This window comes from Bos indicus x Bos taurus, chromosome 14 (assembly GCF_003369695.1).
Source record: "Bos indicus x Bos taurus breed Angus x Brahman F1 hybrid chromosome 14, Bos_hybrid_MaternalHap_v2.0, whole genome shotgun sequence".
Classification (NCBI taxonomy): domain Eukaryota; kingdom Metazoa; phylum Chordata; class Mammalia; order Artiodactyla; family Bovidae; genus Bos; species Bos indicus x Bos taurus.
In genome coordinates this window covers 23,445,273-23,570,420 of record NC_040089.1, presented here as the reverse complement: position 1 = coordinate 23,570,420, position 125,148 = coordinate 23,445,273, and the positions used below count along the sequence as shown (strand labels likewise).

At 44.8% G+C, this 125,148-nt stretch overlaps 1 protein-coding gene and 1 non-coding gene across 4 annotated transcripts; one reads left to right on the top strand and one right to left on the bottom strand.

The window, feature by feature from the left end:
- Window positions 1–15,674: 15,674 nt before the first annotated feature.
- Window positions 15,675–124,948, bottom strand: LYN (LYN proto-oncogene, Src family tyrosine kinase). 3 transcript variants are annotated; one of them, XM_027561010.1, is made up of 13 exons: window positions 90,043–90,444; window positions 64,485–64,621; window positions 60,819–60,864; window positions 59,051–59,156; window positions 56,803–56,901; window positions 56,577–56,680; window positions 56,044–56,193; window positions 54,512–54,664; window positions 44,408–44,590; window positions 41,991–42,067; window positions 22,511–22,664; window positions 20,496–20,627; window positions 15,675–17,347 (listed from the first exon to the last, which is right to left on the bottom strand). In XM_027561010.1, the coding sequence occupies exons 2-13, from the start codon at window positions 64,614–64,616 to the stop codon at window positions 17,145–17,147; spliced, it is 1,539 nt and encodes a 512-aa protein (XP_027416811.1). In that variant the 5' UTR covers window positions 64,617–64,621; window positions 90,043–90,444; the 3' UTR covers window positions 15,675–17,144. The 3 variants fall into 3 exon arrangements, with proteins under 3 accessions (XP_027416811.1, XP_027416810.1, XP_027416812.1); XM_027561009.1 differs by lacking the exon at window positions 90,043–90,444 and adding an exon at window positions 124,872–124,948 and having other exon boundaries at window positions 15,935–17,347; XM_027561011.1 differs by lacking the exon at window positions 90,043–90,444 and adding an exon at window positions 124,872–124,948 and having other exon boundaries at window positions 15,935–17,347; window positions 64,548–64,621.
- Window positions 106,702–106,773, top strand: TRNAE-UUC. The gene has a single exon. It is a non-coding gene; the product is annotated as a tRNA-Glu (tRNA).
- Window positions 124,949–125,148: the final 200 nt, after the last annotated feature.

The window sequence follows — 125,148 nt, the reverse complement described above, 5'->3', positions numbered from 1 at the left end:
TCCACACAGTCAAAGGCTTTGGCATAGTCAATAAAGCAGAAATAGATGTTTTTCTGGAGCTCTCTTGCTTTTTCGATGATCCAGTGGATGTTGGCAATTTGATCTCTGGTTCCTCTGCCTTTTCTAAAACCAGCTTGACCATCAGGAAGTTCATGGTTCATGTATTGCTGAAGCCTGGCTTGGAGAATTTTGAGCATTACTTTACTAGCGTGTGAGATGAGTGCAATTGTGTGGTAGTGTGAGCATTCTTTGGCATTGCCTTTCTTTGGGATTGGAATGAAAACTGATCTTTTCCAGTCCTGTGGCCACTGCTGAGTTTTCCAAATTTGCTGGCATATTGAGGGCAGCACTTTCACAGCATCATCTTTCAGGATTTGAAATAGCTCAACTGGGATTCCATCACCTCTGCTAGCTTTGTTTGTAAAGATGCTTTCTAAGGCCCACTTGACTTCACATTCCAGGATGTCTGGCTCTAGGTCAGTGATCACACCATCGTGATTATCGTGGTCATGAAGATCTTTTTTGTACAGTTCTTCTGTGTATTCCTGCCACCTCTTCTTAATATCTTCTGCTTCTGTTAGGTCCATACCATTTCTGTCCTTTATCGAGCCCACTTTGCATGAAATGTTCCCTTGGTATCTCTAATTTTCTTGAAGAGATCTCTAGCCTTTCCCATTCTGTTGTTTTCCTCTATTTCTTTGTATTGATCGCTGAGGAAGGCTTTCTTATCTCTTCTTGCTATTCTTTGGAACTCTACATTCAGATGCTTATATCTTTCCTTTACTCCTTTGCTTTTCGCTTCTCTTCTTTTCACAGCTATTTGTAAGGCCTCCTCAGACAGCCATTTTGCTTTTTTTGCATTTCTTTTCCATGAGGATGGTCTTGATCCTGGTCTCCTGTACAGTGTCACGAACCTCCATCCATAGTTTATCAGGCACTCTATCAGATCTAGTCCCTTAAATCTATTTCTCACTTCCACTGTATAATCATAAGGGATTTGATTTAGGTCATACCTGAATGGTCTAGTGGTTTTCCCTACTTTCTTCAATTTAAGTCTGAATTTGGCAATAAGGAGTTCATGATCTGAGCCACAGTCAGCTCCTGGTCTTGTTTTCGCTGACTGTATAGAGCTTCTCCATCTTTGGCTGCAAAAAATATAATCAGTCTGATTTTGGTGTTGACCATCTGGTGATGTCCATGTGTAGAGTTGTCTCTTGTGTTGTTGGAAGAGGGTGTTTGCTATGACCAGTGCGTTCTCTTGGCAAAAGTCTGTTAGCTTTTGCCCTGCTTCATTCTGTACTCCAAGGCCAAATTTGCCTGTTATTCCAGGTACCTCTTGATTTCCTACTTTTGCATTCCAATCCCCTATGATGAAAAGGACATCTTTTTTTGGTTTTAGTTCTAGAAGGTCTTGTAGGTCTTCATAGAACCATTCAACTTCAGCTTCTTCAGCATTACTGGTTGGATTACTGTGATATTGAATGGTTTGCCTTGGAAACGAACAGAGATCATTCTGTCGTTTTTGAGATTGCATCCAAGTACTGCATTTCGGACTCTTTTGTTGACCATGATGGCTACTCCATTTCTTCTAAGGGATACCTGCCCGTAGTAGTAGATATAATGGTCATCTGAGTTAAATTCACCCATTCCAGTCCATTTTAGTTCGCTAATTCCTAGAATGTCGACGTTCACTCTTGCCATCTCCTGTTTGACGACTTCCAATTTGCCTGAGTCCATTAGATTTGGCAAAAATTGATAAAGGACAGTTTCACAAAGGTGATGGGAATGTGAGGTAGATTACAGAGGAGAATGAGAGAATGGAGACCGTTGAGCACAGAAAAATCTGAAAAGTTAGGCTCTAAAGGAGATAAAATAGACAAAGAGCAAGAGTGCAGCAGCGTGTGGTTGAGAGTGGACCCTTGTGTTTCTCAGATGAACTTAAAGGACTTTTAAAGGTTGCTGGGAAGGAAGCAGCAGAGAGGCGAGAGCTGAACACACAGGACGAGGTGATGATGATGACATCATCACGGGGGAGGAGATGGTGGAAACTAATACAAAGTTCTATGTTAATTATATCTCAGTAAAAGTACTTTTGGAATAAGATCAGCAATTTCAATTAAGCTTTGCATTTCATCAACAGAAAGACTTTAAAATCCTGCCTTCAGGGCTTCCCTGGTGGTCCAATGATTAAGAATCTAGACCAACCTAGATAGCATATTCAAAAGCAAAGATACTACTTTGCCAACAAAGGTCTGCCTAGTCAAGGCTATGGTTTTTCCAGTGGTCATGTATGGATGTGAGAGTTGAACTATGAAGAAAGCTGAGCACCGAACAATTGATGCTTTTGAACTGTGGTGTTGGAGAAGACTCTTGAGAGTCCCTTGGACTGCAAGGAGATCCAACCAGTCCATTCTGAAGGAGATCAGTCCTGGGTGTTCTTTGGAAGGAATAATGCTAAAGCTGAAACTCCAGTACTTTGGCCACCTCATGCGAAGAGTTGACTCATTGGAAAAGACTCTGATGCTGGGAGGGATTGGGGGCAGGAGGAGAAGGGGACGACAGAGGATGAGATGGCTGGATGGCATCACTGACTCAATGGATGTGAGTTTGGGTGAACTCTAGGAGTTGGAGATGGACAGGGAGGCCTGGTGTGCTGCGATTCACGGGGTCGCAAAGAGTCGGACACGACTGAGCGGCTGAACTGAACTGAACCAAACCAATCCTGGTTCAATCCCTAATCCAGGAAGATTCCACGTGCCTCGAGGCAACTAAGTCCCACAACTGCTGAGCCTGTGCTCTAGAGTCGGGGAGCCACAACAGAGAAGAGAAGCCACCACAGTGAGAAACTTGTGCCCTGCAACTAGAGAGTAGCCCCTGCTTGCCTTGCCAACTAGAGATCACTTGCTCAGCAATGGAGAACAAAAATAAATAAGTAAATCTTAAAAAAAAAATAGAATCCTGCCTTCATACACCATATGCCTTGTCTTTATACAGAAAAAGATATACATCCAGCCACAAACATCCGTGTGAGGAAGAAATAATTATTGACAAATTCTGTTAGAAGAATAAATGGGCTTTTATATTTATAGAGGTGGCAAAAGAAATAACACCTGAAGATACCACAGTTTAAAATGGAAAGCTAACCTCTCTGCTGAGCAAGGAAAACAGCTCTCTGGCTGTTTCTTTTTTTAATTGAAGTATAGTTGATTTACATCTATAATTTCTGCTCTACAGCAAAGTGATGCATTTATATACATTCTTTTTCACCAATAGATAATAATACTGCGGTGGACACTTTAAAACCTATTAAGAGGGTAGATCTCATGTAGGGTCTATTTTACTATGATTAATATTACCATGTAATAGACCAAGAAATCCACAAACGAAAGGGAGGATGTGCAACAGAAAAAGATTCTGATTGTTACGTCCAGTCAGCGTGAAAGGAAGCCAGAGCCCATGATGAGCCTCTCACAGCAGCAGAGGAGTCGTGACTGTGCCTACATGTGAGCCTGCACAAACGGTGGAGCTGAAAGAGCACAGGACTCAGTACTGGGAGAGATGGGCTTCACTTCTGTTCTTCCTTCTCGTTTGTCCTTGAGCAAGTGGTTCGACCTCTCTGGGACTCAGATGCCTAGTATATAAAAGTTGAGGCTAAGTGAGATCTCAGCTTTGAACTCTACAATTCTATGATTATATTAAAGAGAAATAGTTTTTTCCTAATCGTAAACAAATGTGATGCAAACTTCCTCCCATGGCTATATAACATAATTAGTAGGAAAGGTGTTATACTCCATGATTACAAGAGGACTTTCCATTGCTATTTCTATTCTACTTCTAATTTCTAACTAAATTTATATTTCTAATTCTAACTAAAGATCTGAGAATACTGGCATTGATGTGCTTGGAAAAGTGCCAAGATTTTTGCTTTAAAGTGCCTACAGCAAAGAATCTAGTAACATTCACTAAAGCAAGTTTGTTGTTGTTGTTGTTAGAATGGAGTTTTAGTAAATAAGAGATGCTAACTTATTTTTCATCTTTAAATAAACGTACGTAATTGGGTGCTAAGTTGCTTCAATTGTGTCCAACTCTGTGAGATCCCATGGACTGTAGCCCACCAGGTTCCTCTGTCCATGGAATTCTCCAGGCAAGAATACTGGAGTGGGTTTCATCTCTTACTCCAGGGGATCTTCCAACCCAGGGATCGAACCCATGTCTCCTGTCTCCTGCATTGGCGGGCAGATTCTTTACCATGTTGCCATGTGGGAAGTCCTAAATAAATGTATGCAGTACTGAAAATCCTAGGAGATGCACAAACTTTCCCCATGTAATTAATGAAACCTCTCCCTTTTACTGCCCCCCCCCCCCCCCCCCCCCAGATATCCCAGTTTGGATGCTAAGATGGAAGGGCACTCTACTGTTGGTAGATTCTTTTCTACTTTGCTTAATTCCAAACCCACTTCAAAGATATTCTTCATCTGGTTCTCAAGTGGCTTCAGATGGGCTTTATGAAAATCAATTGCAGCCAGAAGAGTGGGTTTTTCTCTTTCTTTTCATTTCCTAGCTGTGGGGTTATTAAGAGCATATTTCCAGTGACCCAACACACCGATGCAGTTTCTGCTCTCACAGGTAAAGAGCTCAGAAGTCGTCATTCCCTCCTGTGATAAGAAAAGCTGACCAACAGAAAATCAAAGAATTTCCCTGTACTCATCTGAGAACTGCAGCCACAGGGCACCCTCCCCCACAACCCCACACCAAATCTGGAGGGTCTATCACAACCAGAAAGGTTCCTGGAGCAGAAACTGGGGATCCCAAGCTGGCAGAAAGATTTAAATCATCCCTCAGGACCCTCTCTGCCCGCCCTCCCAACCCTGCTTCCTGGAGAACGTCCCTTCCATTCTCCACAAGGTTCCAGAACTCACAGCCCAATATATCTTTATGTGTTTTTATTAATTCCAGGGACTCAAGATTGGCATGAAATTTATTACAGCAAATTTAAAGCATTGCACAATTTCACTGCAACTTTGAAGAGATTCCCTAGGGATTTTTTTTACTTGAAAATTTAATCAAATAACCCCTTGGTCATCAATCTGCCCGGCCAGTTGATGGGGAGTTGTGTTCACACCTGCAGTGACGTGTACTCCAGACTCGATTCAATTATAAATCTTGGTGACCTCAACTCACCTACAGATGGCACTGAACGGCATGGAAACGGTTCAGATCCGCATGCTCTCTATAATTACAGTGACGTATCCAGTTCTGCAAAATCAGTGAACAGCTCCTGAAGTTGTTATATATAGCAAAATGGTGCAGAGTTACATGAAAACTGAAATCCTACTTCGTTCAGTCAACAGGGAAAGGCTTGTATCATCTCTGATTTTCATTTGTTTTTTAATCAACTTATAATGGCTATAAATGGATGTTTCTCAGAGAAAATTTGACTTAGCTCATTGTCAACTACAAATGGGTACTCGCCATAGGCCCTTGCCTCTACAAGGCTGAAATCATGAACTACTGCAGCTGCTGACCTTCAACACCTTCTGAAAGGAGTTCAGGGTGGAGCGCAGAAATGAGGAACGCTGTGCTCAGGTAGAGGGGAGGAGGGAGAAACTGGCAGGACAGGTCTTCAGGTAGTTTGGTATTTTCAAGAGCTGATTTTATGAGCCCAATTCTCATATCTCCTCGGGTCTAGAAAAGCACTAAAACCCTTCATGGAGACCACTGCTCCTTGTGACTAGCAGAAAGTTTCTGGGAAAATTTGTGCTCGATTGCATGTACTCTCCCTTCACCAAAATCACACACATACTGACCTCCCCCCACTGTCTCTTTGGAGTGGTCTCTCAGAGCTATCTGAGGTGCTGTTTCCCAGGCTGCAGTCCGCATTTTGCCCCCAGTAAAACTTAATTCACAGTTCTCACATTGTGCATTTTTTAAAGTTGACGTCATCGCCCCTTTTGCTATTGGGAGTTGTGGGGTGAGGGGGCGGGCGGTGTTTCTGTTGAAACCTCACTCTCTCCGGAGAACACAGAGCACTACAATCTCTCTTCCTCCCTGAGGACCCAGCATCCTTCAAGAGACCATCTTATCACAGCCAAAGACTACTCCTTCCAAGCACCCTGGAGAAGCCAACCTGCTCCTCTTTGAGCTCCGGCCAGTCCTTCTGTATCTGTTGGAGATGATGTTGGTGGCAGCTTTGCCTCTTGGTGTTTTGTCCTAAAAAAGCTGCCTCTCCTCGCCTCCCTGGGGCTTTCTCATCCTCTTGAAGTCCCAAGACTCTGATGCTAAGAGATCCTTGTATGTGTTTAGTTGCTCAGTTGTGTCTGACTCTTTGCAACCCCATGGACTGTAGCCCACCAGGCTCCTCTGTCCATGGGATTTTCCAGGCAAGAATACTGGAATGGGTTGCCATGTCCTTGGATCTTCCAGACCCTGGGATCAAACCCCAGTCTCCTGCATTGCAGGCAGTTTCTTTACCTTCTGAGCCATCAGGGAAGCCTTTATATGTCTGTACATGTTGCTGCTGCTGCTGCCAAGTCGCTTCAGTCGTGTCTGACTCTGTGCGACCCCATAGACGGCAGCCCACCAGGCTCCGCCGTCCCTGGGATTCTCCAGGCAAGAACACTGGAGTGGGTTGCCATTTCCTTCTCCAATGCATGAAAGTGAAAAGTGAATGTGAAGTCGCTCAGTCGTGTCCGACTCTTAGCGACCCCATGGACTACAGCCTACCAGGCTCCTCCATCCATGGGATTTTCCAGGCAAGAGTACTGGAGTGGGGTGCCATTGCCTTCTCCGATGTCTGTACATATATATATGTATGTATATATATATTCTTTCCCAGATTCTTTTCCGTTATGGAAGATGACTTCCTAACCAAAGGACACACATCTTACAGACATAATCTCTCCAGGGGTCTATCTTAACATGCCTTGGTGGTTAGAAGACTGCAAAGAGTGTCAATCAAATTAACAACTGAAATGATTTTTTCCATCTATTCATATGCCAAGTATATAGGAAAATACAGGGGGAGGGGAATAAATTTTTGCCATTTATATTCTAGGCAATCTGCTACTTTGGTTATTTGCAGTTTAAATGTGCCAGTTATTTCAGCTGTGTTTCTTTTTGTAATGACATATTTTGAAAAAACATTCAGGTTTATAACCAATATATGTTAATTAATCATTTCAGTTTTTTCCCTTGAGATGTTTTAGACCATAATTGACCTCATTTTTCCTCTTTCAGTCTTTATTCTTAATAAAAGTATAACTTTATGAATAACAATCTGATATTAATATAAGCATGGACTTATTAAACAAGGGAATTTTATGTAAGTGTTAGGGTAAAGTTAAATAACACAATATTAATATATTGCTTTATGGTTTCTAGAACAGACGCTTGGAATTGAGAGATCTCAATTCTGCTGTCTTAGAAGGCTTAAGTTATTTTGTAACTTTTTAAAGTGGCTCTTACTGACTTTTTCATCACTTCGTATTTCTGATAAGATCTCTTTCATACACATTATTATTGGACTGAATATTTAAAAATATTTAAAATATTTTATAAACAAAGATTCTAGGCTGAGCTTGTAAGTGAAACCAAGTTATTGAAATTTGATGGCTCAAGCCATTTGGTATTGAAAGGACTTCTGGTGAAGGTGGGGGGAAAGTGCTTTCATTTCATTTTTCTTTCAGTTTTGTATTCGGATGTAAGGTAAGGTATAGCTGATGAAGTAACCAGACCACCTCTGGTTCATTTATGTGACAGGACACTAGATGGCACTGTCTTCCTTGGGAATTGATCAGAATTCTTTTTAAGTGCATTTTCAGGGATATGTTTCTTTTGTGTTTTCCAGAAATCAGATAAAAATATTCCCTCCACTTGCTGTTCTTAATGAAGTGTTAACTTTGTGAGTAAGCATCTACACTTGAAACACAGCGGACTGTCTGAATAATGTAACTGAGTAAACGACGGGTTGCTGGCTCTTTTTGGCTTCTGGGCACCACGACTCCTGGAACTAGTTTCCTTTTTCATTGCTGTTGATGCTAATAAACTTTGGAACAGTTTCAGGTTTACATAAGCATCTCAGGGCCAGTGCAGGGGGCTCTCATGCACTGTGCCTCCAGGTCCCCGTTATTGCTCCCTTGCTTTAGTGAGGCACACTTGTCACATGGATGAAGTGATGTTAGCTCACTGTTAGCTGAGGTCTGGACCTCACCCAGTTTCCTTAGTTGTTGCCTCATGTGCTTTTCCTGCCCCAGGATCCCCTCCAGATGACTGCTGGACATGTCGCCACCCTGTCTCCTCGAGCTCCTCATGATGGCCTCGATGGTTGCCAGGTCACTGACTGGGTGAGTGTCTGGTGCTCCTTTGCGGGTCAGGCTGGGTTATGGATTTAGGGGAGGAAGACCACACAGGTGCCAGGCTGCCTCCTCGCCTGCTGTCGGGGTGCACCCTGTGCTCAGTCATGTCCGACTCTGAGACCCCATGGACTGTAGCCCACCAGGCCCACGGGATTTCCCAGGCAAGAATAGTGGAGTGGGTTGCCATTTCCTTTTCCAGTGTGCACACTATTTAAAAAATTAATTTATTTTTAATTGGAGGATAATTGCTTTACAATATTGTGTTGATTTCTGCCATACATCAGCATAAGTCAGCCACAGGTATACGTATGTCCCCTCCCTCTTGAACCTCTTTCCCACCTCCCAACCCATCCCACCCCTCTAGGTTGTCACAGAGCGCTGCTCCCCGTGTCATACAGCCAATTCCCACTTGCTATCTATTTTATATATGGTAATGTATATTCTTCCGTGCTACTCTCTCGATTCGTAAGTGTCCACAACTCACACTGTCGATGTGACCAGTCGCTGTGTACATTGACCTTCATCTCCCAGCTGAGGGGTGCTTGTCAGGCTTCCTGTTTCCCCACCATCAAGGTACCTGTCCCCTCCTTTTCTCTACTTTTCTCCTTGGAAGGAAGTCACTTTGCACAGTGAGAACTTGAGGAGGTGGGTGTGATGATTCACCTCTTGGAAAGTGAAGTATCTATTACATTAATCATCTGGAATTTTTCTGCATTGGAAAAATTTCTCTTCTCCTCCACTTATTCACTAGTTTATTTATTTATAACAGTGTAGACCCATGAATATTTATTTTACCCTCTGGGTTATAACTCAGTACTACTTTATTTATTTTGTTAGTCACATTTTTCCAGCTTTGGCCCTTGGGGGATCTTTCAGTTGGCTTCTGTGTGCCTTTGACATACTTCCATCAATGTATTTTTTTCTTTTTAAGCAGTTCAGTCTACAAATGGGATTTCACACCATTATTCTGTGAACATGACTCTTTTCCATTACTGGAGTAATATGTTAATAATGAAAACTAAAAGATAGAGGAAAGTAGAAAGAAAAAGAAACAGTCTACTTTATTAAAAAAAAAAAGTCTTCGTTACTTTGTCAATTTTTGTTACTATTCGTGTGTTCTCTGAAAGTGTTTCTTTTTTCATTATTATTTTGCATACTTTTTTTTACATTTCCTCTTTAAAAAACAGGTTTATGCATTCTTTGTAAATAATTTTATATCCTAATCATTTCTATTTAACAATACATCATGGATATTTTCCCCATGTTATTACATATATATTACTTGAAATGTCCTCCATCAAATTAACCTTTCCTTTAGAGTTGAATTGGCTCAAAAGTATCTTCAGTGTGTAATTCTGGATGCAGAACGACCTTTAACACATAGGAATTGAATAAATTATCTCTCAAAATTATCTGTTTCAACATTTTAGAATTACAGTGATGAAATGAGTACATTTGAGCTTACAAGTTCTTTAGGCACCTTCTCCTTATTCAAGTATTTAACATTGCTAGGAGTTGAGCTAGGTCCCAGGAGAGCAGCCATATTTTTTGAAGCCCTTGATTCATGTTTGGATTTTACAAAATTGGGCAAGCTGTATGAGGGCAGCCTAGGAAAAGGAAGGGGAAGATGTTGTTCAGACTACGCAAATAAGCCAGGGATCAACAGCCAAGAAGCTAAGCAAAATGAGCTGCTTAGTAAGAAACAGGCTTTTCATAGAAATGATGTCCAATTCAGAGGCTGGGTGCTGCCCTTCTCAGCACAAATTCTTAACTCCTTTACTGAGAAATTATGCAACTGACTTAATTCCACGTAGTTCAAGAAAATACAGGAGGAGATGACTCCACATCCTGGGTGGTATTAGTCACCTTATCCCTCAGGAGCTCTCCTAAGTGGGCAGAACAATGAGAACTTGTATTTTTCCCTAAGATCTCTGCTTAATCACACCACCATGCTATCCAAAATATTCATTAAAGTTAACAAAGGTGACTGAAAACAGAAAACATCAGAGGCTAGACTCTTACACATTTAACCAGAGATTGTGCATTAAAAGAATGAAATGGAATTTCTGTCATTTTTTGTTTTAAAATTATTTTTCTCTCCAAGGAGAGAGTTCAGCCCTCGTTTTGTATTATGTGGCATAATAACACGGAATTTCTTTCTGGGGTTTCACATTCAGAGGTTAAACCTCACGCACATCATCTATGTGTTTGGCAGGGAATCCTCACTGCCCCACTCATCCCCAATTCTCCCGTGAGGAGCTCGCAAGGTTTTCACTTCATCTTGTCTCAGCTTTGTCCTTGGGGAGCAGGGGGCCTATTTTCTCATCCACAGCTCTTGTTCCAGAAATTTGTGTATAAGTGAATTCTCTTCTCAGAGGACTTCCTTGTTATACTATTGATTGATAAGAACAAAAATCTTTATTTTTTATTTGATCCTCTGGAGTTGAGGGTTTTCATCTGATTTTTACGTTTTTCACACTCTCCTTTTCTTTAATTCCTATTACAGACTGAGCAGCTCTCTGGAATATGATTGGGATATTTTTAAAGCTATTGACAGATGGGGAGCTATTGTTCAGAGAGCTAAGTGACAAATGGCTGTGGATGTGTGTGTGTGGCGGGGGGCATTCGTGTCGGGGTGTCCTTAGAACGAAGTGCATTCCAACCAGCCAGCAGCCGGCACGGTCCCTGGCACATGGCAAGTGATCCACAACTACCTGTTGACTGAATAAATGAATGAATAGCTGGTATTTTATTGTGACATGATTCCCCAGCTTGAGATTTTGTGGTTGTTGTTCCATCACGGTCATATCCAGCTCTTTGCGACCCCATGGACTGCAGCACGCCAGGCTTCCCTGTCCTTCACTACCTCCTGGAGTTTGCTCATGTCCATGGAGTCAATGATGCCATCCAACCATCTTGTCCTCTGTCACCTCCTTCTCCTCTCTTGGAGCCAAGGGCGGTCCCAGAGAGGGATTCCAAGAAGGGAAGATGATGCTCTGTCCCAGAACCAGAAACTCAGGGGTGGGCCAGGAATCTGTGATGAAGAGGCAATTCTGAGGCCTTTACGATTGACAGTCATGCCCCAACTCTACAGTCTGGGGGGCTCTGTCCTTTGATGTCCACTTCCTTTGGTGCCCTCCTCCCCCCTCGCTTCAGCCTCTCTCTGAAACCCCCTGCAGCCTTCTCATCCGCTGCCAGCACCCTGTCCCTCTTCTAAGCCAATCCTGAAGGTCACTTCTTTACAAAGCCTTTTTGCTGTTTGTCCAGGCCTGTCTTTGTAACCAGTCCCACCACCTCTCCACAGAAAGATCCTCTTCACCTTTTTACCCCACCTTATAATCGTTTCCCTGCACTTGCATGATCATCACTGCCCTTGTCCCCTTAAAGCCGGCCACCTGAGACTGAGTTCAGTGAAGCACTGTAATGAATGACCACTATTAACTACGGGATAACGTTCTTTCAAACTAAATACATTGACAAGAAATTAGGAGTGATGATCCACTTTGGGGAAAAAATGCCTTACAAAGAAGAATTCAAATCCTTTGAAAGGGCAATTTACATCTGTCACCTGTATCCCCTTGCTCACATCAGAGTGACTTCCAGGGCAGTTAGATTTGGGAGTTCACCATCAGTGTACAGAGTTGAACGGAACGCCCCCTTGTGGTCTTTTGTGAAAGAGCATCTCCTTTTGTTTGTGGTCTTTGCCCGCTACTGCGCCCATTATCTATTTCAGCAACCACATCACTGGCATCTTTGTGGTCACTAAAACCACTAGACATTTCTTCCCACTTGAACTTCGAAGTCCCAGGCCTCCCTGAAGTGCATTTGATCAGAGAGTATTTTAATGACTATATTGCTTCAGGGCTTCCCTGGTGGCTCAGACAGTAAAGAATCCACCTGCCAATATAGGAGACTGGGGTTTGATCCCTGGGTTGGGAAGACCTCTTGGAAGAGGAAACGGCAACCAACTCCAGTATTCTTGCCTGAGAATTCCATGGACACAGGAGCCTGGTGGGCTACAGTTCATGGGGCCACAAAGGGTTGGACATGACTGAGCAATTAATACACACACGTGTTGTTTCAAAGAGATGCATAAATATTTTGCATCTTGCAACATAGCCGCATTAAATAAGTTTTGAGTAACCACAACCCCCATGTTGGTCAATTTGAACTGGATACTTCACTAACACTAAAAGATCTCACATACTCTTCAAGTTCTGTGGTCCATCGCCTTAGCCCCGGAAGTCCAAAATACCCCAAACCAGGCATATTTAAAGAACTCATTTGGTGGTAAAACCTGATCTGAAGCTATGTATAGGCTATATTCACTCCACTTCCTATGAACTCAGGTATTTTTCCTACAGAAATGTTTTATTTGTTTAGTGGTTTCTTCTCCAGTGTTCACCGAGAGACATCCACCAAATATTCAGTATATTTATTGTATTAAGTGAAGTGACTAAATCGTGTCCAATTCTTTACGACCCCATGGACAATAGCCAACCAGGCTCCTCTATCCATGGGATTTTCCAGGCAAGAAAACCGGAGTGGGTTGCCATTTCCTTCTCCAATTTATTGTATTAGCCTTTCAAATAAAAACAAAAACAAAAAAAGCAAACCTTAAATCAGAAACACATCTGACCCTGAGGTTAGCAGATGAGGGCTTAAGAACTTATCTGAGCCCCAGCATAAAGTGTAATTTTAAAAATTCATGGATTGTTTTGTTTTGTGACATGGTATTGACTTTTAGTGCTATAAATAAAGCCACCTTTGATTCTAGAAGTTCTGTATTAACAGGGCACAATGACCAATCCAGATTATATATGAAAATCTTATCAGTGGCCTAGAGATGGAGGCCCAAGCCTGCCCCTATCATTTCCAGATTTAAGGGAAATATTCGAGATCACTTGGTGACCATCTTGGGGACCTGTGACATTTTTGGCGCTTGCTCCTACTCCAAGTATTTAGATTCATAAGAATACAGGAAATTAAACTGGAAGGCTTCCCTCTTACACATCTCTCAGATTAGGACTTTCTGGGATAAATTTTCATCAGTTTAATACAACATCAATGTCATGAAATGGAACACAAATGTTATCAAAGCAATTCATTCAAAAGTGTAGTTTCCATAAGTTGTCTTTTTAAAAAGAGTGAATGGTGAGTTAAATACTTGCATGACTTTTCTCCCCAAATTAAAATTTTTAGAAGAATTTTTTTCTCACATCTGTCTGGACTTTAAGTGGTGCATATTGTAAGTAGTTCCTTTGCCTGCTTAGAACATCTAGCCGAGTCACGAAGATGCCACTGTAAAGGAATTTCACTTCTTTTATTTTGCAAGAAAATATGAACAGAAACCACTCTATTCCTTTTGTGGCCCTGAATGCAGTTGATTTCTCAGCTGTGAATCAGCGATCCTAGCGTCCAGGTATTCCAGAGTGACTGTGTGAGTTCAAGGTGATCTTTTTTTTAAAGTGCCAAAGCACTGAATGGAGAGAATGGTGGGTGTATGGGTATCTTTGTGTATCTATAGTCATTATTGCCATCAGGAAGAAGAGCAAGGCACTCCCAGTTCATCAGAAAACTTCACATAGTCAAAGCGTAGAGATAGAGAACTGATATCTCATTCAACCAGCAGAAGTAGAAATGCAGATACAGAATGGGGGAAAAGGTGGGTGGTGTGAGAGATGTTCTGATGGGAATTAAGCATGGCCATGGAAAGTGGCTTTAAAATCATAAAGGTCAGGGGCTGACCCATAGGATGAGCAATTGTTTTAATTCAGTTGAATTTATTAGATGCTGGTGCTTTGCTTCCTTTTAGCTGCAACTTCCTCGGCTATAGTTTGAGCAAAAGGAAAGCCTTCAGCACAGGCAAGATGAGAAATGAGCTCACATTTAACTTCAGTGTCCTTGATCTGTCGTGTTGTGTAAGCAAACAAATATGGCCCCTCCTCTAATCGACCCTCTTCTACGCTCCTGGGTGTAGTGTGTACCCTTCTGTGGTGTACTGTGTCCCCTAAAGGCAGACCCAGACATGCTTTACTGGTGGGATTCCGACAGCACCCCGAGAAGCCTTCTGGAGGGTCTATGGAGGCGCCAAGTGTCCCCTCCTCCCAGGGACACATGTCAGGGCTACGAGCTCTACTTTAGGTTCAGCGAGCTTCCTGTTCGTAAGAAAGGAAAAATCCACACTTCCTCCTCCTTCTTCCTCCTCTACGCCTATAGCCAGCTTTGGGAAGGCAAGCCGTCTGGGGAAAGAGGTCTTCTTTTGAGCAGATCACTTTGCAGTACAGGTCAAAGCTGGGGCTGCTCTTGAACCTGGGCATGCATTTACCCACCTTATAGTCCTGGGAAGCTTTTAGGTTCACTGACACCCCTGTATCTCCCTCACCCAGTGCAGAACAAGAGTCAGGATCTTGGGGGTGGAAGTGGAATAGGCATTCTGTTTTTCAAATTCTCAATAATGACCTGGAACATGAAGATGTAACTGGCCTGCACGTCTCTGTGGACCCCGAGATTAAACAAGCACCTGCCCAGCCCCTGGATCTGCCAGTCAGGAACCCTAACTGTGTGTTGTCTGCTGAGCACCACCGAGTTGGACACAGGTTGAGAACAAGGGAGGAAGCCCAGGTGACAGCAGAGATGCTGAAGGCAAAGGAATTCAGACTTGAGCTGGGGGTGGGGTGAACGGTGGGGGGACAGTTGAATGTAAAACTGCCAGAGGAAGCAGAATGGAGAAAAACAAGGTGACGGTGAATTTAGTCATTTCCTAGAGATGTTGTTTTGCTTTGGGGCTTCCTTATACTCTCTCTTGATGCTGGGTCATGTGTGAGCTTCTGAAATGGAGTGTGAACAGGTGTGTGTATGTCAAAAAATGCAGCGTGGTGCGTCACGTCACCAGCTGTGCAGACATTAGATGGTGATAATAGTTCACCTTTGTGAAGGTGGCTCTTGGGAGTTGAGAATTTTAGAATACTTTACAATGGACCTTTAAAAAACATTATATGGGAAAGGAAGTTAAAATTTAGGGGAAAGCAGAATATTTCATCCTTTTCTCCAGGCACCCAACACCTAGGCAACACATACAAAGTGAAATTGTAATGGTGCTTGATAGATAAGCCCGGTTTCCCTGCTGGCTCAGTGGTAAAGAATCCACCTGCCAGTGCAGGAGATACAGGAGACGCGGGTTTGATCCCTGGGTTGGGAAGATACCCTGCAGGAGGAAACAGCAACCCAGTCCAGTATTCTTGCCTGGAGAACCCCATGGACAGAGGAGCCTGGTGAGCTGTAGTCCATGTGGTCGCAAAGAGTCAGATAGGACTGAGCTACTGAGCACGCACGCATATACTTTACTAAGCCTGTTTGAAAACAAATCCTGTTGGGCCCCCCGACAGGGATGATGGGTGTCTAGGCCACCAACTCCTCGGTTCTCCAATCTGAAAACACTCAAAGGATGGAGGCAGAACTTGTACACATTTTTCAATCGATGTAACCAATGGAATCACCTCCCAACCCCCACTCCCCCACCAACTGGTACCCATTCTTGTATTGACGACACTTGGAAATGTTAAACACCAGTGGAAAACTTGAGATGTTACGGGCCCAGGTGTATTAAAATAAGATCAAAAATAGAAATATTAGGTATATACACAAACAGCATAGGTGAAATGTGATATGACATAGCGTTTTCCATTCAAGCTACAGTAGAAAAATTTAACAAACAAAACCTCTATCTAATTGCTCCAGTGACTCAGAAAAGCCTCCTCACTCATTTAGTTTCCCGCATAGCCTCATATAAATAGACTCACACAGACCACACACAATTTAGAAAAGATTGCTGAATCACAAAAATAGCCCCCGAATACGGCATTTTTACTTTCTAGAGTACAACTAAAATGAATACTTGATCAATAAAATAATGTTCAGAATCATTTGAAGCAATAAAGAAAGCTCTGATGTTTTGTAAGGCCCTAGAAGGTTCCGCAGAGATTAGAATCATCTTGTTCGTCCAAACTACAAGGTCCAAAGAAGTCTGGATAGAGGAAATTGTGGAATTGAAAAGCTGGACTTTAAAAACAACATTCCTTCTATTGGCAGAGCAGTTCCTGAAGCTCCCTTCCAGGGGAGCTGGGCAAACCTGGGTGGTTGGGGAATCCGCATGGCTTAACACGGTGGCCCTGCCTGCTTGCTGATGACACTTTCAAGGAAAGAGATTCCTCTGCCCAGGTGGGGTTCTGAGTGATCTCCGTGGAAGGAAGTGATCTCCAGTCCAGATTTCATGGGGTGGGAGGTCACAGAAATCTGGGAAGGACATGGAAGCATCTGACTTCACCTGCAAATCTAACAGGTTGGATTAGTAGATTTTTTTTTTTTAACAAATAAGCTCAAGCATAGAGAACATACAAGGAAGTGCAATGGAGACATCTGGTTATTTCTGTTGTGCTCCTGTCTGCGACTCACTGAAATGGCCTCCGAACCTCTGAGTCACATGCCCCCTTGTAAACAAGAGGCCGATGTGGGTGCACTTTGGTGGGATAGGTGTTTTCTTCTCAGAAATCCATGTCCAGGTGTTGGACTCGCAGAGCCAGTGTGCCCACTGGGTGCAGGCTGGTGGGCATATTGCCCTTGAGAGGAGAATCCTTTCCCATGGAAGAAGTCCTTCCTGAGTTTTAGCCTTGTGTGAAGGAAGCAAGGAGAGCCGGGGAAGCCAGCCCAGGAAATAACTAGTGACCGGGGATTGTTGTTTTTCCCTTTGGAGGGAGGCGGCGGTCCCGTGCGTGGCTTGAGTCCCCAGCACTAAGGCTGCTGCTGGTACTGGCCCTCGGTGGCCGTGTAGAAGTCGTCCAGCACGCTTTGTAGGTAGTCAAATGTTGGCCTCTCCTCTGCCTTTTCCTTCCAGCACATCTTCATGATGTCGTAGAGCTCATCTGGGCAGTTCTCCATGCGGGGCATCCTGTAGCCCTGCGACAGGGCGGTCATCACGTCCGCGTTAGTTCTCCCTGGAGGCGAAAAACCCACAGGTACTGTTTAGAAGCCTGACTGAGGGTCATGCGATGCAGTGGTACCCACCTCCTTCATCCCTGGTTGGAGTAAGTGTCCGAGGATGGGGTGGGCTAAACTGTGTTCCCACAGTCCCCGCTATCCTGGAAATTCCTATACTGAAGACCTAGCCCCAAGGACCTCAGAATGGGACTGCGTTTAGACATAAGCCCTCTAAAGAGGTGACCAAGCCTTTAGGGTGGGCCTAAGCCCCATCTGACTGGTGTCTTTATAAGAAGAGGAGATTAGAACATGGAGATGCAGGAGAAAGCCAGAGAGAAGACAAATGGAGATGTTGTCTCAAGAGCCAAGGATGAGCCTTGGAGAAAGCAATCCTGTCAACACCTTGATCTTGGACTCCCGGCCTGAGGAACTGTGAGAAAATACATTTCTGTTGTATGAGTGATTCAGTTTGTGGTATTTTGTTACAGAAGTTCTCAAAACTGGCAGAGGGGCTACGGACATTTCTGTAAGCAATGTAATCATATAAAGGAGGTTAGTACAAAGAGGATCTAGGCAGCATTCAGCTGCCAAAGTAAAAATCGGTGAACATGATAAGCGGAAGGCAGAGCGAGTTCTCTTCAACGACAAAAGGACATTGGACCTGACAGATCTTGTGAATAAACACCCGATTCTAACATTTCATCTCACTTTCTTTTGCACTATTTTTTTTCCCCCAGCTTCTACCAGTAATTAAAAAAAAAAAAATCATTTTCTCACCCATTATCTCCCAATACTTTTTCAAAATCAGCTTTTCATTGCAAGTTTACTTAAAGAAGTCAGGGTCCTTAAGTGAGCTAGACCAACTGTTTCATTCCCACTCCTCAAATCATCCTCAGGACAAGAGGCAGAGCTCGGTGGGCTCCAGCGAGGGAACCCCCTGCCTGCTGTGTCACTTCAGTGTCTGACTCTTTGCGACTCCATGGACTGCAGCCCGCCAGGCTCCTCTGTCTGTGGGATTCTCCAGAATACTGGAGTGGGTTGCCATTTCCTTCTCCATGGGGTCTTCCTGACTTAGGGATCCATCCCGTGTCTCTTAAACATCTCCTGCATTGGCAGATGGGTTCTTTACCACTAGCTCCACCTGGGAAGCCCAGGGCACCCACTATTCCTGCCGGGCTCTGCAGGATTGCTGACTGTGGAGGATGGCTTTTACTATAATCACTTGTCTCAGGTTAGCTCAGACACTGAACTGTCCGTCTTTGACACTGAGAAGAACTTTAAGGGGGAAAAAAAGGTCATTTTAATAATATTTTTCTCCATCATTAAAACGGGATAATAAAACATGCTCATTCAGCCATTTTAGTAGGCTCCCCTGGTGGCTCAGTGGTGAAGAATCCACCTGCAATATAGGAGACCTGGGTTTGATGCCTTGGTCGGGAAGATCCCCTGGAGAAGGGAATGGGAACCCACTCCAGTATTTTTGCCTGGAGTACCCATGGACAGAGGAGCCTGGCGGGCTACAGTCCATGGGGTTGCAAAGAGTTGGACACGAATGAGTGAATAAACAACAACATCAACAACAAGGGGCTGGAGGGGGGCAGGCGGGTCGGCGAGTTAGCGTCTAATGGGTACAGTATCAATTTGGGAAGATGAAGACGTTCCGGAGATGAATGATGGTGGGAAGTCCAGCAGGTCAGGGCGAGGTGGCCAGGGTTCCGTAGGAGCCAGTGATGCGGCTCTGGGCCAGAGTCTCCTTCTCCGAGCCCCAGAGCCTCGTCCACACATCGCTGTGGAGCGTGCAGTACCTACCACACAATACTTGTGAGGTTGTATGTTTATTGATCAGGTGTCATATATAGGCAAAGTATATAATCTTTCTCTATAGGTTGTAGATTATAGATAGATATCTGGGCTGATTCAGAAATACCGTCCCCATTTTGCGGTGTCTAGAGCAGAGCAGCCGTCAGAACAGGAAATCTGGCACCGGAGGGTTTCACGGGACCGTCAGCCCACTGTGTAGGCCCCACCCAAAGGCCTCCCCCTCCTACCAGCCCTCCAGGCCCAACAGCAGCAAAGGTGACTAGGAGCCTGGAGGCCACATCACCGCTCTGCCCCAAAGTCTCCCGTCTCTTGCAAAGTCAGAGGTGAAGCCCCTGGGCAGCCTCTGAGGCTCACAGCCGCTCCACGTCATCCCAACACCTCCTGCCCCTGCTCGGGACCCTGTGCTCTGGCTGTTTCCCCCACGGGACACCCAGCCCCGGACAGCCCCTGGGGCTCTCTGTCAAGTCACTGAGTCCCTGCTGCTTTTAGAACCTGCGACCCATCCCCCCAACCCAATCCCTAAACCATCACACCCTCCCCCAACAGCATACTTCCCATCCTACATACGGTCCTTATTATCAGTGATTATTATAAATGATTGTAATCAATACTCAACTATTAGCTCTCAAGGGAGGAGCTGGGACTGCTCCATCCGGCACCTTGGGAATGCTTAGCACCCTCAGATTTTTGAATGAGGGAACGATTTAAAGATTTACTTTTAAACTGGCCATATCCATTGATTTTGTGAAAAGCCCATTAACAAGAAAGAGAAGGCTTTGGGGAAAAGTCCCTCTGCTTCCATGTTCCTGGAAAAAGGAGGGCTGGCAGAATCTGGCTGGGAAGATGTTAGGAATCTGGAAATACTGAATGACGTCCCCACAGCCAGTAAGTTGAGGATCTGAAGAATCATTTGTTTGCAGACAGAGGTGGTTGTCTCTTGAAGTGGCAAAGACTCCAAAGTACATTATACAAATCTTTGTTTCAGAACTGACCAAGAAAGAATCATACAGCATCATTTCTATGTCCATTTCCTCCACCATCCAGTGTGAGGCTTGGGAGGAGCCCTGTGTCTTGTCCTCCAACCCTGTTGCTTCAGCAATATCTGTGACCACGCCAGGCACATTCTAGGCTGTTAGTGGTGGAATTCATTAGTGGAGCGAAAGATACGCACGCAGACAAGAAGGCGGAGAAGTGTCTAAGCATATTTTACAACACCTTCCACTAAAGACAAAGTTCTCACACCCTTGTCTTTCCTCTGGATATTTGTTCATCATTTATGTCTCATACCACCTGGCTTTTTTCTCATATATATCCCGCAAATGGAAATAGGTAAGTAAGCAGTACCTGGGTAGGGAATTTTCCCATAGGTGACAATTTCGTACAGGAGAATTCCAAAGGACCACACGTCAGACTTGATGGTGAAACATCCGAAGTTGATTGCTTCTGGAGCTGTCCACTTAATGGGGAACTTAGCACCTAGGGGAGAAGACACAAGGGCTTTACTTGGGTCTCTGAGCTGAAACAAAAAAGTCACAGGCGTGTGACTCTCACACTTTCCTTCTTTGAGGGGGAAAGTTTTGATGATTAATTTTGAGTGGGTAACACATGCATATCCCAGGTGGCTCAGTGATAAAGAACCCGCCTGTCAATGCAGGAGACCCAGGTTCAATCCCTGGGTCAAAAAGATCCCCTGGAGAAGGAAATGGCAACCCACTCCAATATTCTTGCCTGGGAAATCCCATGGATGAGGAGCCTAGCTACAGTCCATGTAGTCCATGGGTCACTCTTTGTGACCCCATGGGCTACAGTCCATGGGGTCACAAAGAGTCAGACATGACTGAAGCTACTGAGCACACACACACACACAGAGGCTTGTCAAATTCTACAAAACCAATGTAATAAATTGATCTCCTGGGTCTGAATCCTGGCTCTCCCACTTACTATGTGGCTTCAGAAGCTTCTGAGCCTCTCCTTTTTCCTCATATACAAGATGGAAGCAATATACTACTTATCATATAGGGTTATTGTAGAGATAAATGAGATAGCATGAAAAGCACTTAGAACAGCAGCTGCCTCACTGAAAAGCTCACTACCTTTTAGATCGCTGCTGCTGTTCAGTTGCTCAGTTGTGTCTGGCTATCTGTGACCCATGGACGGCAGCACACCAGGCTTCCTGTCCTTCACTACCTCCCAGAGTTTGCTCAAACTCATGTCCATTGAGTCGGTGATGCCATCTCACCATCTCCTCCTCTGTCACTCCCTTCTCCTCCTGCACTCAGTCTTTCTCAGCATTAGGGTCTTTTCCTTTTACCCACTTCTCCTCAAACTGTTTTCCTTGACCCGCCATTTTGCTGAAGGTGATTAAGGCCAAAGATAAATTATAATCCACCAAAGAATACCGAAACTTGAGGCGGGAGAACCACCTGAAGCGTGACAAATGCAAGAGATGTTTCACAAATCAAAGCAATGTTTTCAGTCTGTTTGTCACATCTATGAATTCTGTGGGCACCTTCCAGAAATAACACACATGTTGTTAAATTGATCTTGAACAAGTCTTAGGAATGTCAAGGAAGTGCTTGACTCTTTCAGAAGAGAAAGCACTGCAAAAAAATCCCCAAAACTACTCTCTGAACTTTCAGGAATGAGACTGTCGGAGTCCTCAGATCACAAGCAACACAGAACAGTCTCCACCAGGAGGGCCGGCCTCGGAGCGCCAGGCCAGGGACTCGGGGATTTACGCTGCTCTGGGTGTTCTTTTGTTTCCACGTATAATATGGAATGTGGGGAAATACAGGAGTGTGTTTTTGTAGTGTTACATTTACTTCTGTGTGTGTGTGATAATTTCCATGTTTTAATTTGTATTGGGTTGGCCAGAAGGTTCGTTCGGGTTTTTCCACAAGATGCAATGGAGAAATCTGAATGAAATTTTTGGGCAACCCAACAGTTAAAAGGCCAGAATACAGCCTTAAATAGTATAGTATAGAATTATTGTTACAAATATTCTTTCTACAGTGAAGCAAAGTGTACCTCATTGGGTGAAAAGCTCTGACATGTAATATGAACAAAGAATTACGATTCTGCCAAGCCTCTTCTTGTTTTGCCTCACTTAATTGAAATACAAATGACAGCATTTTAAAATTTTATAAAAGTATCATACAGAGATAATCGAAAGAGTAATTTTTTAAAAAGAAAACAATTAGATATACCACAAACTGCAACTATGGTACATATTGAATATTGTACCAAATGAATTCTTTTTTTTTTTTTGATGCCTATTGTAATCGCTTTGTTAAAAATAGGCAAAAACAAAACAAAACTAAACAATAACCAAACACCTAAAGATGGCTCTGGGAACATACCTTCTCTGGCTGTGTACTCGTTATCTTCAATCACTCGAGCAAGACCAAAGTCTGCGATTTTGCACATGAGAGACTCAGAGACTAACACATTAGCGGCTCGTAGGTCTCTGTGGATGTAGTTTTTCCTCTCGATGTACGCCATTCCCTCGGCGATCTGGAAACAGAACAAGGCTTTCCTTTAGACGTTCTACTTAGGCCCAGAGAGGAAAATCAGAAAGCTTTTGAGTTCTTGTAGATATTTTGATGGTTCAAGTTTTTCAAACAAAGGGTAAATTACAATCGCCCCCTTGAGTCCTCTCTAAAATAACTGCTCCTCCAAATCTCCAATGATGAAAATCAGTCTCAACATGATTATTTAAGTTGTCTCAACCTTTCTGAATGTGTGGAGGTCCTTTTGAAGACTCTGTAGATACAAGTACGTCATTGTCCCAGCTTTTCAGAAGTGAAAACAGAGCCGGGGGAGTGATGTGCTAACAGACCCAAGAGCAGGCTGTACCTGTCACCACATATTCATGCAAGAAAAGTTGATTCTAGATTCCATTAGCCAGAGTAGTCTCTGATTTCTTCCTGCTGTTGTGAAATAGAGAAACAGAGCTGGATTTACTGGTGTCCCTGTCACCACATCCCTGCTGTACAGTTAGTCGACTGCCCACAGGACCCAGGCTCCAAGCTGTCTCTGCACAGTCCCTCCAGGATGAGCAGAAAGAGTCACCCAGACACAAAGCTGACGGATGGCAGGAGAGAAGCAATGAGCCGAAGATAAAACAGGGGAGGTGAAACCACTACACAGCAATTACTGGAAAATCGGGTTAAGGAATCAAAATAGGGTTATTTAGGAAAACATTACCAAATTATTAAGAATCAAGAAGTAAGAAAGGAAGGGAGTAAGGGAGGGATGGAGGGTGGGAGAGGAAGGAAAGAGAGAGGGATGAATGAAGGAAGGGAGGAAGGGAAGGACCAAGGAGCTGTGTCTGGTGAGCAGTTAGAGGGAAAACTAATTAGGATTACTTCACACAGGAATGAGTGTATTCTGCAAATTCTACCTTGAATTCCAGGCAGCTCAGGGTGGCGGACCTGACTCCTTCCTAACTCCATCCTCAACAGCATCCTCCTTATCATTCATCAAAGGCCAGTTCAGCCAGGTGCTGCGGCTCAGCAAAGGCTTAGCTCCTTACTACATGCAATGCTTCTCCTGACTCCAATGACTACAGACTGGGACTATAGACTCCAAAGACTGGACAGGGAACCAGGAAGAGCCGAGGTTTGCTGTGATTCCAAAGCAAGCTGGACACTCCATCAGGGACACTCGCCAGACACGTCTCCAGAATGTGACCCACCACTCCGAGGAGCCCAGGGGACACAGGCTGAATCTCTAACCTGGTGCACCAAGGACTCATGTTTCTCTCATTCTCGGTGACGGATCTGAATGCTCAATTCATGAAAAGCAACCTGGGAACTTGTTGGTAAGGCTCTTCTTACACACTCACCGAGTTCTGCATTTACACAAACCTGAATGCATTTTTAAAAAACATGATTCTCTGAAATAACAACAGACTTGCAGCAAGTCCCACTTATTCTGGCTTTCTTTTTCATCTCAGGGTTTGTTAAGGAGCTCATATTGCAAATAATAATAACAGCGCTCACTGAGATGAAGATTCGAAACAATAGCATTCGCCAAGTGGAATAAACAATGGATATGAGAGCATAACAAAAGCTTTTGGATAGGACTTGTTCTGAGGTCACAAAAGACTACAATTCTCTTTTTATATAAAATGTACTATTTCCCTGGTCTGTATGCATTGGTCTTTCTGGGTTTCTTTCTTTCTTTTAAACCTTAATCTTTGTTTTTTGTTTGGTTGTTGTATTTACTTTGACTAAAGTAAAACCAGCTCTATTTCTCTATTTCGCAACACCAGGAAGAAATCAGAGACCACTCTGGCTAATGGGATCCAGGATCAACTTTCCTTGCGTGAATATGTTCTACCTCCTCTGGGCCACTTAGTCTAGCAGCTGTCAGCATGGAAGAAAGAGCTGTTGCATAAATACATCACCCCCAGGCTCAGCCATCCTCCGGGCCCCAAGGAGCGGGGGATGGTGCTCACCCTCCACTTTCTTTTTAATTAAATTATAGTTCATTTACAAAGTTCCAGTCGTAACTTACCGCAAAGTGACTCAGTTATACCTGTATATTGGATTGGCCAAAAAATTCATTCCGGTTTGTCATAAGACCTTATGGAAAAATTGAATGAACTTTTTGGCCAACTCAATACATGTGTATTCTTTTTCAGATTCTTACCATTGTAGGTAATTACAAGATATTGAATATAGTTTCCTGCACTCTACAGCAGGTCCTTGGTGTTTATCTATTTTATATATAGTAGCATGGATGTGGGGCTTCCCAGGTGCTCAGTGGGTACAAAATCTGCCTGCAATGCAGGAAATGGGGAGACTCAGGTTTGATCCCTGGTTTGGGAAGATTCCCTGGAGGAGAGCATGGCAACCCACTCCAGTATTCTTGCCTGGAGAATCCTATGGACAGAGGAGCCTGGTGGGCTATAGTCCATAAGGTCGTGAAGAGTCAGACACGACTGAAGTGACTTAATATGCATGGATGCATGCACACAGCATGTATCTGTTAATCCCACCAGCTTGGGAAAGGTGAACTGTGAAGGAGTTAGGTGGAGTTGCTCAGGTCTGATGAGGACAGAATCTGATTCAGGAAGATGCCTTTGCACCCAGAGGTATTTTACATAAATGATGATGATGATAATAAGGTGGCTGACTGACAGGTAAATAGATAGATATATAGAGAGATGGTAATAACCATCACTTCTCCCAGCACTAAAGGGGCGCTTTTTATGCACCAGACACTGTTTTACCTTCATTAAACCTACTTCACATTTCATCTGAAAACAATCTATCAGGAAAGTTTTATTTTCATTATACACATGCGAATGAGACTTAAAGAGGCACAGGAACCTCCTGAAAGTCACAGAGGGAGGGAGAGAGCCAGGACTGACACCCAGGAGGGCTGACCTCCAGGTCACATCCCAGAATGTCCCATCAGCAAGAGAGCTCACAATTAGATGCTTCTGGAACTCAAATTTTTCATCAAGAGGAAACTATTCTGCTGAGAAGAGAAAAGAATGCTTTTGACGTTTCATCTTAGAATTCATTGTTGATAAGCCCAAATTTCACAGCTCAGAAATGCTATCACAAACCCTCCCCAGGCAGAGTTCAGGAAGGACATACAAGCTTGGACATGCATGGGTTGTCTTTGTCTGGAACAGTGCTTCTCAGCCTTTTTTCATTATCACCCTCTAAGGAGAAAAATTGGAGGGCAAGAGGAGAATGGAGTGGCAGAGGATAAGATGGTTGGATGGTATCACTGACTCAATGGACATAAGTTTGAGCAAACTCTGGGAGATAGTGGAGGACAGAGGAGGCTGGCATGCTGCAGTTCATGGGGTCGCAAAGAGTTGGACATGATTTAGTGACTGAACAACAACAACAAAATACCAAGAAATAGGATTTTGTCCAGTAGGTCTGAGCTGTGGAGGGCCACAGAAATATCTAAGCTTTCCTCCTCCCCCATGAACAAATTCTGAGTCCCATGGGGGCAATCTTGCCCCATTTTGAATTCTCGGTCTAGAAGCTAAATTAAGCAAAGAAGGTATAAAGTCCATTTTTCCCTATGACTCAAAAGTGGCAAATAAGATGGATGATGATATATTCTTGGCTTGGATGAGGTTAACACTCTGTCAGAATGAAAATAACCAGGCTAAAATTAAGCAGGAAAATATTCTTTCATTCAAGTAGTCCTATATATTGTGAAAAAAAGCAATAACTATCTTTCCTTTTGGAAAATTCGACAAGGCTGAAAGGAAATTATTTTCCTAGAGTCATGCCACAGGTTAGCACAATGGTTTGGAAGTGACTTCAATTTCCCTTCTGCTCATTTAGCAGTTAAATTCAGTTTTAACCCTTATGACCATATTTCTTAACTCTCTCGCTGGCTGTGTCCCTGGGCCTCTTATGTTAACCCAGTTCTCACCCTAAACCACCTAAACCTGCATCCCTAAGAGTGAGGCCTCCCTGGCTGGTTGTGATGGGCAGCCCAGGTGCAGAACTGCCTTGGCCCTTGTCGCTTCCCAGGAGCTTGACTCTGATCCTGATTTATTCAGTAAGAACCCAGATTTTAATAAGCTCTTTGTCTGCACAGTGAACTTGAAGAAGCATTGCATTAGATCCAGTGCTTTTAACTTCAGCTGTCTTAGGATTTGAAGTGCTAGACAGACTGGCATGAAATCTCAGTCTCAGCCTCATGAATGGATGGACGATAGTCCTCCTAAGGCTGGGGAAAGGAGGTCCCCACACAACTCAACTGAGGAGAAATAAGGAGCAAGATGACCACAGCCGGCAGGAAGGAGCCCAGGCAGAGAGGCGAGGGTGCCAAACGGGGGCTGATGGCCCAGATGGTGGGCAGCACAGAACATGTGTCCTGAGCTTCTGTTTCTTTTGTAACTTAGGGAGAACACTAGGCTCACAGCTCAGAGGCAGGGAAACTGGAACCTCTTCCTGCACATCAAGGTTCTGGGGTCAGGCCGTTATTGACAGGGCTTAGAAAACTGATTTAACCTCTCAGCTTTAAATAGTCGGAGGGGATTCTCTACCTCTTGAGCCACGTCGGCATCACGCCAGCATCAGGCTCAGTGATGCGCAAACATGAGAAAACCTTGACTTTCTGAACCACCTGCCAACACTAAAGAAGAACTAAAAATGTCTCTTTCTCCATGGGCTAATTTCCAACTCTGTACTAGAGAGTCTGTGTGTGAAGCAAGTGGAAATTTGAAGTAAAAACCTCCCCTATGACTTAAAATGAGAATAATCATACAAGGAGACAAGGTTGGTGATGTGTCTGGACTCTTGGTTTAAAGCTACCTTGATTGACGGTCACATGGGCTGGCCATTTCCTGAGGTCAAATAGCGTGGCAGGCATACATGTCTAGTTCCTCTTTTTCTACCATCAATGGAAATATATGGTGACATTTTCTCTCTTTAATGTTTCTGTGTGCAGGTGTGTGTGTGTGTGTGTGTGCCTGTAAACTATCCCAAGAAGACAGGGAGGAACCACTTGGGAGTGAACCACTGGGACCCCCACCTGAGCAGTAACCCAGCAGCTTCTGGCAACATTTCCCAGGCATCTGGTACCCAGTAAAAGTTCTAGGCACTGAGAAGACATTAAAAATGATGCTTCCTGAGTTAGAGGTCAATCTCATCTTGCATGCGTGCATGCTCAGTTGCTTCAGTCATGTCCAACTCTTTGAGACCAAATGGACTGTAGCCTGTCAGGTTCCTCTGTCCATGGGATTCTCCAGGCAAGACTACTGCAGCGGGTAGCCATTCCCTGCTCCAGGGGATCTTCCTGACCTGGGGCTCGAACCTGGGGCTCCTGCATTGCAGGCAGATTCTGCACCACTGAACCATGAGGGAAGCCCCAATCTCATCATGGGGCTAAATAAGCAGACCCCCAGCCTCTGGCTGTTCTCCAGGGAGGCCTTTCAACATGCTGTGAGAAGACAAAGTGTGACCATTGGGCGACTGCCAAGCAGCTTCCCAGACAGGACCAGAGAGGAGGCTCTGACCCCACATACCGGGAAGCCGCTGTTCTGAGAAACGGGCGAGTAACAGGCTATCTTGCTCAATGAGTAATTTGTAAAATTTTAATGAGCAGAGCCCACATGAGACAGAGCGGATGGAATAAAGGAACCTAATTGACGGACTTGCTGTGATTTCTCGAGCAAAGCTAAAATCTGCCCCAGGAAATTCCAGCCCGAAAGAAAACTGGAACTGAAAACCCAGCCTGTCTTCGAATTGGCCAGTTGGAAAACATTTGTCACTTAGATGAGCAGTGAGAGAGAAAGAGCAAAAACCTGCCAGAAAGCAGGAAAGACTGAACTTTGGTTTTCTTGCGGCATGTCGTGGCACCTGTCCCATGAGGCATTGTTTGCCTTACTCTCTAGATACGTACTTTCTTCCTACACTTGGGAAAAATAGAATTCAAATAATTAATCACTTGCAAAAACCCTAGGGAGATTACAAAATAATAATAGTGTTAATATTAATAAGCTGAAACCGAAGCAAAGGGTAAAAGCCTCTCAAGCCTATCTGAAGGGTTCTCTCCATCACCCTGGGGTTAATCCTAAATGGATCTGAAAAGACCATTTCATGACAAAAGGAAAATAAAATGCAGAGAAAACAGTCTTTAAAAAGAAAGTTTAAGTAAGAACACATTTCCTTGGCACTCCAAATGGTACAGCATTTACTTTGTGGCAGGTGATACTTCCTATAGATGTACTTTTCTATCAATATTCACTGAGCCTCCATACTGGATCCCTGCACTCTTTAGTCCATAATTTGGATGAAGGAAGGGATGGCTTAGAGAGCTCATTCCTTGCTATGTTGGAGCATCACATTTCTTAGAAATTATGTTTTAGCTTTATTGGGTTATTAAAAACATTCTTCTTTATTCCTCTTTTTCCAGCAAAACTTCTAAGAAATAATGGAAACCATGGCTTTGATGCTGATGGTGATGACAACGGAGATGATGACGAGGACGGTGGGGACAGTGACGGTGATGATGACAAGAGGGGCGGTAATGATGACAGCCACCATGTATTGGCTGCTCACTCTGCCCAGGCACCTCACCAGGCATTTATAATCCCTAAAATAAGCCTGGGAAGTAGCCAACATTCCTAGTAAAGCTGAGTCTTGGAGAAGTGAGATTTTTTCCCCTAGACAGACTTGGATTTGAATCCAAAGCTGGCTGGTCCTACCCCCTGTGCCCTTAATTATGTATCTGTACTAGCTTTTTCCTTTTAAAAGGGCTACAAACTGTAGAATGCTTGCAAGTTGACATCAGGGGAAAGGAGAGAAAGGAGAAATAATAACTAGATCATGTAACAAATGGCCACACTAAAGTGAGCAGTCTGTAATATCTTCATAGCTGAAAGATGAGGGCAGAGTTTGACACATACAAACTTAGGGCTGGTGAGGTTCTCTGATAGATCAAAATTTAATCGGTTCAGGGACTTCCCTGGTGATCCAGTGGTTAAGAATTTGTTTTCCAATGCAGGAGATAGGGGTTTGATCCCTGGTTGGGGAACTAATATCACACATGCTACGGGGCAACTAGACAGCCCGTGCATTGTAGCTGGAGAATTCTTTATGCCACAGTGAAGACCCAGTTTAGCCAAATTAAAAAAAAAAATCAATCCAAAAGCATGCAAGGACCCACAAAGCCTCAGGAAGACACAATTTCCACACAGACAGCATCACAAAATAATCATACTTAAAGCAGTAAGTTTCCATCAAAGAGATTTATCGTCATTAGCAGAAAAGAAAGAGCCATTTGTCAACTAATTCTCATAGACTTTTTCCTGCAAAAATTTACTGGACCAGCTCATATCCATTAGGACAGTTGTTATAAAAACAGTCAAACAACAACAAAAAGAAAATAAACAGTGTTGAGAAAGTAGAGAAATTAGCTATTGCTGATGGGAATGTAGAATGGTACAGCCACTGTAGAAACCAGAATGAGTGTTCTTCAAAAAATTCAACATAGGATTACTGCACAATCCATCAATTCCACTACTGGGTATAAAGCCCAAAGAACCAAAAGTAGATAGTTAACATTTGCACAATCTTGGACAGATGCACCCCTGATCATAGGAGCACTATTCACGATAGCCAAAAGGTAGAAACAACTCAAGTGTCCGTCAGTGGGCGAAATTAAAAAAAAAACAAAACAAATTGCAGTCTATACAAACAATGGAGTATGATTCAGCCATAAGAAGGAACAGAATTCTAACACAGACTACGACCCGGATAAACCCTGAGGACAGTAAGCTAAGAGAAGTAAATAAGCCATAAATCATTAAGAAGGGCAAATACTGAACGATTCCACTCATGCAAGGCACTTAGAGGATCACATTCACAGAAAGGCGAGTGATGGCTGCTGAGGGCCGGAGCAAGGGAGGAGCAGAGTAGCGTTTCATGGGTGCACAGTGTCAGTTCGGCAGGATGAAAAGGGTTCTGGAGATAGATGGCGGTGATGTCCACACAGCAGTGGGAATGCCACTGCAAACCGGATGCCACTGAACTGTGCGTTTAATAATGGATGAAATGGTAAACTTTACGTTATGTGTATTTTATCACAGTTGAAACATAAAACGGGGAGCTTCCAGCCGTGGGAAAGCAGGAACAGAAGGCGGAGAGTCTGCTGGATGCTGCAGACTGGGCCACACCCACCGCACCGCACTGCGCAGTGCATTCTGCGGCTTGTGGTGGCACCCTGGCCAGGGACGCCCATGCACACCTGGGGGGACCACGTCAAACTGGGCAGTGGTCAGGGCTCCTCCCATACCACTTCCTCCCCAGGCCACTCCTCAATCTAACCTCAAATAGACCTGGCTGTGATGTGAATACACAACCAGGGATCAGCAGGAAGTAGACCAACAACGCCTCAGAAGATAGTCAGATGGTTGTGACTGTGCGTCAGAGACTTACAGTAAGTCATCTTGGGTTTTATACAAAACAGGGCAAGTTTCTTCTCAAAATCTCAACTTTTCCACTCTATGAAATGCGATAAGAATAGCATCACCTGAGAGAGTCCAGATGAGACTGAAAAGGAGAATGCAAGACCACTCAATGCAAGATGGAGATGAATGATTCCTAACATTAATACATCCTACTGTACAGCACATGAATCTCTGCTCAGTGCTATGTGGCAGCCTGGATGGGAGGGGAGTTTGGGGGAGAATGGATACACATATATGTACAGCTGAGTCCCTCTGCTGTCCACCTGAAACTACCACAGTATTGTTAATTGGCTATACTCCAGTATAAAATAAAAAGTTTAAATGGTAAAAAAAAAAAAAAAAAGACGAAATGGGATCATAGCAAATAGTAGTGATTTCCCTTTTTTTTTAAGCAATTTTTTTTTTTACTGTGGGAAAATGTACATAACATAAAATTTACTATTTAAACCACAAAAAAATTATTACTACTACTGTTAATAATCCCTGGAGAAGGGCAAGGCAATCCACTCCAGTATTCTTGCCTGGAGAATTTCATGGACAGAGGAGCCTGGCAGGCTACCGTCTGCCAGGTAGGACGGGTCATAAAGAGTCGCATACGACTGAAGCGACTGAGCACGCACTGTTAATAATAAGACCCACATCCAGATGTGGTCGTATTGGTGAATGGAAAGTAGGGCTGATCTCCAAGGGGCAGTGGGCAGAACGCTGCACACAGGTGCCCGAGTGCAGCCTTGCTCACACTGCCTCCCCTGCTGAGCGGCTGCCATCACCCTTGGGAGGATCTGGAGCTGGACTCCATGTCCACTGATGGGTTCCCTGGTATCAGCTGCCTGAGGCTGAAAAGGGATGACCTGGCAATGATCACCTCCTCCCAGTCAGGTCAGGGACTCCCCACTCTGTACCCCCAGGAGAGGGCAGTGAATAACCGACACTAAGATCAGAAATCTCCTTCGCTTACTGTCCCCTCTTCTGCATCAATTTCACTGCTGCTACTGTTATCAAGACGACCTACTCTGACCTGCGGCTAATGAACTGTGCTTATCACCTTAGAAGGAGAAGAAGGAAGCAAAATGTTCTCAACTTATCCCAAGGATGGAGGAATGAGACAAAAGCCACTGGGTCTTCTGCCCAAGCTTTTACAGGGCCAGATCAATGTTGCCTCTAAGGAGGAATGTGGCCTGACGGGGTTTGCCCCACACACCTCCAGCAGAGGGACAAGTCGCGGGATGCAAATGTGCAAATCTGCTCAATGAAAACTAAAACTGTCAAGTGACTTGAAAACATTCCTACTCTGATCTTATTATGTGGCAACTGGGGCATAAGGAAACAGGTGCAGTAAGTAAAGAAAGGTTTTGTTACTTGTATTAATGGAAAAGTGGAGATTCCCCAAACATAAACCAAGGAATGGTAAGGAAATCACGGTACAGTTACAGGAATAGAATACTATACTTTAATAGGTACATACATGTTGATGGAGAATTAAAACTAAAAAAAGGTTTAGTTTATATCTATTTATTTGGCTGTGTTGAGTCTTAGCTGCAGCATGTGGGATCTAGTTTCCTGATCAAAGATCAAACCCAGACCCCCTGCATTGGGAGCATGGGGCCCTAGCCACTGAACCACGAGGGAAGTCCCTGGAGAGTTCTTAAGTAAATGAAAAACTGTAATATTCAGTTCAATACATATAACATAGCACATATGGTACAAAGCTAATATGCAATGAAAAGAATAATTAGAAAGGATGGATAATGATGAACTAATAACAAAAAAAAATGGTTAAAAGCTTAAAGAAAGAATTCCCAGAAAAATAAACTGCAAACAAAGAATAAATATAGGAAAGGATGCATGATTTCATCTATACTACATACACACAACTGACAATAAAGAAACAGTGCATGCCCGCCAAGTTGCTTCAGTCATGTCTGACTCTCTTGCAAACCCCTGGACTGTTGCCTGACAGGGTCCCCTGTCCATAGAATTCTCCAGGCGAGAATAATGGAGTGGGTAGCCATACCCTCCTCCAGGGGACCTTCCCAACCCAGGGATCAAACCCAGGTGTCCTATATTGTAGGCAGATTCTTTACCGTCTGAGCCACCAGGGAAGCATCCTGAATTTAGGGTGGGCCCTAAACCAAAACTGAGGCCAGGAGAAGAGGGCGACAGATGACGAGATGGTTGGATGGCATCACTGACTCAAGGGACATGAATCTGGGCAAACTCCAGGAGATAGTGAAGAATAGGGAGGCCTGGAATGCTGCAGTCCATGGGGTTGCAAAGAGTCGGACATGCCTTAGCAACTGAACAACAACTAAACCAATGAGCAGTGTTGTTTTAAGAGAAGACACATGGAGAGACACACGGAGAGGAGAAGGCCTGTGAAGAAAAAGTGATGCTCTGGCAAGTCAGGGAATTCTAGGAACCACCAGGAGGCAGAAGAGGCAGGAGGATCCTCCACTAGAACCTCTGGAGGGAGTGCAGCCGGCTGACACACTGATGTAGGACGTCTGGCCTCCAGAACTGTGAGAGGATAAAAATTCCCGATGGTTTGGCTACCCAGTTGGTGGTAGCTGGTTATGTCAGCCCTAGGGAAGTACACTGTGCTCTCAATGAGATCACTCAGGAGGTGAATCTGGAGAAAGAGGAGGTCCGAGAACTGACTTCGGGGACCTTCCAGTGTTTAAATGCTGGGAGCTGAGGAGGAAACTGTCAGTGAAGTGGGAGGACACCCAGAGAGCAGTGTCCCACAAGTCAAGTGAAGAGGAATGTCTGGGAGGAGAGAGAGATCAAGCATGCCGCTGTGAGTCTGAGGAATGCCCTTGGACTTGTGTCATGGGGTCACCGAGATGACTTGTCCAGAGCTGTTTGCTCGAGAGCTGTTGGGCTTGAAAGAGAGCCGGAGGGGAAGAATTGTGAAGAGAGAATGTGGTCCTTCAAGGACCTTTGTCGTGATGGGGTGGAGTGAACTGGAGGTAGAGGCAGCTGGAGAGGGGTGTGGAGGAGAAGGGGCGCTGTATCATGGTTCCTATGGGAACGGCACAGAAATGAAGGGAAAACAGCAGGGCAGAATTTCTAGGGCAATGTCTTGAAAGGAGGGCTTCCCAGGTGGCTTGGTGGTAAAGAATCAGCCTGCAATGCCAGAGATGTGGGTTCGATTCTTGGGTTGGGAAAACCCTTTGGAGAAGGAAATGGCAACCCACTCCAGTATTCTTGCCTGGAGAATTCCAGGGACAGAGGAACCTGGTGGGCTACAGTCCATGGGGTTGCAGAGTCAGACATGACTGAAGTGACTAAACGCGCACACACGTCTTGAAGGAAGAGGGGACAGGTCTTGGTGCCCAGTGCAGGTGGCCTCAGTCAGGAAGCAGTGAGCGTGCTGGCTTCTCCTTCCCAGGGACCGACAGCAAGTGACCCAGGAGAGCGGGAGGGGGAGGGGTTTCGGTCTGGGGACACGTGTGTGTGAGTGGGGTCCCTAGGCAGCTCGACCCCTGGTCTAGAAGCAGAAGAGCCAGCGCCTTCCGTCAGCAGTGGTCACGGCTGGTGCACACACATGGGGGCTCAACAGGTGAAGGGCTGGGCTTGACCCAAGCGTAAGTGATAAAGGAGGGGACAGGCGGTGCACAGAAGCCAGGTCAGGGGAGAAAAGAAACATGGGGGGCGTGCAGAGGAGGAAACATGGAGGCCTGGAGCAGGAGCCAGGCAGATGCGGGGTGGGGGACGAAGGGCAGGAATGGGGGCCCGGGGGCAGAGTCTCTGGCCATAACCATGGTGGGGCTCCAGCACGTGAGAACAGAGTCCTGGGGGAGAGGAAGTCAAGAAACAGAAGGACTGAGTGTGAGGGTCTACATGCCTGGATGGCCACCAACAGTGGCTGGGGCTCTGGGGGATGGAGGGGGTGCCTGGGCGAGTGTCGCGCTGAGAGGCAGTGCCTGGGGATCCTGGGGATGGATGGTGGGCTGGTGGATCTCAAAGCCGGGGGTCCAGAAAAGGGGAGATGGAAGGTGTGGAAACGATGAAGAAGAGCAGCTAAAACATACGGCTGCCAACCTGAGTATAATATGATGGTTACCAACCAACGTGCAGGTGGTTCTCCAGCTCAGAGCAGCTCAGATAGTGATGTCATAGACACGACTGTGTGTGTGTGTGTGTGTAACAGGTAACAAGGGCTAGAAACCCCAGTTGCTAAGAAAAGCCTGCCAGCCCCTTCGCTCCTTGAATTCCAGCCTTAAAGGAATCTGAATGGCACTAGAGAGGAAAAACTCGTCCATTTAAAAGTGTTTTCCCGATTAAAAGCATCCGCCACTGGCTGCCATGTGCAACATTTCATTTATAGTTTCTCATCCCCCTGGAGTTCTTTACTCCACAGAGAGTGGAAACAAGTCAGCTCTTTGTCTTTTCAGAAAGGCCTGGCTACTTCTGTTCTACTTCCTTCTTTTTCTCTCACTGTGATTTTGACCAATCATGTGAGCTTGGTAAAGGGAAGTCAGCACGGTCAGAGGGAGGGGAGAAAGTAATGTACCAGGAACATGTTTCATGGGTAAATCCGCCTGAAGAGTGGCCCAGAAAACACCAGAAACACAGGCTCTTCTAATTACTCATTCAGAGTCACGCGAAGCAGGCTCTGTTGTTTTAAACTGAACATGGGCAGCCCCTGCGTGGGTCAGTGCAGTCATTCGACAAATATTTATTGAGTACCTATTGCATGCAAGGCACTGTGCTGAGTGTCTGGGACACAGAGATAAACCAAAACTGCCCAAATATTCACACTGCAGTAGGTGCACTGAAAGAAATAGAAAAGAGAGAGTGGGTGGTCTCCAAGAGTGGGCTTGGGAGAGACACTGAGATAGGACCCTGGTGGGCTGCAAACCTGAAGAAGCCTAGGGCCGTCTTCATCAGGAATTTTTTGGCTTCCCTGGTGGCTCAGATGGTAAAGAATCTGCCTGCAGTGCGGGAGACCTGGGTTTGATCCTTGGGTCGGGAAGATGCCCAGGAGAAGGAAATGGCAACCTACTCCAGTATTCTTGCCAGGAGGGTTTGCTCAAGGATAAGCCCACTGCCACTAGGGTAGGGGGCCGGGCAGGACCTATGAGCCCACCATCTGGGGCTACATCCTCGGGCAGGGCTCTGGGGGAGCTGGAGGCTGAGGAACGGGTCTCGGTGCACGGAGGGGGCAAGGCTGCAGGGTGGCACCTGTGGCAGGGCACCATGTGGCCCTGGGCATCACCTCTCTGCTCTGGTGGCCCTGTGGTCACAGAGTTGCCCTTCTGGCCTTTGAGCAGGACCCCAGGCTGAAAGTGAAGCTGGGGAAAGTGCCTCCAGCTCCACCTTGACCTCAAAATGAACGCCAAAGACAACAAACTCCTCTTAAATTGGGGATGGAGTGACTTTTGGCGACTCAGTTTTAAGCCTTCTGAAGCCAGGGAGTGAGGTAACACAAGTGTCTTAAAGCAGGTATTCCATGGGTGGGGAAGGAAGGACTCATCTGTGAAAGGCTACAAAAGCATCTAAAGATTTTGGGTAAAGGTCACTTGAAGTCATTTTCTTCCATTTTTTTTCCTGCATAGAAAAAGTCAATATGAAACTGCTTTTAAAAACAACGACCAAACGATTCAATTCAAGAAATACCAGGTATCAATTGTTTGGAGAGCATGACTGAGAGAGGCCAGGAGGGGCGTGGGGTGGGCACAGGGAGGAGGAGCAGTCAGGTCTAGGGAGGAGGCTCCGGAGGCAAAGGAAGGGATTCCAGGAATCAGGGACAGAGGAGAAGACCCCGAAACAGAGAAGGGGATGAGGCCCCAGCTCAGCTTCCACTGAAATCATCACTGGAAACCATCCAGCTGTTACCGGGGGGCTTCCTTGTTGCTGGTGGCACCCGTCCAGACGATTTTGTGGAATTGACCATTTCTGCAGACTGGTGGTTCCAACTCAGAGTTATTACAAGGGATGCCCTATCTATACCCTGTTTTCTTGATCAGTAGATACTTCAATGAGGGCAGACTCAGACACTCTAATGTCAAAGACTTTTGTACTAAACAGGCTGAGAATTACATGATCGTAGACTGAGGTATCTGACCTGCCTTGTTCCTCAATTTCCAATTTAAATGTGTCCTACCCTTTAACACGAGAAGGCAAAATGTATCTTGAGTATAATCACGATGTGACACAAAGACCTGCATCTTGGCAAAAGAGATTCTTTGGGGGAAAAAAAAACTAGAGATATTATTAATTCTGAAAATCAAAATCTATAAAAGGAGAAAATACATATCAGCAAAATGTCAGGTGCAGATGACCACAGGGCAATTCTGATCATGAAATTACAGTGGGGTGCAGAGGAAAGGACCAGTTATCTAGAGTCAGAGGAGCCACAGTGGAGCCCAGCAATTCTACCACTAGCTGTAACCTTGGACAAGTCCAAGGTCACCCCTCCATCTGTAAAATGTATCGAAGTGAAAGTGAAGTCGCTCAGTCGTGTCCGACTCTTTGCGACCCCATGGATGGTAACCTACCAGGCTCCGCAGTCCATGGGATTTTCCAAGCAAGAATACTGGAGTGGGCTGCCATTTCCTTCTCCGGGGGATCTTCCCAACCCAGGGATTGAACCTGGGTCTCCTGCATTGCAGACAGACGCTTTACCGTCTGAGCCACTAAACAACAATATAAATGCTTTCAAGGTTCTTGGGCTTGAGTTAAATGATGGAGGTAGAACTGTTTTATCATCCAGAAAGAGTTAAAGAGATGTTACTTGCTGCCATGATTATAACAACAACTTTGATTTTCCCACTTTTACTGCAGTTTTGTTGTTGCTCAGTCGCTAAGCACTGTCTTTTTGTGACCCATGGACTGCAGCATGCCACAACTTCGTTACGGTGAAGGGGCTTGTGTAAGCCAATGAAGCTGTGAGCCATGCTGTTCGGGGCCACCCAAGATGGATGGCTGGTTCATAGTGAAGAGTTCTGACAAAACACGGTCCACTGGAGGAGGAAATGGCAACCCACTCCAATATTCCTGCCCGGAAAATGCCATGGACAGTATTGCAGCTTTACTCACACATAACTGCGTGTTCTTTGACTTTTGGTACTTTTTATACCCCCAAAGCTCAAGAAATGTCTTGATTCCCCTGAATTACAAGATGATTTATCTGACCTCCATATTGCAACTGTGAAGTCCCAACTTCCTTTCCTTCTCTGTTTGATGAGTCTACAAGCCCATTTCCATCTCTGCTGAAGGAAATTCCCACAGATTTCACCCACTCCTCTTTCCAAGTTCATTTTTTTCTCTTACATGAGGCAAGGGCTGGAAAGCAGTTGGACAAAGTTTCTCTGCTTTGAAAGTATCAAACTTCCTTTGCAAAGGGGTCATTTTTCTACTTCAGCACAAGATGGTTTTAATACCAGAAAAGCACTGGATACGGCTGACTCAGTTGGGATTTCTTAATCTCCACTAAGTGGAGAGGAAGACGGGTGGCTGGAGAGGTGGGTTGGTTGATGACACTGGAGCTCCGAGGAACCTTTCAGAACTCATCCTGAGACAGGAAGTGATGAAATCAGCTCTCACAACTCACTTCCTATCTTGACGGGCCCTGAGGGAGCTTGCGGAGGGGAGTGGAGCATGGGGAAGTGGCTGGTGGGGAGAGGGAAGAATTGCTGAGAGGAGAGTCTGGGAAAAGTCCCAACACTGCCCCTCACATGCCCCACCCTCACCCCTGCTTCCTTATTCTTCTGGGGCTGGGAATCAGTCAACTGGTTTATTTCTGCTCTCAGTCTACTGTTGCAAAAACTACTGAATTTAACCATAGCCTCTTGTGAATACTCAGTTTCCCAGATCTCTGATGCTACTGACAGTGCAAATGGAAGAAAGAAAGCATAGAAGTGTTTTATAGGTTACTGATCGTTGAGTTCAAATACCACTCAGACTCACCAGTGCTTCTGTTTTACCCCATTTCCGCTTTCAATAGCCTAGTGGAGGTAAGGGGTAAGAAGGTTGGATTATTAGCAACCTGGGTGTCCTGTGTCACCTTATTGATTGTTGTTGTTTAGTCGCTGAGTCGTGTCCGACTTTTTGCCACCCCGTCAGGCTCCTCTGTCCACGGGATTTCCCAGGCAAGAATACTGGAATGGGTTGCCATTTCCTTCTCCATTTGTCACCTTGGGGCAGCTTTATGAATATTTACTATTCTCAAGTTATTCACTATGGGAAAGCGACAATGTTCATTACCGGCACATGATGGAGGGGAAAAGGAGAAACAATTCAGAGATGACTTTCTTTGTACAGAGATGGTTTCAGAAAGGCCCATGAAGACGGAGGAGGGTGGGGAGCGCCAGTCACAAAGGGAACTGACTATCACAGAGGGATGGGGTGGCCGGCATGGTTGACAGCAATCGGATGCGTGCGGTGTAGGATTTCAAATGGAAACTGAGGCATACATGCCCCACCCTCACTGCCAAGGTGCAGGTCCCTCCAATATTAGAATAAGAAAAGCCAAGAGCAGATGAAATGGGTGACAGTTAATAACAGACAACAGGAGATCTCAGTAGCTCCCCCTAGAGGGGAGGGCTGGGGGGGAGTTGAGGCGAGGTTTGCCCTGTGAACAAAGATGGTCTCAAGGAGATGCAATTCGGTTGTAAGGACCTTGAGCTTTGCGCTGACCTCGCCTGCTAGGGGCTCCCTGGTGCTGCCGACCCTCCACAGACACTCAATTCTCCTGCTCTTAAACTAGACGTGGTTCCCGGCAGTCACTGCTGGGAGAGCCAGCCTGAGACGGATGAAGAAGAGCATCATCCTGTGCGATGGATGCAGTACGCTGGCTTGGACCATGACCAGGGGTGGGTGCCTCAATTGCTCCCTGGCCCCTCCTGGAACCCACAGTCTGAAAGTTAAAGATTAGAGATGGAGGCCTTGACTTGAACCTTAAGAACTATGTCAAGATAAGGTTTTATAAGATAAGCTATACAAAACCAGATACAAAGATAAGATAAGTGTGACAAGATAAGTCCTACCCAGACATAGCACACAACCCGATGTGCTAATTTCCACCCTACAGAACGGCAGGCAAGAATGACCCTGAGAACCCGGACAGGGATGACCATCCAGGCCTCCAGGCCACATGCCCTCCTCCTCCACAGCCCCCTCCCCCTTCTGAGAGGCAGGTGCATAAGCCCTTATGACACACCTCAATGTCCGCATCCAGTGGGGACTCCCATGTCACCAGCCTTGGCAGGGCTCCCCCGCCTCGTATAATGGTGCCGAGAGTGACACGGGCTCATGAGCCTCTGCCTTTGAGACAGGACAGGACCCCTGACTCCTGTCCGTGCGGGGTCCAGAGCTGAGCCCAAGTCATCTCTCCTCTCACTCCCCAGCAGTGGTTTTCAAAGCGTGGGCCTGGGGACTCCCCTGGAGGTCCAGTGGTTAAGACTGTGCCTTCTGATGCAGGGGGTGCAGGTTCAATTCCTGGTAGGGGAGCTAAGACCCCACATGCCTCTCAGCCAAAAGACCAAAACATAAAACAAGCAATGTTGTAACGAAGTCAATCAAGACTTTAAAAATGATCCACATCAAAAAATCTTAAAAAAAAAAAACAAAACACAAAAAAACTGTTGGCCCAGAGCTTGGGGGTCCCACAGAGCCTCACAGGGGCGGCTTAGAGAGTTTGAGAAGACGGTTCAAAAGTCAGGGTGGCCTCCCCAGCCTCCATAACAATTTTTCTTCTTGCCACACTAGATATTGGAGTTGCAGATGCCGTTTGAATTGCCTACTGGGATAAGGAACCTGTAGAGAGCCCCAGCTGTGCAGACGAGGTGAGGGCTAAGCAGGATGACTTGCTCACTCGCCTTTACTGCAGGGAGGGGGACAGTCTCCCCCAGGGTCTCTTCAGTGTCCCCCACTGGCTCTGAAGCACCCAGTTCATGCCAGCTCATTTGACTCTACCCTCAACACCTCTCCTTGAAGCAGGAATGACCACGCCCCTTAAACAGGTGAAGACACCAACCCAAAGAGGCAAAGGCGTCTTGACAGTGGCCACCAAGTGGCTGAGTATTGGCATCAGCTCAGTCCACGATGCTGGGCTCCGACTCTGCCCGCTGACACTCTGCTGCACAGGGTGTGCTCGGGGCCTTTCCTACTCAAACTGCTTTACCTGCGGACTAATTTGTTCCTCTGGTCTCATCTTCCCAGAAAGTTAAAAAAGGAAGGTGTTAGTCGCTCAGTCATGTCTGACTCTATGTGATCCCATGGGCTGTAGACCTCCAGGCTCCTCTGTCCATGGGATTCTCCAGGCAAGAATACTGGAGTGGGTTGCCATGCCCTCCTCCAGGGGCTCTGCCCAACCCAGGGATTAAACCCACATCTCTTGCATGACAGGCAGATTCTCTACCACTGAGCCACCTAGGCAGCCGGAGGCTAGTACTAGAAGTCTTACAAATGAACATTTCTCAGAATTCTAAAGACACATCCAACAAGAAGGAGTGAAAGTGGGGTAGACAGGGAAGGAAAACAGTTCTGTTTCCCAGAACACTGAGGCATCAGAACTTAGTAACTTAAACACTACATATAGGTCACTGAGAAGGTGCCATGCTTATACTGCATGGAGTTCATCTCCAGAATGCACGAAAGTGATCAGCTCAGTGGTGCTGTTTCTATCTTTCATGCAGAAATGAATACAAGTATAAAGAGGTGGACTGGGTCAGACACAAGAGCATCCATGTCATCATTCAACACGTGCACACACATTCCAAGAGAAACACCCATCGCCACCTCCAAGGACCTGTCCTTCGAAGGTCTACTAGGAAACACAACCCTAATGCCTTCCCCCTGAAAGTGCAGTTCCATCCCGAGTATGAAGCAGGGGGACATTTACAGTGCTTTACAGCTGCTTTTTCATATGTCACCTGAGCAGAGAAGTCAATCAGCTTCGGAAGCAGCACCTTGCCCCCCTCATCGCTCTTCAGGAAATCCAGCAAACTGCCTGTTGATGAAGAAGAGCAAATCAGTGCAGTTCAAACATGCACACACACAAAGAAATCCAAACAAAATTCAAATGATCATTCCGACTGGCAGGGCAGGGAGGACGGACCAGGTGAAATGACTGCTTTACCATTCTGTGTGGTCACAGTGCCTTTTCCTGATGTTGGTCAAACCCAGTCCCCTCTGACCTGTCCCCTTTGACCTGTTGTGAGATGTACAAGAGCTCCAGGTAAGAAAGGGTGATGGTGGATGCTCCTTTTCTTGCTACAGAGCATTTGTACCTGCCACCATAGCACGCGTCCTGCAGGGCTTCCCTGGGACAGAAACCAGCCTGTCTTCCCAGCTGGCACTCATCCGTGCCCAGCACGGCTCTCAGGCACCACATAGGTGCCCAGTGAGGATGTGATGAACCAACTGTGCTTTGGAGGAAAGTGAGATATCACTTAAAAGGGAGCAAGTGTGCCCACCGGCATCGTCTGCAGCCTCCCCGGACTTCATCTCTAAAACACGCCCTGCTCCTTCTTCTAGAATTTGTAGCACCAACTTGAGGGTGACCTTGGGCAAGTTCTGTACCTCGTCTGAGCCCCTGTCAAGTGGGCAGTTCCCAGGAACTCTGCCACAGTCCATGGGAGGAGGGTTTTAAAGCACGTGCCAGTGTGATGGCAGGTAGTGAGCACTCAGTGGATCCATAACACAGAACGGCGGTGCTCAGCCTCGACTGCGGGGAAGATGAGAGCGCTCCTCAGGGACGACATCAAGCGCCATCTGGCATATAGTAACTGCTCAGTACAAGGTGAGCACTGCTACCATTTACATTTATGGTTAAGAACACGACTAGCTAATCAATCCCACAGGTATCTATGAACTCCTGCTTAAGCGTCTGATCCTGAGCCTGGTTCCTGAACGGCAGCAGCTAATAGGTAATAGGGCTTTTCCAAAATGTATTTATCTTTTTATATTCATTCTCTTGGCCCTGCTGTACGGGCTGCTCTCTAGCTGCGGTACACGAGCTTCTCATTGCACTGGCTTCTCTTGTTGTGAAGCATGGGCTCTAGGTGCATGGGCTTCAGTAGTTGTGGCTCCTGGGCTCCAGAGCACAGGCTCAGTATCTGTGGCACTTGGGCTGAGTTGCTCTGTGGAATGTGGGATCTTTCAGGATCAGGGATAGAACCCGTGTCTCCTGCACTGGCGGGAGAATTCTTTACCACTGAACCACCAGGGAAGCCCTGATAGGGCTTAAAAAAATATTCTTTTTTTAGAAGGACTCTGGGAGATATTAATATTCTGAAATATATTAAATAAGAAAATGCAATATTCATCTTTCTAACCTATTCAGTTATGGCATCACACTGTAATCTCTATTCTCAGGAGGTCACTGTTAGTTCTGGATGATGGCTTAGGTATCATCTTCATTCCTTCTGAAGATTCTTTAGAAATCACGGGCAGTTAAATTAGCATTTCTCCTGAGCTGGAGGAAGAAGGATGGTAACTTAAGATCCTTGATCTGAAGGGGACAGCAGTGGGAGAAAAGATGGCTTCTTGAAACCTCTACTTCAGGGATTCTGTGATGATGCAGAAACTTGACCTTGACAAGTTTTTCAAATATTTACGTTTTAAAGTGTCATTCTGAACATTTAGATAATGCTAAAGAGGACAAGGAACTGGTTTTCAATTTTGAGAACTCACAATTGGAACCCAAAATAATACTCATATGTGATATCTGTATTTACTTATTTGACAAGTATGTCTGGGGGGCCGTCTAGGTTTAGGGTATCATTCTTGAGGCCAGCAGGTACATGGAGACAACTGCACAGAAACTGGGAAGACAACATATTCATTTTATAACCGATGACTTCCAGTGAGGTGGCTTATGAAAGGGCTTTATTGTCCTGTGTTTTCTGATGTTTTTGTAATAAGCCTGCGTGCTAAGTCACTTCAGTTGTGCCAACTCTTTGTGACCGCATGGATTCTAACCCACCAGGCTCCTCTGTCCATGGGATTCTCCAGGCAAGAATACCGGAGTGGGTTGCCATTTCCTCCTCCAGGGGATCTTCCCAACCCGGGGATCTTCCCAACCCAGGGATCAAACTGACATTTCTTATGTCTCCTGTATTGGCAGGCGGGTTCTTTACCACTAGTGCCACCTGGGAAGCCCTTGTAACGAGCCTGCTGTTGATAGTCTGAATTATCTGAGGAGTCTCTGAATGTCTAAGTATTCTCCTTTCCGAGGGCTGGGCCATCACACACTCGGGTGTCCTTTCTGAGGGCTGGGCCGTCACATGCCCGGGTGTCCTTTCTGAGGGCTGGGCCGTCACAAGCCCGGGTGGGGGCGGGCACTCACCCTTGGCCATGTACTCAGTGATGATGTAGATGGGCTCCTCTCTGGTGACCACGGCATACAGCCGCACCAGCTTGTCGTGCTGCAGCGTCTTCATGAGGTTGGCCTCCTCCAGGAACGCCTGCACAGACATTGTGCCTGGCTTCAGTGTTTTTACGGCCACCTTGGTGCTGTTGTTATAGTAACCTAGGGAGGGAAAAGAAGGGAGGTCGTGATTCATCAAAAACTTCATGCAGACTTAGAAGAATATTTAGCTATAGACAGAAAAAACTTCTATAAACTCTATAGTGTTAACATTATCTAAAACCTTTAGGGACTTCCCTGGTGGTCCAGTGGTTAAGATGCTGAGCTCCCAGTGCAGGGGACCCAGGTTTGATCCCTCGTCAGGGAACTAGATCCCACATGACACAACTAAGAGTTTGAGCCTTTGACTGTGTGGATCACAATAAACTGTGGAAAATTCTGAAAGAGATGGGAATACCAGACCACCTGATCTGCCTCTTGAGAAACCTGTATGCAGGTCAGGAAGCAACAGTTAGAACTGGACGTGGAACAACAGACTGGTTCCAAATAGGAAAAGGAGTCCGTCAAGGCTGTATATTGTTACCCTGCTTATTTAACTTATATGCAGAGTACATCATGAGAAATGCTGGGCTGGAGGAAGTACAAGCTGGAATCAAGATTGCCAGGAGAAATATCCATAACCTCAGATATGCAGATGACACCACCCTTATGGCAGAAAGTGAAGAAGAACTAAAGAGCCTCTTGATGAAAGTGAAAGAGGAGAGTGAAAAAGTTGGCTTAAAGCTCAACATTCAGAAAATGAAGATCATGGCATCTGGTCCCATCACTTCATGGGAAATAGATGGGGAAACAGTGGAAACAGTGTCAGAATTTATTTTTCTGGGCTCCAAAATCACTGCAGATGGTGACTGCAGCCATGAAATTAAAAAACGCTTATTCCTTGGAAGGAAAGTTATGACCAACCTAGACAGCATATTCAAAAGCAGAGACATTACTTTTCCAACAAAGGTCCGTCTAGTCAAGGCTGTGGTTTTTCCAGTGGTCGTGTATGGATGTGAGAGTTGGACTATAAAGAAAGCTGAGCACCGAAGAATTGATGCTTTTGAACTGCGGTGTTGGAGAAAACTCTTGAGAGTCCCTTGGACTGCAAAGAGATCCAACCAGTCCATCCTAAAGGAGATCAGTCCTGGGTGTTCATTAGAAGGACTGATGTGGAAGCTGAAACCCCAATACTTTGGCCAACTGATGCGAAGAGCTGACTCATTGGAAAAGATCCTGATGCTGGGAAAGATTAAGGGCAGGAGGAGAAGGGGACGACAGAGGATGAGATGGTTGGATGGCATCATCGACTCCATGGACATGGGTTTGGGTGGACCCTGGGAGTTGGTGATGGACAATGAGGCCTGGCGTGCTGCGATTCATGGGGTCGCAAAGAGTCAGACAGGACTGAGCGACTGGACTGAACTGAACTGAACTGAACTAAAGATCCCACATGCTACAACTAAAAAGATCATGCATGCTGCAACAAAGACCTGGTGCGGACAAATAAATAAGTGCTTAAAAAATGATAATAAAAAGAAAAACAAAACCTATATATGTAACATTAGGGGGCTTCCTTGGTAGCAGCTCAGCTGGAAAAGACTCCGCCTGCAATGCAGAAGACCCCAGTTAGACTCCTGGGTCAGGAAGTTCCCCTGGAGAAGGGATAGGCTATCCACTTGAGTATTCTTGGGCTTCCCTGGTGGCTCAGACAGCAAAGAATCAGTCTGCAATGCCAGAGATCTGGGTTCAATCCCTGGGTTGGGAAGATCCCCTGGAGAAGGAAATGGCAACCCACTCCAATATTCTTGCCTGAAGAAGCGCATGGACAGAGGAGCCTAGTGGGCTACATACAGTCCATGGGGTTGCAAAGAGTTGGACATGAAATTGGCTGCAAAATGACTGAGTGACTAAGCACAGCACAGCACGTAACATTAGGGGCAACTAAGTAAAGGGTATATGAGAATTCTTTGTATCATCTTTACCAAAAAACTTAAAATTATTCTAAAATCAAAAGGTTTTTATAAAACAATGGTAAAACAAAACTCCATATGCACTGTACCATTTTCTCTAATTAATTTGATTTTCTGTTTCATTAGATTTTTTTCTAATTAATAAAATGTTTTTTATCCCAAGACAAAAAACCCCACACACCATAAGTCTATTAGATACTCTTACACACACACACACACACACACACTCTGACAACTGTCTGGAAGAAAATACACCAGAATACACTGAGTACTGGCTTAATTATGAGTGATTTAAATTTTGCTCACCATATCTTTAACTCTTTACCAACTTTACTACAATGAATATGCATTATTTTTATAATCAGAAAGAAAAGCTTTGCCCTTGAAAAAACTTTACTAACTCTAAAGTACAAAGAATACACAGGAATCAAATAAGTATTTCTCAAAGTTTTCAAAGAGAACTGGACACAGTGATTCTATGCAAAGAAAGGGCTCTGGGTTGAGCCACCTGGGAACCCCTGCCTGCCCCACGCCATCTCACCCAGGAGACACAGCAGGAGTGCAGACAGCCCAGCAAGAAAGATGCCCGTCTGGCTTGGTTAACCACAGCATTTCCCACACTGTCTCAACCTCAGAACACATCTTCATGTACCTTTTATCTTCCAGAACACACTTCGGGAAATACCGCCTCCTTAATATAGTTCCCCCAAGGCACTGATTTTCTGGGACCTGCCTCCATGATGTGGTTACTTTTTCTTGCTTTAAGATTACTTTTGATGTGGACCATTTTTTAAAGTCTTTATTGAATTTGTTACAATATTGTTTCCGTCTTCTGTTTTGGCTTTTCGGCCGTGAGGCAGGTGGCATCTTAGCTCTCCAACCAGGGATCGAACCTGTCCCCGCTCCATTGGAAGGTGAAGTCTTGACCATTGGACTGCCAGGGAAGTTCCCCATGATGTGCTTACTTTGGAGCTTGATTTTCTCCTGGAAAAGCCTTTTCTTGGTGGTTTGGAAAGCATAGAGGTAATCACGCAGCTTTTCTTTCTGTTTCCATAGTTCTCTTGGAAAGACAGGAAAAGGTGAGGATGGAGTGGCAGATGGTCACCACAAATCACCCTCAAGGTCACCTCTACCTGGTGTGTGACAGCCTAACAGCCCCAGGCCCAAGAGAGACAAACACCTAAGGAACAGTGATGTGGAAACGTCCAGTCCCTTTTCAGGTCACACGATTATCAGTACACACACAGCTTACGCTCAGGGAAAACCAATGATGGTGGTCTCCAGAGGACTTCCCTGGTGTGGTTAAGCATCTACCTGCCAATGCAGGGGACGTGGGTTCAATCTCTGGTCTTGGAAGACTCCACATGTCGTGGAGCCACTAAGCTGTGTGCCACAACTACTGAGCCTGTGCTCTAGAGCCCTTGTGCTTCAACAAGAGTAGCCCCCTCACTGCAACAAGAGAAAGCAACGAAGACCTAGAGAAGCCAAAAAAAAAAAAAAAATCTCCAGGAGAAAGAAACCACCACCCAGCACGACAAAAATGACAAAGTCTGACCATCTTGAGTGCTGGCAGTGCTAGCCCCTTAGCAGGACAGCTGGGGCAATTCCTGCAGGTCCTTTCTGGGTTCTCTTCTGAGCATCGTTGAAACAACAGTATCCTCAATGACCCTGGAAGGATGCTGACAGAGCAGGCTCTTTTCTAGAGCAGTTATATTGAGTGACCACCCACCTGACCATGAACCTGTGTACACTGGTGGGGAGGGTGTAACCCAGAACAGAGCTTTAGAAACCAAGACTGCAGCATTTATTGGAGCTGAGGGCTTCCCAGGTGGCTCAAGTGGTCAAGAATTCTATCCCTGGGTCGGGAAGATCCACTGAAGAGGAAATGGCAACCTACTCCAGTAATTTTGCCTGGGAAATCCCATGGACAGAGGAGCCTGGAGGGCTATGGTCTGTGGGGTCTCAAAGAGTCAGACATGACGGAGGGGCTGAGCACTGGAACTGAAGATCTGTATACCTGTGATGCAGTAAATCCTCCCTGGTCATCTAGAGAAACCCATGTACCCTGGCACCAACCAGTGCAAAAACGTTCATAGTAGCCTGTTTCTAATAGCCAGAACATGGGAGTAACTCCAATGCCATTGATAAATAGTAGGGTTTCTTTTATATAAAGTTTAAAACCGGGCAAAAGTAAAGTACTCTGGGTGCACACAGCCCCATACACAAAAGCAGCAGAACTACAAAGAAAAGTCAGGAAATGATCACAAAAGCCAGAATAGCAGCTGCCTTCGGGGGACAGATGGGGTTGTGGTCAGGAAGGGGAGTACAGGGGCTTCGGGTGTGATTCAGTGGTCACCACACAGGTTTTCATGTTGTCAGTAGCTGTGAAAGCGAACGTTCGTGTGGTAGGCACTTTTCTGTCTGCTTCTTATACTGCATGTTAAAGCAACAGAAGAGAAAGAAGCAGGGGTAGCTAGTCTCCTTTTGTCATCACAAAAGCCATGGGACTCACCGAGACTTTTCACAGAACATGAAGTTATGGGTCAAGGATGAAGGAAAAAAAAATGCTCTCCAAGCACAGGGGGAAAAAATCACCAGGAAATACTGCAGCTGCTAAAGATATTAAAAATGTTGATAAGGAGTTTGAAAAGAGCAGCAATTAAAGCAGCTGTGTCAAACCCAACTCTAGGAGGACAGCAGCTTCCACTCATGGCTGCTTAGGGCTGTGACGTTTGCACGACAGGGCAGCTTTCCATCTGCATCAAAGGCATGAGTTTTACTCAGCACTAAGCATCAAATCGTACTTTACCAATACACTGCCCAGTACTGGCAGGTTCACAGGGGTCACAGAGATGTGGCATGACAGATGGAAATACACACATGCTGCTGCTAAGTTGCTTCAGTCGTGTCTGACTCTGTGCCCTTGTTTTTGCACTGGTTGGTGCCATGGACGGTAGCCCACCAGGCTTCCCCATCCCTGGGATTCTCCAGGCAAGAACATCAGAGTGGGTTGCCATTTCCTTCTCCAATGCATGAAAGTGAAAAGTGAAAGTGAAGTCGTGTCTGACTCTCAGTGACCCCATGGACTGTAGCCTACCAGGCTCCTCCGCCCATGGGATTTTCCAGGCAAGAGTACTGGAGTGGGGTGCCATCGCCTTCTCCATACACATGCTACTATGTATAAAACAGATGAACAACAAGGACCCACAGGGAACTCTACTCAATATTTTATCATGACCTGTAAGTGAAAAGGGCTCAGAGGTTAAAGTGTCTGCCTGCAGTGCGGGAGACCTGGGTTTAATCCCTGGGTCGGGAAGATCCCCTGGAGAAGGAAATGGCAACCCACTCCAGTATTCTTGCCTGGAGAATCCCATGGATGGAAGAGCCTGGTGGGCTACAGTCCACGGGGTCGAAAAGAGTCGGACACGACTGAGCGACTTCACTAAGGGAAAAGAATCTGAAGAAAGATTCTTATATATAACTGAATCGCTTTGCTGTACACCTGAAACTACCACAGCACTGTAGGTCAACTGTACTTGAATAAAAAATAAATTTGTAATAATAAATAAATAAAAGGAAGCTGCAAAAAAAATTTTTTTTAATCTTTTGAAGGAAGTAAATAATTTCTTGTGGGTGCCGCTGTGCCATAGGTAAAGCAGAGAGCGCTCCAATGCAGGTGTGGCTGTCTTGCTATACCACAGGACGAAGGTGGTTTTGTTCATACGAAAAGATGAATGCAGTTGCTTTTAGAAGTCATTCAATACAGTTGGCTCCCATGAAGATGGATCAAGCAAACTTCAACGCAAAATCAGTTTCCTTTCTTTCCCAAAGTCTCTCCAGAGGCCGAGCGGGAACAGGAAATGTCTCCTTTTGTGTTACTCATGGGTCAGTTCCCTCAGTGTCCAGCAGCCCGAAGAGGAAAACGGGTCCCTGAACCAGACGGCCGAGGATCACACGGACCAGAGGAAACAGCTTGAGGGACAAACTCCTCTCTCTTTTCTCCCCACCCCTGCTCCCCCAGATCAGGGCGTTCCCTAGTATTTGTCCACTGTGCTTCGGACCAAAGAATCCAGACCATAAACTGTGCCTGGGAGCCTCTGAGCCATTTCTCACGCTTCACGATAATGTTCACTTACTTGATTAAAAGGGATGCAATTCTTAATCTGCTGTCCTTTTTCTAGCCATGAGCAAAGCCAGCCAGCTTATTTATCCCTCGAGAAGTTAAAGCTAATTGCCAGCAGCTCTAAACTGCACAGACAGACCTTGCTTTTACACGGAGCCTTGGTCGGAATGAGACGTGCAGACACGCGTGGGAGGGGCGCGTCCTTTGACCTGCTTCGTAGCACGTCACTCCCCACTGTTCCTTTGGCTTTATTTCCAGCATTCCCCTGCTAAGTGCGTTCAACAAACTGACGTAATTTCAGCAGCGAAGGAAGAGCTCCCTGGCTGGCAGCCAGGTTCACAGAACCACACTTGCACAAGACCCCAGATCAAAACTGTTTTTCTCCTCTTCTTTCTTTTCCTTCCTTCTCTCCCTCCCTCTCTTTCTTTTCTTTCTTTAATACAAAACTAGGGGGAAAGCACCATTTAAAAACAAACAACTTTCAGCATCAACATTCCAGCGGTAATGTTATACCATAGTCTTGCAATATGTTACTTTTGGGAGAAACTGAGTAAAGGCTATATGGGACCTCTCTGTATTATTTCTTTTACACCTACAATAGCTTTATTGAAATATAATTTATATGCCACATTACTTTCCCATTTAAAACATACCATTCGTTGGTTTTGGTATATTCCGATTTGTGGTACCATCACCACAATCAATTATAAGGACATTTTCATGTCCCCACCCCTCAAAAATGGTACCTATTAACAATTACCTATTAACCTATTAACAATTAACACTGCCATCGCCCCCCCCCACCTGAACCAACCACTCATTTCCTTTGTCTCTACAGAACTGTCTTTTACAGACATTTCACATAAATAGGAGTCATATAACACATGATCCTTTGTCTCTGGTTTCTTTTCTTTATTATCATGTTTTCAAGAGTCATCCATGTAATGTGTGTCAGGACTTTCTTTTAATTACCAAATAATATTCCATTGCAAGGAAACACCACATTTTGTTTATCCGTTCATCAACTGATGGACATTTTGGTTGTTTATACTCCTTGGTTATTATGAATAACGCTCTTACTTATGAACAGTTGTGTAAAAATGTTTATGTGAACAGATGTTTTCATTTCTGTATTATTGCAGACAACTGCGTGTGAATCCATAGTTATCTCAAAATAAAAAGTTTAATTGAAAATACCCAAGAAACAGCTCATGTTGAGGGGGGAAATTCTGGGTAATTTCTCCCCTCTATTTCATAGTCTTGGCTCTAATTTATCATACTATCTTCATAATATAATTATTTAAAATAATAACAACTGTTCTTAAATGCTGTCAACTATATTAAATGATTACTTGCATCACCTCATCCTGTTTTTACACCATCCCTATTTTATTGTTGCTGAGCCACTTGAGAGTAAGCTGCTATTGTTCTGTTTGATTTTAAGGAGGTCTACCAGATTTCTCTATTTTTAATGTAACATTTTAATTCCCTATTATAACTGATGTATTCATTACCTTAGGGGAGATTCTTTAAAATTGTTTAAATATCCAAAAGCACTTTCCCCACATGGTTTCAGAATCACGTGCTCATCTGATTCTCATCCCTCTTAGAGGCCATCACCTCTCTAAAAGCTGCAGCTGTCTGTCCTCTGACCTGCCTCCATCCTTCCCGGTGCCCCCAACCCACCCCAAACATGGTTACTCCAACCTCCAGCTCAGTCTGGGAACTAGGGACTTTGCCCTCCCTCCTTGGCCTGTAGGCAATAATGGAACCAACCATCATTCTGTACCCCTGAGGGATGCAGGAAGGCACAGCATCGCTTAGTACTTAGATGCTATTTGTGACCCAGGGCATAATCTGGACCAAGCCACGGGAAACATTGGGAAAGCCAAATGAGAGACATTCTACAAAAGGACAAACCTGTCATGAAAGATGGAGACAGGCCAAGGGACTCTTCCAGATTCAAGGAGACTACAGACAGGTCAGTTAAAAGCAAACTCTAGATCCCAACAGCCCTGGGGACAACACTGGGACAATGGGGAGAATTAGGATGTCGACTCTACACTAGACTCTGCGGATCAATGCAGAACTTCCTGAATGTGACCACCGTGTGGCATGAGCCCATAGCCCTTCCCTGAGGAGATGCCTGCATGAGTATTCAGGGGTGAAGGTCGTCGCGTCTACACCTTACTCTCAAGTGGCTCCGTAAAAATAAAACATGTCTGTGTGCGTATATATAGAAATGATACAGGAAATACAGCAAAATATTAACTGGTGAATCTAGGTGAAGAATATACAACGTATATTATACCTGCTCCTGTTCTGTGGACTTGGAAAAAAATATATTAAGGAATAAATGCAAATATCTCAGGGGAGAAAGAGGTGACAATTTTTTTTAAATGAGTAGATCCCAGTTAAGACAATTCCTTAAAAAGTTTAGCACAGAATGGTGTGACTCAGCAATTTCACTGCTAGGAGAATGTATATCCGTAAGAAAATGAAAACACCTGTCCACACAATAATTTCCATATGAATGTTCAAAGAAGCATTATTCATAATAGCCCAAAGATGGAAACAAGCCAAAGGTCCACCAACAGATAAGTAGATAAGCTGTGGCATACCCATACAATGGAATAGTGTTCGCTCATAGAAGAAAGAAATTCTGACAAATGTGGGTGAACCTTGAGGACATCATGCTGAGGGAGATAAGCCAGACACAAAAGGACAAATGTGTGTAGGATCCCACTGATGTGAGAGTCCTAGAGTATTACAGTCATAGAGACAGGAATTAGAGTGGTGTCCAGAGGCTGGGGAAGTGGGGGTGGGGGTAAATGTGTGCATTATGGGTACAGGGCTTCCTTCTGGACTGATGGAAATATTCTGGAACTAAATAGAAGTGGTGACTGTACAACAACGTGAGTGTGAATTGTTCACTTTAAAATGACTGACCTTCAGATCAGATCAGATCAGTCGCTCAGTCGTGTCCGACTCCTTGCGACCCCATGAATCGCAGCACGCCAGGCCTCCCTGTCCATCACCAACTCTCGGAGTTCACTCAGACTCACGTCCATCGAGTCAGTGATGCCATCCAGCCATCTCATCCTCTGTTGTCCCCTTCTCCTCCTGACCCCAATCCCTCCCAGCATCAGAGTCTGTTACATGAATTTTACTTCAATAAGAAAGGAAAGGTGGACAGAGCAAGGAGGAGGAGGTGATGATTTAGGCAGCAGAGTGGGAGCAGAGACACACCTAGAGCAAGATCACGCCCCCGGTCTGTGGACCCGACCAGAAACAGGGTGCCACGTACTCACACAGACCCCAGTGAGCAAGGTGAGGCTGTGTAATCATGATTTAGCCTGATTCCATTATCATGCTCCCAGAGAATTACAGCACAGTAAGAATTAATTATGGACTTCCCAGGTGGTGCTAGTGGTAAAGAACCTGTCTGCCATTAGAGGAGATGCAAGAGGTGCAGGTTCGATCCCTGGGTTGGGAAGATCCTCTGGAAGAGGGCATGACAACCCACTCCAGTGTTCTTGCCTGGAGAATCCCATGGACAGAGGAACCTGGTGGCCTACGGTCCGTAGGGTCGCAAAGAGTCAGACTCAACTGAGCAACTGAGCACAGGCACACAACCCAACTGTACCTTTCCCTGAGATGCCTGCACTTAACCGTATGTCCAAAGAATCTGCTGATGAGAGTCAGAGAAGAGTAGACAGATAAACCAGGATAAGCACCCACTGCCCCTTCCTTGTAAACATTCATCCAACGAAAGAATGCCTAAGTCTCGAGGAAGATGAAGAGTCTAATCATGAGGACTGTGTGGGCTTGTTCTTGGCACCAGGGGGACAGAAATGAAAGCATCGATGCTTCTGAGAAAACTGACAGAAATCAGCTGGAGCCCTTATTTCTCCAGAAGGGACTCAGGCTTCAGAGCCACACACTCACCCATCCAGACTTCCCCGAACTGCCCGGCGCCCAGCCTTTTCACCAGCTTGATGGACTCTCGGGGGATCTCCCAGGCATCCTTGTCCCATGGCTTCTGTGGTTTGGGGCTAATGCACGCCTTCTCCAATCTCCGGCACAAGCCATCTGACTGCTCTAATTTCAAAGAGAAAGTAAATGTGGAAAAAGTCATCCTTTGTATTTTACCAGTATCTACAGAGAAATCTGGACTATGAGTTTTATCATTTCCAACTCGCCAAGGTCTACAAACTTAAAATGTTTATGGGGGTCTCTTCTGTGTAATCATGACTTGAAATTCTTAAATGAAAGACAGTTTAAGACACACTTGATTTGATTCATCAGTAATATTAATCTATGAAAATAAAAACAATAAAATAAATAGACAAACACAGGCTGGCAGGTTGTCACACTTAATAGACTATAATTTTAATTACTGAGCCCGTGTAAACTCTTTAGGGCACAATGGTGGGAACTTGGTCAGGTCACCAGGGGACACCCCCACCTCCCCGCCCAGTCTCAGAACAGGGCCAGGACTCCACAAGTACTCAACACATATGCCAGATGAATAACTTGATGGGGCTAACAGAGGGGGAAGAAGGACTTACTACTCTAGAGTACTTGCTCTCTCCATACTTGGGGACATAAGCAAATTTTATGTGTTTTACCTTAGAGCAGCTTGAAGAAATAAGCAGTAACAGCTTCCCACTACAACTGACCTCAAACACAAAGGGAATGTACCTAAAGGCTATTCATGGGGTCAGCCTAGCAAGGCTGAAGAGCAGACTGGGGACGAAGGACCACTGACTGGCCACTTCTAATTGTTTTGGTGTTATTGTTATAATTTCTGTTTTCTTTTACCAAGGGTACGTATTACTTTTACACACACACATACACATGTCTGCATTCCTAGTCTGGATATTAAAAGATGTGTTGTAAAGTCATGCACTATATGAAAATAATACTCATTTCTATGTTTGTAATTTTTGAACATTAACTGTTAAACAGCACAAGCTAGGTGGGAAGGACTAAGATAATTATTCACAAAGATCAAATCTGACTTTGAATGTTTGTGTGTGCTCAGCTGCTCAGTCGTGTCCGACTCTCTGTGGCCCCATGGACTGTAGCCCACCAAGCTCCTCAGGCCATGAACTTTTCGAGGCAAGAATACTGGAGTGGGTTGCCATGTCCTCCTCCAGGGTATCTTCCCAACCCAGGGACTGAATGGGTGTCTCTTGTGTCTCCTGCATTGGCAGGTGGATTCTTTACCACTAGTGCACTGTTGAATGTATAGTTATAGGTTACTTTAGGACCAGTTATAGAACATGATCCTGCAACTTTATCCAAAAGAAATATGATTCTCCTTTCTAAAGAGGCTACCAGGAAAACTACTAGAGTTCATCAATGAATTCTATAAAGTTGTAGGATACAAAAATTTTTTATGTAAGTTTGACATCATATATTTATCATAACAGATGTATCTTTCTTTTCTTGTCTGACCTTATGTTTTCACTTACTTTGATAATGCTTAATCATGTCGCTGATACAAGGAAAAGTGATTCGTGGGGAGATGTAATAACCCCCATTGTCCAGACTTCTGATTTTGTAGTGCTTAATCACATCGCCGTGCACGGGGTCATAGTCTCTGACAGACAGAGAGTAACTTCCTGCAGAGGAAGAAGTACAAGCAAAGATTACACTTACATTTTGTAAACAAGATTGGCATTATGGGGAGGCAAGTGTTGGGAGTTTGGGATTAGCAGATGCAAACTATGACACATAGGATGGATAAACAACATGGCCCTACTGTAGAGAACAAGGAAGTATATTCAATAACCTGTGATAAACCAGAACAGAAACGAGTACAAGAAAGATGACATACATGGATAACAGAATCACTTGGCTGTAAAGCTGAAATTAACACAACACTGTAAATCAACTATACTTCAATAAAACGAGGTCTGCCTATAATTCTTTTTTAACAGAATTCTAGAATCATTTCTAAGAATGATTTCCTAAACAGCATTTGAGGCCTTATGTCACTTCCTACCTTTTAATGTCTCGCTTTCTCTGATAAGGAAAGCTCCAGCGCTGTTCCCTGGGGCCAGAAGCTGCCTTTCTGCATCCTTCCTGGTTATATCCTTGAAAAACCACCTGTGAAGACATATTAACATCCCATGGCTGTTGTAATCCCGGGGAGAAAAAAGATGAAGAAAAAGCAAGAAATCCAGCATGTCACACAGAACCATTCCAGACCACTCCAGGTGAGGACTCACTCTTCAGTTTCCAACGTGTTGACTTTGGCCACATAGTTGCTGGGAATGAAGCCTTCTTTCTTTGTCGAAATGGACTTGGCTTTCCACCACTCTCCGTGCCTGGAATAGAAACCCGCATCAGAATGGGTTTGTTGGGCTTCCCTGATGGTACAGTGGTTAAGAACCACCCTGTAATGCAAGGGATGTGAATTCAATCCCCCGTCAGGGAACTAAGATCCTGCATACCATGGGGCAGCCAAGCAACTGCTTGAGCCGCCAAGAAAGAGGCCACACGCCACAGCTAAGACTCGACATGGCCAAATAAATACATATTAAAAAAAGAAAAAAGGGTTTGTATTCAATGACTCAAGAACTACAAGAGCAATTGTCTTAAGGTGTTTGTCTTGTGGGGTGTGGGACAGTGGGGAAGGCCCTGGGACCCCAGAATGCAGGGGGAAAGTTGATGTGTCCTGATGAAATACAAATATGTTTAGTGATGGACCCAAAGCAAAACAGCCTCATGACTGAAGTGTGGGTCTCTGTGTTCAGAGCTGCTGCATAAGAGTTGGTGAAAATGGTTTCCATCTTGCAGAAGCAGAATTCTTAACTTCCCCAGGGATATCTTTAAAATGGGCTTCCCTGGTGGCTCAAAGGGTAAAGAACCTGCCTATAATGCAGGAGACCTGGGTTTGATATCTGGGCTGGGAAGATCCCCTGAAAGAGGGCATGGCAAACCATTCCAGTATTCTTGCCTGGAGAATTCCAAGGAGAGAGGAGTCCATGGGGTCACAAAGAATTGGATACAACTGAACGACTAGCACTTTCACTTTTCACACTTACAGAAATGGGAGTCAAGGGAATAAAAGCTCATAGTTCTTAAGTTATAAATGGCTTTGTTGAAATAGCTAGTGTCCATAGGCTGATGCCATGGGGAAAAAAAGAAAACCATAAAACAGTCCCAAGCAGATGAGCCTTATCACCACCTCGCATCTCCTACAAGAGGCATGGAGCCAGGGAAGGGGCTGGGGAAGGAGGAACGGATGGGTCCCCAACGGATGAGCCTCAGCTGTGTTCCTGTCAGGTTCTCACACCCAGATGGGACCCTCATCTGGCAAGACATGAAGGACAATTACAACTGGCACTTGGCTGTGGTACACTACACGCCTGTGCCATATTTATAAAATGCACACACACACATAAGCCATTTCTGGTTCCCAAGCAAGACACTAAGATACAGAGTGACTTGTCACAGTCACACAGCGATCAAGTGGCAAGCCCAGAATGAGGCTCAAGTTCACATTCAGCCAGTAATGGACAAGCCCTCTCAGGTACTCAACACCTTATACTTAATAAGGGTCTCTTTCCTCCAGCCAACCAAAGGTCTCCTGTTGGCGGGCCAAGGTAATGCTATATGAAGAGCAGTAGAATTACTGAAGTTCCTTATTCTCAGCACAGTCCTAAGCCCTGTGAGTCAACCTGGAGGGGTCAAGAAAATGATGTCCAAGCATCTTCACAGAAGCGCTAAGTGCTGAGCAGGGGCTTTCCCCGAGATGACCACTGCCTTGACACCCCGCCCTGATGACTCACACCCAGTTGGACCCATACATTTGGTGTGAATTTGAGGAAAATAACAAAGTAAAAATGGCATTAAAAGAACATGCAGGGACTTCCCTGGTGGTTCAGCGGTTAGGAATCCACCCACCAATGCAGTGGACACAGTACATATGCCTGGTACAGAAACTTAGATGCACGTGCTTCGAGGCAATGAAGCCCACACGCCACAACTAGAGAGCCCGTGTCCTGCAATTACTGAAGCCTGTTACACTCTAGAGCCCATGCTCTGCAACAAGAGAAGCCATTGCAGTGAGAAGCCTGTACACTGCAACTAGAGAGTCGCCCCTGCTCACGGCAACTAGAGAAAGCCAGAGAGCAGCAACAAAGACCCAGCACAGCCAAGAATAAATTTTACAAACATTTTAAAAAAAGAAATGCAAATTCCACATAGATCTAAACCTCTTAAGGCAGCACAGATGGATAAGGAAAGACAATGGTGTTTGGTTTCAAAGGAAAAACTCTTGGAAACTGCTCACAGTAAAGCCTAAGAGGAAAATCCCTCTGGCCCTGCTCCTTCTGGCAGCAATAAGGCTGGAGTTCCATGCCCACCCCCAGAGGGGTGTCTGCCTTGCTGTGCCGCTGGCGGCCAAGCCCGGGGAGGGGGATAGGCTTCGGGATTTGGTGCCATAGAAGAGGGACACTTGGCTGCACTTACTGCTCCAGGACTTTCATCTTCTCCCCTTTCTTGAAGGACAAGTCGTCTGGGTGGATGCCATCGTACGGATACAATGCGATCACGATGTCCCCTTGCTCCTCTGGATCTGAAAATGAACAAGGCGAGTGAAGACCTTTAAGAATCCACAGCAGAATGTTTAAAATGGATAACCAACAAGGACTGACTGTATGGCAAGGGAACTCTGCTCAATGTCATGTGGCCAGCCTGGAGGGGAGGAGAGTTTTGGGGAGGATGGATACATGTATACATGGCTGAGTCCCTTCGTTCACCTTCCCTGTTCACAACATTGTTAATCAGCTATTCAGTTCAGTTCAGTTCAGATCAGTCGCTCAGTCATGTCCGACTCTTTGCGACTCCATGAATCGCAGCACGCCAGGCCTCCCTGTCCATCACCAACTCTCGGAGTTCACTCAGACTCACGTCCATCGAGTCAGTGATGCCATCCAGCCATCTCATCCTCTGTCGTCCCCTTCTCCTCCTGACCCCAATCCCTCCCAGCATCAGAGTCTTTTCCAATGAGTCAACTCTTCACATGAGGTGGCCAAAGTACTGGAGTTTCAACTTCAGCATCATTCCCTCCAAAGAAATCCCAGGGCTGATCTCCTTTAGGATGGACTGGTTGGATCTCCTTGCAGTCCAAGGGACTCTCAAGAGTCTTCTCCAACACCACAGTTCAAAAGCATCAATTCTTTGGCGCTCAGCTTTCTTCACAGTCCAACTCTCACATCCATACATGACAACTGGAAAAACCATAGCCTTGACTAGACGGACCTTTGTTGGCAAAGTAATGTCTCTGCTTTTCAATATGCTATCTAGGTTGGTCATAATACCCCAATACAAAATTAAAAGTTTTTTAAAAAAAGAATCCACAGCAGAAATGTTGTAACAGCTTGTCATGGGGCACAGAGTGCAGGGATGTACTGAGGAAACAGGCAGCTGGAAAGAAGACGTGTTTTCCTCCCAGATGGCTCGGGGTCCACGTGGTCCGTGGTTGGCCACACACTGTACACAATGGTACATGTCTGTCATCTCAAATCATAGAGACCTATGACCTCAAATGACTTCCAGCTCTAGGTTTAAAATGCGATACACCTGTGCTCATAGCAGCATTGTTTACAAAAGTTAAAAGGAGAAAACCATCCGAAGACACTGTGTATACATACCACAGAATAAAGGAAGCAAAATTCGGACACCTACTACAACATGGATGAACCTTAAAGACATTATGCTAAATGACATAAGTCAGCCGCAAAGGACAAATACCATTTGATTCCACTTAGGCGAGATCCCCAGAGCCCGTCACACTCATAGAGACAGAAAGTAGAATGGTGGGTACCAGGGGCCGGGAGGATGGGGGATGGGAGTTTGTGTTTGATGGGCACAGAGTTTCTGTTTGAGATGATGGAAAGTTCATCATCCCAGATGGAGAGATGGACGGATGGAGGTGATGGTTGCACAAAAATGAGAAGGTAGTTAATGTTACTGACCTGAACACTTCCATGGCTAAAATGATAAATTCTATGTTATGTCTATTTTTCCACAATAAAAAAAAAAATTCGGAGACACATAGTTTTTCAAGGCAGAAGCCTAGTGTGTCTCCCTTTGCCTGATAAAACAATAAAAGTATCCTTTTCTACCTCACCCCACCGCCTGCCCCCCCAAAATCAACAAAAACACCCAGGACAACTATTTTACAGAAACTCGAACAGTAAAGAAAAGAAACTACCATGGCGTTATGAAAACATACCTTTAGTTTGAAACCTCTGTCCTGGTAAAAGCTGAGAGTCTGCAACCTAAAAGAGAATATTCATTAGAAAAATATTTTCTATGTTTAGCGTTTTATGCTTACATTCACACTGTATATTATGTCATTTTCGAACAGAAGCAAATAGGATTTAGATTTGTTAATTTATTAAGCCAGAAAGAAAAGGAGTGCAGAGGAACAGTCCTGCAGAGCTGTGTTCCGATCCCTGCCCCCTGCCCCAACCATGGAAGGGCTTTTCCTTCTTCAGCAGCCACTGGCCTGGGGGTGACAGGACATGTCTGAGCCGCTGCTGATTCAATCAGCTCCCTCCCCCTGATTCGGTACCAGAGCCCAAATATCCTTAGAAGTGGTGGTTTGCCCAGCTCCATGGTAATGCTTCCCCATTATCCAGCCTTGCTAGTTGGCAAGGAGTTGACCTGCAGGCAGGTGATGGGGCTTTGAGATCGGCTTTCTTATTCCCTGGGCTTCTTCTTTCTGCCCAGCAGCAGGTGATGAGCTGGGCTTTCAGCAGCCATGGATACCAGTGACCAGAGACAGCAGAGCCAAAGACGGAGAGGGGTCACCTGGGTCCTTGGTGACCTTGTGGAAGTGCCACCCAGGCCAGGACTGCTGATCTTCACTTTTCCCAGACTTGTTTTAAAAGCTGCTGTAAGGGCTTGGTCACTGGCAGCTGAGAACAAGTCCTAACAGATCCAGGCTTCCTGTGGCTGACCCCGATTCCGCTATGGGGACAGATGGCATCCCTGTTTTTTTAGCTTGGAGCTGAATGATCAGGAAGGGCCTGGCGGTACAAAAGGCCACCCCAATCACCTTGGAAATCAAATTCCTTTTTCCTTCATTGACATGGGGAGGATGTGTGAGACTTCCTGGGCTTCATTGTGTTTCTCTTTGATTAACGTGATTGAATGGAATATGAATCAAAACAGCTTGTACTGAAATTTAAATTTCTGATGGAAGTCAGCCCATCCAATCTCCAGGGGCGGGGAGCAGGGGATTACGTTTTTTCTGGTTGAGAAACTCTTGGCTCCGGATGATCTTTCAATACTTATTTCAAGGAGTTCTATACCGATTTTTAAACTCATTCAGATTTGCATAATTAGAATGTATGATCAATTTTAAAGCAGTTAGAGGAAACAATTAGAAGATGAGAGACTGATTAAATCATTTTGAAAGCAGCAAGCTGATTTTCAAATATCAAAGAGTCCTTAATTGACAAATGATTGAACACATTCTTCAGAAGGCCAAAACACATGTATAGAAAGCATCTGTCACCACTGTTCTTCTCTAAAATGTCTTTTCCTTAGAGAGTTATTGAATTCGATTCAGTTCAGCCTTGCTGTCACACATACAGCCTGTACTCAATCCAGGGGTGTGTTTTGGGCACATCTGTCTGGAACTGAATGTTATCCATGGAATAAGGTCCAACTGCCCAGTTCACAAACTAGGGCACCTGTGACCACAGAAGGTGGAGTGTACTGCGCTCCGGGGGTGCATGAGGGAACTGAGAGATTTCAAACCTGCTTCCTACTTCTGCTTTCTAACTTATCTTTTAACCTCCTTTACTCTTACCAAGAGGAAAAATGGTGTGTAAGTTTGTACTGGTCTCCTTTGCTTTTCTGAATGAAGGACATCTTCTTTAATTACGTTAAAAAAAAAATGGGGGATTTTAAACCATGTAAAATCTACAGCACATGACACTGGAAAAAGTCAGGTCCTTTTTATGACGCCTTTGAAGTCTATAACGAGAAAATTATCTGTGACTCCAAGTCCTTGTATCATTTCATTTTCTGTTAGTCATATTTCCATAGCATAGCTCCACATCTATACCTATTTATGTGATGTGTTTTTGAATATTATGTTTATAGGTATTTATAACTAAATTATAAAAGTTATTAATAATCTTGTACATTTTGAGTTTCTGTTGTAAAATTACAATATTTAAAAAATTTTTTCTTTAGTTTTGGCTGTGCTGGGTCTTCACTGCTGTGCATGGGCTTTCTCTAGTTACGGGGTTACTCTCTAGTTGTAGTGTACAGGCTTCTCAGTGCAGTGGCTTCTCTTGAGCACGGGTTCTAGGGCCCACAGGCTTAATTGCCCTGTGGTATGGGGGTCCTTCTGCACAGGGGATCAAATCCATGTCCCCTGCATTGGCAGGACTCTTAATCAGTGACCACCAGGGAAGTCCACAATGTTTTTCTTGAATTTCTTTTTTGGTTGTGCACCACAGCCTATAGGATCTTAGTTTCCCAGCCAGGGATCAAACCCTTGCCCCCTGCATTGGAAGCATAAAGTCTTAAAAACTGGATTGCCGGGGACGTTCCTAAAATTAACGTTAATTTATCTGTCTAGAAATATCATATAGGGAATTAACAGCATAATGTATTCACTCTTCATCTCTACTTTTTTGCAAGAATATCAGTTTTCTGGTGCAAGCACCGATTTACCAATCTCAACAATGACATGTGGCCTTGACATACACCATACCTGCAGGATAAGGGGGAACGTAGGGGAGGGGGCTGGTACAGGGCATGACAACAATAATATACTTCTAGAATGCCAAGGCATTTAAAAACATGTCAGATTAGAGAAACAATGAAAACTCTTAATGAAGGCATTTGGACTAATGTGGAATAGCTGCTTTCAGCTTAAACGCTGAAACACTGGTTTCCATAAAAACCAGGCAATGGGGGATGTACATATATACAGTGAGCAAACAGAAAGGACCTAAGATCTGAAGTAAAGTGCATTTAAGGTTGTAATAATCCAAAGCTCTGTTCCTTTCTTTCATGAAATGTGATATTAGTTCTTTGCCAAGCATTTCTCAAACACATCAGAGAGCACATCCATCATGTAAAAATGCTGGTACAGGTATTTGTCCTAGGTTAGAAGGCAGAATTAGTTGCTTTTTTTTTTTTATCTTTTAATTCTCTATAGTAAGTCATGACAACTTCAGTGTTCATACTAGTTTGAATTAATTGAAGAATAACATGATGGGATAAAGTATGATGGCTACCCTGGTGGCTTAGCAGTAAAAAATATGCCTGCCAACATGGGAGACGCAGGTTTGATCTCTGGGTCAGGAAGATCCCCTAGGATCTTCCTTCCCCAGGGAAGAAGGAAATGGCAACCCACTCCGGTATTTTTGCCTGGGAAATCTCATGGACAGAGGAGCCTGGTGGGCTACGGTCCACGGGGTCTCAAAGAGCTGGATGTGACTGGGCGACTAAACAACAACATCTACCAAAGGGCATATTAGCACCTATTTTGGCTTCCGACTTGAATTCAGCATTTCCTTCTGCTTCCAGACCACTATTCTTATTGCCCATCCTAAGTCACACAAGCTCATATACATGTCCTTACATATAAAGAGAGGGTATTTGTACCAGTGACAGGAAAGGTGATAATAGCCACACATAAGGTGACCAAAGTCCCCTTTACTGTACATTAAGTGGCCTGGTTGTCTCGAATATATTTATAAACTCTTTAAAGGATTAAGTAACAAAGTATATCAAAAATTATTTGAGGCCCAAGTAATTAACATGATTTTTTTTTTTTTTTTGGCATGCACATGGTAAGATTTGGAGTTTAAATTACGCAGCCATGTTTTGATCCTGCCGTGGGAATGCTCCCCTGAGACTATCTACTTACTGGCCTTTGGTGTTTATTGGACGTTGGATCTCTCACATAAATAGTTCGGTCAGTATTACGTACTGGTTGCGTCTTCAAATCTACTCCATCGTCATTCAGATTGTCTTTCCTTTTTGACTTTATACATCCCATAGTTCCTGTTGGAATACAAAAGCAATGGCATCGTTTTACCATTCCAGAACTGGCTTCCAGCCACCGAAGTCTCTCCATTTAAGAGAAGGTGATAGCGACTCAACAACAACAACAAACACACTTCTATTCTTCATGGCTGATGATTTAACCAAGTCAAAAAGGTGAAGACTGTTCACAAGCCAGGTGCTTGTTCATAATCTGTTCACTCATTCATTCAACAACAATTTATTGAGCATCAATTTCAGGTCAGCATAAATTCCTGCCCTAAGGACGCTCCTATTCTTGTGGTGAAGATACGTGAATTAAAATAACAATGCAATGTGGCAGGTCAACGACAGAGGATGCACAGGACATAGGAAAGGACACTGACCTCAAGCGAGAGGAAAAGGATGTGGGCAGGGGAAGCGTCCTGATGGAAACGCTTTGAGTCAGAATGGGAGTGATGTCAGCTAGGTGGCAGAGTCAGTAAAGGGATTCCAGGAAGAGACAACTTCACATGCAAAGTACTGGCCCCGGGAACACGGCCCCTTCCGGGAACTAGTTCAAGTCAAACCCTTCAGGGAACAAGTAGGGAAGTCCAGGAGTTGGGCTGGAGGGGGAAGCATGGCTGAAGACGAATGTCACTGTGCAAAGTGAAGTGAGGGGACCTGGGGCTTCAAAGGCAAACATGATGAAGAGGCAGGAAGCATAAAGGGTGGCTCCAACCTTATATGGCTTGGGGCCTGGGGCAATGGTGGTGGCCTTCACGGAGACGGGAAATCAAAGAGGAGACACAGGTATGGAGAATAGATGCTTGTAGGAACATCCACATGATCACATCTGTAGACTTCCCAGTGAGACGTGTGAGTGTGGAAAACATGAGAGAGGTCAGAGCCAGAGGCACAGAGGGTGCCGCCAGCCAGCCTAAGGCCTCAGGAAACACGCCCCGACAGAAGAGGGCTTGAGCACAACCAGTGAGACAGATGGAACCACCCTTCTAAAGGCTAAACTCTTATCTGTCTATTCAGTTATACTAGGATGTGCAGAGTGCCACCCAAAGCAAACTGGGAACTTTAGATCTAAAGGCGACTTTAAAACTGAAATTGGATATGACTATTCCTCACAGCACAGCCTCACGGTCAAATTTATACATTAAAGACAAAACAAAATCTGTTACGCACTCCATTACAAGATACTGGAGGGCGGTGTTCCCAAACCTAAAGGCACGCAAGAATCGCCTAGGTTCACAGAGCAGATTCCCTGGACACAGTCCAGGAAGTTCTCCAGGGGCACAGGGGGGTGGGCGCTCCACTGTGACTGTCATTCTCAGGCACTGCCAAAGGGGACCCCTGCCCAGAACATCACACAACAAGGACGGTTTCACGTGGGGAAGGCGGGTGATGGGAGTTCGGAACACCTCCTAGAGGAGGAACGGGTCAAAAAAGCCTCAGGAGCTCGTCCCTATTGCCCCGGCTTGGCCTGCCTTTGGTCCCACAGGCCTCGGAGACCACCGCCTTGTTTATCATCTCATTGGCTGACATAGGAAGCCTCTGAAGACGGCCACGCCTCTTTCTGAGACTAGTGAGCTGTAGTTCCCAAAATAAAGGGGAAGCAAGTACTTCTTTGACTCAAAACAGCACAGTATTTTTTTTTTTTTTCTTTCATGTGCTAAAGTTTCTGAAATGGGATGGGTTTCCTAGTTGATCTGTAAATAAACAGGGGAGCTCTTTTTTGACCCATCCCACCTCCACCCCTACTCCTACCCTCCAAAAAAAATGTTTTTAACTTATTCGCATGAAAACGGGGCTGCATGAAGGAAGGAAGTCGGTATTGGAAAAGGCCAACCCTAGTGGACCCTAGTGGACCCCAATGGCTCCCTGAGCTGTGAAAGGAGCAGCCCAGCGGGCCCCTAGGACACACGCGTTCCTGGTCATGCGCACCTCTCCCCAGGATGTTTCCCGGGAGCCCACTTGTCTCCCCACACCCTCCCTGGCTCTAACACACTCCAGTTCTGTCTTTTTTTCCAGATCTGGACCCAAATGTTACCTCCTCAGATCTTCTGAAGTAGACAGGCTGGGGTCCCAGCCTGTTTCTTCTCTGAAATACCACTCCGAGCAGGTGCTCCAGGAGGGTTTGTGGAAAGAAGGGATGGACCAAGTGCTCAGGCTGCTGCACTCTGGGCTTCCAGTGTGCTCATCCCAGCCCCTCCCACTCCAGACAGACAAGGAAAGGGAAAGAGGACATCCCTGCCCCAGCCGTTGTTGTATTGGAGATAGAGGCACAGAAACCTATAGAACTAACTACTAGTTCACAGGAAACAGAGGTTAAAGGATCAAAATAATCAGACAGGTCCATGATGTGTCAAAAGGTGGGAACTTCAGAAGTATTCCCTAAATGAGCCTTGAATGAATAGGTGAGTGGGGGAGGACACGTGGGTAGGATCATTGGAGATATCTGAATACATGTGGACTTGATTCCGGGGGATTATGCGTTTCATTGATGTGATGATGGTACTGTGGTCATGCAGGGGAAGGTCCTCATCTGAGAGGATGCTCATGAGGCGGGTACGGATGTGGGCTCAGGGTATCTGCCAGCTGTCAACATTTCCACCAAAATGAAAAAGAAAAAAGGGGGACAAGAGAGCAAGAGGAGGGGACAAATGTGGCAAAATAGCTTTAAAAAAATTAGTGACTCTAGGTGAGGATTTTTTTTCTGTAGATTTGAAATTTTCAAAATAAAAAGTCAGATAAGGGAGAACATAGAAGGACAGTATAAACGACTTTATGCCAAAAAATTCCCAGGAAAATATTAGCTACCCCTGTAGTGTGTGCGTGTGCACACACATTTGTGTGTGAAGGCAGATGAGATTAGAAAGTCACTTCGTGGGTGTTAGTGATATGGCACAGATCGGGGAATTGGTGGTTCGGTCCTCTGAAGCGGTGATGGCAATCGTCTGAAGGCCGTGGCCATGGGAAGGAAAACAGAGAATGAAAATTAAAAGTGGGAGGATGTGTGAGGGGGTCGTCTAATCTGCAGTATTATTTATTTATGCATAGTTCATGATTTCCCTCTCTCCCATCACATGGGCTTCCCTGGTGGCTCAGATGATAAAGAATCCACCTGCAGTGCAGGAGACCTGGGTTCAAATCCCTGGGTCAGGAAGCTCCCCTAAAGAAGGGAATGGCAACCCACTCAAGTATTCTTGCCTGGAAAATTCCAAGGACAGAGGAGTTTGGCAAGCTACAGTCCATGGGGTCACAAAGAGTCAGATACCACTGAGTAACTTTCACTTTTCATCACACAGATAAGTGAGAGCCCTGTGTGCACACTGGAGACGAAGAGCCTAACCCACTAGCACTGAGCTTTGAGTTTGGGTCCCTGCAGTTCAAACATTCCAGGAAAAGAGCTCAGATAGCATCCTGTTGCATCAGAGGATAAACAGCACCAGGTCTTCAATTCTTTTCACTGAGCCAAGGTACCAGAAACACACAAAACCCAGTGCACCCCCAACAAAAACTAAGAGCCCAGTTACATGTTTGCAAGTGACAGGAGCTACGCTTTATAAGGATTTACACCTTAGTATTTATTTTTCAATTAAATATCTGTAATTTTCTGAGCATCTCATCTAATCCTTGAAGAAACCCCATGACCCAGGTATTATTAGTCCCATTTTACAGAGGAGTAAATGGAGGCATGGAGAGATTACATGACTGGCCTCAAACCATTGCACAAGTGAATGGTGGACTCACATAGCTTTCGCCTGAAGTATGTGCTTTTTTTTCTTACCCTTTTGCCAAACAATGGCTATTTTGAAACGTGTTTATCTCATTATTAATGATGCTAAAGACACTGTTTTTTATAGCCCGCTTCTTTCTCAAAAAGGATTTGAAATACTTTTACCAAAAAGTGAGTTTAACAAACTGGAAACAGAAAACTCTAGGTGAGGAAAAGAAGACAATGCAAATGTGGATCCAGATTTGCAGTAGGAGCTTTCCGGCAGGAAGAGCCAGAGCCAGCATCACAGGGCACTCTCCTGGGAAAAAGGAAGCTGACCTGGGTCCACAGTGGACGGGCACGCCCCGGCATAAAATTTCTAAAGTTTCATAGGATGGGCTTCACATAAAGTGCCGTCGGCAATGTCTTCGATATTTCTTTTTTAACAGTAAATGAAAGCACATTTTACATGTGGACTCTGTTGTTGTTCAGTTGTTCAGTCATGTGATTCTTTGTGACCCCATGGACTGCAGCACACCAGGCTTCCCTGTCCTTCACCATCTCCCGAGTTTGCTCAAACTCATATCCATTGAGTCAGTGATGCCATCCAACCATCTCATCCTCTGCTGACCCCTTTTCCTTCTGCTCTCAATCTTTCCCAGCAGATATGAATTAATCATGATAATACCTGAGGGTCTCGCATGCAAATACACCCCTAGGATGCTGTTCATCATAGAAGCTCAAGTAGATGATCTAACCAGACACAGACAGCAGGTGACCCTCTGTCACAAAGGGACTGCCATCAACATATCCAGAAATCAGGATTGGGCGACTTTTCTGTCCAGACGTTCACTGGGGCAAATATCCATTAGTGGTGCCTCATCCTCACTGAAGGGCTTTTGAATACTAAAATCTCTGTTTAAAAAAGAAAAACCAGAAGAAACTCTGGGATAAAAGGCTAATTATGACTCCTCATTTATCATCAGGCTGGTCATGGCCAGACCAAATAATGTCCCACAGTTATCGACATGCTCAGCAAGGAAGCAGCTGTCCACCTGGAATTCCACTTCTGAGAGGCTGTTCTTTTTTCTCTCTCTCCAGCTTTTTTTTTTTTTACAATCTTATTGATGTATTGGCTTTGCTGGGTCTTCGTTGAGGCATGTGGGCCTCGCTAGTTGCAGTGCTTGGGCTTAGTGGCCCTGGGGCATGTGGGATCCTAGCTTCCTGACCAGGGCTCAAACCCCCGTCCTCTGCATTGGAGGGTAGGTTCTTTACCAGTGGCTCACCAGGGAAGTCTCTCTCTCCAGCTTTATTGAGATATAATTGACATATACCATTGTATAAGTTTAAGGTGTACAATGTGATGATTCGATATACTTACATATTGTGAAATTATTACCTCAAAACAGTTAACATATTCATCACTTCACATTTTTAGGGGTTTTTGTTGTTGTTGTTGGTTTTTATGGTGAAAACTTGTAGAGGATTTGTTCTTTAGATATGCTTACACAGAGTACAAGGATGTTCATACTGGTCTTATTTATATAACAGACACAGACAATCTAGATGTCCATCAATAGGGGTTGTGTTGTTGTCTGTTAGTTGTTCAGTCATGTCTGACTCTTTGTGACCCCATGGACTGTAGCCTGCCAGGCTCCTCTGTCTATTTCATTCTCCAGGCGAGAATACTGGAGTGGGTTGCCATTCCCTGCTCCAGGGGATCTTCCCAACCCAGGAATTGAACCGAGGTTTCCTACACTGCAGGCAGATTCTTTACCGTCTGAGCCACCAGGGAAGCCTGATAGGGGAGAGTTCATTAAATTAAGCCAAACTGACATTATATCACATGGATCACAGCCTTGCTAACTCAGTGAAACTAAGCCATGCCGTGTAGGGCCACCCAAGATGGACGGGTTATGATGGAGAGTTCTGACAAAATGTGGTCCACTGGAGAAGGGAATGGCACACCACTTCAGTATTCTTGCCTCGAGAACCCCATGAACAGTATGAAAGCAGGAGGAGAAGGGGATGACAGAGGATGAGATGGTTGGATGGCATCACCAACTCCATGGACATGAGTTTGGATAAACTCTGGGAGTTGGTGATGGACAGGGAGGCCTGGTGTGCTGCGGTCCATGGGGTCGCAGAGTCAGACACAACTGAGTGACTAAACTGAACTGAACTGAGCATATTATAAGAGTGAGGTGGGTTAAAAAGAGAGATTTGCATAACTTTGATGCTCTTGACCACCAATCATTTATTGAAAAAAATTCATATATATCTAAGAAGTGAAGTCGCTCAGTTGTGTCTGACTCTGCGACCCCATGGACTGTAGCCTACCAGGCTTCTCAGTCCATGGGATTTTCCAGGCAAGAGTACTGGAGTGGGTTGGCATTGCCTTCTCCAGGGGATCTTCCCAACCCAGGGATTGAACCCGGGTCTCCCGCATTGTAGGCAGACGCTTTACCCTCTGAGCCACCAGGGAAGCCCTAATATATATCTATCAATTTATGTAATCAATCAGCACACACACACACATACATACATACACATACACACACATGCACACATCCATGTATAATTAACATGCACAGAAAATAGTCTGAAAGGATCCCACCATCATGTTGCTTAGGTTCTGAAGTTCATTTGTAAGATGCAACAGCCCATAAAGAAATTTTATCTTAAAAAAATGTCTAAGGAAAGGAGTTTCCTGGAGGCCTAGTGGTTAGGATTTGGTGCTGTCACTATGGTCACCCGGGTTCCATCCCTGGCCCAGGAACTGGATCCCACAAGCCCCACGGTGCAGCCAAAATATATATATATATATATTTTTTAATTCCTAAGGAAGACACCACAATTTGCAAAATATTTTGGAGAAAAGAACTGTGAAGTCAGATTGCTAAACTCAAATCCTGCATCCCTCAATTATTAACTGTGTGATCTTGGCAAGCAACCTAACCTCTGTGCTCCAGTTTCCTTCTGAAAAAAATGGAGATCACTTCATCTAGCTCATCGGTTTGTTATGAGGGTGACGTGCCTTAAATCAGTAATATGTGTAAAGTGCTTGAAGTGTACTTAAGCAGCACATAGTAAGAGCTATATACATCTCTGCTAAATAATATATAAATAAATGTAACCCAAAGCCTAGGTTTCCCTCCATTACTGGGAGGGAGAGAATTCGTGATGAGATGTATAAGGAAACCCCATTTCACCCCAAAGAGGGACCCGCAGCAGCACACTTCCCAAATCAGCTTCTGGCTGGCACATGCCCCACTTACACCTTCTAAATGGAGCTTTTCTCCCCTCTCCCTCCTCCCCTCTGTTAGGCAAGGTAACCTAGACGTCAGGTCACTCTTTTGTCTACGTTTTACAAAAAAATTATATTTATTTATTTTTGGCTGTGCTGAGTCTTTGTGGCCGCGTGGGCTTTTCTCTAGTTGCTGGGAGCTGGGGCCAGTCTCCAGTTGCCCTGCTCAGGCTTCTCACTGAGGTGGCTTCTCTTGTTGTGGGCGCTCAGACTTCAGTAGTTGCAGCTTGAGAGCTCAGTAGTTGTGGCTCCTGGGCTCTAGAGCACAGGCTCAATAGTTGTGGTGCACGGGCTTAGTAGCTATGCAGCATGTGGGATCTTCCTTGATCAGGGATCAAATCCATGTCTCCTGCATTGGGAGGTGAATCCTTTACCACTAAGCCATAAGGGAAGCCCTGCTGTCCACTTTAATAACATGATGATGTGAACATAAATGTGTGTATTCAGTTCAGTTCATGTCCGAGTCTTTGCAACCCCATGGACTGCAGCACACCAGGTTTCCCTGTCTACTACCAACTCACAGAGCTCACTCAAACTCATGTCCATTGAGTCGGTGATGCCCTCCAACCATCTCATCCTCTGTCGTCCCCTTCTCCTCCTGCCTTCAATCTTTCCCAGCATCAGGGTCTTAGAAAAGAGTCAGTTTTTCGTATCAGGTAGCCAAAGTATTGGAGTTTCAGCTTCAGCATTAGTCCTTCCAATGAATATTCAAGACTGATCTCCTTTAGGATGGACTGGTTGGATCTCCTTGCAGACCAAGGGACTCTCAAGAGTCTTCTCCAACACCACAGTTCAAAAGCATCAATTCTTCAGTGCTCAGCTTTCTTTATAGTTCAACCCTCACATCTGTATAAGATTACTGGAAAAACCATAGCTTTGACTAGACGGACCTTTGAGGGGAAGGAATTCTGCAATGAGGTTCCTGAGCTTGGATTTATATAATATACGTTTCAGGTAATATTTTGTTTTTCACCGTAAGTTTCACAAATTTAAAAGATATTCCATCATGTCCATTTCAGCCTGAAGTTCATATAAATTCACCTCTCGGCTATAGAAAGATTTTTAAATCACCAATTTCTCCTATTCTGAGAGCTAAAAGAAATAAAAACAGGAAATTGGACTGCTACTTCCCCTATAAAATCTGAACCCAGATTTTAACAGCTATTTCACACATTTATGTTCAGAATCCTAGATCTTAAAATCGAAAAACAGAAGTACTAGAATTTAACCCCTGAGAACATAAATTTCTTGCCTTTACAAAGTGCTACCAAAGAAATTGGTTTCTTTGCTTTGTTTTTATTATGACAGCATTTTCTTTTTATGATGACCGATGTATTTGCTTTCTTTAAAGGCATCTGTCTTTAAAGACAGCATCCCAGCAGCCACACAGAAACTCAACAAAAACATTTTTTTTTTTTCACTTAACTGCAACTTCCCAGACTGAACGTGTACATTTGCACGGCACTTTCCCAGGAGCTAGTAAATAACGCATCCAGAGGTTCTGAAGTCCCCCTCCTGACCCCCTTTGGCCTGACCTTGCGAAATGTAAGTGGTCATTCTGGAGTGACCAGAAGCATCTCTAGGGCAGGAGACAGCATGTGGGAAATGAGAGGAAGATGAGCACTTGCTTGCTCTGTGACTGGCACAGTGCAGACCAGGAAGACACTACCAGAGATGGACCCATGCCTGGTGATCAACGGTCCCTGCCAAAGTGGACCTGAGCCCAGTGGCCTTGGAGATGCACTTCCAACCACCCAAGGCCTCTTGCCTGACCGTGCAAGGAGCTCACCTCCAGAAGAGCTGAGTGAGGGAGCCTCAGAAGAGAAAGGAAGCCCCAGGAACATAGGGATAGGTGCCTACGATCCCAGACAAAAGTGGTCTTGAGCTTCCAAAGCAAGTTGAGCTTGGTTCCAGGATCATTCACAGGGACTCATCCCCAAGACAATTCTTATCTGGGCAACCTGGTACCGGTTATGTAGCCTGAGAGATGTACCTTGCCTGCCCAAATAGAAACCTTTCAGATGCCCTTTGACCGTTTTCCTTTTTCCTTTACTTTTAAGAATGAGACTTTGGAGGCTTTTTTAGAGATGCAAAGCCCAGGGAGGAATTGGGATCTTTTCTCCAAACTGCTTATACGAGAGAAAGGGGTCAGAAAAGCCTCCTGGGTGTCCGGGGGAAGGAAGGGGACAGAAGAGGAGGGAGCAGCAGAACTCAACTCCATGACCAGCACCATCTATTCCAACTTAAGTAGTTGTCTTTCTCTACTATAATGCCCCTGCTAAGGTCTAAATCACTTTAGACTGACACTACTTTTTGAACAAAGGTCCATTTAGTCACAGCTATGGTTTTTCCAGTAGTCATGTACAGATGTGAAAGCTGGACCATAAAGAAGGCTGAGTGCCTTTGATGCTTTTGAACTGTGGTGCTGGAGAAGGTTCTTGAGAGTCCCTTGGACAGCAAGGAGATTAAACCAGTCAATCTTAAAGGAAATCAACCTTGAATACTCATTGGAAGGACTGATGCTGAAGCTCCAATACTTTGGCCACCTGATGTGAAGAGCCAACTCATAGGAAAAGACCCTGATGCTGGGAAAGATTTAGGGCAAGAGGAGAAGGGGATAACAGAGGATGAGATAGTTGGATGGCATCACTGACTCAATGGACATGAGTCTGTGCAAATTCTGGGAGATAGAGAAGGACAGAGGAGCGTGGTGTGCTGTAGTCCATGGGTTGGACATGACTTAGTGACTGAACAACAATAGGCATTTCCACGTGTGCTAATATCAACCATTTGTTTGAGGTGGGGGATGGCTTCTTTCTCCCCAAATAATACAAGAGAAACCTGCATCTATCTACATCTTGGAAGAGAGCAGAAGAAACAAGAAGGACAACTCTTATCTGGAAGGTGTAGAGTCATGATGGAAAACAGACTGTTTAAAATGGAAATGATTTGACCCCTGTTGGTCAACTTAAGGTTGTTTTCCCACCTGCTGCTACTCAGAGAGCTGGAGAGAGAAGAGTTAGACAATGTGAAGATTTCTTTTCCCTCCTTTTTCCTTTCTTTCCTTTTTTTTTTTTTTTCACAGTTGAACTGCAGTGTGCAAAATCTGCAAGCCTGTTTCACAGAAGATGCATCAGTTTCTGGAATTAGAGAGTGGTGATGGTTTTACAACTTATGAGTATACTAAAAGTGTATCAATAAAAAATTAATTTTAAAAAGCCCCCCCCCCCATGCTGAAATGAGAGACCCAGTACATTACGGCTGATTCCCTCTTAATTAACTCTTCTTCAAGCCTTTGAAATAAAAATCTGATCCATTTTAATTTACTCATGTTTGCCGATGTCTTTATCCAGTTTGAAACCATTTCTTTATTTTGTGCTCTAAGAGCCAGGTGCAGCTTCAGGAAGACCCGGGGACCGGGCAATGAACTAAACATGAATGTGTGGCATAAAAATGTGAACCTAACCTGACACAGAGATCTTTCGAAATAACAGTCAAATACGAAAGACAGCAAATTGACTGCATTTTTGGAACTTTAATAACCTGGTACAATTTTTATCACTACATTAGTTAGAGTGAGTCCAGAAAAGAAATGCAAGACAGTTTCAGAGGTAGATGAAATTCAAACACCTGGAGGTTGGTATCCAGCACAGAGAAAGTGGAAGAGAAATCTAGCTCTTGCCTAGAAGAGAGTGGAGAAGTGACAAAGGTGTGGGGAAGTTAGGAATCTGGGTGTCCAGCTGCAGGTCTGGCCTGGACAGTCCTGTATATGGACAAGACTAAGCCGGTCTCAGGACTCTAATCTCCCCACCATGAAATGAAATCGGTGGGCATGGCGGGAGAGAGTATGTGATATTCTTCACCTTGACAGCACGTAACAAGGGCCTTTACAACGTATCCACTTCTCAACACAACACCCACACCTCTCCCAATAAGAGATTTCTAAGAAAATAACTGGGTAGTTACACAAAGCTCTAAGAAAGGGATTTTTATTGTGAGACTGTATTATAATACCATCCAATCAGAAATAGACTTGCTTGACGTGGAAGAAACCTAAGTGTCCATCAACAGATGAATGGATAAAGAAGATGTGGTACACATGTGCATATATATATATATACCATATATATGCAAGTGGAATATTATATATATATAATAGAATATTACTCAACCATAAGAAGTATGAAACAATGTCATTTACAGCAACATAAATGTACCTAGAGATGATCATACTAAGTAAGCTAGGCAGAAACAGACAAATATCATACATCACTTATATGTGTAACCTAAAAAAATGACACAAATGAACTTATTTACAAAACTGAAAAAGAGACAGAAAACAAACTTTATGGTTAACAAAGAAGAAAGGTGATGGAGAGACAAATTAGGAGTTTGGGAGCAACATACACACTGCTGCTGCTGCTAAGTCACTTCAGTCGTGTCCGACTCTGTGCGACCCCATAGACGGCAGCCCACCAGGCTCCGCCGTCCCTGGGATTCTCCAGGCAAGAACACTGGAGTGGGTTGCCATTTCCTTCTCCAATGCATGAAAGTGAAAAGGGAAAGTGAAGTCGCTCAGTCGTGTCCGACTCTTAGCGACCCCATGGACTACAGCCCACCAGGCTCTTCCATCCGTGGGATTTTCCAGGCAAGAGTACTGGAGTAGGGTGCCATCGCCTCCTCCGAACATATACACACTGCTGTATACAAAACAGATAATCAACTGGATCTACTGTATAGCATAGGGAACTATCCTCAGTATTTTGAAATAACTTTTTTTCTTTTTTTTTTACGTTTATTCTCTTTTTTATTTTTAGTTGAAGGATAACTGCTTTATAATATTGTGTTGAGTTCTGCCATACATCAACACGAATCAGCCATAGGTATACATATGTTCCCTCTCTCTTGAACCTCCCTCCCACCTCCCACCCTATCACAACCCTCTAAGTTGTCACAACACCAGCTGTGGGTTCCCTGAACCATACAGCAAATACCCACTGGTGATCTGTTTTACATACAGTAATGTATATGTTTCCGTTGCTTGTTATTCACTTATTTTTCCTTACTGCTACATTTTGCCTTCAGTAGATCTATTTTTAAAATATTAATCAAGTGCTGCCATCTTTTTTTGTTGTTGTTGCTAACTCTATGGACTGTTTCTTTTTTTTATTTAAATTTATTTATTTTAATTGGAGGCTAATTACTTTACAATATTGTATTGGTTTTGCCATACATCAACATGAATCTGCCACAGGTGTACACGTGTTCCCCATCCTGAACCCCCCTCCCACCTCCCTCCCTGTACCATCCCTCTGGGTCATCCCAGTGCACCAGCCCCAAGCATCCTGTATCCTGCATCGAACCTGGACTGGCAATTCGTTTCTTATATGAAATTATACATGTTTCAATGCCATTCTCCCAAATCATCCCTTTTAATGAAAGAGAATGTAAATGTAGACTATATAGTTATATGTCACTGTCATTTCGTTGCTAAGTTGTGTCTGACTCTTTGTGACCTCATGGACTACAGCCCACCAGGCTCCTCTGTCTATGGGATTTCCCAGGCAAGAATACTGGAGTGGGTTGCAGTTTCCATCTCCAGGGGATCTTCCTGACCCAGGGATAGAACCCGTGTCTTTTGCACTGGCAGGGAGATTCTTTGCCACTAAGCCACCAGGGAAGCCTGTGTGTGTATGTGTATGTAAAACTATATATAACTGAATCCCTTTGCTGTACACCTGAAACTAACACAACATAGTAAATTAACTATACTCCAAATAAAAAAAAAGAAAAAAAGGTTTGGCAGGTAATAGGTCATTGGTTAAATAAATGGAGACTAGCTCTTGAAATTCATTTCACCCAAAACCAATTCTCTGAGGATTTTCACCTTACAAGATGACAAATTTACCAAATTTTGTATCTTTTAACTCTTTGTATAGTGTATATAATTTCATATTTGATGTGATGTTTTAACAGTTTAAGTTTACTGCTGGTTTGTGTTAGTATTCAATAGCTTAAGGGTATAATAATTCTTATCCAATGTAATTGTTTTAAAAGCTTTTGAAGATTTCTATGATGCTTTTTTAAAGGAATGTTCTATTTTTAGAAACTAAGACTTGTTGAGTCTTCTTAGAACTGTATTAGCCTTATGCATGTGTGCATGCTCAGTCATTCAATCATCTCTGACTCTGCAACCCCATGGACTGTAGCCTAACAGGCTCCTCTGTTCATGGGATTTTCCAGCCAAGAATACTGGAGTGGGCTACCATATTAGCCTTGATTACTAGTAATTGGTAGCCAAATTATTAAGAATAATTATGAGATAACTGGAAAAATTTGATCATTTATTGAATATTTGATGATAAGGAATAATCACTTTTATGTTTAATAATGGTATTAAATTTATGTTGAAAATGTGATTCTTTATCTTTTAGAGATGAAAATTGAAATATTTATGGATGTAATTTTGGAAACAGTAATTAGCTTAAGTGTAATAGGAGATATCCTGGAGAAGGGAATGGCAACCCACTCCAGTATTCTTGCCTGGAGAATCCCATGGACAGAGGAGTCTGGCAAGCTATAGTCCATGGGGTCGCAAAGAGTAGGACACAACTGAGCAACTAACACACAATAGGAGATATGATTTTTCTGTAGTTTCCTACTTCATTTCTTAACTTTTAGGACAAGTTAACTTTTAAAAATTCTTTGGACATGACTGAGCAACTAACATACAATAGGGGATATGATTTTTCTGTAGTTTCCTACTTCATTTCTTAACTTTTAAGTGTAAGTGTTAGTCACTCAGTTGTTGCCTGACTCTTTGCGACCCCCTGGACTGCAGCCCACCACGCTCCTCTGTCCATGAGATTTTCCAGGCAAGAATACTGAAGTGGGTTGCCATTTCCTTCTCCAGGGGATCTTCCCAACCCAGGGATCGAACCCGGGTCTCCTGCACTGCAGGCAGATTCTTTACCAACCGAGCTACAAGGGAAGCCCTTCAGTTCAGTTCAGTTGCTCAGTCGTGTCTGACTCTTTGCGACCCCATGAATTGCAGCACTCCAGGCCTCCCTGTCCATCACCAACTCCCAGAGTTCACTCAAACTCTCGTCCATCGAGTCAGTGATGCCATCCAGCCATCTCATCCTCTGTCGTCCCCTTCTCCTCCTGCCCCCAATCCCTCCCAGCATCAGAGTCTTTCCCAATGAGTCAACTCTTCTCATGAGGTGGCCAAAGTACTGGAGTTTCAGCTTTAGCATCATTCCTTCCAAAGAACACCCAGGGCTGATCTCCTTTAGAATGGACTGGTTGGATCTCCTTGCAGTCCAAGGGACTCTCAACAGTCTTCTCCAACACCACAGTTCAAAAGCATCAATTCTTCGGCACTCAGCCTTCTTCACAGTCCAACTCTCACATCCATACATGACCACTGGAAAAACCATAGCATTGACTAGACGGACCTTTGTTGGCAAAGTAATGTCTCTGCTTTTCAATATGCTATCTAGGTTGGTCATAACTTTCCTTCCAAGGAGTAAGCGTCTTTTAATTTCATGGCTGCAATCACCATCTGCAGTGATTTTGGAGCCCAGAAAAATAAAGTCTGACACTGTTTCCACTGTTTTTCCATCTATTTCCCATGAAGTGATGGGACCAGATGCCATGATCTTCGTTTTCTGGATGTTGAGCTTTAAGCCAACTTGTTCACTCTCCTCTTTCACTTTCATCAAGAGGCTTTTTAGTTCCTCTTCACTTTTTGCCATAAGGGTGGTGTCATCTGCATATCTGAGGTTATGGATATTTCTCCCGGCAATCTTGATTCCAGCTTGTGCTTCTTCCAGCCCAGCGTTTCTCATGATGTACTCTGCATATAAGTTAAATAAGCAGGGTGACAGTATACAGCCTTGACGTACTCCTCTTCCTATTTGGAACCAGCCCTTAGGACAAGTTAATTTTAAAAAATTCTTTTGAACATAGTGGCATGTTTTTTGCTATGTCTGAGGCTCAAGTCTTCTGCTTCTTTCTACAAATTCCTCTATACACCCTCACTTCCTTTCCATATCTCAAGATTCTTCTATCCTTTCATGTCAACTGATTTTACAAACAGCCGACAGATCAGCACAGCCTAACTTATCCTTAGAATCCAGAGATTTAGCATGCCATATGTGTTGGGAATGTTTTTTTAAAAGTATTCGTTTATTTATTTGGCTGCACCAGGTCTTAGTTCCGGTATGCGGGATCTTTAGTTGTGGCATGTGGGATCTAGTTCCCAGCCAGGGATCAAACCTGGGCCCCCTGCATTGGGAGTGAGGAGTCTTAGTCACTGGACCACCAGGGCAGTCCCTGTGTTGAGAATGTTTGATCACTTCCAATTACTTTCTGATCCTTCTAAATTTAAATTTAAACTTAAAAGTTTTTAATTTCACAACTCTCAGAGTTGATATGCCATTTGAAGAACTATCAGGAGAACATTAAAATGCCTAAAGTTTCTTTAAAAATAGAAATAATATTCAAGTAGTTCAAAGAAGCATGTCTTCTGGTAAATTGGAACATTTGATAACTTGATCAAACTGGCCTTCAGGCAACTGACTTTTGTAAAATTGGTCTAGAACATGATACCTCAACAAAAAAGGATACTAGTAGTCATTAAAATATTGCACATTACATCTGTTGACTTAAAAAGATATTCACAATATATTTAAGTTAAAAAGCAACATATATAGACAGATGCTATTTTTTTGTGAGGAGAAATGATATAAAAAGGTAGGAAAAGTGTCTAGGAAGAAATATCCTAAAATATCACAATGTTCATCTACAGGTGATGAGTTTGCAGGTATTTTGGGGTTTGCCTTTTTCTTAAAATATATGTGTATATATTTACATGTATGTGTACGTGTGTGCTAAGTTGCTTCAGTCTGACTCTTTGTGACCCCATGGACTGTAGCCCACCAGGTTCCTCTGTCCATGGGGATTCTGTAAGAAATAATACTGGAGTGGATTGCCATGCCCTCCTCCAGGGGATTTTCAAGACCCAGGGATGGAACCTGTGTCTCTTATGTCTCCTGCATTGGCAGGTGGGTTCTTTACCACTGGCACCATCTGGGAAGCCCTACGTGTGTGTGTGTGTGTGTGTATAGCATATATATAATTTCCTATTCAGATATATATATGTATACACACACGTATCAGAGTTTGAAGAACCTTAGGTCATGTGTTTAATTACCTTTAATCTAAAATTTTAAAAGATGTTTTTATTTTGTGTAAATTATACATACATATGCAATGTCTCTAATTATATATAAGTATATATATAACATATAATATGCACACACATACATAAACTTGTACAAAAATTGATTGAAATTTTAAAACAAGAGGACCCATAACCTAAGGTCCTTCAAACCCAGAGAATCTGTAAGAGGAAAGAACTTGGAGAGACTCCAGCTGGAGCCATCGTCCATCTACATTTGCTAAGATCACTTGGAAATGAAATGTCAATCATGCAGACAGTTACGGACATCAGGAAAATGGCTTCGTGTCCAGGAGGCGCATATCAGCATTCCCTGGACGGACAGAAGGCACCTGCTGGCTATCTCAGGAGGTGACAAGCACTCAGTTCCTCATGTGGACACAAAAGGTAGGTTCCGTGGATACCTACAAGCCTTCTTCTCTTTGGTTCCAAGACAGTTGGAAGGTCATGCCAAGCAAGATCCATGCCGGGAATGAGGTAAGAGGTGGGGAAGGAGTGGGTGAGGCTGGAAGAAGGCTGGGGCTGAGCTATACGAGAGGAGGCCAGGGTCCTGACTCTCTCGTGACAACAAACCCACCAAACATGCCGGTGACAGTCTCTGGGATTGAGTACACAAAGCTGATCCTATTTGCATAACTCTTAGTTGAGCAAGTTCACACAGAGGAAGACACGGGGGATTGCTGAAACAAGTGGGGGTTTTTGGTTTCGTTTCTCTTCACAGTAAAAGGGAAGACTATGAAAACAAGATGAGCTAATGGAAAGTTAGGTATCACAGGGAAAACGTGTCACTTCAAGGACCAGAAGAGGAAATTCAAAGCAGAGTCTGAATTCTGTATGCACAACCCACCAAGAAGCAGATGGAACATCAACCTTATTTCTAGCCTCGGAATTTTAGAATCAGTGGTCCAGCTGCTTCTCTTTAGAAATATATAAAATGATATGTTTAAATTCTACTTTAAGAGTTAGTCAGGCTTTGCTGTACAGCACAGGGAACTCTACTCAATGTTATGTGGCAGCCTGGATGGAGGGGAGTTTGGGGGAGAATGGACACATGTATATGTATAGCTGAGTCCCTTCCCTGTTCACCTGAAACTACCACAACATTGTTTGTTAATTGGCTGTACTCCAATAAAAAAAAGTTTAAGTCAGGATTACATACATAGATGTAACAAAATAGAAATTATTATGAAATTGAGAAAAAGTGAAACTAAGCGCAAGATAGCTCAAAGCTAAAGGTCATATCTTAAGTGGTCTGCACAATTGTTATAGCAGACCAAAAATCTCCAGAAGTTTAGGTTTTCTGGAGGCTAAAGCAAGAGGAAAACATGCCCACAGATATAAATAAGTCTGCATCTCTGCAACAGGCTTTCTCAGCCTCAGTACTATTGACATTCTAAACCAAAAAATATATGTTGTAGGCACTGTCCAGTGCATTGTAAGGTCATTAGCAGCATCTTTGGCTTCTACCCACCAGATACCAGTAACACCTCCGCCCACTCCACATGGCCAGATAGAACAACAAAAATGTCTCCAGACATTTCCAAATGTCCCCCCATGGCAGGAAATCTGGTGTTTAAATTACTGGTAATGAGCTTATGTATTGATATGTTCTGTTACAGACTGGGACAGAAAAATATGCTTTGTCAGTCATCAGAGAAAGGCAGGTCTACTATTCCTTTATAAAATGTAAAGGACATTCATAGCCAAAAATTCTGTCCAATAGATGTCTGCCACTCTGCTTACACACACAGATACAGACTCACAAACACACACACACAGACCTGGTGTTTGTTGGACTAGACCCAGAAACTTTCTACGAGAAAATCACCACCCTGGCTTCATACTTAAATACAATACAAACTAGTCTCATGAGATAAAACTAGAACAGTTGTTGTTCAGTCACGTCTGACTCTTTGGAACCCCGTGGACTGCAGCAGGCCAGGCTTCCCTGTCCTTCACCATCTCCCAGAGTTCGCTCAAACTCATGTCCATCAAGTTGGTGATGCCATCCAACCATCTCGTCCTCTGTCAAGAACGATCTATTCTACCCACTCCCTCTTATGAAGAAACTAAGGTTCAAAGAAGTCAAGACAAGAGTAGCTACTAATAGATTCTATTTCCACTGAAGGTAACAACAACAGCAAAAAACCCAAACACCTATACTGTAAAAGTATAGTCAACACTACAACAAACAGCCTAAAACCTGTAGTACTGTATGCATAAAACTGTATAGATTATAGTGGAAATACCATTTTGAATAGCATAAAAAAGTAAAAAAATAAAAGTATAGTCAACAGAATAGACAGCCCAGAAATAGTCAATTTGTCTTTTACAAAGGAGCAAAGGCAATTCCATGGAGAAATGACAGTCTTTTCAATAAGTAGTGCTGGAAAAACTGGACACCCAAATGCAAAAGGAAAAATTATTCTAGATCCATATTTTATACAAAAATTAACTCAAAATGCATAACAGAACTAAGTGTAAAATGTAAAACTATAAACCCCTTGGAAGATGACATAGGAGAAAATCCAGGTGACCTTGAGTTTGGTAATGACTTTCTAAATAAAAAACCAAAAGCATGAGCCATAGAAGAAAAAAACTGATAAAGTTGGACTTTATTAAAATTAAAAACTTCTGCTCTGCAAAAGAAAATTAAAAGACAAGCACGAGCTGGGAGATCTTTTCAAAACACAAAGTAAGGACTGGTGTCTAAAAAAATACACAAGAATTCTTAAAAATCAATAATACAAAAACAAACAACCCAATCGAAAAATGAGTATGAGATCTGAACAGACACCTCACCAAAGAAGGGAGAAAAATGGCCACTAAGACTGTGAAAGATGGTTCACATCATATGTCAATGGGGAGATGTGGATTAAAACAGTAAGATACCACCACGCACCTACGAGAGCGACAAACATCCCAAACACTGACACCACCCAAGTCTAGACAAAAGGCAGAAGGAGAGGAATTTTCATTCAATACCGGAGAATAAAAAATGGTGTAGCCGCTTCAGAAAACAGCTGGGCGATTTCTTACAAAACTAAATATACTCTTAGTACCTGATTCAGTAATTCTACTACTTTGCTATTTACCCAAATGAACTGAAAACTTCAGTTCACACCAAAAACATGCATATGGATATTTATAACAGCTTTATTTGAAACTGCCAAAACTTGGGCACTGCTAATATATCCTTCAGTGAGTGACTGGAGGAACACACTGTGGTCCAACCAGACAACAAAATATTATTTATCAACAAAAGGAAATGAGCTATCAAGTCATAAAAAGGCATGGAGGATACTTAGATGCATATTGCTAAATGAAAAAAAGCCAGTATGAAAAACTACATAATGTATAATTCCAATGACATTCTGGAAGAGGCAAAACTGTGGAAGAGGAAACAGTTAAAAGGTCAGTGGTCGCCAGTGGTTCAGAGAGAGGAAGGAATGAATGGGTGGAACACAGGGGATTTTGTGGGTACTGAGCTATTCTGTATGACACCATAATAGTAGACACATGTCATTATACATTTGTCAGACCCACAAAAAGTACAGCCCCAAGAGTGAGCCCAATGAAAACAGTGGATCTGCATGCATCACAATGTATTAATATTAATACTGGTACATCCATTGTAATAAATGCACCACACTATGCAAGATGTTAATAATTAGGGGAAACCGAGAAGGTGGTGAGCACTACATGGAAAACCCTCTGTACTTTCCACTCAATGTTTCTGGAAACCTGAAGCTACTCCGAAAAATAAGGCATTAATTTTTTAAAAATTAAGTAGATTAAAATTTGTGACAGAATGGGCATGGAGCCACATACTTCTGAGTTGATATTTCAGAAAAATGAATCCTCAATTTTGAAACGACTGTATTACCTTAAAATATTTCTGCTGAGAAAAGCTGTCCACAGCTACTAGCGTGTCCCTTCCTAGCAGCCAATAGTCTTTGCAAAGATCGCAATGATCAAGGGCAGGCTGCTCTGCCTTAATCATCATTATGTAAAATACAATAGAATTGTGTTAAATCCTCTTAACTGAATCCTCAAACTTCTACAATGTTAGCTTGGAAAAATAACTGATAAGAGGTAGAAGTTTACTAATGTTTATTAAAGTCATATTCCTAATGAAACACCTGTAGCCATCTATAATCAATGAAAGATACAACTAAATTAGACATAAAAACAAAAAGACAGAGACTATCAGATGAGGCAGCCCTGAGTACACACACATATTTGCATAATGAACAGGATTTTATCAGAAATTAGCAATCCTGAAGAACCACTGCTGTCAACCAACAGTTCAGTAAGTTGATTAAGTAAAAATAGAACGGTTCAGTTCAGTTCAGTTGCTCAATCATGTCCTACTCTTTGCGACCCCATGAACTGCAGCACACCAGGCCACCCTGTCCATCACCAACTCCCGGAGTCCACCCAAACCCATGTCCATTGAGTCGGTAATGCCATCCAACCATCTTACCCTCTCGTCCCCTTCTCCTCCTGCCCTCAATCTTTCCCAGCATCAGGGTCTCTTCCAATGAGTCAGCCCTTCGCATCAGCTGGCCAAAGTATTGGAGTTTCAGCTTCAACAACAGTCCTTCCAATGAACATCCAGGACTGATCTCCTTTAGGATGGACTGGTTAGATCTTCTTGCAGCAAGGGCTCTCAAGAGTCTTCTCCAACACCACAGTTCAAAAAGATCAATTCTTCGGCACTCAGCTTTCTTTATAGTGCAACTCTCACATCCATGCATGACCACTGGAAAAACCATAGCCTTGACTACACAGACCTTTGTTGACAAAGTAATGTCTCTGCTTTTTAATACGCTGTCTAGGTTGGTAGCAGATACCTAAACTATATGGTAGCATTCAAGAGACTCCACCATGGTGTAAAGCTATTGGAATTGAGGAAAAGAAAGTGGTTGGATCTGGTGAGTAAAACTGGATGATGGATGCTAGGAAGGAGGAGTGAGCATCTGATGTTTCAAAGTGTTTCAGTTGTTTTGGTTTTTAAATTATGTGCAAGTATCTCCTTGAATGATGTGAGTTGGACCATAAAGAAGCCTAAGTGCCAAAGAATTAATGCTTTTAAACTGAAGTGCTGGAGAAGACCCTTGAGAGTCCCTTGGACCAAGGAGATCCAACCAGTCCATCCTAAAGGAAATCAGTCCTGAAGAGTCATTGGAAGGGCTGATGCTAAAGCTGAAACTCCAATACTTTGGCCACCTGATTCAAAGAACAGACTCATTTGAGAAGACTCTGACACTGGGGAAGATTGAAGGCAGGAGGAGAAGGGGATGACCGAGGATGAGATGGTTGGATGGCATCGCTGACTCAATGGACATGAGTCTAAGCAAACTCTGGGAGATGGTGAAGGACAGGGAAGGCTGGTGTGCTACAGTCCATGGGGTGTCCCATGCAAAGAGTGGGACACAACTGAGCAACTGAACAACAACAACATCTCCTTGAAAGTGACAAGCATCCATTTTTAAGAATGGCTAAAAGAACTCTGTGACTGAATAAAACAATGTTTATAATGTAACATTCTAACAAGGCAAGATTAAAACTGAATCCACATTATGATGACATACGTAGGAACAAGTCCGGAAAGGACTATTCAAATCAAATGAAATCAGAACAGGATGGGGAGCGAATCAGTACAGCATTATTATATGTGATGGGTTTTAAAATTACAAGGGGAAAACACTTGGTTATTATTAATACAATAAACTTTAGAAAAATTTTTGTTTAAATCAAAATTAAAAAATTTTCACACTTCTATGGTCATTTTTTTATTTTTCTCCCTCTCCACTGCCAAAATGTCTATAACAAGGGACACTGCTTTACTTTCATAGAAGTATGATCTTTTTATTTAAAATGGATAACCAACCAGGACCGGTACAGTACAGGAACTCTGCTCAATATCATGCAGCAACCTGGATGGGGAGGTGAGCTGGGGACACTGGATACACATATATGGCTGAGTCCCTTTGCTGCCCACCTGAAACCATCAGGACATTGTTAACTGGCTAAGTGTTAGTCACTCGGTAGTGACTCTTTGTGACCCCATGGAAGCCCGCCAGGTTTCTCTGCCCATGGGATTCTCTAGGCAAGAATACCGGAGTGGGTTGCCACGCCTTCCTCCAGGGGATCTTCCTGACCCAGGGATCAAACCTGCATCTCTTATGTCTCCTGCATTGGAAGGCAGGTTCTTTACCGCTAGCACCATTATTACTTTTTTAAATGGTACTGAGTTGTGATAACGAATGCATATGAAGTGGTTTGCATCTGACTCCCTAGGGAATGGGACTCTGGTGCTTCTGTTCTAGGATCGCTGTGAAAAACTTACTGAGACCCTCAGGGGGTCTCAGAGGTTCTCAAGGGGCTGTGAACCAAGGGGGTTGGGGACCTGTGAATCTGTAAGTTTACACAGAGAGCAGCAGCAGGAGGGGGAAGATGCAGCAGGTGGGTGCTGTCAGCTGAAGCAGCCAGGCTGAAAGAGCGTGGAGGGTGGGGCCCCGGCAGGTGCACGTGGGGGGAGGGGGGCTGGTGCGTTGGCGATGGAAACCCACCCCGTCACCTTCCAGGCTGCCCACTGTGCTCTAAGCAGAAACCACTGATTCTCAGGGAGTACTGATGCTGGGCCGGGTGCCCCCTGGTCACTTACAGAAAATTCTAAATAAGTTAAACAGCATGATGGCTATTCTGTTGAATTTCCATTATTCGTAGGGCAAATTTCTCATTTTCCCCCACCATCCTCGTCACCCAGGATCAAAACCTCTGTCATCTTGCAGTCCCATTTTATTCTCCACTGGGCCCTCGTCACTTTCTGTGTAACCTCGCTGGAGGCTTAGGGAAAGGCACGGACAAGGCCAAGAGCGTCATTCTGACGGTTTTCCCCTACGTTAGTCTTCTTTCTCTACTAAACCCTGTGCGCATGCTCAGTTGCTCAGTTGTGGCTCACTCTTTGCGAACCCACTCGGCGGCTGCCGGACGCCTCTGTCCATGGGATTCTCCAGGCAAGAATACTGGAGTGGGTTGCCATTTCTTTCTCCGGGGAATCTTCCCGAGCCAGAGATTGAACCTGCGTCTCCTCTGAGTCTTATTGCAAGCGGATTCTTGATCCACTGAGTCACTAGCCCCTACTAGTTAGTAGGTTAGCCCCTACTAACCCTTACATGATATTAATGACTAAAAGGTCCACTTTAGATGTGACTATTCTGGGTAGTGTGGTTGCCTCCTGGCCAGTATCTGTGGCATCAGGCTTTTCCCGACTCTGGGCTCAAATCTGTGAATTAATCATCTCATCTTTTCATTTACATTCAGGATCCATCAGACCCACCTTCTACTCTTCACCTGATTAAATGAATGAATTCTACCTTTATTCAGAGGCAAACTTCAAAACTGAGATGTGCTCTCATTCACCCACTCCCTGCCCACCACTCTGTATTCACATTTCTCCATGGCATGATCACACGAATTTAGCTTACAGGATTTATTTTAGCATTTGCTTTGTCCCTCCTCGATGAACGGCAAGCCCCGTGAGAGCAGGGATTTTTGTCAGGTCTGTACCCCGTTGGACTGCCCGTCTGGAGAACAGAGCTTGGCACTTGAAAATGCTCATACATATTCATCATGGCACGGAGGACACAGTAGAATAAACACTCAGGAAGTGTTAAGACACCATTATTACTACTATACCATCATCTCAAATTCTGCTACCAACATCTCTAGTACTATCAACAGGAGAAAACTGCCAGTGTTCAGCTTGGCCCACACAGCTCCTCACAGCCTGGCTCCAGTCTCTCTTGCTGCTCAGTGTGACAAGGACAGAAACTTGCATTTATTGACATGGTAACACCATTCTGCCTCCCCATGTAGGCCAATCCCACTGATTCTCCAAAGCCTAATTCAGACCGCGTCTTGCCTACATCCTTCTCTCCCTGACCACTTCTATCCATCATCGATTTGGGATGTAGCCACAAGCCCCAGGACACCACCAACGGTCCTGTTTTATGTGTGTCTGTAACTCCTGCATCAGCTGCTGTTAATGTGTATGCATCTCTCTCCTCCATGGAGACTGTAAACTCCTTGACATACTATCTGATCAGCCTCCTTGTACACCACCCTGCTTCCACCATTGAGACATACACAGTCCCCTGACCCCGTCACCATGACACAGCAAAACACCTCCTTTGAATTGAAGTTGAACTTAGAAATCCCATGGACTATGCTGCGAAAGATTGAAGGTGGGAGGAGAAGCGGACGACAGAGGATGAGATGGTTGGATGGCATCACCGACTCAATAGACGTGAGTTTGAGTCGAGGCCTGGTGTGCTGCAGTCCATTGGGTCGCAAAGAGTTAGACACAACTGATCAACTGAACTGAACTGATACAGTAGTTTGCAGTCAGAAGCAATTCTGTAGGTAGATCCCATTCTTTTTATTAGCTACAATCTATCTGGTTTATAATAGATGATCAACAAATGTTAGTTCCCCAAATCATTTTTGTTTCAGACAAATCTAGACCATGGCAGCCACCTAGTCAGTCTGTGACCATTCAAACAATCTGGGCTGAAATCTCAACTCAGTCATTTCTCCCAAATGAAGGTGCCAAGAGCTTTAGGATGAGGAAATTTGGGTCCAACCTGACTCCTGTATTTCCTGAGAGCCAAACAAACGCCAGCCAGTTACTTAATTGAACTTCATCCTACTCATCTGTACCAAGCAGATAACACTACTCCTTCAAGGGTTATTGTGAGGATTAAACACAAGAGCATATGTTAATCCCTCTACTTCAAAACAGTGAACAATGCATGACTTCCCATTTTCTCTCCCCATCCCCCCAAACAGGGAGAGCCAGATTATAGAGAAGAAAGGCTCATGGGACCTTTGGCACAAACAAAACTGCTAAATAAAAATCACTAGGGAGTCTTTACAAGTGTGGGTTTCACCAACTAAAGTGTTACAGTTTGCACAGCACCACAGACAGGCCTCTAAGGCACCCCACACTCAGCCCCATCCCAGACTTTAGTTCCCTTCCCTGAGATGGAAGCGGGCCAGATTACAGAGCCCTCCCCACTCACACGGGGTTCCCCTCACTGAACTGCTCAAGCCTCTCACTGTCTTACAGCCCCTACTCACCCATCTGGCAGACAAAAGCGCTCTGTACTTACAGGTCTTTCTGTTTCAACTGGCTTTGGGTCTCTCCTCTGATTTATCACCAAAAGAGTAAAAACCTGAAGAATTCTATTTTTGGCCTCCAGGTTGGCTGAAGGACCCAGAGAACTAAGGGGCAAACAGCGGGGACACAATTCAGTCCCCGGGTCCTTCACTCCCCAGGTTTACATCGAACGAAAAGGCAGCTTCGGTGCTTCAGACCCCAAGGCCCAAGCCTGCAGCCTCAGCTACCATGTCCAGAGTTCCTTTTCAACGCGGCCGTTCTCTGCCCATCACCCCTCCACCTCCGGGAAGCCCTCCAGCCAGCCTCACGCTGAGCTGGAGACTCAGACGGGCACAGCAGGCCTTTCAAGCAGCCCCAGGAGGAGGAAGTTTCTTGTTCCCACGGGCCTGGGTTTTTCTCTTTTGGGTGTTTTCTCTTTCTGAAACCAGGAAGCTCAATTTGCCTAATGGTTAAACCCAAAAGGATTACAGATTTTTTTTCTGTAAGAACCCGCAGTCCCATGGTCCATCCCTCCTGGTAAAAAGCAATCCGTTTCCAAACCATCCTGACACAGAGGGGCTTTCTGTTCTCCCAGGGGAAGACTCTTTCATGCCACTATTTGGATGAAAAGTACAACATTTACAGATCATTCATATTTCTGTTTGCCCCTCTCACCAAAACGCTAAAAGTGCAACCACTGAATTACATCTCAATTCCCTAAAGAGACAAAACCTATTCTTTCTTTTCTCCCTGCCTCTGTTTCTTTCCCTGCTTTTAACCAAACTGCTTTTAGGTTCAGACTCTCACACTTAGATCCCTCACATTTCCGTTCATTAGCCCTGACCGCCCAGCAACTTCTGCTTTTCTTGCTGAAATTGAGGTTCTCCTTCTCGCCTATGGTTTTTGCTAAAAATGTGCCCTCCCTTAGTAACACAGCCAAACCTTCAACAATCCTTCCTTGTGCCATCAGCTCCCCTGGTTTTAACCTCTAGGCAAGGGAGTAGGGGGCTTCACCCCCAGCCCCCATGTGGCCCCAAGAGGGAACCACGGAGAAGAGGGTGTCACTCAGGATCAGAGAAGTGTAGACGAAGGCGGAATGTATGACTGTTGAGCTACGGGTCGACCTTGGGCAAGTCATTTACTTCCCCCATCCTCCGTGGACTTACTGGGAAACTGGGGCCACCGCCCCCTTCCCCCAGGGCACCTGCTTTGGGAGGGCTCTCGTCAACATCACTTATGTGTGCTTACTCACAACGGCCTGATTCTTCCCAAAGAATCCTTTCTACATGAGTCACTCAATTCTTTTGTTTAAAAGAAACTTTTTTTTTTTACAATTTTTATTTTTTTTTAATTTTATTTTATTTTTAAACTTTACAATATTGTATTGGTTTTGCCAAATATCGAAATGAATCCGCCACAGGTATACATGTGTTCCCCATCCTGAACCCTCGGAGTATAGCTGATTAACAATACTGTCGTAGACTCGGAGTGGACAGTGAAGGGACTCAGCCATACATATAATGTATCCACTCTCCCCCAAACTCCCCTCCCATCCACTCTGCCACATAACACTGAGCAGAGTTCCTTGTGCTGTATGGTAGGTCCTTGTTGGTTATCCATTTTAAATATACTCAGCTGTACATGTCCATCCCAAACTACCCCTCTCCCTCACAGTGTCACTCAATTCTTTTAAACATATTTTCAGCCATGCTGGTAACAGCAGTACATCCTGTGTTTGCTCTACCAATGTGTTTATTAGGCCACAATTCTTTTATTATTTTTGGAGTTTAGTTGCTTTACAATGTTAGTTTCTGTTGTACAGCAAAGTGACTCAGCCATACGTATGCACATATCCTCACTCTGTCAGCACAGAGCACTCAGTGGGGTTCCCTGTGCTGAACAGCAGGTTCTTGTTATTTATTTTACACACAGTAGTGTTATGTGTAAGGGCCACTTAGGCCTTGATTCTTAACCTGAGCTAAGCATTGAAGATCATGGGGCTTTTAGGGAAAACACATGCTCCGGTTCTACGCCAGACCAGGCTCTCTGAGGGTCAGGCCTGGGTGTCAGTATTTTTCAATCTCCACAGGTGAACAAGTAACTCTAAAACTTTTTAATCATTCCTTTTTTAAAAAGATTTTCTAGATGCATACCATTTTTGAAGTCTTTATTGAATTTGTTACAATATTGCTTCTGTTTCATGTTTTGGTTTTCTGGCCCCAAGGCATTCGGGATCTTACTTATCCCACCTGGGGTAGAACCCGAACCCCTTGCATTGGATGGCGGAATCTTAACTACTGGACCGCCAGGGGAGTCTCCAACTCTCAGACTTTTAGGCGGTGGTGAGTGTGATGCAGAAAGAGCAGGGTAACAGGAGGTGAGGGATGGGACGGTTGGTGAGCAACGTCTGGGTGAGAACATGTTCATGGCGAGGACCCCATGGAAGGGAACAGAACCACTGAGTCAGAGGGCTGGGCTCCCCAGCATCCAAAGTGGGAGGTCTCGAGATGCCTTGTCCCTAGCACCGCAGACTCGCTTACTCAGCCCTTCCTTCGCCTCAGGGCAGTTTTGTGTAAGACCTCAGCTTCCTTCCAAAATTTCCTCCTTTCTGCTTACGCTGTGGCCAGAGCAGGTTTCCATGGGAACCCAAAGACCTACTAATGCCACAGGTTATCTAGTTTAGACTCATCTTATTTGTGGAGCCGTAGCTGACAAATTCCAATCGGAATCTGGGGGCAACTGAGTACAGCGACTACCACTGAGGATCCCGGATGCACTATTCCTTTAGTGCATCCTGGTTTAGACAGCCACTGTCTCCTCATTCACAGTACTCGTGGGTCAAACAAAATGTCCATCTTTTCCAGCTCAAATTCTATGCACCTGGGGTCACTGTGACTTGTTGAATCTACCGTAAGAGACGCAGGAGCTGCAGACGCCTTCCAGACATGGGCCTCCCCTTCTTTCTTCAGTTCATGTCAACAGCTCCCCCTCCTCCACTTTCTCAACAAGTTTGACACAATATCATTAGCGTATCCAGTGTATAAAAATGTTTAAAGAGCAATTGCAAAAGAATGACTCTTGCTGATCTCAGCATGGTCAGTCACTTCAGTCATGGCTGCCCCTTTGCGACCCCCCGGACTGTAGCCTACCAGGCTCCTCTCTCTATGGAATTATCCCGTCAAGAATACTGGAGTGGGATGTCATTTCCTCCTCCAGGGGATCTTTCCCACCCAGGGATCACACCTGTTTTCCTGCATTGACAGGCGGGTTCTTTACCACTGAGTCATCTGGGAAGCCCGTCATCATTCCAAATGAACAGAAACCTGGTCTTTTATTTTTCTGTCTGTACACACACACACACACACACACACGGGCTTCCCTTGGGGGCTCAGACAGTAAAGAATCCGTCTGCAATGCAGGAAACCTAAGCTGGATCCCTGGGTTGGAAAGATCCCCTGGAGGAGGGCATAGCAACCCACTCCAGTATTCTTGCCTGGAGAATCCCCTTGGACAGAGGATCCTGGGGGGCTGTAGTCCATGGGGTCGCAAAGAGTCAGACACAACTGAGTGACTGACAAGCACAGCACGCGCACACACATACACACACACAGTGTTACCATCCCCACATCTCTAGGTCAGTGTGTGCTTGTCCCTCAGGGGTGGGGCATCGTGACATGCAGGACATGATGAGGGGTTTACACTTTCCTTCACATCTGGTGCTCAGGGATCAGCATCAAAGGCAGGACACCCACCTAGAACCCGTGTTCCAGTGGAACCATCTCCACTGCTCTGAGATCTGTACCCTGCACACACACCCTCCCAGAGTGGCATCAGGTCTGGAAATAAGGCATAAACCTTTCAAAATCACCCCTAGTAATCTGACAAAGTCCAGGGGAGGGGGTTGGTGTTTCTAACCAGCCCATGTCCAGAACTGCAGAGCAAAATCATAGAAGATGGGGCAAAGGACAGTAAGGGCTGCAGTGGAAAGCAGGCAGCAGCCAGTTCTAGAATTCAGAGATCTTGGACCACTGCAATGCAGTGCAATGGAAACTGAAATGAGAAGACAACTTTCAAAAAGAAGAGCAGATAACAGATGAGGAGGCTTCAAGGCGAAGCACAGCCTCAGTCATCAACCCCGCGTTAATGTGTGTTATTATAAAATGGATCTTTTACATTTAATTAACAAACCCATCTGGCTTCCCAGGTGGCACAGTGGTAAAGAATCCATCTGCCAGTGCAGGAGACACAGGTTCAATCCCTGGGTTGGGAAAATCCTCTGGAGAAGGGAATGGAAACCCACTCCAGTATTCTTGCCTGGGAAATCCCAAGGACAGAGGAGCCTGGCAGGCGGGCTATCGTCCATGGAGTTGCAAAGAGTAGGACACAACTTATCGACTGAGCGCACACACACACCCATCTGAACTCCCCGTCTACATGGATGTCATTCACTTCTCCTAATTCTAAGCAGGGGAAACCTCAGGCAACAGAGGGTTGAAGCCCCTTCCTAGTCTGGCAGCCCAGGATTCCCCCGACACCAGCCCACTGTCATTGTTCACCTTCTCCACATTTGTTTCAAACTGGGTTCCCACGTTACAAACACAATGAACAAGGTTGGGGAGTGAAAAAAACAGCATTTTCCTTGGTCTTTCTCCCTTCACCAAGTAGGTGAATCTACCGGCTTTTGTTCTGAGATGGTGTTTTCTCACGTCTAGAAAGGAGAGTGAGACGGGTGGAGAGGAGGGACGAGGAACACAGCTCACACGGAGACGCAGATGTGTCGGTTCCCTGCAGAATCTGGAAGACACCCCAGGGCTTGGGCTGGTGCCTGGACGCCTCAGCTGGTCCAAGCAGCGCCCAAGTCAAGGCTGCTGGTTGTGCCAACCCACCTGCAGGGCCCCTACCACCCTGAGACCCAAGGGACCAAAGCCTCTCATACATGGAGACAGGAACATTTTGGCTTTTTCTTCTCTACTCTGACTTGAAGGGAATATTTGCTCTCTGAGGTATGGGGTCATCCCAGCAGGTTTCATGTTAATACTTCAGATGCTTCTAGGGCTGGCCTCCCGGGGCCTCACTGTGCTCTCTGTGCCTCACACTCCCACCAGAGCTGAGTTTGAAACTCTCCACCCTGGCTTTCAGCCCTCTTGTTTCCCCTCTACCCCCACCCCCAGGCCATCCGCCATGCCGCACGGTGCTCTTCCAGTTCTCTTTCCAAAAACAACTGCAGCTCTCTGCCATTTCCTTGTTCCTCACACAACAGAGCTTGGCAAGACTCTCCCTTCACAGCAGCCTACATTCCTGGTTCCACAAGCCGCTCACCTCACCCCACCCACCCTAAGGACCAGCTCCATGGGAACCCCACACCTGAGGGCCCCATTCTCCTCTAACCATCACACCTGCTCCTTCCTAGAATAATGACCCTCCCCCTCTCCACCCCACCAGCCCATAAGCAACCTCCTCCTTCTGGTTTCAAATGAACCATTTCAAATGCCTCGTCCTGTGTGCAAAGCTGTCCGGAGCTACCGGGCAGAACTGACCGTCCCTCCTGGCTCATGTCTTGAACACACAGCACCGTCAGTGCCCAGGATGCTTTCAAGCCCATCGGCAGACCAAACTCTGATGAACTGTGTAACACATGAAACCACTTACGTGCCATTATTTCTCCTTCAATCTCTCAAAAGGCTCTTTAACTCACACCTTCAAGACAGTTGGAATGCAACGACTGTATTTTATTTTTTTAATTATTTATTTATTTATTAACTGTGCTGGGTCTCTGCTGCTGCGTGAGGGCTTTCTCTAGTTGCGGCGAGCAGGGGCGACTCTGTAACGGTGCCTGGGCTTCTCATCATGATGGCTTTTCTTCTTGAGGAGCACAGGCTTGGCTCACTGGTTAGTTGCGCTCGGGTTAGGTTCTTCATGTGGGATCTTCCCAGACCAAGGATGGAACTCTTGTCTCCTGCACTGACAGGTGGATTTTTTTTACCACTGAGCCACCAGGGAAGTCCTCAATGACTATATTTTAATTATTTCACTCAAGCCAGTGTTTTCCAGATTTGCCAGCCTGCGAAAATGGCTGGCGTATTTGTTAAAAATACAGATTCTTGGACCCTGCCCTAGGCAGACCCCTGAATTCAAATCCACGTGAAGCAAGTGAGCATTCATAACACACATTACAGGTGATTCTCCAGGTTTGACTTAGGGGACATTCTGTCTGCCACTGGCAGCTGAGCAACTTTGGAAATAGAGCAACAGTAATAAGCCTTGTTGACTGTTCATATGGAATTTCTGGTAAAATTGTTTTACTAAAAGATTTAAGTAGAAGGGGTGGAGAAAAAGTCAGAGTCATGGCATATGTCCAGTTTTCACTTTTCCAAAACATTCTCGGGATAAGGGGCCATTTTACATCCAAACCCTCTGTAATCAAAATATTTACTTAATCAAGTGGCTTCACCCTACATAAAAATAAAGTCAAGGAGAATGAACTTTACAAGGACCACTTTGAAAGAAATCTTAATATTTGTAGTCCAATTTTTTTTTTAAAGATGTATCTTTTTAATCAGGAAATGCAATATCACAACTGTGCTTGTATACACTTGTTTTTTCTTCATAAAAATAGAAATGAGAGGGCTAAAATTCTTATTTGGGCTAAAATTTCAGAAAATACTTCAGTGTAGCCATGCACTTAGTTGTAGTGTTTGTTTAGTTGCCAAGTCGAGTCTGACTCTTTTGTGACCCCATGGACTGTAGCCCACCAGGCTCCACTGTCCCGGCAAGAATGCTGGAGTAGATTGACATTTCTTCCTCCAAGGGACTCTCCCAACCCAGGAATCAAACCCACGTCTCCTGCACTGACAGGTGGATTCTTTACCATGGAGCCACCTGTGAAGCCCAATTGTAATGTTAGATATTACAGTTGTAATGTCTGGTATAATTGTAATGTTGGATTTTATAAAAGCTGGACTAAGACACTTCTGCACCCAGCTTATTTTGCCTGTCCCTGGTTGTCCACATAACCACTTCATTGCAAAACTGCCCTGTTTGTCCCGTTTCATTATGCCTATCGATGGATCCTTAAAGACACATTGCAAAAGAGGCGCACAGAAATGTTACACAAGGAACTATTAATAGAAATATTCTGTAGCCCAGTCCCTAGGAAGCACATTTCTGTTTTCCCACCATTTCCCTTAGTAGCAGCTTGAAAGCGTGCAAATATTAGTTGCTCAGTCATGTCTGACTCTTTGTGACCCCAAGGACTATAGCCCACCAGGCTCCTCGGTCCATGGGATTCTCCAGGCAAGAATACTGGAGTGGGTTGCCATTCCCTTCTCCAGGGGATCTAAATGTTTATTTAGAAAATAGCTTGTCCCAGTCACCTGTGTCCTGAACTGCTTTTCTCTATTCCTTTGGAGCAGAGAATACAAGATGGGGGGCAGGGGGGGAGGAGGAAGGGGAGACAGTTGGAGGGGTGGGCCTGTACGGAGAAGCAGGGGACAATTCATGAAATGTCTATGTCTTCCTGTTTACACTCCCTTAAACAAGGCTTGTCAGAATCACAACACACACACTTCCCGCCCCAGCTTCTCCAGCTCAGTTAAGGGCCTCCTAGGTGCTGAGGTTGGAGACCCGGAAGTCATCTTGTACTCCTCTGTCTCACTCCCCAGATCCAGCTCATCAGCAAGGCCTCCCCATGGACATCCACTGCCCATTCTCAGTCTGACCTCCCGGCTCCAGCCCCACAGCCTCCCACTGCCAGAGAAAATGCAGGACACCCAGCAACATCGGCATTTCACAAAACAGCCAATCATTGTTTAGTATAAGTGCGTCCCAAACATTGCATGAGATATACTAAAAATTCATTCATTGCACGCCTGAAATTCAAGTGTAACCTGGGCATTCTCTATTTGTATTCGTTAAATCTGGCAACCCTCTCTAGGGCTTCCCAGATGGTACTAGTGGTAAAGAACCTGCCTGCCAATGCAAGAGACGAGAGAATTTGGTTCAATCCCTGGGTTCGGAAGATCCCCTGCAGTAGGAAATGGCAACCCACTCTAGTATTCTTGCCTGGGAAATACCACGGACAAAGGAGACTGGTGGGCTACAGTCCATGGGGTCACAAAGAGTCAGACACAACTCAGCAACTAAACTAAACCACTAAGACATATTGCTGATGAATGAATGAATGAGTTTCCTGTCTGTAAAACGAGATTTCCTTACATTGTAAGCAGTCTTCACTGCAGCATGTCCAACTTTCATAATAATATGTTGACATCCCCAAACTACCTTTTCTGCCCCAAACTCAGACTTTTCCCTCTCAAACAATGAATGCACATTCCTGCCTGTTGCATGGTGCTACCGCCCGCCCTCCAAGTTCAGAGTCACCAGGAGCTCCGTCCTAGTCCCAACAGGTGATAGATGGGACAGTGTCTTATTTGAGCTTTTCATTGTATTTTAAAGTGGTAATTTAAAAAATGTAGTGGGATGCTAAAAGTCCAAGGTGTTGATATGAATGCTAGGAAAAGACACGATGAAAATTACAAGGTAGGTTGAAAGTAGGAACCCTTCAGTCTTAAGCAAAACACTCTTTTCAGTGTATGCTGGTTGCATTTTCTAGTGAAGAAAATGCATGCAACTGAGACCATGGACGGCAATGCTGAACACATATTGAAAACTGTCTGAACAGGATTATGCAGTTTAGAAATGGTACAAACTGTTCAGCTGTCCAGGAATGGAAGCCCTTATCACACACTCTATTTCTGGCTTTGGGGCTCCGGAGAGGAAGAAGGGCCTGCAGGGGACCATCTGTGACTCAGCTGAGAAGCAAGGCGGCCAGGTCCTCCTACTGCAGCATGCAAAGACCCCTCCCCTTATTTTATAATCCTTCTGATTCCTGGCAATTGTTGGAGTTTCTGAAGAAGAAAAACATGAGGTCTTAGTTTGGACTTTTCTGAGCTGCTGGAGGAATGGCTTATTTGCAGTGGTCCAGGCCCTTTGGGCTGGGTAGATAGGCAACCTGAAGGCGGGCCAGGAAACCACAGGACAAGGAGGAAGGGAAGTGCTGAAGGCCCCATGTCGGGTGGGAGAGCCTGAGAGTTCACTTCAGCAAGAAGGAACAGAGACATGAATGCACATGCTAACCAGAAGCAGTGGTTCCAGGAAATTGTGCAAAAGGCTCCCCAGTTCAAGACTCTAAATTGCACATGGTTTCTTGAGCCATTTAACAGATGCAGCACTGTTTTCTTTGAGAAAGCCTTGGAAAGGTACCAGGCTGCGTGCTGACACGAGGACCACTAGGCGTTCAGCGCATGTTCATGGGAGCCTTCCTCACACGGATGACTCGGGAGGACGATGAGCAGGACTGTCTCGACCCTTGGGAGCTCTCGGTCAGTGGAGAAGCAGGCAAGTCCGTGCTGATGTGGAGGGCACAGGTGTCCAGCAGAACAGTGTCCACCACTCTTGGTAGCCGCAGCAGGAAGCAGATGGTCCTGTGTGTCCGGACGTATGAGGCTAACACCTCAGTTACAGCTGAACTGACCTCACCACATGACAGCGTTTTTAGTGTGCTTTTCTTACTGAGGCAAAATATAGAATCTCCTGGAGATGAATGGTGATGAGGCTCGCAGGACAGTGTGAATGTTTTTAATGTCACAGGATACTTAACAATGGTTAAGAGGGACTTCCCTGGTGGTTCAGCAGTTAGGACTCCGTGCTTTTACTGCCGAGGGAGTAGGTTCCATCCCTGGTCAGGGAACTAAGACCCTGCAAGCCAAGCTGTTGTGCCCAGAAATTTTTTAACTGAAAAAAATTAAAATGGTTAAGACAGTAAATGTTGTGTTAGGTATACCACAATAAAAAAAAGAAGAAAAATAAATTTTAATTATTCATCTCCCCAAAATCTATAGAGTAAAATGCACAGATCTTAAATGCTCTGTGAGATCAGTTTTTTGATAATGTCTCCACCCACAATCCCAGCTTCCAAAGCAAGACGCAGAAAGGCCATGTTTGTGGACACAACCTCAGTACCCTTGGGTCCATTTCTAAGTCACCTCCTCCCCATGACCACTGTTCATGACCTTCTGAGAAACAAGATCAGACAGTATGCATTTCTTTCTGTCTGACTTATCAGTCCTTCACTTAATATGATGTTTTGGAGATTCAACCAGTCATTGTTGGAGCAGTGTCTTTTTTTTGGTTTGAGTAGTCCTATTTTATGAATACATCATCCAGCTTTATTGAATCACTCTTCTGATAATGAATATTTGTTTTATGTACAGGGTTTTTTGTTTTATTTACATATTATGAAAAGAATTGCTATATACATCACTGTACACATCTTTTTGTGGACATGCGTCTTCATCCCTTTTGCATAAATACCCAGAAGTAGAAAGGCTTGCCTGGGAGGCATTTGTATGTGGAATTTTATAATAAACCACTGAATGGCTTCCTGCAGTGGCTGGACCATTTCCACTCCAGTCTCCCCACACCCTCACCTTCACCAGCATGCTGTGATTGTCAGGGTTTTATTTTTTTAATGGGCCCTAATGGCTCATGGAACCAACATGAATGATGCCGGAAAGGGGTAACAGCTTTCAGGCAGTCTGCTCCTTCCCCCTAGATGAAAGGGCCAGCACCCCAAGCTGGAGTTTGAATGGGGTTCCTTTCTTTTCTTTCCTTTTCTTAACAAACCATTTTCACGTACTCTTTAACAACCAATCCTAATAAGAAATTCTAACAGATGGTGAGAGAGCAGCTCAGAGATGCGGTAATTTGCCCAGAGCTCACAGGGTAAATCTCACCACCCTGGCCCTCTGCCTGAACAAGCACCCCATCTCTGAGACTTAGGGCAATCTGGATGTTAAAAAACAAAAACAAAAACTTCTGAACGAGCTACAACGGCATTATACTACTTCCTGGCTCCTATATGGACTTCCTTTCTCACTCATGGGTCGCTTTGACAGAGCCTTGCTCTGTAGAGGTCACGAGTGACCCTCAAACCTTGGAGTCCTGGGGAGAGGGGAGTGGTCCCCTAGTGCAAGGGAGATGCTCGGAAGCGGGAGGAGCTCTGTGTACCCACACACCTCACAACACAACCAGGACTTGCTGTGTTGGAGGCTGAGGCTCTCCCAGCAGGTAGGGTATCCCACCCCACCCTCAAGCTTCTGAAGTATGTGGGGGGAGACTGGAGGCGCAGGCTCTCTAAACCCAGGAGACACACCACCCTCCTAACTGGTGCTCAGTGTGGTGGCCCCTTCTCTAGGGATAGGGAGCCCGCACATCTCAGCTCTCAAGACATTTGACATTCAGGTGGGAACTGACCAGATATTAACAAGACATCTAAATTCACTGATCTGAACTTCAATCCATAACAGCCCCGACATCCTCAACGGCTGGATCTGATGAAGTGGTTCAACCTTGGTACACAAGCAGGGTATCAAGGAGAGTGCTAAAAAGCACCAATGGGGACTTTCCTGGTGGCCCAGTAGTTAAGACTTTACCTTCTAGTGCAGTCTTCACGGGTTCAATCCCTGGTCAGAGAGCTAAGAGCCCATATGCCTCTCAGCCAAAACACCAAAACATAAAACAGAAGCCATATTGTAACAAATTCAATGAACTATCTTAAAAATGGTTCACATCCAAAAAATCTTTAAAAAATAATAAAAAGCACCAATGCCTGGGTCCTCCACTATCCCCCTTTTATTAGCTGGGGTGCAGCTTGGGCCCAGGGAGAATTAAATGCTCTCCCATTGACTCCAGTGAGCAGCCAGGGCTGAGAACCATTAGACAAACCCTATACTTTTGACTTCATCTGCTCTGAAAAAGACTTTACAGTCCAATGGTGTTGGGATCCTTTTATCAGACACTGAACTCCACTTCAGAACTGAAATCATAGTAATAGACATGCCATATGCATTGTTGTGTTGTATTCAGTTGCTCAGTCACGTCTGACTCTTTGCAACCCTAGCAACAATAGGCTTCTCTGTCCATAGGATTCTCCATGCAAGTATACTGGAGTGGGTTGCCATGCCCTCCTCCAGGGATCTTCTCAACCCAGGGATCAAACCCACATCTCCTGCATTACAGGCGGATTCTTTATTGCTGAGCCACTGGGGAAGCCCAGATGGGCTATGTGAAAGTGAAAGTCACTCAGTTGTGTCCAACTCTTTGAGACCCCATGGACTATACAGTCCATGGAAATCTCCAGGGCAGAATACTGGACTGGGTAGCCATACCCTTCTCCAGGGGATCTTCCCAACCCAAGGATAAAACCCAGATCTCCCGCATTACAGGGGGATTCTTTACCAGTTGAACCACAAGGAAAGCCCAAGAATACTGGAGTGGGTAGCCTATCCCTTCTTCAGCAGATCTTCCTGACTCAGGAATCGAATCGGGGTCTCCTGAATTGCAGGCAGATTCTTTACCAACTGAGCTATCAGGGAAGCCCAAAGTGAAACTTGCTCAGTCGTGTCCAACTCTTTGCGACCCCTTGGACTATACAGTCCATGGAATTCTCCAGGCTAGAATACTGGAGTGGGTAGCCTTTCCCTTCTCCAGCGAATCTTCCTGACCCAGGAATTGAACCCAGGTCTCCTGCACTGCAGGTAGATTCTTTACCAACTGAGCTATCAGGGAAGCCAAGGCAGGCCATAGATGGTTTAATTTCAGATGTCCTGCTGGCTAGCTGCTACAAAAACCATCTCATATTGCATTACAGTGTCATACTGTTATGCAAGAGTGGACATTGGAATTTACCCACAACCAACCTAACCCCATACCTGAACTCAAATCAGAAAAAAAAAAAGCTCAGCAAGAGGAAAAAAAAAAGCACTGATTAATAAATGGAGCCAACTATTAAAAATTTGCTGGTGCAGCAAAATTGACTTTACTATCACAATTTGTCTTCTGCGGACTTTATTTTTTATTCTAGAAACCTGTGAACTTTTTATTTTATTCTATGAACTTTATTTTGTTCCACTTGGCCCCAAATGGAAAGTTATTTAGTCCTGGATTTGGTTATACTCTAACCATAAGAAAATGGTAGTATTTTCAAAGTATTAGCTTTGGGACTAATATTTTATGAAAAATATTAATTCACTTATACTTATCTCAGGTTTATCTACTATAAAACTATCACTATCATTTTCCTTTAGTTCAAGAGTCCTTCTACCTTATAGTTTATAATCAATGCTCAGAGAATGAATGTTTATGAAAAGCAGAGCTACTTCAAGTTTCAAACCTCAAGATCTACATAAACAACAAAATAGTTTAAGTTCTATATAAACAAACAATAAACTAATCATCACTTATAAATGATGAAGTCTCAATAAACCCAGTGAATTCAGATTATACTATCAACACAGAAATAGAACTTACAGTAAAGAGCAGCTTCCTAGGAAATGAGTTTTCTCCTGACCTTAAATGTAAAACTTAGAACAGCAGAAAATTACCAACCAGTTCATTTCACGAAACATTGGCAGTCAAAAACAACAGAAGCATAGTTGACCCTTGAACAGGGTGGGGCTAAGGGTGCTGTCCCCTTGGAGAGGAAAATCCATGGACGCCTCTACAGTCAGCTCTGGTTTACCACATCCACAGATTCCACCAAGGCAGATCGTAGTACTGTAGTATTTACTAATGAAAGAGATCCAGGTATAAGTGGACACATGCAATTCAAACCCATGTTGTTCAAGGGTCAACTGTAATTCAATTCATTATTCTTCTCTTACTGGGGTTTATTGCATGTTTTTTGATTTTACCTCACGGGTCTGGCATACAGGAACCTTAGTCAATTTCATTGGGAAGCTTTCCTAGTGGCTCAGTGGTAAAGAATCCACCTGACGGTGCAGGGGACAAGGGTTTGATCCCTGGGCCGGGAAGATCCCACGTGCTGCAGTGCAGCTAGGCTCGTGTACTGCAACTGAGCCTGCACTCTAGAGCCTGGGAGCCGCAACAAGGGAAGCCACCAAAATGAGAAGCTCACGCACTGCAACTAGAGAGGAGTTGAAACTAGAGAGAAAAGCCCGTGCCGCAAGTAAAACCCAGCAGAGCCAAAAACAAATAATTTTCACTGTTCCCCATAAGCTCACAATTGTTCTCTTGAAAACTTCAAAGAAACAGTCAAAGAGGGGCTCCATCTAACATCTGGTCTACCGTTTGCATAAACACAGTGAGACATTTTTTAAATGACGACGCATCATCACTCACTCATTCAGCTTTTCTCACCCTAGACTCAATCCCATGTCTATCCAGGAATGAGTCCATTATGACCCTGGGGTAGTTTATTACCCAAGTCACAGTCCTAATGCCCTTTCTGGCTTAGGTTCTTCTCATCTGTTTACATTTGGTTGAACCAGGAAGTGCAATTAGACAAAGAACTAGCACGAACTACTCAGCAAGGAGTTCTCTCCTCTGCATGCAGCCCAGCCTCCAAAAGATCTCAAGCAAGTGGTTGGTCTGGATGGAGTAGCGGTTCTACAGCCTAGAGGTTCTTACACGACCAGCAGCGGGTCCAAACTGTCAGTCAATTGTGTTTATTTCAGGGTATGACTCATGTCGCTTCTGGATAGGCGTCAAAAATATGGACACAAGACTCCTCCAGCTCTACCTTCCTGCCCACAGAAAGCAAGGATGACACACAACCTCTGCTAATGCCCAGCCCTTCAGGTACCATGTTTGGAGACTATTGGTCCTGGAAAATCCCCAGAAGTGGTTCCAGCCAGGCCACAAGATAGACCAGAATAGGATCCTGTAGGGGCCCAAGAATGAACACAAGGACTGATGTGGAGATTAAACAGCAATGTTTATGTTAACGTCAAGGTTAAAACACTTCATCAAGACCAGAAAAAATTGAGATTTTACTTCAAGAATCACCTGGCACCCCAGAAATGAAAGGAAATCTAGGGATCCTAATACATTTTCCCTTCTAAAGAAAGTTTAAGTCTCATCCACTTTCCTTTTAATTTCTTTTTGGAGAGCAATCATTCAGAAATGGAAACAGCCCATCGAGGACCCATAGAGAGACAGCAAGCAAGGGGTACCCAAGTGCTGAATGGAGACACTGTCCAGAGGGTTGACACACTTCCCAGGGAATAAGTCCGTTTAGCTGAGGCTTAACCACAGATGACCTTGAATTCATCCCTGCAAATGCCACAAGAAACAGAGGAAGGTAGTGAGCCAAGGATGGATGTATGACTCACCAGATCCGTATTCTTTGCCTTTTATCCAGCCCTTTGCCATTAGTGATCTATTAACTACAATCTTAATAACTTTTCAAAGTCCAAGGCTTTGTAGCTGCATTTTAAAGAGTTGTGATAATGTAAGATATTGCTTCATTAGGAAGAAAAACACAAGCTAGATGAGTACTTAGCAAAAGAAAAATGTGAGGGAACTATGAAGAAAAGGCTAATCCAATCATGATTCAATCTTTGCTACAAAACAGCTGATTTGCTTTGCTTGGCCAGCAGAGGAAAATCGTTTCTTTCCCAACAAATGGTGACCAGGACACTAGAGAGAAATGGAGTCACCATCTGAAGTTAATGCATATAAAATCAACTGGCTTTATCCTAATCACACTTAAGCTCTTGATTTAATGTTCAGATTTTCAGCTCAATTTCAATATTTCAATTTTATTTGTCTTTGCAAGTTGTGATCATAGTAAGAATGACACCAAACTGTCAGAACTGAGGGCTCTCTCTCGCTTTGGCTGGTTGTGAGTGTCTGGGTTTTTTTCTCCCTCAAGTCAGAGAGGTTGCACCTTGGAATCGTACAGCCGTAGAGTTGGCCTTAAAAGTCAGATTTCCAGGGTTCAAGTTTGAGCTCTACCCCACAGAGATGTGACCCTGGGCAAGTTAATTAACCTTCAATTGTCCACAAAAAAAAGGGGATGATAACTGTACCGATTTCATAAGGTTGTTGTGAGGATTAAGTGAATAAAAACTTAGCAATGTTTAGAATAATGGATGACATACAGTCTGTGCCCAGTAAATGTCCCTGAGCTGTATTTATTATTGATCTCTCAGGAGGAGTTGCATTCCTGTGTTTGCATTCAAGTTAATGTATAAAGTCAACTTGATAAACTATCCAGGATATTACCTTCCACATATTATAACCTGACTTTTTTTTTTTTTATAACCTGATTTTTTTAAAAAAATAACCTTTCAAAGTTAAATAAAACACATCAGCCTGGGAGTCGAGCAGTCTCATATTCCATTTACTTAGTAACCAAAGAAGAAAGTGGACTTCCCAGGTGGCTCAGTTGGTAAGGAACACACCTACCAATGTAGGAAACACAGAAGACTGAGTTGGATCCCTGGGTCGGGCAGAGCCCCTGGAGGAGGGCATGGCAATCCACTCCAGTACTCTTGCCTGGAGAATCCCATGGACAGAGGAGCCTGGCGGGCTATAGTCCATGTGTCACAAAGAGTTGGACATGACTGAGTGACTGAGCATGCACACATGTCAAGGAGAAGGTATTTATTATCTCTAAGCCTTGGTTTCCTTAACAATACCAAGAATATCAATAACAAGTCTTGTAAGGAATGGTCATCTAACAGAGGACACACACTCAATACATGATTGTTCTTTTTATTATATTTTCTGTAAAAGGTAATTATGGCCTGATACAAAAGTCAGGCAAGTAATAACAGTGCTGGCATCATTGTAAGATTTTTCTGGGAAATCCCTGGTGGTCCAGTGGTTAGGACTTGGCACTTTCACTGCCCCGGCCCAGGTTCCAGCCCTGGTCAGGAAACCAAGATCCTGCAAAAGTGTGTGTTAGTTGCTCAGTCGTGCCCACCTCTTTGCGACCCCATGGACTGTTACCCAACAGGCTACTCTGTCCATGGGATTCTCCAGGCAAGAATACTGAAGTGGGTTGCCATTCCCTTCTCCAGGAGATCTCTCCCACCCAGGGACTGAACCCACGTCACCTGCACTGCAGGCTGATTCTTTACCATCTAAGCCACCAGGGAAGCCCAAAAGCCTGTGGCCAAAAAGAAAGAAAGAAAAAAGAAGATTCTTCCAATTAAGAAGGAAACTGGCTTTCATTTTGCCAATTTAACTACTGTGCTCGAACTAATCACTCCCAGCTCCTTTTCTCCTTGGGCCTTGGACATCAGTCTCCTCCACCGAAAGAAAGTTCAGAGTGGCTCACCTTGACCTAGACTTTAGTAAGACAGTCTGAATTTTGGGACCTGCGAGCTAGACAGGCCCTTTAGGTCCCTACAAAGCCCAGGCAGCATGGAAAACCTAAGTCATCTGGTGCGGTCCCTCCTTTGTCCATCGCTCATCCAAACATTTTCTCCCTTTCAGCCACATATGATGTTTCTGAGCTTGAACAAACATTTCCAAATGCACTTCGGGCTTAAGTCCAAGTGCGCACCTAAGTTCAGATGACCACAACCCTCTCAAAACCTCTGCACTCACTTCCATATTGTTGCACAGAATCAGCTCCCTAAAGACTATCATGGCTAAAAAAAATGATCACTTGAATGAAAAGAAAAGCAAATATGAAATATTTGTTAGGTCTCTATTATGTTTCAAGTACATCCATGCAAATAAACACAGCTGAACTTCAAAAGACCTTCTGTTATGAACTGTCACCTAACAGAGGGCCACAGGGAGACGTGGAGAAGTCAGATGACTTGCTCGAGATGACACCTCTGACAGGGAGGGCTCACACCTGCGAAGGTGGAGCCAGGTCACGTGACCTGTCCTCTGTCTGTCCCGCCCACAGGACATTCCTCCCCTCACAAAGAAGAGGAAGCACTGACTCAAATGACCCCATTTCCCTTGATGTTAGTGACAGCCTGAGAGAGGCAATGGCCATAACTGCTCTCCAGGTGAGGAGCCGGGGCTCATGGACACTGCTGCCCAAAGGAAACCCAGGAGTTAAGGGCAGGGCCATCTTCCCTGAGGCAGCAGGGTTGAGGGAGTGGGCAGCAGAATTTTGTAGTTGTTCAGTTGCTAAGGCATGTCTGATTCTTTGTGACCGAATGGACTGCAGCACGCCAGGCATCCCTGTCCTTCACCATCTCCTGGAGTTTGCTCAAACTCATGTCCATTGAGTCAGTGATACTATCCAACCATCTCATCCTCTGTGGCTCCCTTCTCCTCTTCAGGCTTCTCCCTTCTCCTCTCCCTTCTCCTCTTCAATCTTTCACAGCATCAGGGTCTTTTCCAAATAATCAGCTCTCCACATCAGGTGGCCAAAGTAGTGGAACTTCAGCTTCAGTCCTTCCAATGAATATTCAGGGTTGATCTCCTTTAGGATTGACTGGTTTGATCTCTTGCTATCCTAGAGTCTTCTCCAGCAACACAATTTGAAAGCATCAATTCTTTGGCACTCAGCCTTCTTTATGGTCCAGCTCTCACATCTGTACAGCAGCAGTGCAAATGCCCAGAGTTCACCCCTAGAATCTATAGCTCAGCTTCTCAAGGTCTGCTCCTTAATAACTTTCATCCAGGTTGAATAACACTGCCCTGTACCATCTCTGAGGATTCTTGTGGAGAGGACCTTTATTTCTTTTAGGTAGGAGATCTAAAAGAAAATAAGTACTACAAGTATCCTCAAGGTCATCCTGGAGCAACACAGTTCTCAGAAGCTGCTAGATTATTGCCAATGCACACCATAGGTAAGGAAGCTGGCTAAACTGCTTTTCCATCTTTTCTTTTTTTTTTATTCTCAACTGAGGAATGCACTTCTTCCCTGGAAAGCTGTCCTGCTCTGGTCAGTCCCCTTGCTAATCCTCCTCTCCCTCCATCCCTACCTTCCCTCCCGGTTCCAATTCCTGTGGATCATCCAGAGGTGAAAACGCAGACGCCAAACATCAGCAAATGCAGCTGGAGGAAGATGAACCTGGGGCTGGAGCTGTGGGCAGTTCAACCCTGGGCTCAGCAACTGCCCCGGGGTGGGGTCATTCCCTGCCTTGACCTCTGGACCACAACTGTGACTTCTTCGCAGGAAGATGGGTACCTCTGTACTCTGCTACCTGACTGTATTCTTCATATTTCATACAAAATAGAAAGTTACATTATTCAGCCCACTTTAAAAAACATTTTAACTTCCTGAGCCTTTATGGAACAATTCTGCTATTGAAAGGTGATGGATAGGAGGGCAAGTCATAAGCCTGCACATTCATGACCAGGGAGCATCTGAGAAATGTTTCCGAATCATGAACAGATGAAGCATTACTTCATGAGTTAATGCATCCTGCAGGTCAAACGACAGTGCCCTCTCACCTCCAACCAGAATCAATGTCAAACAAACAAGAAGCGGAACAATCAGTCAGTCACAGGGTGCCATGTTCCTTCACATCAGAAAAACGAGTCCCCTTTTATGAGGACTCTCATAACTGAATTCACAAAGCCAGTTGGCACTTTCAAATGTCTGTGTGCACAGCAGGATGTTTGATTACTTGTGGGTCACTGGAAACCACCCTTATCACACCCACAATTTCACATTTGCATTTATACATGTACTGAGCGATGCAAAGATGGATAGAAAAACAAGCTATATATGGTGAGTGCTATCTAATTTTACTAACTAATGGTTGGATAAACAGGCATTTAAATAAGGCTCTGATCAAACCCACAGTGTGAGAATTTTGGCAGCTGAATATCCAGGGTATAAAACCTGACCAGGACCTGCCCTCTATCCTGCTGAACTGCAATCATGCCTGTGCCAGCCAAACCCACAGCTTGAAAACCTGTTCATCTGCCAAGCCAAATGGCTTTGTGCTGCTCTTCAGCTTCTTACACTTTATTATGAAAAAGCCAACATGCGAAACTAAACTAAAACTTGAAGCAGGAAGGCAGATGCCTTTGAGGAGAGAAAGCATTATGTACCGGGGGAGGCACCCGGAGATGCTGGTTGTGTGCATCGTTCTGCTTCTTGATCTGGGGTGGGGGTTACAGGAGGATCTGCTTTGAGCTAGGTTTGTCATTTCCTTCTCCAGGGGAACGTCTAGACCCAGGGATCGAACCCGGGTCCCCTGCATCGCAGGCAGATTCTTTACTATCCACTGAAAATATTCTTTCCTATTATGTAATTTGGAATTGAGGGTCTGTGGCTAGAAATAACATATAACTATCAAATTAGAAATTGCATTTTAGAGCCATCTTTTCTAAAAGGCCCTAAAGAAAGTCACTTGGCCTGTCCTTGTGTGTGTTAGTCGCTGAGTTATGTCCAACTCTTTGGGAAACAATGGACTGTAGCCTGCTAGGCTCCTTTGTCCATGGAATTCTCCAGGCTAGAATATTGGAATGGGTAGCCATTCCCTTTTCCAGGGATCAAACCCAGGTGTCTCGCATTGCAGACAGATTCTTTACTGAGTCACCAGGGAAGCCCATGCTTACAAGCTTCTAACTTGTTTCCAGACCACCCTCATCTATTAATATTTGTACACAGTTCTGCTTACCAGAGGCTTCCCTGGTGGTTCAGACAGTAAAGAATCTGCCTCCAATGCAGGAGACATGGGTTCAGCCCCTGGAAAGATCCCCTGGAGAAGGAAACAGCTACTCACTCCAGTATTCTTGCCTGGAGAACTCCATGGACAGAGGAGCCTGGTGGGCTACAGTCATGGGGCTGCAAAAAGTTGGGCACAACTGAGCAACTTTTACTTTTCTGATTACCAAGTTAACTTAAAAAAATTTTTTTTTATTTTTAAAAGTCTTTTTATTGAATACTGAGTCTTGTTTAGTCTTTTTATTGCTTTTTTTTTTTCTTTTAATGTTTTGGTTTTAGGGCCTTGAGTCATGTGGGATCTCAGCTGCCTGAGCAGGGTCAAACCCACACTCTCTGCATTGGAAAGCAGAGTCTTAACCACTGGATCCCCATAGAAGTTTGACAAATTTTAAAAAATCATTTCTAAATTGTATTAAAATACACATAACAAAATTAACATCTTAACCATCTTTAATTGTACAAATAAGTGCCTCCATAGTCTTGTGTGACCATCATCATGCATCTCCAGAACTCTCTTCATCTTACAATGCTGAAATTCCAGGTCCATCAAACAACTACTTTTCTCCTTCCCCCAGCCCCTGGCAAACACCATTCTATTTCCTGTCTCTATGAATTAGCTTTCTGACTAAACCAGTCAATCCTAAAGGAAATCAGTTCAGTTCAGTTCAGTCGCTCAGTCGTGTCCGACTCTTTGATCACTCCAGGCCACCCTGTCCATCACCAACCCCAGGAGTCCACCCAAAACCATGTCCATACAGTCAGTGATGTCATCCAACCACCTCATGCTCTGTCATCCCCTTCTCCTCCTGCCCTCAATCTTTCCCAGCATCAGGGTCTTTTCAAATGAGTCAGCTCTTCGTATCAGGTGGCCAAAGTACCAGAGTTTCAGCTTCAACATCAATCCTTCCATGAACACCAGAACTGATCTCCTTTAGAATGGACTGGTTGGATCTCCTTGCAGTCCAAGGGACTCTAAAGAGTCTTCTCCAACACAACAGTTCAAAAGCATCAATTCTTTAGCGCTCAGCTTTCTTTATAGTCCAACTCTCACATCCATACATGACCACAGGAAAAACCACAGCCTTGACTAGACAGACTTTTGTTGGCAAAGTAATGTCTCTGCTTTTTAATATGCTGTCTAGGTTGGTCATAACCTTCCTTCCAAGGAGTAAGCGTCTTTTATTTTCATGGCTGCAATCACCATCTGCAGTGATTTTGGAACCCAGAAAAATAAAGTCAGCCACTGTTTCCATTGTTTCCCCATCTATATGCCATGAAGTGATGGGACCAGATGACATGATCTTCATTTTCTGAATGTTGAGCTTTAAGCCAACTTTTTCACTCTCCTCTTTCATCAAGAGGCTCTTTAGTTCCTCTTCACTTTCTGTCATAAGGGTGGTGTCATCTGCATATCTGAGGTTATTGATATTTCTCCCAGCAATCTTGATTCCAGCTTGTGCTTCCTCCAGCCCAGCATTTCTCATGATGTATTCTGCATGTAAGTTAAATAAGCAGGGTGACAATATACAGCCTTGACGTACTCCTTTTCCTATTTGGAACCAGTCTGTTGTACCATGTCCAGTTCTAACTGTTGCTTCCTGACCTGCATACAGGTTTCTCAAGAGGCAGGTCAGGTGGTCTGGTATGCCCATCTCTTGAAGAATTTCCCACAGTTTATTGTGATCCACACAGTCAAAGGCTTTGGCATAGTCAATAAAGCAGAAATAGATGTTTTTCTGGAACTCTCTTGCTTTTTCAATGATCCAGCAGATGCTGGCAATTTGATCTCTGGTTCCTCTGCTTTTTCTAAAACCAGCTTGAACATCTGGAAGTTCACGGTTCACGTATTGCTGAAGCCTGGCTTGGAGAATTTTGAGCATTACTTTACTAGCATGTGAGATGAATGCAATTGTGCAGTAGTTTGAGCATTTTTTGGCATTGCCTTTCTTTGGGATTGGAATGAAAACTGACCTTTTCCAGTCCTGTGGCCACTGCTGAGTTTTCCATATTTGCTGGCATATTGAATGCAGCACTTTCATAGCATCATCCCTGAATATTCATTGAAAGGACTGATGCTGAAGCTTTAATTCTTTGGGCACAAAGAGCCGAGTCATTGGAAAAGACACCGATGCTGGGAAAGATTGAGGGCAGGAGGAGAAGCGGGTGGCAGAGGATGAGATGGTTGGATGGGATCACCAACTCAACAGACATGCGTTTGAGCAAACTCCAGGAGATAGTGAAGGACACAGAAGCCCAGCAAGCTGCAATTCATGGGGTCATAAAAAGTTGGACAGGACTTTAGCAAACGAACAACAGCAAAAGGACCTCATAGATGGAATTATACAATATTTGTCCTTTTATTTCTCTAACATACTGTTCTCAAGATACATCCGTGTTATAGCCTGCATCAGAGTCTCCATCCTTTTCAGGCTGTATGATATTCCTTTGTATGTATACACCACATTTTGTTTATCCATTCACCTGTTGATGGACACTTGAGTTGCTTTCACCCCCTGGCTATTGTGAATAATGCTGCTAGAGTGTGGGTGTACAAATATCTCTTGGAGACCCCACTTTCAATTCTGGGGGGGTCTATACCGACAAGTGGAACTGCTGAATTGAAAGGTAATTCTGTGTTTAATTTTGGGAGTAACTGCCATACTGTTTTCCAAAGGGTCTGCACTATTTTACAGTCCCAACAGCAGTGCAGAAAGATTCCAATTTCTCTATATCCTCACCAGCATTTATTATTTTCTGGGTTTTCTTTCTGTCAGTTTGATTTTTTTGGTAGTAACAATCCTAAGCAACTTTCTTTTGTTCATAACAATGACTACCATTGGCTATGTGCTTCAAATATAGTTTAGTTCTGAACCTATTACATCCTGGAATCCCCACAACCAGCCTCTGAGGTTTAAATCTGAGGTTAGCAAAACCAGCACCTTATGCCTAGGAAGAGACAGACCTGGAATTTGAACCCAAGTGTGATTAATTTCATATACTGTGCTCTAAACACTTCACACACTGCCTTCCTTCTTTACCAGAACTCTTGGTTTCTGTGCACTGATTCAGATGCCTAGGGATTTCCTGAGCAAGGTAACTGTCCCACCCATGACCACAGCAAATTAATTTGTCAGCTTCTGGTGTGTGAACAGCCCAGACAGAATAGAACACAATAAACTCTTTAGGACAGGAAGTTCACACTTATTAAGGTTTATGTTTCCCCCAAGAACCCACCACAATGCTTGACACACAATACTCAATAAATATGCTGCTGTTCAGTCACACAGTAGTGTCCGACTCTCTGCGACCCCATGGGCTGCAGCACGCCAGGCTTCTCTGTCCTTCACCATCTCCCGGAGTTTGCTCGAACTCATGTCCATTGAGTCGGTGATGCCATCCAACCATCTCATCTCTGTCACCCCCTTCTCCTCCTTCCCTCAATCTTTCTCAGCATCAGGGTCTTTTCCAATGAGTCAGGCCTTTGAATCAGGTGGCCAAAGTATTAGAGCTTCAGCATCAGTCCTTCCAATGAATCTCTCTCTGGGTTGATTTCCTTTAGGATTGACTGGTTTGATCTCCTTGTTGTCCAAGGGACTCTCAAGAGTCTTCTCCAGCATTACAATTCAAAAGCGTCATTTCTTGGGTGATCAATCTTCTTTACGGTCCAACTCTCACATTCATATGTGACTACTGGTAAGACCATGGCTTTGACTATACAGACCTTTGTTGGCCAAGTGATGTATCTGCTTTTTAATCACTGTCTAGGTTTGTCATAACTTTTCTCCCAATAAATATACATTTTAAAAAATCCACTGTGATTACAGAAGCCCAGTCATCAGCATTAATTCCACACCGGTCTGTGCGACTAGGACAAACACAGAGCAGACAACCACACACAGTACACATCACAAATTACTGATGAGAAATTACTTATACTATCTCCCTTCCAATTTCCAATTTCCGGACTTTCACATATTGTGTTGTATTTCTTTATCTTTTGACCAGATCTGACTTTCCTTCTCTCCTCTCTCTCCTACACCTTTTCTGTTTGTATCTTAGGACCATCTATGGAGCATCACTTTTTTCACTGATTACCATTCAACCCAAAGTACACCACTCATGAACCAATCACTGGTAAGAATAGTAGCATTTGACCAATCAGAGCCAGTTTATATAGACAGGGATGTGGAAAACTTCTGCAGAAACTTCCATGGAGAAGCTGGATCGTGACATAATCTGGGCTCTGTTAGAAGAGAGGTGAAGTAATAGTGCTGGGTGGACAGTATGAATGTCCCTACACATTCCATACTTACAGCCACAACGGTTGGATAGTCAGTCCAACACCGCTGGCTTCAACTGTGCAGAAGCAGTGTAGAACTAGAACCAACAAGCAGAAACTATAGAAATAAGACACTGCAGTACAAGACAAAAAAGCTTTTTAATATCCACAGCTGGACAAAAGTGAAATGGGCCACTTTGGCCAACAGGAATATACCTGTCACAGTGCTTCTCACAACGTGACCTCCTTTACCACTGTTAGAATCACTGGGACAGACGCTAACTTTTGAGACCCAGTGCTCAAGAGAAAGTGACTGCTTGATAAGGCCTATGTTCGAGAAACACAGCTAAGATATCTTTCTCCTCTGAGAGTCTGATTTTCATGTTGGACACCAAGGTAGACAGGTGATGTCCAGAGTCCAGTGGCTGACAGCAGAGGGGATGAGTCATTTGTTAAATGGGGCTGTGCAGCACGGCCTTAGCTGAAGACAGAACTATAGCAATAAGGTAACATTCAAGTCATTTACCAAACTCCTCAGATATTTTTTCTATTACAAATTTGAAAGGTTATCCACAGATACAGGAATTTATGGAAAATGACCATTAATTTCTCATTTAGTGGTTATCTTCACTTATTTAAAACTTTTAAAGTAATTGAAAACCATAAAATAAAAGGTATGTAGACAGTTATATAACTGAACTTGTTGAATTTTGTTTTTTATGTACACTTGCCATGCATTAAAGTTGAAACAGTTGGAAAAGTCAACATGGCCCAGAGAGACAAAAGCCAACTCTTGGGGTGCGTGTTTAATTACCCTGATGACCATAAACTGTGTATTAGCCACTTATTTGAAGCAGGGAGCACACGCACTATTGTGTTGTTCCATCACTCCTCAGATGATAAAGTCTCTCATTATTTAAGGATGCCTCTCTTTAAGGTCTCCAAGTGGTAAACTCCTTCTCCCCCAGCCCTCCCTGACCAAGCATCATCCCCCGTCACCAGGAGCCCTGTCCTGTTTGCAAGGTGCTGTGTTCACCTGTCCAGGGCAAAAACAATCTCGCTCTGAGAACCACGCTATGGCCCCATGTCCCACTCCTGAGGGCATCTTTGAATGCCAAGAACACTGAGCTTACCCCATAGCCTCTGGTGATTCCTGGTGCCCCAGGCAGATCAGAAGTTCACCTGACTTCTGATTTGTGTCACCTGGTAGACCATCTTCTTTCCACCACAGTACACTATCTCCTCTCAAGTTTAAAACTAATAATCCCTCGGGGCTGCAGTCCATAAGGTCGCAAACAGTTGGACATGACTGATGCAACTTAGCATGCAGCAGGCACTGAATACAGCATGTATTCAACAGGTCATCTCTGATTATGCAAAGGCATTCCTTGCAGAATTGCCCAATTATCCCGTTTTGTCCAACTGTTGCCATTCCTGGTTATGGTGATGTTTTTAAACACACTAATTTGTATATGGTAAGAACAAGGCCAACACCAAGCTGCTGCTGTACAGCAGTCTCCATTTATTTATTTACTTATTTATCAGCACCCTTTGGGAATCTTAGTTCCTCACCAAGGAATTGAGCCCATGTCTCCTGCACTGAGAGCCCAGAGTCCTGACCACTGGACTGCAGGGAAATCCCAACAGTCTGCATTTAAGTCAAATGGAAAATACTAATAACCCTACAGAAACTTAGAACTCAACTCCTTTTTCCCCTCAGCAGTGTTGCCTCATCAGGAAGAGTCAGATAAATGTCTGGGCAAGGTCATCACCTCCCAGGGGAGTGACCAAGTATCTGCTCGCTAGTGTCTACAAACGAGTCTTAGGTCATGTACAAAGGCAATAAATACTACTTTCTGGCCCCAGTTAATCTCCGTGGAAGTCCACGTCCCTCCCCCTGTTAATCATCCACCTATTCAGAGGATGACACTCACCTATTCAGAGGACACTTAGCCATTACTGATTGTCTCCCTGTCTCTATATTTTTTGGCAACATCATCAATACTTTGTTACAGAAGAGTCTAGTCAAGAAAGTGATTGTGATGAGGGAAAAAACAGTTTCCCACAAAGACTTTCCACAAGATTCACCTTGGTCTTCACAGTGAAATCCAACACTGAGGGTCCTGGGGGCAGGGCTCCTTTGTGCCTGCGCAAACTGCCTCATCACTGCCTGGCCGCCCAGGGATGCTGTGCGAACGGGTCTGTTCTCCCCACCCCAGACCCCTTCTCCCCTTCGGGGTTTCCTCCCTGAAACTGGGCCTAAAGGATAGTAGGTTCTCAAGAAACTCAGTACTAAATATGAGTAAATATCAGTAGACACTTCTTTAGGGAAATATTATGTCTGCTTACACCATCTGCAGTGCACGAGTTCCTCTAGGGTCGGTCTGCCCACAACGATATCCACACAACCATCAAAAGGACCACCTTTGCCTTAAAGTTTCTGCTGTCTCGCCAGCCTATTACGCGTCATCGCCCATCACACCACTGTCCTAAAACCACATAAGTCATAATCTTTGTAACAAAAGAAAGATGTAAAAAAGAAAAATCAGCATTCACCCACCACCCAGAGAAAATCAGTATTGAAAACTTTACTATAAAAAAATCACTGATATTCATAGTTTATCATTGTATCAACATAAATATTGTATTTCAGAAATGGTAATATATGATTACTGTTCAGCTTGTGTTCAGCTTTTTAAAGAACATCTTTCACACTAGTAAGTATAATTCTGATGTATGGCAAAACCAATACAATATTGTAAAGTAATTAGCCTCTAATTAAAATAAATAAATTATAAAATAAACATAAAAATAAAATAAAATTGGAATAAAAAAAATAAAGATATTTACAAGGTACACCATTCATTGTATGCCTGCTAATTTGCTTCAGTCATATTCGATTCTTTGTGACTCCATGGACTGTAGCCTGCCAGGCTCCTCTGTCCATGGGATTCTCTAGGCAAGAATACTGGAGTGGGCTGCCGTGCCCTCCTCCAGGGGATCTTCCCAACCCAGGGATCAAACCCGAATCTCTTATGTCTCCTGCATTGGCAGGAAGGTTCTTTACCACTAGCGCCACATGGAAAGCCAGATGTATCTTAATTTGTGTTTGTGTAATAAACCTTATTGGACAGAAGCTTATAGAATAGCTGGGCTCACCTCTGTGCATTTTACTTTACTTATGTAGTTATTTTGGGGCCAAGCTGCTTGCTGGATCATAGTTCCCAGACCAAGGACTGAACCCAGGCCACAGCAGTGAAAGCAGAAAGTCCTAACCACCAAGTCACCAGGGATTCCTCACTTCTGTATATTCTACATCTCACCAAGCTGGCCTCAGAGGACTGCCTGGGGTCACACTCCCCACCCCCTACAAGCTGTGGGGAGGGGCTTTTCACCAAACTATCTTTCTCTCTTCCTCTTTCTTTGCATACAGATGGATGTACATTCTGGCACAAAATAAAACATGATGCTTCTTGATATGGATCAAAGTCAAAGAAGTTTGAAAGGTCACTGATCTACCCCAAGTATTTAAGGAGAGGCTGGTTGCTCAGATAGTAAAAAATCTATCTGCAAATGCAGGAGACCCAGGTTTGATCCCTGGGTCAGGAAGATCCCCTAGAGAAGGAAATGGCAACCCTCTCCAGTACTCTTGCCTGGAAAATCCCCTGGACAGAGGAGCCTGGCAGGCTATACCCATGGGTGTCACAAAGAGCTGGCAATGACTGAGCAACTAACACTCAGAGCTTAAAGACTTTTTAAAACAGTATTGATCCACTGTAGTTAAGATTAAGAAATAATTATACTGCCTGAACATTAAAAGATTTCAAAACCTCTATTCGGAGTTTTGTAATGATTTCCATGATGGAGAATTTCAAAACGAACATCTTTCTGTGGCTGAATAATCCAGCATGGCCGTGGGAGTCTCCCCACCCCAGGAGGCTCTGCACTGAGGACTGGCTTCATTCGTTCCTCCCTCCCCTCCCCTCCTTTCCGCCTTCTCAAGGACCAACTGCAGAGAAGATGGTAGAAAGAACCCCAACCCAGAGGAAAAAGCAGGGCTGGGTGGTGAGGAAGGTGGGGCTGCAGGCAAATGACGGGCCTGGGCCTTCAAAGCAGAAGGAAGTACCACTTTCTTGCGGCCTCCTGCTGCAGCTCTGCGCTCTGTGACCCAGCTTCCCCGTGGAAAGCAGAAGTGAGCCTCCCTCTCCAGACGGTCTCTCTGAGACAGGCTTCTCAGCTGCCCTCGCCCCTGTGTGGGTTAACATTTCCAGGAAGACTGGAGGCACCCAGAAGGCCCAGCATCTGGGAGACATCTCTACTCTGGCTGGAGGCAGGATGAACCCAGACCTGCCTTACCATCTCACTGGGGACCCAGGCCAGCGCCGAAAAGTCACCATAGCTCCCACCAAACACTGGACCAGTGGAGAGAGAACTGGGGAGAGCTGACAATGAGCTTCCAACCAGCATGACTCGGGATCAATACAGAGAGTGAAGTTAGATGCTTACAGGAAGGGAGGAGTGGGCAGCCATTAAAACGAATGAAATAAGGCTATTTGCAGCGACATGGATGGACTTAGAAAGTCACACTGAGTGAAGTAAGCCAGGCAGAGAAGGAGAGATATCATATGACATCCTTTATATGTGGAATCTAAAAAAGAAATGGTACACATGAACTTATAAAACAGAAAGAGACTCACAGACTTAGAAAACGAACTCATGGGTGCCGGGAAGAAGGGATAGTTAAGGACTTTGGGAAGGTCATGTACACGCTGCTATTTAAAAAGAATAACCAACAAAAACCTATTATATGGCACATGGCACTCTGCTCAATGTTATGTGCCAGTCTAGATGGGAGGGATTTGGGGGGAGAATGGATACATGTATTTGTAGGGCTGAGTCCCTTTGCTGTTCACCTGAAACTGTCACCACATTGTTAATTGGCTGTACCCCAATACAAAATGCTTTGGTGTTAAATAAAGTTTAAAAAAAAAGAAAGGGGGGAGTGTGGGCAGGCCCAACAATATCTGACTGTGTCTCAAGTGTGAATGGTAAAAAGGAAATGAGACACTTAAAGACCCTCTGAACCTCTTGATGAAGACTTCTTCCCCAAGTCCTATAGCTCATTAAGAGCAGAGCCCACACCAAGAAACATCCATCCAATGGTCTCTGTTAACATACGCCCATTCATCCATCATTTTATGGAGCATCACTTACACATCTAAGCACAATGAAGAAAGAACACAGTTACACTGAGGTTAACCAATAATGGTCAATTCCTAGCAATGCATGGCTTGCAGGCTCTGTAAGACAGTGAGAAAGGAGTTGAAGAGGGGAGTTAGAGAAGAGAGAGTGGACATACATTGATGGTGAATAAAGCAGAGATAAGTAATCAACACTTTGGAAGAGTTCTCTAAAAGGAAAATTGTATTCTGATTATAAATACAACTATCATTAAACAGCTTGGCAGCAAATCAGGAGTGTTGATGCTTAGTCAGTACTAAGATGCAGACAGTGACTGCAGCCATGAAATTAAAAGACGCTCCTTGTAAGAAAATCTATGACCAACCTAGACAGCATACTAGAAAGCAGAGACATTATTTTGCCAAAGGTCTGTATAGTCAAAGCTATGGTTTTTCCAGTAGTCTTATACGGATGGGAGAGCTAGAGATGGCTGAGTGCCCAAGAATTGATGTTTTTGAACTGTGGTGTTGGAGAAGACTCTTGAGAGTACCTTGGACTGCAAGGAGCTCAAACCAGTCAATCTTAAAGGAAATCAGCCCTGAATATTCACTGGAAGGACTGATGCTGAAGTTCTAATACTTCGGCCACCTGATGTAAAGATCCGACTCACTGGAAAAGACCCTGATGCTGGGAAAAATTGAAAGCAGGAGGAGAAAAGGGATGACAGAGGATGAGAGGTTGGATGGCATCACCAACTCAATGGACATGAGTTTGAGCAGGTTCCGGAAGATGGTGAAGGACAAGGAAGCCTGCTGGCGTGCTGTAGTCTGTGGGGTCGGGAAAAGTGACGCAACTGAGCAACTGAACAAGAACAACAACAAGGCAAAGTGAAGGTCAGGACAAGACTGAAGACAAAGCCCAAGAATGAAGAACCAGGGTGATAATAGCCCCTGCAACCTGCCAGCGTGGGTGAGCCTTTTCCACACGTCATCCCAAGTAACTCCTGAAACCTGTTGTTCTAAATGACAAGACAGCCCCTCCAGCTAATGTAGTCAAGAGAATCTGAAAGAAGGTCCGAGTCTTTAAACTGGTGTGTTCCAAAAATTTGAATCCCTCCATGGGCAGGGCTTCCCTCGCAGCTCAGTCAGTAAATAACCTGCCTGCAATGTATGAGACCCGGGTTCGATTCCTGGGTGGGGAAGGTCCCTTGGAGAAGGGAATGGCATGGCTACCCACTCCGGTATTCTCACCTCGAAAATCCCATTGACAGAGGCGCCTACAGTCAGTGGGGTAGCAAGAGTCGGACAGGCCTTAGCAACTAAACCACCACTATGGGCAGATTTCCATACTATTTTCTACACATGGGCTTCTCCCCCAAATGGGAACTTACTCAAAATAAATGTCAGAAATGATGAGAGACTGAACTCAAGGTTTCACAATTTAAGTATCAGGAAACCAGGCAGCTGTAAGAAATTTTTCAGTACTTCTGACCAACTTCCTCTTCCTTGTCCTTCTCCTCATCAATCTTAAAAGCTGGGAGGGAATGTTTATCCATTATAGGAGTGTGGACTTAGGATGAGCCTGGTCCACAACAGGAGCCCAGGAAGGAGGCTGCATATTTCCACATGCATCCCATGGGCCCTGTCTCCTCACCTTGTATATTCCCCTCGAATGACACCTCTTACTGCTATAACAACCACACAAGGAGGCTTGTAGGGTTTATAAAGAAGCTAGGGGGAGCTTTTTTACAAAGTATCATTGAGTACTTTTATACTGTCCCAGAGGCTTCCCAGGTGGCTCAGTGGTAAAGATTACGCCTGCCAATGCAGGAGACTCCAGCTGGATCCCTGGGTCAGGAAGATCCTCTGGAAAAGGAAATGGCAACCTACTCCAGGATTCTTGCCTGGGAAATCCCAAGGATACAAGAGCCTGGTGGGCTACAGTCCATGGGGTCGCAAAAGGGCTGGGCATGACTTAGCGACTAAACAACATGCTGACCCATAAGCATGGAACAGTCCTGAAGGCAGTCACTAGTGCTGCTCTGACAGTGACCAGGACAGATGTCATCTGGGGAGTTATCAGACCTCCCCCTGCCCTGAGCAGGTAGCAAAGTTGAAAGACACAGAAACTCAGCTCGACCACAGCCTCTGCACCCTACTCACTGGTCCACCTGCTCATTTACTCTAACAGTCCCTTAGTGCAGACCATCTCCATGTGATAGAAGAAGATGACCTTGTGATTCTGTCCTTAAAATGTTTATTAAATGACGAGTTCTTTACTTTTAAGTAATGGAGTACCTACTACAGATCCAAAGGCAGGAAAGTGGGAAAAGCTGTCCGAGCTGGAGTGGAAAACATACCTACTAGGCCTAATGATGTCACTTAATCAGGCCTGTGACACTGATCATGCCAACCCTCCTCACCCTCATTTTTTGGCCCCTGCCTACTGTGCAGGGTCCTGAAAGGTTTGGAGGAAATCAGTGTTCAGAAGGCTTCAGAGCCCTGGATCGGCAAAAATCATCAGTACCACCATTGGCAGAAGGAGCCAAGGAAAGGTCTGAGACTGTCTCTGACATCAACATGTCACCGATAAGCGGCCCAACTAGTGATGCGATGACCTTTTCTTTTCAACTCTCCCCATGCCTGAGGACACGGAGGTCACAGATCAATGGTGTGAGTGGGCCACAGCAATGTTCCATGCTGGGGGGCATGTGCTCCGATTTGTGCAGATTTTAAATGAATATGGGTTCGTTTATGGATAATATGATTTCACGTTGTAATTTACAAACCCATATATTCATTTGAACCAGTTGGCATCTCAAAAGTTTTGGTGATTTTTTTTTTTTAATACAAAAATAATGGAACTAAAAGGCTTTGGGAATCATTGAATCACTACCTCGCTGCACCACTTTTCTGCTAAGAGAATGCCATGGGCAGCATTCAGGTATCACACAAGTACTCTACAAACCTTTCCAACATTGATGATTCTAGGATGTTGTGTGTCTTTTTGATTGCATAACAGCTTGCCCAGATGTCAGCTTTACAGGCTGCATCTTAGCACTTCAAATCAAGACTTCTCTCTCAGTGTTACAAGCATGGAAACCAGTCCTGAGCGGAGAACTCTAGCGCTGGGATAACTTGACAGTCAACTTCCTCCAATTTCCATTTTAAAAGCCAGGACTAGAGGGCCAGTGGCCTACAGATGCCTTAGAGGCCAGCCCTGTTCCTCAGACTTGCACAGGGTGAGGCTTGGAGACCCTCTTTCCTTCTTCCAAGCAATCTTGACCATGTGACAGGCACCAGGGCTGGCGTTTTGGACAAACCAGACAAAGCTGTTTTCACGGACATTTCATTGTAGTGGTGAAAACAGACTACACACATATGGGCAAATCATAATATAATTGTAATTACCATTGTGAAGGAGATGTTGATGGGATAAATGATCCAAGTAATTTATCCCAAATCACAGTTCTGATAAGTGATGGAAGACACCCAAACTCAGGCTTCCTGGTTCCTGTTTTCTCTCCCTTCACATCGGCTGCCCTCTATTCTTCCCTCAGGAAGAAGGTTACCCCATTCTGCATCCAAAGAGGACCAATCACCAAGAACCTCTTGTGATCAAATTAAATGACTTCAAGCCTCAAAACACCGATTTCCACGAGAGAACTAGGAGCCACTGAATCCTACCCTTTTCCAGCAGAGCTTACCTTATCAGGACAGATTCAGAGGACTCAGTAAGTGCCTATTCCCCTCCACCCTGCTTTAGAAGGTGCTGGAGAGAGAGACCCACCCCCCAAACCCCCCCCCCATCCCCCACCCCTTCTGAACCCTACAGCCAGCTGGGGGTAGCCAAGAAATCAAAAGTAAGTCAAACCTCCTCATTGGCTTGTTCTTAGCCTGAGTCAGACTCCGGGCCCTGCTTTGCGACAGTAAATCACTGGTGTATTTATTATGCAGTGTATCAGTAAGGTCACGTGGCTAAATTGGATAAGCTGTCTTAGGTTTAAAATCATCAAATTGCAAAGAACCAGGGAGCCTCGTTGTTATGGATAGAATTATTTGCAATAATAACAGCACCGTTTATGGAATGCCTAGTATGTGCTTGGGGCTTTACATGCAATAAATAGCTCAGAAGGTAGACAAGGAAACCCTAACCGAGAATTTCAGTAACGGGCCCCAGTTCACACTTAGCTAGGAAACTGAGAAGCCTGGGTTCAACTCGAGTTTCTGAGATGACGAAGAAGTTGGGTGGATTTGGGGTAATTCAAACAGACAGACACACACATACACACACACCCCACGATCACGCTTGCTATTAGATGGAACATAACAAATGCTCAGCATCTCGAAGACACCACAGTGGCCGAGATAACGCAGGAAAGTGGGAACTGACGCTCACACCCTTCCCCCAAGGCGAAGGAAAGGCAACCCCTGAATTCTTAAAATAACTCTCGCTTCCTCTCGGCCGCAGGGGGCTCGGGGCTGCGGTTCCGCAGGCCGGGAGGCGCCGGGCTCGGCGGGAGGGTGCGCACCGCCTCCGCCGCAGAGCCCGGACGTCAAGCTCCGCCCGGGCCCCGAGGAGGGCAGATGCCCGCGGTTCGCGGAGGGGCCCCGGGCCCGGAGGGGATACCGGACTGTGCAGGCCTGGGGTCCCCCGGGGATCCCCGCCGCGCGCGCGCTCCGCGTGGAGACCGGCTTCCCCACCCGCGCGGGGACAGCATCCGGCCCTAGGGGCAGCGCAGGAGGGCCCCGCGGTGCGCCCGCCCCGCCCCTGCGCCCGGGGCACTGAGACACCTGCGGAGCCGCCCGCCCCCGCGATCGCGCTCCCGGGGGCGAGTCTCCGCGGGCGGAAGGCATCCGAGCGTACTCACCGCCCCGCCGCGCGCTCCCCCCTCCACCCCGCCCGGGTCCTGCCCGGAACTCACCAGCTCCGTGTGTGAGTCGCGGGGCGGCGGCGGCGCTCCACGGTGGCCGGGGGTCCGAGCTGGGGCCGCGACGGGGCGGCCCGGCGGGGCAGGACGGGGCGGGGGCGCGCGGAGTGCGGGGTGCGGGCGGGGACCCGGGTGGCGCGGCCGCCCCGCCTGCCGCGGGCTGGAGGCTGCAGGGCGACCGGCCCGGAGGCGCCACGGCCCGAAGCGAGCGGCGGCGGCGGCCCGGAGCAGCGGAGGAGGAACTGGCCGTCGCCGAGCTCGGCCGGGAGGT

Excerpts from the sequence above, each read along its gene's own strand:
- LYN (XM_027561009.1), bottom strand. The coding sequence starts at position 64,616 with ATGGGATGTATAAAGTCAAAAAGGAAAGACAATCTGAATGACGATGGA. Across the intron at positions 59,157-60,818 it reads ACAGAGGTTTCAAACTAAAG|ATCCAGAGGAGCAAGGGGAC; the intron begins GTATGTTTTCAT and ends GTTCATTTTCAG. Across the intron at positions 42,068-44,407 it reads CACTGAGTACATGGCCAAGG|GCAGTTTGCTGGATTTCCTG; the intron begins GTGAGTGCCCGC and ends CTTCATCAACAG.